The sequence below is a fragment of the Ammodytes marinus genome (genome assembly GCF_949987685.1).
Source record: "Ammodytes marinus genome assembly, chromosome: 16".
Lineage (NCBI taxonomy): Eukaryota > Metazoa > Chordata > Actinopteri > Uranoscopiformes > Ammodytidae > Ammodytes > Ammodytes marinus.
Window position 1 is genome coordinate 21,849,292 of NC_137220.1, and position 143,801 is coordinate 21,993,092.

The following is a 143,801-nucleotide window of genomic DNA, read 5'->3' on the forward strand; positions in this document are numbered from 1 at the left end:
TCTGTAGCACTGCTGCTGCTTTTCCCTGTGAGCTCAGCACTTTGGCATGCTGGGAGATTTATAAGCCCCAAACGGGGGCCCCAGTTTGGGTTAGTCTTGATGAGAATCCCACAGCAGAGGAAGCAGCAGCAGCAGTGATGTAGCTCAGGTCGGAAAATGTGACATAGAGTTAGAGCAATGGAAGGATCAGGTTCTGTTCTGGTAAAGGAGAAAGTAAACCAGTTGGAGACTGCTCCTTGCATAACATGCCTTTGCACTGGTGCCCTCCCTGTCACCTCAGGCCTGTCCTATTTCTGCTCCTCCAATACGTGTTCAAACCTTTCCCAGCAATCAGTTCTGAGATTGAGATTTGACATGTACTGATTTACAGATGTGAGAGTGCATATTGATGAACATTTATGTAAATATGCAAGATTCTGCAGTCTGTATGTGACTGCGTTAACCCATTTCCTTGGTTGTTGATTTGATGGACATGATTTTAGTGTCAATACAGCATTTTTGCTTAACGTATTTTTTACTGAACTTGAAGCACTTTATATTTTCCTTTAATGCTAAGAGGTATACACAAACAGGAACACAGGCCTGTATAGACCACAGTGTTTATAGAGTACATCAATATGATATACAATTCTATTTTTAGTTGATATGAGGGGACACGATTGGAGCAATTCAAAAGAAAGCGAAATTGGTTGAAACCTCACTAGAAATATTGTTTATTTGGATGCGGATACAAACTGATGAAGTTGGGACAGTTTATATCAGGATATATTAGTTTATTTAATCATTTATTAATTTGTTTTTCTGTCGACTTTTTAATTGAAGCAAATTTACAACATTGGGTTTTCCTCAATGTCATGTTGAGGCCCTTGTGTTTTGGTGCGGTGTGTAGGTGTCTCACCTGCCTTCCCTTCTCTGTGTGTATGTCGCCCCCCTCAGGTCAGGGCGATATCTGCACCTTGGACGGCCAGGTGTTTGCGGACCGGGATGTGTGGAAGCCGGAGCCATGCCAGATCTGTGTGTGCGACAACGGAAATGTGATGTGCGATGAAGTCATCTGCGAGGACATCAGCGAATGCCCCAACCCCGTCATTCCCATCGACGAGTGCTGCCCCATCTGCCCCGACGACAGTACGCTACAATTTTCTAATGCTCACTTTCTCCAAGAATGCCCCTATCGCAAATGTTTCATTTCAAATTAGTATATATATATTTTTTTTTATTATGATGTTTTTCTCTTTACATGCTTCCTAAGGGGAAAGGCCAAAACATTCACACACACCAGACACACACACACACACCATTCTTGCTCATCACACCTTACCTCTCTCAAGCATGACTACATGCACTCCTGACCCCATTCACCCCAAAGTACACGTACACGTACACACACACATACACACACACACACACACACACACACACACACACACACACACACACACACACACACACACACACACACACACACACACACACACACACACACACACACACACACACACACACACACTTGTTCTCTTCCAGCATCAGATATACACATATTCCTCCTGCTGTTACAGATGTAATGTTCTAAATTTAAATCTCCATATTTGTAATGAAATATATTTTATTTGCCTTTTTCTTTTGTTAAACCGCTTTCCATCTCCTTCTGTGTCCCCTCTCTCAGACGGCTACACATCGCCCGCTGTTGAGGTAAATATTGATTTTTCTTTGTTGATCGATTGCCTATCCAATGATGGTTCTAAATCTATCATTCCCTATTATCCAATGACAATATATTTTTCGTGAGTATCATTATATGATTCAATGAAACAAGACTGACTCGTGCAATTGTATTAATTAAATATTGATTATTGATCATTATTGGATGGATCAATGGGACATAAGATCAAGTTAAAATCGCTTTTGACTAGATCTATAAAATAAAAAATAATAATGACAATAATAATAATAATCATTTGAATCATATTCTGATATATTGTTGCATCATTTTGTGCTATCATACACAGAGACACTATTTTAAACACTTCTTTGTTTTCTCAATAGGGACCCAGGGGAGAGCGTGGACCCAAGGGAGACAGGGTAGGTTCACGCTGTCTTCCTCTCATGATTCCATAATCAATCTTTTGATTTGTGTTGTGTTGCGTTGCGTGCTGTGCTCAAAGCCTGGCACTCTGAGCAAAAAAATTCCTGTGTGTCTATGAGCTGATGCGTTTGAATTCGGAAAAAGGAATTAATGTTAGAAGTCAAAAGATATTGAGGTATGCAAAGTAAAAGCACTGAAACTGCTGATGGACTACTTTGCAAAGAGTAGCTGTTCCAAAAGGCCTAATGTCTAATACGTTTACTGGCACTTTGTCCTGCTTCTATAACAGCCATTCGATGCATGTAAGCAGTACATTGCATTTGTAGTTACTTCAAACTGCACCGAAGGCTGCTACCTATACCTTGTTACTTACACTTACCTCTACTTTGTTACTTTCACTTACACATGAATCAAGTCTCTATCTCCTGTTTCTAGAAACTCTTATGAAGAGAGACAAAGTAAAGGAAAGCCAGACATGTGCTTTTAACAGCTATGGGTTCATCCTTTACTGAGTGAGAGCGGAGACTGGAAAACATTCTGTGGTCAGGTTGAGACATGCAGACAGAGGGTGAAGCTGTTTGGAGAGGGACAGAGAGCAGAGACTTTGTGCCTGGTTAAAGGAATTAAGTGAGACACTGTGGGGAAGAGGTTATTTTGGGTTTTGAGCAGTTCAAGCATTGAGAGTTATTTTTTCACAGAGGATTTTGTTTTTTTCTTATTTGGGGCGATTTTCAAAACTTTAAAGGGTGGCTTCATGGCATATCTCCATCAGCTGGGTTTGGGGTTACTTTTGCAGTGGGGAGGCCATGTTTTACTTCAGATCAAATTAGCCTTTTCTTTTTCATCTCAGGTCAAAATTATTTTTTAATTCTAATCATTTTCATGATGGGATTTGGATCAGCCAGCTGAAGAGACACATTTGGTTTAGGATGAAGATAATTTCTTTTTATTAAATAATTAATTTTCATTCAATTTCACCTGCAACCGAGTGGGGGAGGCTACCTACAATCTTTAAATGAGTTTACTTTATTGATTATTGAATAGTATTCATAATATTGTTATAGTAGAACTCACAAGCAGAACACTTTCCTATAAAATAAACAGTGGACTGTTTACTTACCCACTTCCTGTATGCTGATGAGGTCATATGTCACATGACCACCTTGAAGTCCACTCCCGTTTGGTCACATGGAAGGTCTCTAGGGGGTGTTTAACCAAACTGCATCTCATCCAGGTGCAATCGTTTCATCACCATAGGAAGCAAATTAGCCTGGACAGACACACACACATAGGAAAATAAAATATTTTTCAAAAGGTTATTATACACTGATGATGTCATGTAGCTATGCGAGTGTGGCCACTGGAGCCCTGCACTCAGGTGACCCTTATAGTCTCTAGACTCTTAGGCCTGACCCCTTCTCTCTCTCTCTTCTGCAGGGATATGGTGGCCCCGCTGGTAACGATGGTATCCCCGGCCAACCTGGAATGCCCGGACCTCCTGGCCCCCCTGGACCCCCTGGCCTCGGTGGAGTAAGTTTTGGCCCTCTTGATTTTCTTAAATTTAAGTTATAAGATTCCAAATTGACAAGTAAGACAATAGACCAATGGCAGTCCCAATTCAGTTTTTTCTTCTTTGCTTCCCAGCACTCAAATCCCACTACCCATAATCCCCTTTGTTAGTTGGATTGTATATTCTTCCACCAGATGAACCGTGGCATCACGGCATGGTCCAAGAAACGTTTGGGAATTACAAATGTTTTTGGGTGGCCTCACATGATTTTGGGATTAAAATAGACTACTCCAAGTGAGTGTGGCTTTCAGTCTAGGGTCAAAAGGTCAAAAGTTAATTAGGGTACATGCCCAGGAAAGGGGAAGTTAATCCTCAATTTCCATCCATATTTGCTTTACTAAACTATCACTCCAACCGACTCTCATTGCAATTGACATGATATTAAGATAACATTCCCAAGATAATTTGGCATTCTTATGCCAAATCTACCATTTATTCACATGCTTATTTACTAGGCTAGCTAACCTGTCAAACCAGTCTAATTTACCATGCTTAATGTCGAAACCTGTCAATGTACTAACACACTTCTTTACCACATACAGCTAATAGTATCACCATCTTGTTTATTATGCTATGATTCAGTTTACAGTTGACTTTCTTGGTCATTTTTGGTCAACACTTATTCAGCAACCTTGCATTGGATCTTCCACTGGATAATATGCAAAGTAACAGTAGTAGAACGAAGCATGTTGTGACTGTTTATCATTGACTTCCATCCAAATTCAGCATATTATGGCAATATTCCTTTAGACTCTGTCATTTGGCATGTGAATGTAAAATTGCCTTCACTCCTGACTGACCACAACATATCAACAGCAGATTATCATTCTAAATGACTACAGTTAGCCTGGATTTACCTGACCTCAAATTGGATATCGCCCTACCGCTTAAGAGTGCTAGTGTCTTAGTGTTCAAGCTGTTTGTCTAGACAAAATGATAGGATATTGTTGAACAAAGTAGGAAACACTCAACAGGGTTGGGCACTTAAATTCCATCTGACATGTTTTTGCTTTAGGTTTCCTTTGCATACATACTACATATTCATTTTCAGGACTTAGTACACTGAGATATGATTTACAATATCTTGGCTGGCTAGAATGCCCCAGAATCTACTATCATATTTTGTTGGAATTATTTAAAAAAAACAATATTAAATCTCTACATATGCATTCTAAAAGTCCATACACATATAGAGGGAGAGAACGGGTCTTGAGTTTGTTATGTACAAAGGTGAAACAGCATTGCCTCAGGATATTCATACCTCCTTTCTGCTTCTTCCAGAACTTCTCCCCTCAGATGTCTGGTGGCTACGATGACAAGTCTCCTTCCATGCCCGTGATTGGACCTATGGTAGGACACACACACACACACACACACACACACACACACACACACACACACACACACACACACACACACACTCTCAGTCATGGTGATGCAGCCTCTGACCTTGCCTCTGTTTGTTTGAATGACAGGGCCCAATGGGACCCCGTGGTGCCCCTGGACCTCCTGGCGCAGGCGTAAGTACACCAGCTCCTCCTTCTATCAATTCAAAATGTTTGAAATCTGAGGTTTGCAGGATAGAGGATGAGAGGGCAGTGACATAAGGCGTTACATCTTACATCATTGTGACATCATCGTGACATCATCATCATCAAGGTTCAAGGGTCAAGGGTCAAGGTGGCTTTATTGAACCTTGATGACCTTGATCATCTTCCAACTCTTGCACTGCTTTCCTTCCCAGCACTTGAGTTTGTTCCCTTATATATAGTTAGGACCTTTATATAAACTACAACAAAACAGTAGTGCTATCGAGATTTAGATATTCACCCCAGTATAACGAAATCCCTGAAAATATCATGAGAATGGATCCAATCTGGACCTAGTAGCGATGTGTGCAGCGGGCTAGAGCAGGTCTGTGTGGCCTGGCTTCACCCTAGAAGAAACACAGCTTGATTTGCATGCCACTCCATATTAGTGTTTATCTATTTCACTACAGAAATCACAATTCTGCCTTTTTTAATGAGCAAACAGCCGCCATGAAAGAAAGATACTCCACTGGCTGATGGACAGATTGCTGTTAGTCCCCCTGTTTGAAGTGGTTCACACTGTATTATGCAATCATTTAGTAGAATAACTTAGCATCAGGGTGAATAAACTTCAAATAGCGAGGGGTTATCAACATAGTTGTCAACAGTATTGTTAGTGTAAGCACAGTATTGATGGTGTTCATGTGTGTTTTTCTACAGGGACCTCAGGGATTCACCGGCCCACCTGGCGAGTCTGGAGAGGCTGGAGCTTCTGTGAGTATTGTATTGGCTTCACACCACTGCAACAAATGCACGTCTACATTGCTACCCCGGTAGTTTGTAGTTTGTGCCCTTTCTCACCTCATTGTCCATCTTTGTCCAACAGGGTTCCATGGGTCCCCGTGGCCCCGCCGGCCCCTCAGGAAAGAACGGAGAGGATGTGAGTTCAGATCCACTCCTCTATTCACCACCTGTCATTTGGGTTTAGATTTTAAAAAAGGACTTTAGTCATCACCCTTCCTCATCCATCCCCATTCTCTCTCTTTCTCACAGGGTGAGTCTGGCAAACCCGGTCGCAACGGTGAGCGCGGACCTTCCGGCCCACAGGTAACTTTCCATGGCAGTGTTGTTCTTAATGTTTTTGTTAAAGTTTGTGTGTTGGTTTGTCACAAGATAACATCACAAACATAGAAACAAACATGCTTACATAAATGCACACAATCTTTACAATTACATAAGAAATCATATTTATATATGTTCAGATGAATGCATTCATTGTATTGCTGGACATGAAATATACTAACTAGAAAAAAGAATAATAATAAAAAAAGAGTCAGCTAATCTTTACTCGTGACATTAAATACTATCATAACTCAGTATCCCATATCTTTGATATCGTAATGCCCCCCCTCCCTCCCCCATTTGTTTAGATCAGATATTTAGCCCTGCCTTTCAATATGATTCTTTCCTGTAAAAAGATTATGCCTAAGGTTATGAATACCGGAACTTAATAACAGTGTCTTTGAATAGTAAAAGAATATAGACTTTGCCGATCAGAATAAGAGTATTAAGCGGTATTAATTTGTGTCTTTTATCTTTTTTCTTTCTCTCCCAGGGAGCTCGTGGATTCCCAGGAACCCCTGGCCTGCCCGGCATCAAGGGACACAGAGTGAGTAAACAGCCTGCCTCCCTCTTCAACCCCGTTTACTAAACTACAAATATGGAATCTCCAATTGTTTTCCTCTTCTCATTTGTAAATCTCTGTTTATTCTGTAGGGATTCAGCGGTCTGGATGGAGCCAAGGGAGACTCTGGCCCCGCTGGTCCCAAGGTATTGTGTGCCTCCTTTTTATCAATGTTGAAAATCAATATCAATTTGGTTCATCCAAGTTTGTGTTCAGTAGTACTTTTTAGAGAAGTAGCAAGAGTAGTTATGACCTATACGTTCTATCCAGCTATAGTAATCGCACCATCACTTAACTACAAAACTGCATTTCCCACCATGCAACCTACAACACATTTACTTTAGTACATTTAGTACCCAAGCCCAAGCCAAGATGACTCTGTCCTCCTTACGACTAGTGAACTGACTTGTACTGTATGTGTAAAATTGCTGGACAGTCTCATTTAGGTATTGGCTGCAGTACTAGTAACACCATATTGGCTTGCTAAGTTAATATTGGCACATGATGCTACACTGTCGCTGTCATTCCCATCACCTGACCTGACCTGTGTGTTCATCTATGTTTAGGGAGAGACTGGATCCGCCGGTGAGAACGGTACCCCCGGCGCTATGGTGAGTAAAACAACTGCCCCCTATCTTGTCTGGCCTGTTAGCTGCCATCTTGGAATTGCCCCTTCCCTTCCATTTTAATTTAAAGAAACTAGCCGGCTGACTTTCTCTCCCTCCTTCTCAGGGACCCCGTGGTCTGCCCGGTGAGAGAGGACGTTCCGGTGCCAATGGAGCTGCTGTGAGTACACACACACACACACACACACACTCACAGATTCTATCTATCTGTAATCGGTATACCAATGGACAGATGGATCAATTATGTTTGTCTATGTGTTGCAGGGAGCTCGCGGTAACGATGGATCTGCTGGTGCTGCTGGACCTAACGTAAGTCTTGTTGGCGCTTTTAATTAATTTCGTAAAGTATCATTTCTCTGAAGGTATAGATTGTGTGTTTTCTGATACAAAAGCATCTGTATAAAGTGTGTTGGCACTGGCTGGCCAGATGGATGTCCTACGCTTTAGTCTGAATGTTTTTTTTCTTCTCTTTCGTTCTCAGGGTCCCACTGGCCCCGCTGGACCTGCTGGTTTCCCCGGTGGCCCCGGAGCCAAGGTACTATACAATCCATGGCGTAGACAACCTCCATTTTGAATGTCCCCACACCTTCAACTTTGTCTTTCTTAAAACTCCCATCTTTCCCAAAGTAATACCACACATGTCATGTGGCTACGTCCCATTTCTTCACCTTCTATCTCTTCTCTGAGAGCTTGTGCTGGTCATTGAAAGTCCCTGACCCGACTTTGCAGTGCTCTGATGTATCTCTCATGTGAAGATGGTTAAAAGTCAATTGAATCTTTGATGCAACTGGGGTCACATCGGGTGTGGGGTCATAAAGGTCATTACGAGGTCATACAATTATGGGCCTTGTCCAAGTTACACACTGCATACTACTACTAGGTCTAATCAGGTTTGGGCCTTGTAGTAGTGTGTGAACCTGACAAAATTCCCTAAATTAAGGATATTAAATGTGTTAATTATTTGAGTGCGCCTTTTATGGACACTCTTGGCAAACCACAGCCCATAAAAGCAGCAAAAGACGATTGGCTCACATTTAGAGAAGAGCAACATTTACTTAGTGTTTGTTGTGTTTAATGTATTGCATTTGAAGATCGGAATACAGATTGAGTGTGATTTTTTTTCTTTTTAAAAACCCATCGAGCTAATCTTAATTATTTTTCAACCTGAACACAGTGTTCCTCAAAAGTCCAAGTTTATGTTCACCCATTTTAAAAAATTTCTCCATCCCTCCACCAAGTCCTTAATCATGTTTTGGTTTGTACTCGCGATTATCTGACTGAATCCTGTTTTTCTGTTTTCCCTCTGCCCAGGGAGAGGCCGGACCTCAGGGTTCTCGCGGATCCGAGGGACCCGCTGGATCACGTGGTGAGCCTGGCAACCCCGGAGCTGCTGGCCCATCTGGCCCCTCTGTAAGTACAAGACAAAGATGAGACCATATATTTATCTGAAACTATATTTATCGTACGGAAAAATACATCCTCGTTTGCGGCTCTTCGGATTGTTATTGAATATCTCTCTCTTCTGTTCCTTCTCTTAGGGAAACCCCGGAACTGATGGAGCTTCTGGAGCCAAGGGAAACCCTGTAAGTATATTTTCCCCCAATTTGGCAGGTCAGGGTTCAGGGGTTGATTCCCATTCTGGCCCAAAAAGGTTGAGCAAGGCACTGACAAAGGAGCCGGCATGGGCTATGTGTGTTTCAAAGTCAACCATACGCACATAGACTGATTCCTGGCCATACGGCATGATGTGACTGTGTTGCTGTTGTGTGCTGCCCCCTGCAGGGTGCTGCTGGAGTTGCTGGAGCTCCCGGTTTCCCCGGACCCCGTGGACCCCCAGGTGGTCAGGGTGCATCCGGTGCCCCCGGAGCCAAGGGTAACAATGTGAGTAAAGCTCTCTTTGAACTAACCAGAGTAGTATTAGTAGTATTTTCTAAAAATCTTTTCCATTTTAATGGATATAAATCAAAATAATACATCAGTGCAAATACACTGAGGTAAAAGTCAACTGCTAAAATCAATTCAGTGTCCTGCATGTTTTTTCTAAATAAATTGTCTGTGTTTGTTTTTGTTTGTTTTTAATTTTTAATTTATTTAGAAATTAATTAATTAATATTATAATTTTTTAAGATCCGTCCCAGTTTTTGTTAATTCATCATGTTTCAAAGGTCTCTGTGTTTCAGGTGACTGACATTAGTTGTTTTTGCATCGTTGTTCTTCTTATTGTTTGTTTGTGTTGTCTAACTATCATTTGTTTCCCTCAGGGTGAGGTCGGTGCCCCAGGAGCAAAGGGAGAGCACGGTGCCAAGGGAGAGGGTGTAAGTTGACTTCAGCCAGCATGGAGCACAGCTCTGTATACACACACACGTACAAATGCACATTTGGTCTCTTATTCTTTCATCTCATTGGTGTTCTCCAGGGCGCCCCAGGAGTTCAGGGACCCCCCGGCCCATCTGGTGAGGAAGGCAAGAGAGGATCAAGAGGAGAGTCTGGTGCTGCAGGAGGCCGTGGAGCCCCCGGAGAGCGAGTATGAACCTCACCTTATCTTCACAATATTATTTATTTTTTATATTTGCTCGAATGACCACTTGATGTGGATATGGCACTTTACATGGGTTCATTCTAAATGAACATCAGGACCATGTAAACAAACCCTCAAGTGCCCCCTGCAGGCACTAGAGGGTAAAGGCATAAACATTATATATTCATTGACATTTGTTGACATTATCTGGTGCAGAAATTGTATCTGGTTCCAAAATAGTATGATTCAAATGGACATATTTGGACCACAATGCATCAATCATACGTCAACGTTTTTTGGGCAATCTTATGGTATTTTTGAACTATTTTAAGAAAATCTGAAATCTCTAACCCTACTCAGTGGAACTTGAATATCTCCCCAGAATACACCTGAGCAAACGCAGTGTTGTATAGGTCAGAATATTCAGGAGTATGGTCATAGGTCATAGAGCTAAGCAAGATGTGCTTGTTTCTCTCTGCAGGGCGCCCCTGGCGGTCGTGGTTTCCCTGGTAGTGATGGCCCCGCTGGAGCCAAAGTGAGTTGAAAACACACACCTTTTCATTTCACAAGCATTGTAAAGCTCTGCATTTGTATTGAACTAATCTCTTTCTTTCTTCCTCTTTCCTCTCTCTTTCTCCCCCACCCTAGGGTGCTAACGGTGAGCGCGGAGCCCCCGGTCTCCTCGGACCCAAAGGATCTACTGGCGAGTCTGGACGCACTGGCGAGCCTGGTCTGCCTGGAGCTAAGGTGAAATTTCCTGATAAACTGTTTTCTGAATAATCGTCAAATTGTCTGCAACATCATTTAGTCAGTGTGCACACAGGGCCATTTTCTGACATCTGACCTCTCTTCCTTTATAGGGTATGACTGGTAGCCCTGGCAGCCCTGGACCTGATGGCAAGACGGGACCTGCTGTAAGTTCATGTTAGAATAACACATTTGATCTTAATCTCATGAAAACCTACACCTGCATTTCGTTTTAATCACTAATTGATCCTCCTCACCAGGGAGCTGCTGGACAAGATGGCCGCCCTGGACCCCCTGGCGCCGTTGGAGCTAGAGGCCAGCCCGGAGTCATGGGATTCCCCGGACCCAAGGGAGCTGCTGTGAGTATCTCTTTTCTCTCAACTGCTTCACAATGACTTTGATATGTTGATACCCTTTTATGAGTAATTTAGATTAGGTACTGAGAAAAAGGCTACTAAAACATCTCCACAGAGTCTCCACATCTCTGTTAATAGCACTTTTCTGCTTCTGTCTGTAGGGTGACGGTGGAAAGCCTGGTGAGAAAGGAGTAATGGGACCCACTGGCCCCACTGTAAGTTGTTTACGTTGTGCTAATCTTTGAATCTCCTGTGCTCCACTATTTATTTTCCTGTAATACATAAAAGCTAGAAACTGTGTATCTAAAAGGCCGCCATCTTTTTACCCAGGGTGCCCCCGGAAAGGACGGTGACGTTGGTGCTCAAGGAGCATTTGGACCTTCTGTGAGTATTGATTGATTGATTGATTGATTGATTGATTGATTGATTGATTGATTGATTGATTGATTGATTGATTGATTGATTGATTGATTGATTGATTGATTTATTGAAATTCATTAAGTTTCATTCAACACATGACAATGAAATTACACAAAATATAAAGAAGATCTATGGATGATAAATAGCTGGTGACATGGGTTACATGTTCGAAAAAGGATTAGGAAGAAGTCAAAACTTATTTAATGGCACTCCAAATCCTTAAGTCATCGTTAATTATTTATCACACTTGCTCATCACCATTTTTTAAAACTCATCCAAATATATCATTTATTCACCAAGTATCTTAAAAAATACAATATACTACTCATATGTTTATATCCAATATATAGTATAATTTTTATATATTTATTTAATTAAAAACAATAGTAAAAACTGAGTAGTAAACTGCACATAGCTACACACACACACACACACACACACACACACACACACACACACACACACACACACACACACACACACACACACACAAACACACACACACAGAAACATACCCATATTATCACATGGCTCAGTTGTAGCCCCCTTCATTGACCTAATTATGGTCTCTCACTACTAAATGCTTTCATAATAAATAACTGCATATGCCACTACTTACAATAAATGATTCCTACACAATTCCTTACTTAAGGTCCTTTGCTGTCAGCTCTAACAATCATTATCTTGCTTTTGTTAAGGGTCCCTCTGGTGAGAGAGGAGAGCAAGGACCAGCCGGAGGACCCGGTTTCCAGGGTCTTCCAGGACCCCAGGGTGCTATTGGTGAGACTGGCAAATCTGGAGAGCAGGTACGAACTGAGATATGATTGGCTGACATATATGATCAAATTGACCCATCCTGGTAAATAAATTAATGCATTGCTTGCCTGTCTATCTGCCTATCTAGGGTGTGCCCGGTGAAGCTGGTGCCGCAGGACCTGCTGGAGCCAGAGTAAGTCACTCATCATCATAACCATCACATTCATTCCAAATACTCAGCAGCCAGCTTCCTGTGACATCAATTAATTGTTGGTCATTGGGGAGTTGTGTGATACCTTATAATCAGTATGTGTTTGAAAGCCATGCTACAAACAGCTTTAAACAGTTATTTATTCAGTATTGTTTGTAGCGACTCGGTGTAAATATTGCCCTTTTTTGTCTATTCCAATCCAAGCTGGGGCTGGAAAAAGGCTAACAGACTAAAGCTAACTAACAACACACTGATGCTAAATTAGTGTTGGTTAGCTATGTAGATAGCTTGGCTAATTTTAAGATAATTTTAAGCTAACATTGTTTCAAAACAAAAAAACAATCATGCTCACTGCCAGTTAATCACAATTTTTTAAACCCATTTTGCGCTTCCACTTCAACTTACCAAACTGTCTTGGATCCCTTTTCCCATCAGGGAGACAGAGGATTCCCTGGAGAGCGTGGTGCCCCTGGCGCTGTTGGACCCGGAGGTGCCCGTGGATCCCCCGGATCTGCTGGAAACGATGGTGCTAAGGTAAACCCTAGAAAATGAACAAATTCAAACTTGATGGCTCTCATCGACTTAATGTGCAACCACGTGGCACACAGTTAGAGATTCTTCATCGCCCTTAACCTTTTACTTACCCTCTTACTTCCTCTCCCTCCTCAGGGAGATGCTGGATCACCCGGTGCTCCTGGAGCCCAGGGTGCCCCCGGACTGCAGGGAATGCCTGGTGAGCGTGGTGCCGGTGGTCTTCCAGGACTGAGGGGAGACAGAGTGAGTCATCACGACAATATTCCTAGTACGGCTTATATCAGCAGTGCATAGAATGCTGTGTAACAATTCACTGCTGATGCACTGATGTAGTGAGAGGCAGGACTCACAGATCACATCCAGGATTTCAGAGACCCAACAGTCACACATCCTATTAGTTCCAGCGTGAAGACTTTCCTCACCATCACACCACTGGCATACTCTTAATTGTTTAAATGTGCACTATGTTTATTTATGATAATATACAGTTGATGATTCTCCCTTCTCTGACACACCAAAGTTATATAGTGCTCTTCAACAGTAATAACTGATCTGCTGCAAAGCCAGCTACAAAATGCTCCCAGTGGTACAGGATCTGATGTATGATCGATTGCCCCCTTGTATTCCTCACTCACACTACCACTATCCACCTTATAACCCAGGGTGACCATGGAGCCAAGGGTGCTGATGGTGCTGGCGGTAAGGATGGACCCCGTGGTCTGACTGGACCAATTGGACTTCCCGGACCTGCTGGATCCACTGGAGACAAGGGAGAGCCTGGCGCCGCCGGACCTCTTGGACCTGCTGGAGCTCGCGGAGCCCCTGTAAGTACCTCTCTGCTGGTCTGTCAGGAGCAGAGTTCGAAGTCTTTAAACTGGTTGACTGTTGAATCTTGCAAACCTTAGCTGACTCTTCCCCACTTCATCTTCCTTTAGGGTGAGCGTGGAGAGTCTGGACCACCTGGACCTGCTGGATTCGCTGGACCTCCTGTAAGTCATTCCCCCAAAAATCGTCCTTGCTTTTCTTGTCAACTCATTTCTTCTTTTGCTTGACTTTTGTTTCTATCCATCCACCTCCATTCTACTACAGGGCGGTGATGGACAGGCTGGCGGTAAGGGAGAGGCTGGAGACAATGGTGCTAAGGGAGATGCTGGTCCCCCTGGCGCTTCAGGACCCACTGGTGCCCCCGGACCTCAGGTTTGTAAACTCATACATTTGCACCTCATTGTAGCCCAAAAAACAATATGATTTAAAGTGAACATCAGAATTCTCCATAGATGCGTTACCTGTTACTGATTTTCTATGTCGACTGAAACTCTATTGTACTTTTTCAGGGTCCCGTTGGAAACAATGGTGCCAAAGGAGCCCGTGGAACCGCTGGACCTCCTGTAAGTCACCACACTTCTAATCTACTCTGACTTCAGCTCTTATTCCTTGATAAGGAGCATCACAAGCAGTAGTGTAGATGTCAGAGGTGATAGTGCCCGTGGCACACTTAAAAGTGGGATACCGACCATACGCAAAAAAACATGTTTTCATTTAGAGGTTTTTACTTGTGGTGCAAGGATTAATCATGTTTTCTCACAGCACATACAGTGACTTGATACAACCTTTTTTGGCTACACTCCGCTAATGAACATATGTCTTTCTCCTTAGGGTGCTACTGGTTTCCCTGGTGCTGCTGGCAGAGTCGGACCTCCCGGCCCATCAGTAAGTCCAAATGTTATTAGCACCTCTTGTTCCTGTGGCATGGCTCAATGTCCAGGATGGTTTTCAGCAGTGTTGTATTCATTCCATAGGGCAACTCTGGACCACCCGGACCCTCTGGCCCAGGTGGCAAGGAGGGACAAAAAGGAAACCGTGGTGAGACTGGACCCGCTGGCCGTACTGGTGAGATGGGTGCTGCTGGACCCCCAGGACCTACTGGAGAGAAGGGTAACCCCGGTGGTGAAGGTCCCAACGTAAGTTACCTTCCAAAACACTCAAACTCTCAGAACAAACTATAATACTGAAAGAATGATCACCAAGTTTACCAATCATTCATAGAATCAAAATATCTGTTACCAATATATAACTGATTTGATACCAACTAAATTATTCTCTTCATGCTGTAGCATTGAATTCATCTCCCATATTACGCTTACAAAATGTCAGGTGTTGGTTGCTGTCAGTTTCTCCTGCCCTACACCTTGATGTCTAACCACTTTCTTTTTGTCTATCTCTGTCGCCCCCTGCAGGGTGCTCCTGGTATACCCGGCCCAGTAGGTATTGCTGGAACACGTGGTGTTGTTGGTCTGCCTGGACAGAAGGGAGAAAGAGGTTTCCCTGGCATGCCCGGTGCAATTGTAAGTTCTTGTTATTGTGCTACACACTACAAAATAACAAACTGCACATTGGATCAGATAGAGCCAGAATACTCAAATGTCTTTAACCAGCCAACATGAACCAAACATTATTCCAAATTCAGAATAGTAACTGAGTAGATGGTGGGACAATAACAACAAAACCACTGAGAACAATGGGAGACATAATTTACCTTTGGTTTCAGGACATGAAAACTATTTAGTCACCTGGGTGAAAGGCCACAGGGCAAGCAGAAAACAAAGTTTCCAAAGTTTATCCTCAAATAACATACTTATATTTTGTAATGGATGAAATTTTAAAGCCAGACCTACAACACGTAGCAAGCCCAGATAAGCTTCAATTGATTTGAAAAGTTACGACTCGACTGACTGGCTGTGTCATCCATAGGGAGAGACTGGAAAGCAGGGACCTGGTGGCCCCTCAGGTGAGCGTGGACCTCCCGGACCCATGGGACCCTCTGGACTTGCTGGAGCCCCTGGCGAGTCTGGACGTGAGGTATGAAGAAATAATGAAACCTGTACAACAAAGCTATCTGTCTGCCATTTGTTTGGTACTGTATGTGTATGGGTGAACCATGTAGGTTTTTCCTCATCAATCTATCTGCTTTGTGTTTTAGGGAGCCCCCGGTAACGAGGGATCAACTGGTCGTGATGGATCTGCTGGACCCAAGGTAAGTTCAAATGACATGATAGCTTACTCACCAGCACAATAGATCAAACTGATTCTAGCTGTACCCACGTGCAAGTTCATTTAACAAACAACATGCTAATTACAGCTGATTCATCTAGATACAGTGATGATAACCTAGGCATCTACTGTGATAAATGCAGGACTGGAAAGGCCATGGTAATTTAAAGCAGGAGTAACCAATTGTACTTGTGTATCCATTTTAGGGAGACCGTGGAGAGAGTGGACCTTCTGGAGCATCTGGTGCCCCTGGACCCCCTGGCGCCCCCGGACCCGTCGGACCAGCTGGAAAGACCGGTGACCGTGGAGAGTCTGTGAGTTTCAAAATCCTTATTTGTTTTATCCGCTGTCTTTTCTGAAAATATACGCTAATGGCACTTTGCCACTGAAACCAGATCTACTGTGGTCGAGAGCATAGATTGTGTTTCACTGCACCCTGCCTCTACAATACGTTCGACTGACTTTTGGATCTTTCAGGGACCCTCTGGCCCTGCTGGTGCTGCTGGCCCTGCTGGACCCCGTGGACCTGCTGTAAGTAGCAACATCATCAGTACATCAATTGTTTACTACTTACAATCGATGGAACACCGTCCAACAAAAAGGCAAAATTAACAATCTTCAAATCCTTCGTTCTCCTTACAGGGAGCTCATGGGCTTCGTGGAGACAAGGGAGAGACTGGAGAGGCTGGAGAGAGAGGCATGAAGGGACACAGAGGATTCACTGGAATGCAGGGACCCGCTGGATCTCCTGTATGTCACTTCGTTCCTACACACGCGTAAAACACATACAGTATATACACTTTATTTCTCACTGCTGTCTTATTCTTGTCAACCCACAGGGATCTTCAGGAGACCAGGGACCCGCTGGTACTGCTGGACCCGCTGGACCTAGAGTAAGTTCACTGTGCTTTAAGCAGTTTTACGTGTTTTGCATTTCAATGTTTGCTTTCGATGTATCAGTGTTTTGAGGGACATCGAGAGGCTTTAATGTTCCCCTTTTTGGTGTTTACAGGGCCCTGCAGGATCTGCCGGTAGTGCTGGTAAGGATGGTATGACTGGCCTGCCTGGTCCCACTGGACCTTCCGGACCTCGTGGACGTTCTGGAGAGATGGGACCTGCTGTAAGTCTATAACTATCATTTACCTAGTTGTTCAATAATGAGGTGATATAAAGGTTGTGGTTTTGTGAGAACACCACAATGTCTAAACTACTAAGGAAATAACCAACTTGTAAACCACCTCTCCCTTCACTTCCTCATCTCATCTCCTAGGGTCCTCCTGGACCTCCCGGACCTGCCGGTGCACCAGGCTCTTCAGGTGGCGGATTCGACCTCGGCTTCATCTCCCAGCCACAGGAGAAGGCACCCGATCCCTACCGTATGTTCCGTGCTGACGACGCTAACGTTCTCCGTGACCGCGACCTCGAGGTTGACAGCACCCTCAAGAGCCTGAGCCAGCAGATTGAGCAGATCCGCAGCCCAGACGGTACCCGCAAGAACCCCGCCAGAACCTGCCGCGACCTCAAGATGTGCCACCCTGACTGGAAGAGCGGTGAGTAAAGGAAGGCCGTTAGAGGAAGTGAAATTAGTGGACAATGGTATGAGAGCATTTTGAGTTCTAGAGGTCTTTTCTGACCTTCTGCTCTCTAAATGCCTTGTTCTACAGGCCAGTACTGGATCGACCCTGACCAGGGCTGCACTGGGGATGCCATCAAGGTCTACTGCAACATGGAGACCGGAGAGACCTGCGTACCTCCCACACAGCGTGAGGTTGCTCAGAAGAACTGGTACGTCAGCAAGAACATCAAGGAGAAGAAGCACGTCTGGTTCGGAGAGGCAATGAATGACGGCTTCCAGGTAAACAGAGCTGAACCTGCCGAATGGAACACTTCCTTACTACTTGCTTCTATCTCTTCTCGGTTTCTTCTGTTTCTCTCTAACTACCCACTCTTTCTGCCCTTCTCCTCTTAACCCATTATAGAGGGTAAAGGTGGAGTCAGCGATTCTGGAAAAAGCTTATTGTCAAAATCACTTTTTGTCAAAATCATCAGTGAAGGATTTGCTACCTGTACACAATGTTTGTGCGCTGTAAAAAATCTAGTGTTAATACAAAGCATAGGCTCTGTAAACGGGCATGCTGCTTGGTACGGTGGGCCCCAAAATCTGGTATAAACACCAGATTTGTACCTGCGAATACACACGACGGACCGGTAGCCCATCGTGAAGACATATTCACTGATTTTTTTAAAAGCATTTCTGACATCAAGCATTTTCTAAAATCGCTGACTCTACGTTTAATTTTTCTTCAGTTTGAGCATATAACTCCATTCCTACCTTCCTTAAGGCAAAATTCATCTGAGTTCTTCCATATCCTGCCCCTTCTCTCTTCTCAATTAAGCCTATTCTCGCTCCTCTCCTTTTTTCTCAGCTATTCTCCAACTCCATGTGACCTCCCCACTTCTTATTATCTGCATCTTATGACTTGCATGGCCTGATTGTTAAAGTCAGCAACTTCATCCCCTCTCATCTTTCCTACACAGTTCGAGTACGGCAGCGAGGGCTCTCTGCCAGGAGATGTCAACATCCAGATGACCTTCCTGCGTCTCATGTCCACTGAGGCATCCCAGAACATCACCTACCACTGCAAGAACAGCGTCGCCTACATGGACGCCTCCGTCGGCAACCTCAAGAAAGCCATGCTCCTCCAGGGCTCCAACGAGATCGAGATCAGAGCAGAGGGCAACAGCCGCTTCACCTACAGCGTCCTGGAAGACGGATGCACGGTGAGGAGACTTTAGCCTGACATTGTTATCCAAATTTCACAGACAGTAGGATAAGCTTCAAATGCTAATCCTGCATAGTTTGCAATAAACAGTAGGAAGCAGGTCAAGGGTAAAAGGTTGTAATTCAGCAGGCTTTTTCACTGCCTGGTGGTATACACTCAACAGATTTGAGTCTTGTGACAAAAGAAATTAGGGATTAAATCAAACATTATACATGCATGCTAGGTACTATAGCTACTCTTACAGTTTACGTGCATTGAATGAAATTCAAGCAAAATGTAAGAAATTTGGAAATTTACATAGTTAACTATGCCATTTGGAATGTTGATCCTAACCCACCTTTCTTTTTCCCTCTTCCCAGTCACACACCGGTGCATGGGGCAAGACAGTCATTGACTACAAGACATCGAAAACATCTCGCCTGCCCATCATTGATATCGCTCCTATGGATGTTGGTGCTCCAGACCAAGAGTTCGGCCTTGAAGTTGGACCCGTCTGTTTCTTGTAAAAAGAGAAATCTGGACTTGAAATTGTTGTTGTGTGAATGTGTGTGTGTTTTATTTTTTCTAACAGTCATCTCTCTCTAAAAAAAAGCCCACCAAACATTTCTCTATTGCCATTTTTTCTGAAAAATCCGACCCTTGCTCGTGATTTCACGAGTTCCCATTCGGCCGTTGTTCTTCGATGGTCCACTTTGCCTAAAACCTGCACTTCAACAAGATGGCGGCGATGTGGCGGCGTCTACATCGTCGCGTTTGGGACCACTACTTTTTTGTTTCTGACTCTTGTTTTGATTTTTTTTTACCTTTTTTTTTACCATCACCAACACCAAGGATCCTGTAGAGAAGACATTTTGTTTCACTGGCAACAAGAAAATAATATATGCTTCTGTAAAGTGTAAAAATTTTACTTCCCCTCTACATCCGGCCAAACCAGGCCTCTCTGGAGTTTACAGAAAAACCAACAGAAACACACAGGTGACTTTTGTATTTTTATACACCACTGCGGTGAGAGGAATGAAAGGACAGTCCCAACAGACAGAACCCGATTGCATTGTACCACGTTTCCGGTGTTGATGAATAAACGGTGAAACTGACAGCCATGTTTGTCTCTGTTGTTCTGACCCCTTCCCGACCCCCTACACCTGCCCCCAGACAACACTGACAACTCCCTCCTATCCATCCGCTAATGTTGTAGCTGTTGTGGTTTCTATTGTTGTTGTGGTCACTTTCTTGTTCATTCTTTTCAATTTTACACTTTTTTTTTAAAGTCACATTAAAACCACCAGCAGAGAAACATGGGTTTAAACCTCTTTTTTGAAAGAAAAACTATATATATGGCTACCTCAGAAAAGCAAGGAATTCCAACTGTTAAAAAAGGGCCCAGTGTTTTCCTTATGTGAAGCCTGCAATAGTTGTGTGGTCGTTGTTGTAGTTGTGTTGTACTGACACTTTAACAGAAGCAGGAACAGCTAAAACGGAAGGTGCTATTCTTTCTTTGAGGTCCCCTGGCATTGCAGTCTGGCTGTACTTGTCCAATGGTGTTAAGGTCACTCTGGCGTGTCAGGGTCCTCTTGGTGCTAAAAATAAAACCATGGCTTTTATTCTTGGTGCCCAGAATGAGACAGACTTCTTTTATTCCCAGCCTTTTCGGTCAAATTCTAGCTCTGTTTCTGAGCTCAAATGAAAAGGGGATCCGCGTCTCTTCTTCTCTTCATCACACTTTTTTTTCTATTTTTGAACTGCCCCCTCCACCTTTCTGTCATCCTATCCACACATCTGTTGTAGTTTGTTTCTTGTTTTCTTGTGCGAAGGGTGAATTTTTCTCAAAAAAAATAAAGATAAAAAATTGCAAACAAATAGAGATTTTTGAAATGCACATAAAGACAGCCATCAGCAGAGAGTATGTGAGAGAGGACAGACAGACACACCCATGGGGGAAAACACCACAAAGATCTGTACCTATTTTGTATATGTATAATAAATTGAGATGTTTCTAATTATTTTGAATGCTGAAATAAAGCATGTTAAGTGGTCTTAACATTGAATCCTGACTAATTCCCTGACTGACTAGTTGACTCCCCCCACCTCCTCCTCAGTACTTGAACCAGATCTTTTGACCTAATTAACAGTTGTGCGGTCACTAATTGAGAAGACAATATTTAAAGAAATTTCTTAGAAATGTGTTATGTCTCTTGTTCAATCTATGCCTCTTTGAAGGGTCAGTCCTAACTGAGACAGGGAGTGCAAGTGTGTGGGAAGGGAAAAAGATGCAATTGAGCATCCCAGAAAAAAACAGTAAGATAGCCTTTTAGGCCACTGAAGAGTCTTCATTTTGATACATGAGCTAAATCAGGTCTTGGTGCATGGCTTTGAGGTGGTCCTCTGTGCTTAAAAGGTTGATAACAACATTGTAAGTACCACTGTGACGTTTGGCCTCAAATCTGAATTATTTTTCTTGGCAATTTCATAACTCTTCAACTCATCATAACCCAGAGAGCTCAGCCAAAGACCTCCATCTTCCTTCCTTCTTGCATGTAATCTTTACCCAGGCTGTAGTCTGGAAATGTATAGCCGGTGAAATGTAATGTAAGCAGCTCAATGAATGTAGCTCCTGACTGGGCAGCATGTCCTACAGTATATAGGTCAGAAAAGAGGAATAACTGCGGCCTACCTCTCAGTTGGTTGAGACATCTTGCTGTTGTCGAACGATCCCAACGAGCTGGTGATGTTTAATCCGGGTCATTAAATCCAATTTGAGAAGGAAGATTTAGAATATCCATAATCCACAGGAAGAAACACACACGGTGGCTCTGAAAATTCACCACAAAAGATGATAGTTGTTCCAAATACTCCATTGTTCTCACAACAAGGTGTCCCATCTCCAGCGTACAGGCAGCTGGACTGAGGGGCTGCAGAGTGGACCTGCTCTGGGCTCCTGCCTGTTGGCATCAGCCTGCTTCCACAAAGACACTGATTGTCCACCTTGAGGGAGGCAACTACCCAGCGGGAATCTGGGATTATTTCTGCAAGAATTTGGGGTCTTTATTTGAGGCCTGGGCAGAGGAATGCCGCCCTCTCCGGTTTCAGACATAGAGGAGGCTCTGTTTGCCCTGAGGAAACCCCTCGGCAGGCGAGTGGGACTCAGCAGTTGACTTTACACACAGGGTAAACATTGGAGGGGTGTTGATGAGGTGACGCCAGGTAGAAGCAGATAGAAAAGGAAAGGGAGATGTTAAAGCTCTGCAATGTGTCAGCAGACCCACATTACAAGGTAGGGCTGAAACAAACTTTTTTGATAGTCGATTAAACTATCGATTATTGAAACGATCTCGGATTATGAATCACTCAATGGCTCTTATTTGGCTATCAGATTTTAAATTGAGCTTAAATCTTGTGTTCGGCATATGCTCAGTAACTATTAACAGAGTAATTAAAAATATGTATCTAAATACATGTTGCTGATAATAGAGCCCAACACTGTGTCTCCTCCTATTCACCCCACATAGTCTGTACAGTCTCCCAGTGCAACGGCAGAGACGGTAAGAATAGGTCACCATGATCAGAAGCCTCATCTCCCTCAATCTCCTACTCGGGATCTCCTGTGAGTTTAAATCCACATTTGACTGACCTTTACGAAAAATGTATTAAAAAAATGGAAATCGATTTTTTTTCTCTTTTCTCTTCTCTTTTCTCTCCCTCTTTAAACACAGGTCTTTCATTGTGTAAGGACGTCCGTCAGGATCCAACAGCAATCTTGGGACATCTTCCTGACTGCATCGATCAGCTGCAGCAGTTCACACCTGTGTTTAGCCACAGACTGTGCAGGAACTTGTCACTGATAAGCAATTCACCACATAATGCCAAATCCACAACTGTTCATAATCTGATGGGAAAAACATCAACAAATACCTGCCATCTGTAACTCTTAACTAGCCAAAAACAATAGTGTTATGCAGCCCAAAGTGTCACTCCACTTACGCTGTAAGATGCATATGATGTCAATGATTCAATTTAATAATTTCTTTTCCTTCACATACTAATACTGTCTTGTTTTTAAGATATCCATTTGGTATGTGCCACATGATAGTGAAAAGGGCAAAAATCAACATACACGATAGAGTATACCATATTTTTGGAGAGTGTGTGTATGTGTGTGTGTGTGTGCGTGTGCGTGTGCGTGTGTGTGTGTGTGTTAGTTGGTAGCAGAAAATATTCACAATATGTAACATATGTTTTTATTAGTGTATAATATCTTGAACATGAAAAATGTTCGCGCTGCCATGTTTCTGCAGTAGCACACAACAGACCAACTTAACCTGTGTTTTTATGTAAAATTGGTGTCTGCCGTAAATGCACCTGTTGGAAGACAAAGAAGATGTACTATAGAATAAATAAGTGTATACATGTTGGTTTCCATTTTTAATTACAGTGATTTATCTTACCTTTACATTTGGTAAATTTCTGTTGTCCTACATGTTCTATATTTGCTTGTACCATAATGTTTATAATGTATACCGACCTCTGACCAGCAAGAGTCAGTCAGATTTTTGTGGGGGCCAAGCCACTCCTTTGCCCTCCCTCTGGCCCCGCCCCTGTATCCCACAGCTCAATCGAGACAACTGAGTTCACTTTGCACTGAATTATTTTGCTTTTACTTCCACAAAGATGATCATCTCACTACTTGTGCAATTCATCCTTCTGCCTGTCTGTGCAACAGGTACCGTTACATGATTCCATATGATTCCTACATATTTGAGCCATTCATATCCACTAATGCTGTACTTTTCCCACCGTGTTTCTACAGAGCTCGCAGCAAAACGAGTAGATCAGAATCCACTGGCAATGATCAAATATCCAGGCGAAAATGTCCTGATAACCTGCAACCACTCTACAACCGACTTCAATATGATCCAGTGGTACAAACAGTCCATAAGGAGACGTGAAATGACTCTCATTGGGTATGCACAATACGACTCTGTGTCTGTTGAAGGTCCTTTCAGAGGGGTTTATAACGTGAGCGGGGATGGGAGAAGTGTGTCCTCTCTTCATACTTCAGTATCAGCGAGCGGAGTCGAGGACATCAGCCTGGCGTATTTTTGTGCTGCCAGCTATGCACACTGATGAAACAAGCCCTCTGTCTTGAACAAAAACCCTCCAACACAATCACAGTTGTCACCTGGAGCACCCACACGTGCAGCAAACACTGTCTTGAGATTAATATTTGATATCAGACAGCTTACCGCACAGTTTGGATGCAGTCCCTTTATCTTCCAATGGAGTGTAGTGTTTCTTTCAAAACTGACTTAAAACAATGTCAGCAGTTATCTTTGTAATACTGAGTAACATACAAACTGAAGACCTTCGCCTGTGGTTAAACATTACAGAACTAATTTAACAAACCAATGACAAGTATAAGACATATGCAAGAGTATTTTGGCTCTGGGAGAAATACAAATAAATAAAGGAGGGAGTTTCTTTTCCTTTTTGTTTTTATTTTCTTCGAGAATGAGGTTGAAAGGTCGATGATAAAAAAAAGACTTAATACAATGTAATGATGAAGAGATTAAACTCAAATGTTAAAGAAAGCTGCAAAGATGAAAATATATTGACAGATTCAACCTTCCGGGGTCAATGACTCATAATGCAAAACGCCATAAAACACAAATTATGCATCTTTGCTATATTCGTAAGGCGGACAATGGGCTACTACCTACATCTTACCGAAATGAGATGTCCTCCAAGCTTGACTAACATTGCTCTCTATGTGTAGTAGTAGTAGGTACAAAGGGCAACACAGAAGAAAATAAATATTTTCAATCCCTTCACTGATACAGTGATTTTTTTAAAATTTATATATAGGAGTTTACTTTTGGTAGACATAAGGTTGGAGCTTTTTTTCTCCAAAAAAATGCCATCTCTAATTTATGTCTTACTCCTGTGGTTATAAAATGCTAAAGTTTGCTTAATTAGCTTGTTCAATGATACTGTTGCTAGTCAAAAAGTCAGATTATCAACTAAATCAATGCAACTCATGCAGATGAGGACATTTAATGACACTCCGTCTAATGGTTGGTCCAGTCTTGACTGTGCTACGGTGGTGGAGTGATAACATGAAAAAATTATAAATAAATAACTTTCATAAGAATGCTCAGCCTGCTATATATAAAAACATTTGAAAAGCTGTCAATGGCAAATGGAGTTGCCAGGTTTCTAATAAAGTATGATCAAAAATCAACTTTGAAGACTTCTTACCGACTTTAAAGGACCCACAATGTCTATCTATTTTTTTTTTAAATAGCCCTACTGCCATAAATTCGATTTGCTTCTTGGCATCATTTTACACAAAATGTCTCTGAAATCTTGATCAAACATTTTAACTAACTAATATATAAAACAAGAGTAGGAGTCAACAGAAATGCTCTGTGAACCTGTGCTTTGAGCTAAATGTTACAACCACACATGATAACTTGATCGCAATGATCTTGCTAACATGTGGATGGTTAGCAAGTTTAATGTATATAATTTTTACTATCTTACTTTAGTGTTTTAGCATGCTGCCGTTTGCAAATTTGCACCAAACACAAAATACTACTGGAATTGGAATGTCATAAGGTTTTGCCAGGTATTTGGTGATTAACCTCTGACACCTTCATGCATTGATGATGCACTAGATAAAAAGTCTCACCAACTCACAATCTTGTCAGAGAAATATCAATTACGCATACTAACAGTATTCATTAAATTTGATTTTTATGCTGCTTTATGAATGGAGGAGCTATTCAGACCAGAGAGAATTTGTCACCATACTTTATATCTAATATAAAGAGTTCAAAACCAAAGTTAAAATGAAAAAGTTGGATATTTTTTAATGGATAAAAATAACAAAACAGCCAGTACCAATTAGCTGATGAGTAGGGTGTACAGAGGTGGAGTTGAGTTCTGATTGTGTTTGGCATCTCACGCCATGTCCTCAGTCTTTTCAGACCACAGGCAGCTCAGCAGAGGCACATGTTTATGTCAACTGGACAGAAAAAGCCATCTCCATCAGCCATTACCTAAAACACAGCGTTATCTAGCAGATTATCTTGAAAAACACAGTGATAGCCTTATGTTTTTTTGTTATTTTTAGGAAAGAAAAAGTCAAAATGATCTACTTTCTCTTTTTCTGTTGCCTCGCAGGTAATAACTTGTCTTAAAACGGTTTGGGGAAATTTTCATTCTTTCTGTGGTACATCACAAAGTAAAGAATGTCGCTCTCTCTCTCTCTCTCTCTCTTTGTATTCAGGTGGTGTGTGCCTGGGTGTTGTTGAGGTCTATCAGACTCCCCCTGCTCTCATCCAGAGCCCCGGATACAGAGTGCATCTTGTGTGCATCCACAAACAAAGCGACTACCGAGTGGTGCTCTGGTACCAGCAGCCACCTGGACGGACAGAGATGAAACTCATTGGATATTTGGACTACAAGGACGCCAAAATGGAAGAACCGTATGAAGAAAGATTCAACATCACCGGAGATCTGAGTGGGGACGATGAAAAAAGTGTCTCTCTAATGATCCAGCTGGCTGGAGCTGAGGACAGTGCCGTGTATTACTGTGCAGCCCGCCATGCACGCTGACACAATTGTATGTCTGCTGCTTACAAATACTCAAGCCTTTCTTTCAGCACTGGTGGTTTTGTAAATCAAATGACAGCACTCCGGAACAGCAACCACACAGGCACCTGCCTCTGTGGTAGTTTGGTCGTCTGCAAGCAAAACTCCCTATATCCTACTAAGCATAGGGACATCTATAAAAAAATAAATCTATTCAAAATGGTTTGTTACTCTCCACATTATTATTTGTATCTTCTATCATTATTGTGATCATGAAGTACAATGTCCACTAACCTTGAGTAAGGTTAAATTAAAGTTATGTACTTCAGATTAAACTCAGCACCATGATCTTTTCCCGAAACTTAACTTTTTTCCCCAATGCCTCTTTGAGTATTAAACGTTTCACCTTGAAATATTTACTAATAGACTAACAATAGTGATAAAAAAAATATATATAAAAGTCTCCAACACCTCCATCCAACTACTTTATATTTTGGGGTGTCATACAAGTCAGTGATTCTGGAGAATGGTTGATTTGTCTATAATCACTTTTTGTCAAAATCAGTGATTATCCCCTCATGTTCTGCTACCTGTCCGTACCTTGCGTGCTGAAAATAAATCCAGTGTAAACAAAGTGGACCCACCGTAGATAGCAACTTGCCCTTTTACAGAGCCTAGGCTGTGTATAAACATCAGACTATTTTTTTCAGCGCACACACAGTACGGAGAGGTTGATCATTTAGGGATTTTTACAGATTTTTACAAAAAGTGATTTTGACAACAATCCTTGTCAAGAATTGCTGGCTACTCCTTTAAGACTAAAGCCTCTTTGGGACAATAGCAAATGTGTTCACTTATTGTTAAAGTTAATGCTTTTATCAAAAGTCTAAAGGATTCCATTTCTCCTCTCATGTTACCTTATTCACTGGTACACTGTGTAATATGTTAAATAGAAGCCATGTGGACTTTATTGGAGCAGGAACACACATGTTTCTCTTGTACCTGATAGCATGTGACAACCATCAATAGTATATACAATGGATGTTGCATCTGGGCTGACCTCAGTTATTCCAACAGCATCCAATCGTCCTGTCCAATGCATGCTGGCCATATCTTGTCAGGGCTTGACTCCGCCTCACATCCTCTTACCAAAAAAGGGCATTGATGTGATGTTGGAGGAAGGGAGATACGCCCATCCAGCTAACGTATACCTCCGAGGCGAAGTGAGGGCCAGTGGCTAGCTGTCACTCAAGAGTCTGCGCCCCTAATTATTCATACATTTTAACCTCTAGACTAGAATGTGTTTTTTAGGTCCAGGCCTTAAATAGGTTGAATAATGCTGTGAAAATGGCATATTTAACATGGGAGTCAATGAGAAATTGCTCTGTTTTGGTACCTGCCCTTAGTGGCCACTTGGTGAACTGCATTTTCTGTCACTTCCGCACTGGATGCTGGTAGAACTCGCTGTGGTTGGGGCTTGGTGACAACGAGGCACAGCATATCAGTCACACATCTGCCTTTTGACGTAGAAACATTTTGGTCTTCTTCTTCATGCGATACCACATCACTTCCATTTCCTGCTTCTGACACATACAGCAAAGAGTTGTCAGCATGAACAGTGCTTTAATTACAATTATTTTCCCTCTCCTTTGGATGAAAGGTACAATGAATTAAGACTATGCTTCATCACTGTTTGATCATATGGCTTCTTTTGAATTAACTTTTTTTTGCTCCAGGAATATCGGCCAATCAAAGTAAAGATGTCGACCAGACTCCGGCTGATCTGCTGGGGGAGATCAACGACAGAGTCAAACTGACCTGCAATCACAACATCAGCAACTATGACACCATTCTGTGGTATCTCCGCTCACCCGGGGACTCTTCCTTGAAGCTAGTTTCTTTAATAAGTTATACGTCCATTCAAGTGGTTGAAACACCTTTTCAGGGTAGCTTTGAGGTGAGCGGGAATGGTCAAAAGGAGGCATCCCTTCATTTGCTGAAACTGAGGCATCCCGAAGACAGCGGGCATTACTTCTGTGCCGCGTCTAGTCGCACTATTGGAGAAAAGCCCCAGATTGCCCTACAAAAACCCTTCTGTCATCCTGTACACCTGGAACAGGCACTCTTGTAGAGTCAGCTATAGACAGCAGGAGGAGGCGGACAAAAAGTGACAGGAAGACAGGCACAGCACATTGACACATGCAGAGTTTTGGTTCTTCTTCTAGTAGCACAGTAATGATGATCAAAATGGTTTTAACCCATTCTGATCCCCAGTCTTTTAATGGACATACATTTTACAGGATGCTTGGACAGAGGAGAGGTTACAATTAGATATTCCAACATTACACCCAAAAAGTGACATTGTGCAGCCCTTAAGTAACCAATTTTACTGCTGTGATATTAAACCAATGAACTGAATATAAAATAAGATACACGATAAAATAATAGGGTTCTGAATTGGCTAATGGTTATAAAACGTAATGTAGAGGCTAATTTCCAGCAGGTGTCTTGCCTTTGGCACCAAATTGTCAAGAAACAGCTTTGTGACTCTTGGCAATGTATAAAAAAAGAGAAATACTCATATACCCTGCGTTATCAGTCATCCTTTTGTACTTAGCATTTGATTAAATATCACAATTATGGCCAATGCATAAACCCATGATTAGGTCCAGCCAATAGGTGGAGGTAGAGCATGGCACAGAGGTTATCTCAGAGCCATGTGGTGAGGAATTAGCACCTCCACAATAGAATAAAAAAAGACATGCCCTCATCCACTCAACAAAATCATGTTTTTCACTCAGCAGTGCACAACAATTTCTTGGGAAAGGGGGCGCCCTTAGCTCAGTTGGTAGGGCGTCCCCCCGGGCCGGGCCCAGCAGCAGACCCGGGTTCGATTCTCTGCATGTCACTCCCCTCTTTGCCCCATTTCACCTCTGTCTCTATCAATAAAGCATGAAAAATGCCAAAAAATATAAAAAGAAAAAAAAAGTGTGGGAAAGAGTCAAAGTTTCAAAGTCACATAATTATATCAAACAGCAATATTATGAATATATCATGCCAAATAATGAATTTGTCAACCATGTTTTGATTCTCTTTTTCCACAGATCAAGGCAAGAGTGTGACGTTTCCACAGTCTGACCCCAAAATAGTCAATGTAACGGTGGATGTCATGATGACAACAATCTCTGTGATGCTCTGGTACAGGTAAAACAAGAAAATAAAAATTCAGTTTGCCTGGGGAATATGACTTCGTTCATTCATTATGCTCAACTTATAAAACGAAAACTGTCAACAAAACCGCACGTGAAACAACCGCTAATTCAAGAAGAAACAAAACTGCTTCTCTGTCACTTCACTGAAATTTCTGCAGCACCATAGCGCTGATCTGTTAGATAAGTACACAGGCTTTAAATAGGTTGAATAATGCTGTGAAAATGGCATATTTAAGATGGGAGTCAATGAGAAATTGCTCTGTTTTGGTACCTTCCCTTAGTGGCCCCTTGGTGAACTGCATTTTATGTCACTTCCGCACTGGATGCTGGTAGAACTCGCTGTGGTTGGGGCTTGGTGACAACGAGGCACAGCATATCAGTCACACATCTGCCTTTTGACGTATAGACATTTTGGTCTTCTTCTTCATGCGATACCACATCACTTCCATTTCCTGCTTCTGACACATACAGCAAAGAGTTGTCAGCATGAACAGTGCTTTAATTACAATCATTTTCCCTCTCCTTTGGATGAAAGGTACAATGAATTAAGACTATGCTTCATCACTGTTTGATCATATGGCTTAATTTTAATTAACTTTCTTTTCCACCAGGAATATCAGCAAATCAAAGTAAAGATGTCGACCAGACTCCGGCTGATCTGCTGGGGGAGATCAACGACAGAGTCAAACTGACCTGCAATCACAACATCAGCGACTACAACAACATTCTGTGGTATCTCCGCTCACCCGGGGACTCTTCCTTGAAGCTAGTTTCTTTAATAAGTTATACGTCCATTCAAGTGGTTGAAACACCTTTTCAGGGTAGCTTTGAGGTGAGCGGGAATGGTCAAAAGGAGGCATCCCTTCATTTGCTGAAACTGAGGCATCCCGAAGACAGCGGGCATTATTTCTGTGCCGCGTCTAGTCGCACTATTGGAGAAAAGCCCCAGATTGCACTACAAAAACCCTTCTGTCATCCTGTACACCTGGAACAGGCACACTTGTAGAGTCAGCTATAGACAGCAGGAGGAGGAGGACGAAAAGTGACAGGAAGACAGGCACAGCACATTGACACAGGCAGAGTTTTGGTTCTTCTTCTAGTAGCACAGTAATGATGATCAATATGGTTTTAACCCATTCTGATCCCCCATCTTTTAATGGACATAACTTTTACAGGATGCTTAGACAGAGGGGAGGTTGCAATGAGATATTTCAACATTACACCCAAAAGTGACATATGCGGACCTTAAGTAACCAAGTTTACTGCTGTGATATTAAGCCAATAAACTGAATATAAAATTAGATACATGATAGAATATTAGGGTTCTGAATTGGCAAATGGTTATAAAACGTAATGTAGAGGCTAATCTCCAGCAGGTGTCTTGCCTTTGGCACCAAATTGTCAAGAAACAGCTTTGTGACTCTTGGCAATGTATAAAAAAAGGGAAATACTCATATACCCTGCTTTATCAGTCATCCTTTTGTACTTAGCATTTGATTAAATATCACAATTAAGGCCAATGCATAAACCCATGATTAGGTCCATCCAATAGGTGGGGGTAGAGCATGGCACAGAGGTTATCTCAGAGCCATGTGGTGAGGAATTAGCACCTCCACAATAAAATAAAAAAAGACATGCCCTCATCCACTCAACAAAATCCTGTTTTTCACTCAGCAGTGCACAACAATTTCTTGGGAAAGGGGGCGCCCTTAGCTCAGTTGGTAGGGCGTCCCCCCGGGCCGGGCCCAGCAGCAGACCCGGGTTCGATTCTCTGCATGTCACTCCCCTCTCTGCCCCATTTCACCTCTGTCTCTATCAATAAAGCATGAAAAATGCCAAAAAATATAAAAAGAAAAAAAAAGTGTGGGAAAGAGTCAAAGTTTCAAAGTCACATAATTATATCAAACAGCAATATTATGAATATATCATGCCAAATAATGAATTTGTCAACCATGTTTTGATTCTCTTTTTCCACAGATCAAGGCAAGAGTGTGACGTTTCCGCAGTCTGACCCCAAAATAGTCAATGTAACGGTGGATGTCATGATGACAACAATCTCTGTGATGCTCTGGTACAGGTAAAACAAGAAAATAAAAATTCAGTTTGCCTGGGGAATATGACTTCATTCATTCATTATGCTCAACTTATAAAACGAAAACTGTCAACAAAACCGCACGTGAAACAACCGCTAATTCAAGAAGAAACAAAACTGCTTCTCTGTCACTTCACTGAAATTTCTGCAGCACCATAGCGCTGATCTGTTAGATAAGTACACAGGCTTTAAATAGGTTGAATAATGCTGTGAAAATGGCATATTTAAGATGGGAGTCAATGAGAAATTGCTCTGTTTTGGTACCTTCCCTTAGTGGCCACTTGGTGAACTGCATTTTATGTCACTTCCGCACTGGATGCTGGTAGAACTCGCTGTGGTTGGGGCTTGGTGACAACGAGGCACAGCATATCAGTCACACATCTGCCTTTTGACGTATAGACATTTTGGTCTTCTTCTTCATGCGATACCACATCACTTCCATTTCCTGCTTCTGACACATACAGCAAAGAGTTGTCAGCATGAACAGTGCTTTAATTACAATCATTTTCCCTCTCCTTTGGATGAAAGGTACAATGAATTAAGACTTTGCTTCATCACTGTTTGATCATATGGCTTCATTTTAATTAACTTTCTTTTCCACCAGGAATATCAGCAAATCAAAGTAAAGATGTCGACCAGACTCCGGCTGATCTGCTGGGGGAGATCAACGACAGAGTCAAACTGACCTGCAATCACAACATCAGCGACTACAACACCATTCTGTGGTATCTCCGCTCACCCGGGGACTCTTCCTTGAAGCTAGTTTCTTTAATAAGTTATACGTCCATTCAAGTGGTTGAAACACCTTTTCAGGGTAGCTTTGAGGTGAGCGGGAATGGTCAAAAGGAGGCATCCCTTCATTTGCTGAAACTGAGGCATCCCGAAGACAGCGGGCATTATTTCTGTGCCGCGTCTAGTCGCACTATTGGAAAAAAGCCCCAGATTGCCCTACAAAAACCCTTCTGTCATCCTGTACACCTGGAACTGGCACACTTGTAGAGTCTGCTATAGACAGCAGGAGGAGGAGGACGAAAAGTGACAGGAAGACAGGCACAGCACATTGACACAGGCAGAGTTTTGGTTCTTCTTCTAGTAGCACAGTAATTATGATCAAAATGGGTTTAATCCATTCTGATCCCCAGTCTTTTAATGGACATGACTTTTACAGGATGCTTAGACAGAGGGGAGCTTACAATTCAACATTACACCCAAAAAGTGACATTGTGCAGCCCTTAAGTAACCAATTTTACTGCTGTGATATTAAGCCAAAGAACTGAATATAAAATAAGATACATGATAAAATAATAGGGTTCTGAATTGGCTAATGGTTATAAAACGTAATGTAGAGGCTAATCTCCAGCAGGTGTCTTGCCTTTGGCACCAAATTGTCAAGAAACAGCTTTGTGACTCTTGGCAATGTATAAAAAAAGGGAAATACTCTAATACATATACCCTGCGTTATCAGTCATCCTTTTGTACTTAGCATTTGATTAAATATCACAATTAAGGCCAATGCATACACCCATGATTAGGTCCAGCCAATAGGTGGAGGTAGAGCACATGGCACAGAGGTTATCTCAGAGCCATGTGGTGAGGAATTAGCACCTCCACAATAGAATAAAAAAAGACATGCCCTCATCCACTCAACAAAATCATGTTTTTCACTCAGCAGTGCACAACAATTTCTTGGGAAAGGGGGCGCCCTTAGCTCAGTTGGTAGGGCGTCCCCCCGGGCCGGGCCCAGCAGCAGACCCGGGTTCGATTCTCTGCATGTCACTCCCCTCTCTGCCCCATTTCACCTCTGTCTCTATCAATAAAGCATGAAAAATGCCAAAAAATAAATAAAAAAAAAGGTGTGGGAAAGAGTCAAAGTTTCAAAGTCACATAATTATATCAAACAGCAATATTATGAATATATCATGCCAAATAATGAATTTGTCAACCATGTTTTGATTCTCTTTTTCCACAGATCAAGGCAAGAGTGTGACGTTTCCGCAGTCTGACCCCAAAATAGTCAATGTAACATTGGGTGTCATGATGACAACAATCTCTGTGATGCTCTGGTACAGGTAAAACAAGAAAATACAAATTCAGTTTGCCTGGGGAATATGACTTCATTCATTCATTATGCTCAACTTATAAAATGAAAACTGTCAACAAAACCGCACGTGAAACAACCGCTAATTCAAGAAGAAACAAAACTGCTTCTCTGTCACTTCACTGTATGCAGCACCATAGCGCTGATCTGTTAGATAAGTACACAGGTGCTAGTACAGTCTAATCCATATACATCTGTTTCCTTTTGCTTGCAGGCATTTCTTTCTGTTCTATTCCTTAAATGCATTTGCTGACTGCCTATAGATGAGATTGTTTTCTTTTATTTGGAAGAATAAAACTAGTTTAAGAGTTGATCATACACTGACATCTATAGGATAAATTTGGCATTACATGTTTGCAGAAATCATACTGCTGGATACTTAAGAATCAGTTTAATATCACTTCCATAATACACACTCTGCAAACATGTGGGCCGAATAACGTTCCCCATTAAACGTGGTACATGGCACATTTAAAAACAGACATGTGATTAAAACAGACAAATTATACATCGACACACATTACAATTTCATAAAAGGAGCAGCATTCAATCATGAAAGAGCAGCATTTGGTAATAATAGAAGGTGCTGATGTGATGTGTACTGTGCAATTCATAGTAGCCATGTGCAATCTAACACATTTAAAGTGCTGCAGCATGTACACTTGTATGCAGACGATACTATTGTATAAGCTACTGGTTCTTCTATAAATCTTGCCATCGCTAATTTACAGTCTACTTTTGATACATCTCAGATCTCTCTCATCAAAAATAAGCTTCCACTAAATTATGGTAAAACTCAATGTATGTTTTCCTGTACAGTCCCAGTCAAAAGTCTTGTCACTTATCGATTTTGTAGAAACAACAGCTTATAACCTGACTTTTAATTAATCCATTGGTTTTAGAAATGGTTCATATGAAAGCTAAAACCCTCCCAAATTATGTTTAATAAACTAAAATAAATTTGCTTCACTGAAGAAATATTGATCATTTAATGAACACTGAAAGGTCAGATGTTGGCAAGACAAAAGTGTTGTCGCCTACAGAGAGTAATGTGAAAATGTAACAAATAATTTACTTCAAATACAAAAATATGTTGCATAACATCAGTGAATTAAGTAGTGGTGCTGTGAGATCCATATTTAATATATTGTCTGACTTCCATGAGCTTGAAGGACTGCATCCATGCAGTTTGACAAGACTTTGACAGTGTGACAAGACTTTTGTCCGGGACTGTATATCACTTTAGTATCCAGGCTTATGAACAAATCTATACCCTAAAAAACGAAATTATATGGCAACTTGCCTGTAGTTTGGGAAATCAGGATGGAGTAATGCTGCGTATCGCCAGCGTCCGTGAGAAGAAATGGATAAAGAAAGCGTCTTTGGAATGGTAAATTGAGCTTAAAAGCCCTGCCAGATGGTTCTCTCTACAACACCACATTATGTTTGTGTTTACTGTCGAGTTACCACCAGAGTAGGCCTATCTCCCTGCCGGTAGCATATGCTTGTCTCACAGATTAAGCAATGCAAATATCCCTCTTAAATAACACTTGCTGACTAAGCATGTAGATGATGCAGAGAGCTCTCCCCCTTCAAATTTGGATTCATCTAACCATTGGGTTTCATTCCCATCAGCCTCAGCCGTACTTGGTGTTTACTGCCAATTAGCAAAAGTTAGCAGGAAAGAAAGGTACAGAATGCGATCAAATTACCCGCTGAACGTCTGCATGTAAGCAGTAATGTTGAACATGCTGATGTACAGCCTCACAGAGCTGCTATGGCTATGTCTGAGTGGAAGTTTGGGTATTATGCCTTCTCTGCTGGGGACACATCTCTTGATGGACCAATGGATAACACCACAACTTTGGAACGGGAAACCAGTGGTCGATTCCTGACAATAGTGGGGCAAGTCCAGTGATGATCCTTAATGCTACCTGCCTATCAATTCTAAGTTGCTTTGGTTTTAAGTGGCAGGTTGTACTAAATGACATGTAATGTAAGTGGTATACCCAAGTTGAGCCTCATTTCTAGGACAAAGTTGTATCACTCATAAGTGGGTGGGATGAAGAGGTGTGACCAGTGAAGAAGTCACTTCCCCTCAGCAGCAGCAGCACACACATTTTCCTTTCCCTGTTGTTTCTTTCTACCTGTCACAGAAATAGCAACAGACGGCGCTCACCTCAGCCGCCATTCACGACAGCCAGCCCAGCTGCTCGTTCACACAGACACACAGAGATGGAGGGCTGAGATACGGAGAAGCCGGGTGGGGGGAGGAAAGGCAAAAACCTGAAAAGAGAAGTCAGGTTTTTGTGTTGTGCTTTTTCACTGTGGGGACGGGGGGCACGGTGATACAATCCAATAGAGCCGCTGTACAAAAACCTCCTCTGTTAACCATGCTTACTGTGGAGGGCTACATGTAATGGCACAAGTATTATAGACATCAGTATTCTGAAAACACTCAGGATGCCGCACAATTCGGACATCATACAAAAGATACATCTCAGTGGGGACTGGGGACATTTGTTTGGACCTTAGTATAGTATTCACAAAATGTGGGTTTTATCCATTAATCTTTATGTGAAAAAGAGAAAGAAACGGCATTCGTGGATGACGTGAAGCCCATTTGTTATGCTGAAGCTGCAGCTGATATCATGGATGTTTAAATGAGTGCCACTTATAGGCAGTTGTGTTACTTTTTGTGAGAGGATGCCGTCAGTGTGACACTGGAGCTGAAGCTTACTTTGGAAAAGGAACAAAACTCAGTGTTCTGGGTAAGTCAAGAGTCATGACTCTCACAATCTTTAATCATCACCAGAACTGTTGATATTGTTTGATAATGAAGATTATCACTATACAAAGTGACCATTCTAGCTACGTAATGTCAGTTAAATATTGCATTTTAGAGTATTGTAAATGTGCACACAAGAGGTCCTGGGATGGATGGTCAGAAATAGATTCAGTTTTGATATCAATCATGTGCACTGTACCAACTACAGTACATGACTGTTCTTTGTCATTGTGACATCAAATATCCTTCTAGTGAACTTGCCTATAGAACTAAATATACAGTATGTGAACCTCAGTTGTTGTAGCTGTTATTTAAAGGAGCTCATTTGTCAGGCTGTAGTACAGCAGTGCTGCTTTTAGGGACTGAAGGTAAGAGATCGAGTAATGTACTTACAGCATTAATTTGAGGCAAAATGTACATACTCCATCTGAAGCTCATTTGAGAGCTGTTCCAGTGCACCATGCTGGTAGTGCTTCAGAGGCTCACTTTGGTGGAGGAACCAGATTAACTGTTTTAGGTAAAAAAACGACTTTATGTGTGAGTTTGTCCAGATGTAATCCAATGTTAAGATAGTCTAAAGCCTGAAAGACACTTTGCCAGTGACAATGAATGTACCGCCTGCTATACAAATCTATTATAAATTGCAAAGAAAAACACAGGGCAAAGGCAGCAGGGGAGGGTTTTGTCACGCACTGAGAGCTCTGTGCTCCTTCACCGAGGCTCACTTTGGAGCTGGAACTAAACTGACCGTATTGGGTAAGAGAATCTGCAACAACTGACTGAGTCTCTCTCACAGCTCATTTAAACAGATCAAGAGAGTAAGAAATAAATGGACTCTTCTTTTAGGAGAATGTATTTTGTGGCAGTAAACTCACTATTCTCCCTTTCAAAAGTAAAATATGTTTCAGCCCAACTTAAATTTGTTAGCTAAATACTCAGACCGAATCTGTTCTCAACTGCAGCAATAAAATAATTGGCCCCATGCCCAGATTATTGCTCTCAACATGAGTTCTTATCAGCGCTGTGTGTGCAACAGTCAGAGGCTTTGGGAATGGAGCCAAATTCACTATCTGAGGTAAGGTGAAAAAGCTCACAAAATGGTACAGAATTGAAACGTCAGATGTATTAAGTAATCTTACATTAGGTACACAACCAGGTTAACTGGTCTAATATCTGCAAGGTACAAACACTTTGCTGCTGTGGGTGCTGAGAATTTGATCAGTGTTTCCTATAGTCCTCATAACATAAGGCTATATGCAAGTATTCATCTCTGCTGTTACAATTTCTAATAGTTTTTGTGTAAGGTTTGGGGAAAAAAGATACCCTGCTATATGATGAAAATTAAAGTTACACAGACCCTCAACCAATACAAAACCTGCCGCTGTGAATTTGGACTTGGAAAAAATAAATGTATACTGTATATAAAGATTTAAATATATATATCTGTCTATTTTCAGTAAAATATGGCAAAAGCTTGACAAAGCATGTGCCATTTATGTTCAGCATGAAAATGCACTGCCTCTTCCTCAATGTGCATGTGTGAATTGTGGTACTACACAGTAAATTTTGAAGTGTTAAAATAACACTAAAAGAGTTAAATTTAACACTATTTCCGAGTGTATTTGGTCCCACTCAGAATTGGAGTTAAATTAACTCTTTTCAAAGTGTTAAAATTTTAGAGTTAAATTAACTCAAAATAGAGTTAAAAATACACTGTATAGTGTTATTTAAAGCCTTATAGAGTACTTTCTACACCCCGTTTTTAACTACCGAAATTGACACCAACACTAGGAGGCATTCTACTCCAGCTGTTGTTATATTAACTCAGATAGAGTTAATGGAGTTTGACACTGCATATTTAACACTGGGGAATTTACTGTGTAGAAACATTAGGCTATTCAATTTCTTGTGAGGTGTTGGATGCTACCATTCTTATTTGTGTATGGTAAATATGTAGCTCGAACCAGCAGCCGTGAGTTTTGCTTAGAGCTGGGCTTTATCCAAGGGTAACAATTCCACCTATACCACCAGCACCTCTAAAACCCATGTCTTACCTCATATTGTTAATCGTTTTCTTTTTAACTTTCACTAAAGTGTTGTCTTTGCATTTTTCGATTATTTGTTTCTGTTGGCCCCTGCAGAACCAAACCGTACCGTCACTCTGCCAAATGTGAAAGTGCTTCAACCTTCGAAAACAGAATGTGGATACAGCAAAGACAAAGGGAAGAAGAAGAAGACCTTGGTGTGTGTGGCCTCTGGTTTCTACCCAGACCATGTGAGTGTGTCCTGGCACATCGACGGGGAAGCTGTCACATTTGGCGACGTGGCGACGGACAGCGTTGCCGTGCGGGCCGGGGACCATTACAACATCACCAGCAGGCTCAGGGTCACGCTCACAAAGTGGTACACACCGGGCAAGAACTTCAGCTGCAGTGTTAGCTTCTTCAATGGGACCGACACCGTGCAACGTCAGGGTTGGATCGAAGGCATTGAAGGTATAGTATGGTTATCCGCAAAACACTTGATAATATTTTTAAGACCGCATGTGAAACTCCAAAACCTCAGGAATGCACTAAAAACGCTGTTTATCTTCTGTCTTTCTATCTGCCAGGACCAGGAGCTGCAGCGATACGAGGTAAATAGAGTTTTGTGTGAACCTATAAGGCAAGGCAAAAGAGAGGCAATAGTTATAGAGCACAATTCAGACAGTAGGCAATTCAAAGTGCTTTACAAGGGCATAAAAAAAATTAAACAAATGAAGACAATAAAATAATGGTAACACTTTACAATAAGGGTATTAGGGTAATATATTTATTAACTGTTACTTAATGTTTAGTTCATGCTGCATTCAATAAGCAATAACTAACAGTTATTAAATGCTTTGACAATGTTTAATACACATACAATAAGCATTAAGTAACAGTTATGTAACAGTTATGCTAGGTAATGCTTAACTGAGCATTAACTAATAAATACTAATAAAAAATAAATACAAATGAACTGTTAGTTTATGCCTAATAAGCATTTAGTACGCATTAACTAACCGTAAAACGCATTACCTAAGCATAACCTTACAGCTAATTAATGTACCCTTATTGTCAAGTGTTACCAGCAATATTGACATTGCTTTTAAGAGATAGTAAAAACAGTGAGCGGAAACAGGCAGACAAATTGTTAAAAGAAGGAAATAAATAAAAACAAGCGAATAAAAAAGTTATGGTTTCAAAGGCAAACAGAAAAGTCTTCCAGAAACATTTCCGACTGAAATGTAGCAATTTTTCTTTTTTGCAGGGAGATATATGAGGATCACTCAGACTGCCAAACTGTCCTACACCATCTTCATCGTCAAGAGCAGCATCTACGGAGCCTTTGTGGTGTTTCTTGTGTGGAGGCGTCAGGTTTGTCTAACTTGATCCTACCATGTCCATATTACACCAAATAAGATGTATTGTACTTGCCTTTGGAAATGGTTCGGTTTATCTTTTATAACCTACAGAGCTCAAGATCGGACTGTATGTTACATAAAGCCCCTATCAGACATAGAATACATGACATCGCTAGCTTCCCATTCAAGCAATGGCCTTTGTCATTCAGTGTCTGTTATTCCAATGTCAGTTAAGGATTTACCTAGCCGGGCCCTAGTCCTATATTGACCAATAGTTGTTTATTCAGCGATTCTGGAGAATGCTGGTTGTCAAAGAAAAACTTTTTGTCATGATCAGTGAATATCTTGCGCTAGTGATTCGTGACGATATATTCACCGATTTTGGGTAAAACAAATTTGACAACTTTCTCCAGAATCACTGACTCCACCTTTACTGTATCCAGTGAGAGACAGGGAATACATGTATATATATATATATTTGTATGTTTAACAAATCACTTAAAATGTGTCCTTCCTGTGGTTTCTGTGCAGGCGTCAATTGGCAAACAGGACAACTGAGAGCTGAGCTGCACAAAGGAGAGGATTCAACTGGTTTATGAAATGAAGCTGAAATAGTATAAATGTTGACCTGCCTCGGCTTTCAGTGAGCCAATCACAGTCTGCAAAACATAGGGGACCCTGCTTGATATAAAACACGCAAATGCTTTGATATGCACTGTTGATTGACTGTTGATCTGTTTGTGAAAACGCCTGTGAACTGCTTCATACTGAGTGTTACTTTTAATAAAGTTTTTTTGTAAGAGACTGTATGTCATCCTTATTGCTTTCAAAAGTGTGTCTGAAGTGGAAACAGTGCTGCCTGACTGAAGTCAACATGAGCTAATCTTACCAGATATCAGATGCATTTAATGTGCAAGCTGTGTCAGTTTCCATTCATGTATGAAGTCAGGAATGCACTGCCCACGTATCTCAACCTAAGCCACAGACACTTAGTGGAGGTATTTTTAGCTGCTTGTTCATCTTATCTTATTTCGTTTTCCTGAAAACAATCTTTTTATTCTTATGTTTCCATTCACAGCACACAGCTTTACTTCTAATAATGAGATTAACCGATTGGTAAAAAGATCAAAGTTACAACCAAGAAACAGCCATTATTGAGACTTTAAGTCATTGAAAAGCTCTTTCGATCCAGTATGGGATGGTGATCGCGAAAAAAATAAAAATATTCTTAAGGTTTAGAACAAAGAGACAGCCCCCTGTTTTGACATCTGGCTCAGAGTTCTCCAATACTTTATATATGGAGAACATTTGTTATGAGATTCCAGGGAATGCAAAGAAGTTTAAACAAATTTGGCAGCCTTTACTTGACTATATCTCAGTTCTGAAGAGACCTAAGTTGACACCTCAAATAACTTTTATTTTCAGTTTGACATTTGACATAGAAACCTGTATAGTAGAATACCCCATGTTTGTTGTTTATTTTATTTTATCTTTTATTTTTGTGTTCCTTTTTTCACAGTTTTTTTATGTGTGTATATGTTCATAAAACATATATAATTAAAGCATTTAAAAAAGGTCAAAGTTACATTTTTAAAAAGCCTCTATGATGACATTTTAAGCATAATCTATTCAAATGTACCACTACAGGATTTAAATCTAATATACGTTTTCCACCATGCACACATAATGTATGGCTGCTATGTACTGACATATTATGTAAGTGAAGCTCTATTCCATTTGTTTGAGGGCTTTGAGGAAAGATGTCTATGTTCACATGTGAGTCGACCACAGCCCCCACACAACAACAGGAAATCATTCTTCTCTCTCATGCACCGACACTGCTGTTGGTGAAGATCAAACCGGGGCAGGGGGCCGTTGAGAGCATCACCAGAGGACAGGATGTGGTCACAGAGCCAGCTCTCTGCACTGAGACGGAGGTGCAGTCTGCTCTACATCACCGCAACCTTTGCAAATGACACCTGCATCTGCGTGCAACAAGCCCAAGAGTCTGCAACAAACAACTACTTCTGTGTCAACTGAAGCTACGCTGAGTCCCAGCAGCTGTCTATTGTGATCCACTGCAACGATCTGAACATACGCAATATGTACTGTAGGCTACATATGACACAGTAATGTGCTCCCCTAAACTTTCAGTTTTTGTTCATTCTTGCACCCCTTTTTGGCAAAAGAAGTGGTGTTTTGCTACGCCAGCTGATGTTCCTGGGTGAGCCATGACAAAGGCATTAAAATCAGATAAAAAAAAATGACTGGTGATCAGAGTTTGGAAATGTCCATATCGTTTTGTGTCATTACATTCATGCAATGTGCAATGCAATGTGCAATGCAATGTCAAAGGAACCCCACAGAGGTAAAACACAGATATACTGTATGTGTTGTGCGACAAATAACTGTTCATAAGTCCTACTTTTGGTGATATAATGCTTTGTTAAGTTAAGGTGAGGTTTGGGGTATAAAATCACAAATGCTTCATAATGAACCTCTATTTGTCGGAGCTTTAGAGGTAGAAGGGCTGTGTTTTTACTGCTATGGAGCACAAGAAACTGACATCCAACTCCAACTAACATTATGTATCTATCTGCTTACATCGGCATACAGTCAAGAATGCATTTAATCAGAAAAGGTTAAGCACAACAATCAGATCAGAGCTGAAGACGTACACATCAAAGGCAGCATGTGTTAATTCGATTACTGTATGCTATTTTTCCTCAGAGCATGCGGCGCCTAAATGGACATTATCAGTTAGGTGTCTCCCTCTGCTGGACAGTCACTGCTAACTACAATGCTAAGATTACCCACTGCACAGCACAAATTCAGGACACAACACAATTAAAAGAAAATGAGAAAGTCCTATTTTATTGTATTAAATCACAGATTTACATATCATAAGCATACATGCCATAAAACGGAGATAGAAATGCTTTGTATAGCATATGTTATGCTGTCCCCAAATGGCCAAAAAAGCAATTCAGTCAGGTATCACCAGGTTTAACAAAGACATGAGTTACACAGTTACCTCCAACTAGCTGAATATTAGACTTACATTCTTCCAATAGCAGACACAAAGCCAAATTCACAAATTTAAAGTCAACATGTGCGAGTTGTGTTGCTTTTATGCCCTTGTTAGTACGATAATTACATTTTTATGGTAAATGCGCACTATTAAATGTGCTATTTAGATTGTTTGACTTGCTTTAACCTACTTTATCTGTGTCCATGTTAATTGTGTGCGCCATCAGAACATTCCTTGTGTGGACGTACCTGGCAATACACCTGATTCTGACTCTGATGCCAGGCGCTCAAACACTTGAGGTACGGTAGGTGGTATGGTGTTGAAATGACCACACACACAAACAAAAAGGTTGAGACATCAGTTTGTGTGCCCAGGTGATGAATGATCACAAAATTAACTTTAAGCCTATATAATATCAACAATCTCAACTGTACACACATATTATGTACAGTATAGGGGTAACACTTTACAATAAGGGTACATTAATTAACTGATAAAGCTGGGGTATATGATTTCTGATTGGTCAAAGTTAACATGAGCTGTACACTTTGACCAATCAGAGCGAGGCTACGGTTCCCTGTTCTTATTGGCTGTTGGGACTGTCCATTCACTTTGGCACGACATTGTTGGTGTAGAGCGTGTCAGGTAGGGACCATAGGGGAGGGACCAAAGAGAACAAGTGGAGCGGTTGAGGTATTTGAATTCAAATTTCTATCCAAACTGCCATTTTCTCCCTAAATCCTCCACCCCAGCTTTAATGTAACCTTATTGTAAAGTGTTACCGGTGTGGGTAACTAGGACATTTTTGCCTGGATTAAACCAAGAGGAAGAGGCTGAGCAGCAGAGCGATGGCCACACTAGACACTACTGCACTCTGAGCTGCAGAGCTGGACGTCATGGCCCTCACGTTGCTGCTGGGTCTGGGCAGTGGACAGGAGCCCCCGGAGCCAGACACGCCCCTTGGCAGAGTGGACACTCCCTCACTGGCCAGCAGCACGCCGGAGAAGCTGATGGTTCTAGAGGTGGAGCTGGCCCAGGCGCAGCTCCCAGCCTCCTGCAACACCAACACCTGCTCGCCTCTCCTCAGCTTCACCATGAAGTAGCAGGTGTTGAGGGTCGTGTCTCCACCAGTCACCTGGAAGACAGGAGGGTGGCATCTTTAAAAAAAAAAAGCCATCTTTCCAAAATCATGAGATAATAACAGTGCAGTCAAATAATAGAAGTAAGTGGAAATGACCTGTTGTTTTGTGTATCATGTTGTTGGATTTGTTATGGTCGTATTTGTTTATTTGATTTGAAGAGCATTCAAAGGCCTTATTTTTCTTTGTTCATCTAGTCTGTTTTTGTTTGTAAAAAGGATCCCTATTTCCTATACATAACTAAATGTAACCATATACTGTACATCTGGTTTTACAATGCTAAGCCTATGTCTCACCTGAGCATGGCACAGCATACTGCGGCTCCCATTGACCATGAAGTACCATGCGTTGTTGTGGTGTCCGCGGCAGAGCTGGGCAGCAAACACAAACTGGTAGACGCCAGCAACTGGCACCGTGAACACACCTGTGACATTGTTGTAGGCCGAGCCCTGGTTCACCAGCACCTCACCGAAGATGATTGGGTTGTACTCGATATTTCTCAGGATGCCCTTGTGGGTGACGAAAAAAAGAACAGCGCCCCCTGGGACAAAGATTCACAATCTCAATCACATGTGAAGAGCTGCATTACTAATGGTGCTTTTCCATTACATAGTATACCGGCTCTACTCTACTCACCTTTGATACCGGGTACTATTCGAGAGAGTAACCATGATAGCACCCTCTGTGTGCAGTCGGTTGTCATAGCGATATGCTACTCAGTCTTCACCAGGGCGATACTTATCACATTTTGTTTTTGGATGAAATAACGGTTGATACTTTACCACTCAGACAACTGGCCGTGTCATAGCTGGCTTTCTTTTTTAGTTTTTTCTCATTGTGTTACATTAACATATATGCACATACATCTCGTCAGAGAGTCGCTGGTAGACTGTTTCATTATAGATGGCCCAGTCTGTATAGACAGCAAGCTCTGAAACTGCAACTGCAGTGTACCCCCCCGTACCTTGACGGAGCAGGTACCAAAAAAGTAGGTACTGTAAGTACCAGGGACTGTTTAATAGTAGAAAAACACAAAAGCTGAGTAGTGTAGAGTAGAGCTGGTACCATGTAGTGGAAAAGCGCCATAATTTCCTCCCTATAATGTCCAACAACAATGGTTAATTTTACTGTGTTTTCTTTCATGTGCTTTCATTTAAATCAAACACTATTATAGACAATCATGTAGGTGCTCTATTTTCGGCTCTCAAAGACTCACAAACGCACACACACACACACATACACTACCTACCCTGTTGTCTGGCTTCTGTTTGACGGGGGATCTGTGGAGAGAGCGAGGGGTGAGTTGGTTTCAATAAGCCTGTTTAAAGACTTGAGTTATGGTTAAAGGTCAAGAGTCTCTTCACTCACTGGGCCAACAGCAACTATACCAGTTACCGACAACACCGCCGCAATAACAAAACCGGTATATGACTGAAAAAAAAAAAAAAAAGTTAGAAAAAAAATAGGTCCAGATACAACACAATGACAGATAGACAGACAGACAAGGTACCTTGATGGTGCTCATTTTCCTGCTGATATCTGTACAGTACTGATACACTCTGTCAGTTCTTCTGTTGAAGAGTCTCTGTGCCCAGCAGCCAAAGTCCACCGGCTGCTATTTTGTCTATCTGACAAACTTGTGCCCACCATACACACACATAACAAATAATTATGTCTAACTAAACCTGGAGATAGCTGCCGTTTCCAAAGTGGATGTGGATGCCTTTTTGACAGACCAAAGGCCCCACAAGAACTCAGTACATTTATTTTGCTTGTTTTGAGGGTTGTCCTAAAGCATGAGTCGATCCGGCAATTGTCCCAAAATGACCTGTTTTTCTGTTGAAGTGACAGCACCCTTTAGTGGCCGTGGTAATTCTGAGTGGAGAAAACCACTGTTTGTTTCCTTTTTCACATGTCGATTTTGCAAGGTGTACTTTTATGCATGACCACGATTGTTCCATAACCTTAACATGTTTATTATTTTAACCATGAGAATCAAGGTCCCTTAACCTTAGCCAAGTATAAATTTTCCCTTGGAAAAAAATCATGAGGAGATATTCTGATTGTGACAAAAAAAGAGAAAAAAAAGATTAATCGAGAGTGCATTTAGCTCATAGTGGATTTGATGCTTGTAACTTAAACGTAATCATTGATGCAAGAACAATGATTATATTACATGAGTGTAAAAACAGTGCATGCTACTGTTTCTCCAAAAACAGACAGTGTTGTATGGTGTTGTGCCCGCGATAGAGTGCATTGACACCGTTGGGGTCAAGTTGAGGAGAAGCCAGGAGGATATCGGAGTTTGAGCTCTGATGAAACGAAAAACAGTGTGTGTCATATGCCTGTGACCCAGTGATAGCAGCCCCACACTGTTCCATCTCAGTGTGTTTAGTTGCTTGCAGTTCACCTCAGGTACCTCGCTGCTACTGACAGACTTCCATTAAGATATGCAGTGGTGTAACATATAGCCTACACACAGCTGTCTGCTCAGTTCAGTTTGTCTTGATAACAACACTGCCCTTTGGCTTTAAAAATGAATTGAGTTAGATGAGTCATATTTTAGAGTTCTACTCCGTAAGATTGCCATCTCGTCTGTTAAGTTCCCATCTACCTGTTTGAATTCCAGTGGGCCTAAATCCGTTAATTTTTTTTATTTCGTTTTTATCTTTTAAGTTACCGTATTTGTTTTTTGTGCTGCCGTGTCTGAAGTTCTCGATTTTCCGAGTACAATCAAAAGCAGCAGGCATGCCTGGGCGAGTGTCACTGTGCCGACCTTCACCTCACATGTTGACTCCTACCAGCAGAGATGAAAGAGAGAAGGACGCAAAGTTGGAGCTCTGACCTCAGCGCCCACCATTTAGTTAAGGGTGTCTGAAATATCCTTCTCGTAGTCAGTGACTGTGAAATAAGACCTCCCTCTAATCCCTGTCCCAGTCTGCTCTATTCATCTTTAAACCCTGTTACCTAAAAGAGAAGGGAGGGGAGGGAGGTCGGAATTGTTCTCCATCGCACAGCAAGGTTAGAGGATGGCAGCCTGCTGTTAATAAATGTAGCCTACCCAGTGCTGCAATAATCATCTTGACATCTGGCCTATGACCTCAATCGGACAGTTTGTCTCTTTCTCTTTTAGTCCAGCAGTAATCCTCCAGAAACATATGGTACTCTTAAAGACCCCTGTCTGTCCGCAGTGCTATGTGAGTGTCTGACAGTCGGACCGTACACATTAAAGCTTAAAATGTGGAGCATCGTAATGCAAGTTATAATGGATGCTCAACTAGACTGTGATTTTTTAAATTCTTTTCTGCAATATTTTCATTTGAAGTTAACAGCGTCATATGTACATGATTCTTGCTGGGTGACATTTTGAGAGACTAGGAGGAGGTCAAGGTAAAATGTTGAATAAAATAAAGTATCAATAACCTTAAGATCCTAACATGCTGGATGATAAGCGCCTCTCTGTCCTTCAAAGTATCACACAGTGTTTGGGCAGTTACAGGAAAGTGGGCTGCAGAAAATTCTATTTTTTTTCCAATGAGCATTTCAGACCTTTTTCCCTCGTCTTGTCACTTTCGTTGCTGATTTCAACAAAATGATCAACCCCTAATGTTCATAGACATTAGTGTTACTTTAAACAGCAGGTTACAATGGGCGATGGAATTAGCTACCACATTCAGCCTATCTAGACAACATCCTGTTGAAATAAAATTCATTATAATCAAGTCCCCCTTGGTTTATAAAGTTTAGTGAAACTGTTTGAAGCAGGGCTGGTTGAATTTGGTTGAAATATTTATTATGAATTCATTGAGGCTATCAATAAATATTATCGCATGTAAAATAATATGCAGTATGAATACAAAAATGCATTATCATTATTAATCTCATCATTATTATATTATTGCAATATAGTCTAGGACTGTTGGTACAGCATGAGATCATATAATCAGGGATGATGTCATTGTGAGTTCATCAGACTTATGTCGGCTTAAGCCAAAAACCTAAAATCTTTTAGAAAAAAAGAAAAAGTAGTAGACATCCGGGTCTTTCTAACCATCCTAAATCTGGCCACAAGAATCTACTAAATAGTAGAAAGTATGCGATTCGGAACGCAGGGATAATCATCTATTTGTGGTGGCCATCTTGCATGCACCATGCCTCCTTCTCCCAGAGAGAGAGAGAGAGAGAGAGTTCACTTTAGTCTCACAGTCTCCATGTTGGGACACTGAGCCTGTGCCTCAGTGTCCCAGTTCTTCCCAGTGTTCCTCTTCCTGGTCCTCTCAGCCATGACCAGAGCTGCCACCACTGTAACCAGCACAGTGATGGTGATGACGAGCACGGTGGCTGTCTCGGCGATGCACAGCTGACTGTCCACCGAGGCCAGCGACGCCCCGGCCAGCTGAGCCGGCTCCTGGCACGTCACGTTACGGTAGTCGTCGATGTGCAGGTGGCGGACGCGCACGATCTTACTGAAGACGCGATGCAGCTCGCAGTCACAGCTCCACGGGTTCCCTGATGGACGGGACATTGTGACAACTTTTCAGTTTTTGTAAGAATGGTTAGTTAGTTATAGCAAGATATCTTACTATGACACGACCACCACTTTTTTCTGATTGAAACAAGAAACTTTGTCATTAAAAAGGGCATTGTCTTATGCCATTAAAGGTGGAGTCAGCGTTGTGGTGATGTGGTGCCATTTAGCAATGGCTTAAATGTAACCGACATAAATGTATAAACAAGTTGCGCAATATAGCTTTAACGTTTGCTATTACGACTATATCCACCTCCCATACAATACAGTGAGTAAACTCATTTATATTTTTAGCACGAGTGGTGGGTCGCTTCACTTGGTCAACCTAACATGAACATGGTGAATAACAGTAGCAGTACTAGTGCTTACCTGACAGCTGGATGTGTGTAGCTGTGGTATGGAGGCTGATGAAAGTCTTAAACTTGGCTTGATGCAGATTGTTTCCCCCCAGAGCCAGGAAGGCCAGGCTGTGGAGAGGAGCCAGAGCATCGTGCTCTATCTGAGAGATGTTGTTGTTACTCAGCTGGAGCAACTAGATAGACAGACAGACAGACAGACAGACAGACAGACAGACAGACAGACAGACAGACAGACAGACAGACAGACAGACAGGTAATCAGAAGGACAGGAATACGGGCATACTTCTATACACACAGAGTCATCTCAACAGTCATTTAGCCACCTCTAGTGCTTGCAGCATATCCAGGCTGGAGTGCTGCACCACAGTCAGTCTGTTGTTGTGAAGGTAGAGCTGTCGCAGCCTGGTGAGGCCCCTGAACACTCCGGGGCCAACCGACGCCAGCTCGTTGTGACTGAGGTCCAGCTTCTCCATTTTGTCCAGATGCTGCAAGCTGACACAGGGAAGGAGAGAGACAGAGTTGAATGCCGTTGCTTGTTTATTCTTCATCTACTGGTAATGAACTGTCTTTAGTCTGTAGTTCTGGAAGTAATGTTTAGACCCGCTTCAAACCCCAACATAACTGATTTCTTTCTTTTGCTTTCTGGGGCAGTGGAAATGAGCTATGAACACTGACACACTATCATCTATTAATGAGTTGATAGCGACTTTGTTAGCTTATGTGCACATCCAACAGACACTTACCCTATATGTTACGTCTTCAAACTGTGCTTTACTGGCAGACACCCACTATATTAAGTTTATTCTGTGCTACTGTAGAAACATGGCAGTTAAACATGGCTGCCTCCGTGGAGGTTACCCCGTTCCTATATACTGTATCTAGAAAAGGTTATTTTTAAGGTAATACAAAAATATACATTCCATTTCTACCAAATCTGTTCCGAAAAATCCCAATAAATTCCACACACTGTACCTTTAAGTTGAAGACAAGCAAAAACTAAGCTAATATGTCACAGTCAAAAGTGAAGGCATGATTTATCATGAAGTTGCCAGGTGGAACTGTGCTGTTTTCAGCAATAATGTGGACTGTCTTGATGAAGAATACTCAGAAGAAAGAGGCAAAGCTTTTCATTTAGCAGGGCTCACCCAAACTGACTAGATGGGGAACTCAAAGTAGACCTATAGGCTAGTAGACTTCACTTCTAAGCTTGTTTCTGTTTGTAAACACTACAGTACAAATGATGATGTGTGTATCGTAGTCCGCTAAACCTAATTACTTAAATTCTACCGAGATCAGTACTTTCATAGGGTCAATAGACAGACAGACAGACAGACAGACAGACAGGTACCTGTATCCAGAAATCTGATCTAAGCGGTTGTGCTCTAGTCGCAGCTCCCGGACGGAAGGCAGACTGTCTGAGAAGTCGACAGGTAGAGATGTTAACTGGTTCCAACTGAGGTCCATTTTCTCCAGGTAGGACAGAGAGAAGAAGGCCTGTGGAGAGAGAAAAATACGGACGGACACAGAAGCAGAATTCAACTGACTATTACTATTGACACACTCCATCCACCAACACTTCAATTGATTTTATTGTTTACAGTTTTGTTCACATACATTTTGACTTTATTCTTTTTCAAAGTTTCAAGTTTTCCAGTGATATTTCCAGGCCTCTTAAAAGGTACAGCGTGTAATATCAGAGTATTTAGCGACATCTAGTGGTGAGATTCTAGATTGCAATGTCTCTACTCATACCGTTGTTAGAATTGACAACGGTATGAGCATCATCCACCACTGCCAAAAGTCTTTCCACAATATCAAGTTATGAGGTGAAGATGAATGTGTCTACCTTGGCTGCTTTCTGGAAAGCTCGTAAGATGAAACTCTAGGTAAAGATTCAGAATTTAGTTATGTATTCTATAGTATACTTTATCTTCGTTACAACAGGTGCATTTCCGGCAGACTCCCACTTTACATACAAATATGTAAGGCCATCAAGTTTGTGAGTTCTATGCTACTGTAGAAAATTATGGCAATGCACCCTGCTCCTTTCTAGATATTAATGCTCATTGTAAGGTAATACAAAATAACAACTTCTAATTTCAAGAGAATATACAATAATTAAGCCATACATATGATAATATACTCCATTTCTTCCAAATCTGTTCTCTTAAAAATACCTGTACCTTTAAAGGTGCACTATGCAGTTTCAAGGAGGGGGGGGGGATTTGTTTACATTTCAGAGCCTGCAGTTCGTTTACAAAACATATTTTCAGAACATGTATTTCTTAGTATTGAGTACTTTTATCATTATAAATCAAAAGCAATTAATTTTTGAAGGCACCTGGAACCAAACGTTAGACTAGAAAATGTTTGTGAACCAAACAGTAGGGCCCTGATGCTGTAAAAAAACAACAACAGTGAAACAGTAACTTTTCAGGTAGCTTTCTAACTTCCAGGGATCCAATTTTCCTGTGAGGAATGTTTGTTTATTCAATTATGAGAATAAACCAAAGTTACATAGTGCACCTTTAAAGTTCTGCCATCCCTTTTCATCTTACCTGTGGTTGTATTTCTTGTATATCGCTGTTGGTCAGCACCAGCACCCGCAGTGACCACAGTCCAACAAAGGATCGGGTTTCAATTTGGGTCAGGTTGTTTCCGCCGAGCTCCAACAGCCATGTGCCGTGCGGGAGGCCCCTGGGAACGCGCTCGAAACCCAGGCCCCGGCAGTCCACCAGGTCAGAGTGCTCGTAACAAATGCACTGGTGTGGACACAAGCGTGAGCCCTCCACGCATATCACAAAGGATAGTGGGGCATAAAGGGCAATTAGGAAGGAGAGAGGGGCAAGGAAAAGGAGGCGCATATTTTTTCCCAAGACGGAAGCTTATTCAGAGTGTGGAAAGTTGATGGAAGCTTGGTAATTTAATTCTGCCCTTCCCATTGCCAAGAATTCCAGTCAGCGTAGACACACCTGGGGATAAAGAAAGCAACCATTTAGCCAAGAGTTTTCTGTTTACATTTAAAGGTGGAGTCAGAGATTCTTGTTTTTTTGACAAAATAAGTGAATATCTCTTATATAACTGCACGTAGCCTTGCGTGAGCGCGCTGGAAAACAAAAACAAATCCCTAGCTCTGTGTTCATACACAGCCTAGGCTCTGTAAACTGTTATGTAAACGAAGGGTATTTAAACAACAGGGACCCCTCCCCCCCATAGCAACACACCAGGTCATTGAAAAAGAAAAATTACATAACTGCTTTAAATCTTTCTCAGAAGTGTTACACTCCTTTTTTAATACGGGCTGATTTATCCTCCATTCCCCACGCAAAATGTAATTACATCATCGCAGTCATTAAGATCAGAGGAGCAGAGAGAGAGGATTGAATTGAGTGAGCATGAAACACATTGCCATTGCATAAAGTCAATAAAGGCACGCAGCGTTTATGTGTTGTTTTCTCAAACGTAGCTACAGAATGACCTCGTTTTCACGTGATTTCTTCACTTCCAAAACTAAAAAAATACTTTTTATAATGTACTGCATCGTCCAAAATACAGAAGAAATCAATTGATTGAAATCCTGCTTGATCTGTTCACTGCCAAACTGAAGTGGATGAGACAAACACTTCTTTTTGGAAAATGACTGCACTTTTCCGAGACAAAAAACGACAGCAACAACAACTGACGACTAAACAAAAAATGAACACATGAAAAATAAAGAGTAAAAATCAACATCTCGGCGTTACAAATTTTCATTTTCAAAGTCTTTCTCAAAGGCCTATAACTCACCTCTTCCCCTGGAGATGGAGAAGGCACGCATCTCTGTATTGAAACATCAGCATCTGTATGTCCTCTGGCTTGATGGGAGATGGACGTAGACAAAAAAGACAAAGACAACAGAGTGCTACTGCTGAGTGAGACTGCAGTCAGCTGTCAGTGTAATCCTCTAATCCTATGCCATCGCCAAATGTTTCCTCTCATCCACTAAACTCTGCCGGCTCCTTTAATGTTGATTTGTTTTTATTATTTCTCCCCTCCCCTTTCATTTCTTGTTTCAGTAATAGTACCAGGGAGCTTTGGAGTCTTGGTGATGTAATATAAAGAAGACTGGTGACTTCTTGTGGAGAGTTGTGTGGTTTTTTTTGTGCCAGGATGAGACAGACAGACATACAGACAACCATACAGCTGATTAATGTGTGATGATCAGTGGATTGGGCTCACACAAGGCTGGATGTATAATACCATGTAGGCCTACAGTATACAACCAGATAGATAGATAGAGCTGGAGTATTTAAGAATTAATTGTACAATATAATGTATAATTTTATTGAATTTCACAGAATAAATTGTGAGCAGGGCCTCAATAACTTTGAGCTGTGAGAAAAGTTCTATTTAATGAAACAATGTTGCAATTGTTTGTGAGAGTTGCAAAACAGGTGTGTTTCCCGTGGGAGTGGCCAGGTGTGAGTGTGTGTGTGTGTGTGTGTGTGTGTGTGTGTGTGTGTGTGTGTGTGTGTTAGTGTGTGTGTGAGTGTGCTATCATACATATGGAGGTCTAGGAGTATGTGATGATAAATGGTCATGTGCCTAAACACAATTGTATAAACAAGGAGTGTTAAAAAAAAACTGACAGATTGTTTGGAACGCTATATGAGGGTGTGAAACCCAACCATGGTGTGTCGCAACTCTCTCTCTCTCTCTACGGCACACCTCGAAGTGACTTCTCAAGGTAGGCTGTGTTTGGTGTTCATGTAAAGGTATTGTAGTTTAAAGGCTATATATCCATTGAATTTTGATTAAACAAATAGATAGTAGGCCTATGTCAGTAGTTGAGAGAGAGCCTTTAGCCTATGGTTACTGTAAATTGACAAAATAACATTGATGAGTGATGATTATGTATTCTTATAGATTGGTAAATCTATATTGGCCTATTGCTACAGATTTGGAATCTCCCCAACGCTGAGATTAAATGTGGACAGCTGGCAGCGTAATTGCGTTGTGATATAGTGAAGTTCCATGACCACAAATCCTGCTTCATAATGCAGGCCTCAGGTCTCCATGGTTGAGAGGAGGTTTGTGTTCTTAACTTATGCAGACTAAAAAGATGTGGAGTGGAGTGGAGCATATTTGTATTGATCAATGCAGATTAAAAGGAAAGGGTATTTCTGTTTTGCTTCACTTCCCTGCTGAGAAAAGTCACTCTACTCTATACAGTTTGTTTTTTGGTTGATGTGTTTACAGTATCCTCCTCTTTTTCCGAACACAGGTCACTATTTATGGCTCTGCTGTCCCACAGTAACAGCAGTCATCTGCATTCATTCACTCATCATGATGAAGCCCATTATGTGTCTCTCTCTCATCTGGATGATCTCCAGCACAGGTAACTCTACTGACTGTTTTTTTTCAGCTACGAAATATTGTAAAATGTAGTTATTGCATCAAAATCAGCACGTCAGTACTGTGTGTGCACTGAAAGAAACCCAGATGTTAACAGACAGCTTAGGCTCTGTAAACAGGCATTTTCTTTTAGCTTAGGTAGGCCCCCTTTGTCTACATACTAGTTTAAAAAGCCTGGGCTGTGTATGAACACAGAGTTAGGGATTTGTTTTTGTTTTTCAGCACACACACTAGGCTACGTTCAGTTAGAAGATAGTTGAGGATATATTTACTGATTTTGACAAAGTGATTTTGACAACAGGCGTTCTCCATAATTGCTGACTCCGCCTTTAATATTTACTATAAGTGATAGTAGTAATGCGAAGTGGAAGACAGGTTAAAGTCTAGGGGTGCCTCTGTGTATCAGAGACGTTGAGGTTGTGCTTCATTGTGTTGAAGTTGTATATCTGTGAGGTTATGGTCAAACCATTGATGCTAATTGTTCAGCTTATCACTTTAATTTAACTGATCAATGTTTTTTTCTTGTTGCAGATGGAGCTCTTCAGTGTCACAGCGACTCCAACAGTACGGTAAACTGTAGTCCCGGTGAACAATGTGAAGCAAGTGCTGTACAAAGTATGTTTTAAACGTGTATGCTGTGTCCTCTGAATAACCCTTACCCTTGTTTTGCTCAGTGTATCATTATTCATTACTATTTACTAACAGCACATTGATTTTCAGGCAGCAGAAGGAACCATAGGTCCAGGTCTTGCTCGCGGACCTGCGGTTACGGGAATCATACACTTTCATTCAACTATGGCTACTATTACCACACCAAAACCGTTCACTGCTGCAAGACAAATGGGTGCAACAGTCAAGATCTGCCTTGTACGTAAAGCAAGAAGCATGTGTAAGAAAGGGAGTGAGATTTAGGCCGCGTTTCCACTGAACAGAACATTCTGGCATGGCACCATTCGACAGCGCACGATAACCCTATGTAGCTTGCGTTTCCACTGCTAACTGGAGTACCCTTACTTGGTAACTCTTGCCGAGGTGACTACATATTGTGGTTTATCTCTTGCACATAAATGATGATTCTGGGGATCAATCAAGCGACTGCAGTGTGTAGCTCCACCCTTTTGGGACCCTTTGGGACGGCTTGGTACCCCAACCAAATGGTGACTAAAATAGGTGCGACACACAGTTATCTTGTTTTGGTTCCCTTTCCAACTTTTGACAGTGGAAACACAAATAAATGTGTGCTGAGCCTCAACGATCCAAACCACAACTCTCAGTGGAAACAAGGCTTTATGTATCGAACACCAATGAGAAATAGGGGAAATGTTTAGCCATCACTTTAAGTACTCTTTTTTTTCTGACATGTCTTCTGTTGTTTTTCAGACCCTGGTGTTCAAAAGGAAAATGGCCTGCAATGTTTTTCCTGTGAAGACCGCCATAGTGCTGCATCATGCACCAAGATAATACGATGTGTGGGAATCGAGGATCGTTGCGTCGGTGTGATCGGTGAGCCCTCACGCTGCATATTTATCAACATATTGTCTCTTGACATTTGATACTGCCGACAACAACCGTTCATTGTAGCTATATCCCTGTGTCTAATGAAACATCATTTTGTCCTTTACAGACATAGATCGTATCTACACCGGAAAATTCTTTGGCTGTGTCTCTAGAAACATGTGTGAAGCTGCTTCTTTGCCGTACTTCAAGTTTCCCAGTGGAACAAAATGTTGTGAAAGTAGCTTCTGTAATTCAGCCAGGACCGTCCAACTGAATGTTGTTCTTTTTCTTTTGCTGGGACTCATTTTGTTTTAATGTCTGTTAGAACAAAGATCAGGGCATAATATAGCCTGTGAGAGGCAACTCAAGACAAAAGATTGGATACACATCTACCAAATATGGGCACTGCTTCTATAGTCACGTTTGTGTCACATGGTGAAATGAAGAGCCAATATTCACTCTTCTTTTAGCTCTGGTTTGGTCTCCTTAGTACGGTGGCGCTGAGCATTCACCAAATAAAAAAAAGTTTCACAGCTAATGTAGCCGTTAGCACACTCAGGATCTCATAATACGAGAAAATATCTCGTAATTACGAGATAAGGATCTCGTAATTACGAGATAAGGATCGTCCCTCTCATTCATCAATAACGATGGCTGGCTGGCTGCAGGACGGCAACGACTGTGTCCGACCTTATCGTCTTTTATTCCTGCCCTAAAAGCACACTTTACTCTATTTTTACACACAATCCATGACCAGGATATCAAGTAGGCCTATGAGAATAATGGCCTAAATGTTGATTTAGCAATTTAGTGGTTGCGGTTCCGGTGTCGTGCCAAATTTATAGTGTGTGTATGTGTGCATCGCTCTGATTGGTTGTAGTGCTATCCAACTGCGTGCAGTGGCATTTGAAATGCACGAGTTGGAGCCGCCCCTTGAGTTGGAAATTACTATTGATCGTCGCCAGACCCTCTATCGTTCAAGATATCAGGGTCTGGATTTCCAGGCTAATGAATAGGCTGTATCCAAAAACGTTGGACTTTTATGTTGTAAAAAAGAAATAAAGATTTTGACTCTGGCTTTATCCAACATCTAGATTTTAGTTTTTTAAAGAGATGCAAATTTACGCAAAATTAGTTATGAGATATGGCCAACAATGCACAATTCAACCTTTCTGAAAAAAATTGTATTACAAAAAACATATATTTTTATATATGTAAGTAATCAACTAGAAACGTGTTATGATATCTATGAGTAAAATATTTTGCCCTATTAAATTTACCCTATTCACCTGCAATAGGCTATGCTCTATAAACCGGTAACGTAAACAAAGGGAGCCCACTAAAGCTAACACGATGCCAGTTTACAGAGCGTAGCCTGTGTTTTTGTTTCAGGTCACACACACAGCATTCTCCAGAATCACTGACTACACCTTTAATATGCCATAGGCCTACTATCAATCATATAGGCGAGGCATGTCCTAGACCTAGTAGCTAGGGCTTTAACAATTCAAAATTGTCATAAATGCCACCAGTCTGAGAACCGGTGGCATTTTATAGGCCGAACAATAAAAAGTATCAATAATGAAGTAGTTTTTAGTTGTAGTATCCCTTTTCCAGCTCTCCAAAAATCCCAATATAATCATGGACCTATAAAGAAACGTACACGTGCGTCATGACGTTGTAAAACCAGCTGAAAACGTAAAAGAGCGGAAGTGGTGTGTTGTTGTGGTGCGAGCACTGTGCTCCGTGCACGGCATGGACCTATTATAAGAAGTGCACGGCTAATGATCAGCAACTGAGGCGGGATGGCGACACATCTGTCTCTCTGTTTTTGCCTTAAAGTTCAGCGCAGCATGAGGTGTTTTTAAAAAGGAGAACCCTAGGAGTCGCAACGCTGCTAACGTAAAGCTAACTGCTAGCAGAGTAAGGTAAACAACCAAGTCGCATTGATATTTAAGTTAAATTAAAAAACCTCATTAGTGCACTGTGTATTTTTTTTCTGGGTTGGAGAAGGGAAAATGCGTCCGTTTACTCTCCAGCTGAACTTTGTACGTTCACCTGCAGCTTCAGAGGTGTTGTACTTGAAGGCACCTGTTGTGTTCAGGGCCGACATGGACTTTAACCCTCATGCATAGAACACAGCGTTTAGTCAGCTTTACTGTGTAGAGGTAGACCAATCTGAACAACAGCAGACACCATATCATTGTTTAGTTGTGTTAGGCTACTGTATGCGCTCCAGGTAAAACAGCTGTTTGGTTTGTGATTAGAAATACAACTAATATCTCTGTAAATATACTGAATACCTGACAGGAAGGACTGCTAAGGCTCAAACACATGTTGCCTACAGATCCTTAGATAGCATTGAACAGTAGGCTACATCTATAGATATGGCCTTATTTGGTAACAAAACATCCTAAATCAATATTTTTGAAAGTCTTTAAAATGCAGACATGGAGAGTAGGATTTTATCAATCTTTTTCTTTCTGACGATGCAATTTTAAACTCAAAGGAGCATCTCTTTTTTTTAATTCATTTATTTTGTTATAGCCTACATTAATTTCTGCTCTGTTCCACCGTTGAATCTGTCTGTGTGGGTGTAGAGCAGCAGAAGCAGCCATGGCGGAGGCCGGAGCCCACCTAACCTCTACCTCTGTCAACGAGCAGCCGTCCATCTTCGAGGTGCTGGCTCAGGAGTCTCTGATGGAGGCCGTCCGGCCAGCACTGAGACATGCTATCAAGGTGAGCGTCCTCACTTACCAGGCTGACATACTGTATAGTGAGCTAAAGAAAAACAATGTTTTACTTGAAATATTGCAATTAAACTGTCTTAATGTATTATGTTAATATCTGTTTATTCACACAAACACACACACACACACACACACACACACACACACACACACACACACACACACACACACACACACACACACACACACACACACACACACACACACACACACACACACACACACACACACACACACACACACACACACACACACAGTGAGTGATATATCAAGAATAATGGAAACATATTACCAGAGAAAGAAGCTATTTAAAGTCAGATCAGGTGGGATAACATTAAGGTCAGCCGTTGTGGTTTCTGTTGTCGCGGTGGAACACGGTGTGTTTCTATGTACTAATGCAAACTCTGCAGAATTGTTGTCATATACAAATGAGATGGCAGAGAGGCTCCAGACAGAGAACATATTTTGATTAATCGTGCTTCCCAAAAAAATGTCCTCCACAAATTAAGGTTCACCTATTGTGCGAAAAAATTAATCACTTTTTCGTGGTTTAATAACATTATTAATGGTCCTCCGGTGTGAAGAGAGACTCCCAAAGATTTAGGAAAAAACCTCCCTCTCTCTTTTTGTCCACCTCCCACCTATCTGAAAACCTGTGTTTAAAAGAAAAACAAAGTCAGACCTCTCTCCCCTTTATGACATCATAACGTCACCTGGAGTCGTTTCAGACAGCGGCTGAAAAGAGGAGATCCATCAATGACATTTGTGAGAAATTTAAAGGGGGTTACATGGTCATTTACACCATGAAAACAGCTTCTAGAAACCACCCAGATTCCAATTCTGAACCTGAAAAAAATGAGCATTATAGTATGTGTTAGCTTTAAACCTGCGTACTGTTTCCTTCCTTTAAGGTCCTGGCAGAGTCCAACCCGTCCCGTTTCGGCTTGCTGTGGCGGCTCTTCGACGAGCTCTACCTGCTGCTGGACCTGCTCCTGCAGCACCACTACCTGTCCCACAGCAGCGCCTCCTTCTCTGAGAACTTCTACGGCCTGAGGAGGGTGTGTGGGGGCCGGCGGGGGCTTCCTGTTGTCCTGGGGCTGGGTAGGAAGTCCCACTGGCGCTCTCTTCTTCTCCTGTGCCTGGTGCCGTACCTCAGGGCCAAGCTGGAGGCCACTCTGGCGCGACAGAGGGAAGAGGAGGACTTCTCCATCCGCCTGGCCCAGACCAGGAGCCAGAGGCTGTACCGGGCGGCCCTGGCAGCGTACCCTTACGTCAGCTCGGCGTGGCAGGCCTGGGCCTTCTGCCAGCAGCTGCTCTTTGTCTTTGGGACCACCAGGACCCACAATCCCTTGCTGTGGCTGGCCGGGGTCAGACTGGCGCGACTCAACGCTCAGGACATCCGAGACCTGGAGCTCAAGAGCAGCGCAACTGGCAACCCAGCGGAAGGAAGGTATGTTTTTGTTTTTTTGTTAAAATTAAAAGGTGGAGTCAACAATTCTGGAGAACACTTTCAAAATCAGTGAATATCTCGTCACCATCTGCTACCTGTCTGTAATAATAATAATAATATAATAATAATCCAGTGTTAATATACACAACCTTGGCTTTGTAAACGGGTATGTAAACAAAGTAGTTTGGACCGACCCACTGTAGCTAGCAACCATGCTATCGATATAGGCTACGGTGCTGATAAAAACACATGCTACCTGTATTTTCATAGCGATAAGATAAGCCTTTCAATAGCATCGTTGCTAGCTTTGGTGGGTCGGTCCGAGCCACTTTGTTTACATATCGTCGGGGGATATTCACTGATTTTGACCAAGTGATTTGGACAACCATCGTTGCTGCACCTTTTTTAAAAGAGACGTTTTAGGATTACGGTATGACAATGCTCTTAATAATGAAGTGCAATGTCAGACGCGCATCATAAACCTTCTGCCCACAAATGCATTGTGCTGGTGTTTTTGTTTGTAGCCTGGTGCAGAGAGCGTGGTGGGCCATGTCGCAAGCGGCGAGGGGCGTGGCCGTGTCCCTCTCCACCTCCCTGTCCATGGGCGTCTTCTTCCTACAGTTCCTGGAGTGGTGGTACTCGTCAGAGAACCAGAGCGCCGTGAAGAGCCTGACCTCGCTGCCCGCTCCCCCCCCACCCCTCCACCTGAGGCCGGGGCAGAGCGGACAGACCGGGCCCCCCTCCTCCTCCTCCTCCTCCGACAACAGCAGCACACACTGCCCGCTGTGTCGGAGGCTTCGCACCAACGCCACAGTGCTTTCCACCTCCGGCTACGTCTTCTGCTACCGCTGCGTCTACACCTACGTGAAGGCCAACCGCCGCTGCCCCGTCACCGGCTACCCCAGCGAACCGCAGCACCTCATCAAGATCTACTCGCCGGAGAGCTAGTAGTAGGCCACACACACGCATTCAAGTTCACTTCCAGCACTTATTGGAGACAGCTAACTTTTATGTAGAACAGCGGCCTCATTTTAAAGACACTTAAAAACTCTCATCGGCAGACAATGGTTCAATGAATATCCAGGACCGTGCAGGACTCCCATGTTGAAATACTGTGTTTTTTCTTTTGTAAAATAATAAGTGTTTCACTATTCAGTTGTTTCCTTTGTGGTATTAAACACATTCATTTTGCAGTAACAGTTGTGATGGAAGTTCTGTTAAGGTTGGAGGTCAACTCAGGTGGAAGAATATTTCAGGAGACTTGGATGAATTATGAAGCAATATTTATTACAGACTTGGCCAAGGAGAACCGGACTGCAACTCTCGTGACTTGCACTTCAATTCTCCCAAACTCATGTTTAGAGCTGTGTTTTAACCTCGCGCTATCTCTACCACCTCCCCGGCTCGGGCACCAAGCGTACCAATGTTTTGGTTCAGAGCTGAACACAGTGAACCATAACATTCTGGAGTCTATGGAGATGAGACTTTATCTATACAACTGACCTAAGTGTCTCCTAACAGGCTCCAAGGCTGACCTAGAGTCTGAGAGACAGACACACAAGATAGGCATATATGGCCTATTAATCTTTCCCATTAATATTACAACTAAAGACCCAAAATTCCCTCACAACAGTATATGTTTTTGTTGAGCATCCCAAAACGTTTCTGCTGCGTGTTTCCTGATGAGGAGCAGACGGCCCAAATGTCAGCTGCTCATCTAGTCAGTAGCAGGTCGGTGTTTGTGTGCCTTGAGTTAGTGACAGATCATCATTTCTCAATGGCTGTTTGGGTGTCTTTTAGAATGAGACTAATGAACTTTTGAATAAATTATGGTTGCAGCATATGATTATTTTAGTCATCAATTATTCAATTATTTTCGGAATTTAGCTTTTTTTTGGTCCATTAAAGCTGTGGTGGAGGATTTGGGGAGCAAATGGCAGTTGGGATAGAGATTCGAATCCAAATACCTCAACCGCTCCACTTCTTCTCTTTGGTCCCTCTCTGACACGCTCTACACCAACAAAGTCATGCCAAAGTGAATGGACAGTCCCGACAGCCAATAAGAACAGAGAATCGGAGCCTCGCTCTGATTGGTCAAAGTGTACAGCTCCATGTTAACTTTGACCAATCAGAAATCATATACCCCCAGCTTTAAGTTTTAAAGAATTTTTTTGGGGGAAACACTTTGTCCACTTTCTTGAGAGCTGTGAGCGAGACGATTGACACCAGGCCAACTGGCAACAGGGAGTCGGTGAATTGCTTTTATTGAGTTTCCAGACAAGTTTAAACAACAGGCCCACTTAAAAAAAACAAAGAAACAGATCATCAGGATCAACGTCACAACATTACAGTTTTAGAGTAATAAAAAAAAGGGCTTCATTAAAATGTCCACAAACCCTGTGATATTAAACCAAGTGAAGAATCACAAAGAGTCGCTCTTCCCTTTTTTTTTTAAAGCTCCTGCAACACATTTCATCAACAGGAAGTCGGGACGAGAAAAGAATAAAGAAATAAAAACGGACTGAAACTTCAAAATAAAAGGGACAAGTATCGTCATCAATAATAAGTCACAGTAATAGAATTGCTCGAAATAGCGTGTATTGCACATGTGTACACGTTTATGCACTTTATATATACATGTGAGTCGGCAAGAACAAGACACGTGTATCGTTGCGACACGGGGGGAAAGAATCGGGGGTCAGACGACAGCACGGACGGAGAAGAGTCAGGAATGTGCTTGTGATCAGTTCCAACAAAAGCTGGACGAGAGACAGCAGGTAACGGAGAGAGAGAGTGAGAGAGGAGGTGACAGTCACACTTAAACTGAGCCTCCTCTGTCCCATCCAAACGTAAAAAAAATAAATAAAATGACACAACCCACTGCCCCCCACACACCGCACCAAAACAGGACGTCCTGCTATGGTGCGTGTACTACATTTACACCACGGTATCAAACATTTCAAGAAATATACAGTATTGACTCGTGTAACAAAATAGTCTTCAGTGTGTGGGTGTGAAAGTGTGCGCGTCACTTTAGTGTAAGTTTGTGTGTGTGGCTGGGTGGTGGCAATAGTAGTAGCCTAAAGCTTTGCAGCCTCTGGACCGGGGAGATCTCAATTCGTCATCTCAATGTGTGTAACTGTAGCACTGTTAGTGTGTCCTGTAGTTAAGAGTTTTCATAAGGGTCAGATCCCAAGAAGGCCATGGCACGAACTCACCAAGCAGAAACTAACCAAACTTAAAGCTATAGTGCCTAACTTTCTCGTAGAAATGCATGTCGGTTACGTTCAAGCAGAAGGAATACAATCCATGTGTGATCACCAATGGCTTATCTCATGTAGATGCGGCAATAGTGTTGTTGTAATTGCTTAGAGTTCTTCATGGGGGGGGGGGGGGGGCAGAAGTTACACACTGTAGCTTTAAAGGGTCACAGTTTGTTCCAATTTGGGTCTTATTGTTGGTAGCGCTGGCTGTTATCCATGGCGATTATGATCATAAATTTCTTCTTTCTAGGGAGTCACAACAAATACAACTTTATTGTAGTTATTGCGTTCCAAGATGACTCTGTACCCTGACTCGGACCCTGATGGTAAGAAGTGCTTTATTACTTCACAGAATGATGTCCAGAACTACAAAAAATAAGGCCCGATTTTTAATAAAACCCTTTGTGTTGAAAGCAGTACATTTGAATTTGAACTAGATGCTTCCGCAGTAAAAAAAAAAGGAAAATATACCACAGACAATCTGAATTCATGAGTTGTTGGTGGTCATTAAAAAAAAAAATAAAATAAAAGAGTTGGGAGAATATTAAGGCATGTTGAAGTGGGGTATGAAGTGCTTAACTAACAGGCTTCTCCGCTGTTAAGTAGCCTAGTCTTTGCCTGTTAGCACAACCAAGCTGTTTTGTTCCTTTGTGCCCGCTCGAACGACAAACAAAAAACCCTGGCTCCCATGTTTGATGGCTGGCTTTCATCCGACTTTTAGACATCTTGGCAGACTCGTCCATCCAGCTCCGCCTACCCCACCCTCCCCCGAAACAAGAAGGGCTGCGAATACCGACCATTAGCCTGGTATACTAGTTCAAATGGCCTTTAGTGTTCATTTAGTGTTTATGTCGGTACAAAAAGACTACATTAAACCACCTGGAGAGACACAGCTCAATAAATCAACCACCCAATACTCCGTCCGTCGCACCTGACAAGATCAACCACACACAAACAGCACTTAAGCTGTGATGCTGGCTGCTGTGTATCCATGGAAAAGCTGGACATTGTAGTTCTTCACTCTCGCTCTCTCTCTCTGTTCAAGTCACTGCTGTCCTATCAGTGTTGTATTGCTTTGAACAAGTGAGACCCCCAACAAGGTAGCAGCATTGAGCCACACCACAGAGGGCCCCTGGTAAATGGACCTTTAGTGAGGTTGCAGATCCCGACAGAGTTAGCCCATACGTACTAAGCCATCCATTAGTGTTTCTGAGTTGACTTTCTGTAGATGTTAATATATAGATTGGTCCAGTTCTGAAGCTATATTTGCGTCTGCTGGGAAATCTTCCAAGAAGTGGGAAAACACATACTGTAGCTAACTTCTCTCCAGTCACTATTGTCAACGGTGGAGCTGGAGGTTGGATGTGGTTTGAAACGCTCAAGAAATTTAATTAAAAAAACACAGTGGATAATAGAGATAATCTGACCTTAGCCAGCATGTTGGAGACATTTGGTACCGGTTTGGAGTTTTGGTCGTATTACTTTTTCAACATGAACAAACCCGTTTGTCCATTTTAAAGCTTTTATGAGTTAAAATTAAGGAACGTGCTAACAAGAAGGCCGGCAGTGTTTTACTATTGTAGCTGTATGACTGCCTGGCATTGTTTCTCCATTGTAGAAGTCGATTAGTGACCATTCAGGAGGGTTTGCATTTTCAACATTGTCGCTGTAAAACAGTCGCTCAATGAGCTGGTGGATTTAGAAGCGTGATATGTAGTACAACGCTGAAGATCACGAGCCATGGACGAATGGTTGGCTAACTTACACCAAGCTGGGACTACAAAATTACCTCATCCCTGGACCAACCTATGCGTGACCTTTGACCTTTACAATCCACGCTTGTGTAGTTGCTGATGTTTGCCTGAGGAGGGCAGCGCTGCCTGCCTTGGTCCTGCCAAGAGGAACCGCTCGCTGTGCACCTCCCAACAACAACAATCACTATATGACGACAATATCCAACCGTTCTCCACATCTGTATTAAACAAACAAACATTTGGCAGCCTGATGACATCAGACCGTGTGCTTACTTACTGTCAAACAGCCAAGCCTTTTTAAAACATCAAATCTCCATATAGAATATATTCATAAATCCAATCAGATTGGATGAAAACACTGTTTACATATATATATATATAGAGAGATTTTTTATATAGAATATTATTTTTTCTTTTTTTATACAAAAAGAGAAAGCATTTTTGTGTTTTTATACATAGATGTATGTACAGATATAGAAAAAGTGACCACACCGAGTCTGCTGTGACGTAACCAATGGGAAAACAAGGACGGGAGACAGTATTTACAGCAAACAGGAAATATTACAATAAAAAAAGAAAAGAAAAAAAAAGAGGGACGTGTTGGTCGTTGACGTGTTTTTCAAAAACGTGCCACGATCCTCCTTTAGAGAAGAAGGGGCCGGGCGCAAGTGAGTGAAAGAGAGAGAGAGAGGGAGAGAGAAAGTGAAGGATGAGTGGTGGTTCCAAGGGTTTACATGAGTACACGTTTTTCAACACTGCTAACACAGGCCTGATCCTGAGGCACACTCACCAGATCCGATCAAAGTCTGATTTGAATATTATTCTAAATTGACAGTAATATTCAATGGAGATTTTTTTAGATCGGAGACATCTAGTGTGTGATGATGGCTTTGGAGGCTTTTCTTCTTCACCCGCTGTGAATATTTGTACAATTTGGATTTCATTTATGAACATCTATTTATATCATTTCTCAGGATACTCACTCTCTCTCTCTCTGTCTCTCTCTGTGTCTCTCTCTCTCTCAAGGTTGCTCAATAGTGAGTTAAGAACAAATTAAGGCATCCAGATGAAGAAACACTCAAAAATAAACTGACCGATTAAAACCACAGCAGTGTGTGCATGTGTGCGTGCGTTTGTGTGTGTGTGCGTGCGTGTCAGTGTTTGTCAACAGTCCTGTTTGGCTGGTTGCTTTGCTGAGGTGCTGATGCGGCGGTGGTGGTGGTGGTGGTGTTTTGTGGTTTCTGATTTATACGGATTGTTTTCTTTAAAAAAAGGCACCTAGTTCCTCCTTCTCCATTTTGTTTTTCAGAACAGGTTATTCCTCCTCCAACTCCTCCTTTGCCAGCCAGCCGGCCTGTCCCTCTGACAGACAGACAGACAGACAGACAGACAAACAGACAAGGGGACAAGTCGTCCGCTTGGTGTCTGACATTTTTGATGGGGGTGTTCAATCAAATCTTTTTTCCCCACAGTCTTTGTCGAAAAAGAGGAGCAGGGACAAAATAGAAAGAGATCAAGAGTGATGGGGGAAACTGTCTGTGGTGCGGTGTGCAGGTTTGGTAAAGGATTCAGGTCACAAGACGTGTCTTCTCCTCGCCGACCCTCTCCTCTGTTTGGTTTCCATGGAGATGCTAACAAGTCGTCCGCTCCTCCTCTGGATGGTGCACCAATAGGAAAAGAGGAGATTGTGTCCGTGTTTTTCACAGGTCCCGCCTTCTCCTGCCTCCGTACTGTTCTCCTCAGCCAATCAAATCGGAGACATCCGATATGGCACACATTCCACCCTGTGTCTTTGGGTGAGCCCACACACGCAGGAAAAAAGGGAGAGGAGGTGCCCACAAGGAGGTGAATGTGGAGTAACATGAGTTTTTTTTTGTTGTTGTTGTTGTTGTGTGTGGTTCTCGTTTGAGTTCCTCCTACAACACGGGCTCCTCTTCCATTGGTTCCTCTGTGGACCTGCGGGCAGTTCAGAAGCAAAAATGGCACATTTAGGAGCGCTGGTCAATATACAGTATATACATTGCAGTACAGTTCATTTAACGGTGTGCAGTCAGCAAGTCTGGAGAATGCTTGTTGCCAAAATCCAATTTATCAAAATCAGTGAATATCTCCCCACAATCAGCTACCTGTCCGTAAATCTGGTGTTAATACACAGCCTAGGCTCTGTAAACTGGTATGTCAACTAAATAAAGGGTGTGTTAACAAAGGGAGCCCACTGCAGCTAGCAACATGCCTGTTAGTGGAAGGCTTAAAAGCATCAGGCTATACAATATGTTACTGTGCTACTTACTTTGTGTACTTGCTTTATTTTATTTCCATGGCACAATAGCAATAGACGAGGTGGCTGTTGTCATGGCTGCAACGGTGGAAGAACCACTACTATCAGACTCTGGACACTGACTGACTGATCTGACTGACTGACTCTGGCGTGGGCCGCTGCTGTACTTCCACACTGTGTGCTCGGGGTGTAACACTACACGTATTCATCATACCGAACCGTCACAATACAGGCCGTACCGTACCGAACCTTAACGCAATACTTAATTATGCCGTAAATAACATCAAGATGACGTAAATATGCCAAATGTACAGGCTTGATTTGATTTTGGTGAGGAACATGCACTTTTATTTGAGAAGTATTTAATTAATTGGAGACCTTGGTTGTTTGCAGCAGTATTTTCTTTTCTATAGCCTCCTGAAAAAGACCTACAAGCTACAATTGCAGTTAATGCTACACAGTTTGTTTTTGTGGCATTTTTCCTCTTAACTGAGAACTGTACCATAGAGAACCAAACTGTGACTTCAAAACCGAGGTGCGTTCCAAACCGTGACTTTTTTATTTACCGTTAGACCCCTACTGTGCGCTATACGTTTTCCGGTATGCTCCTAACATGGCGTGAAGCATGGCGCGGTGCACTGCTCACCTGCTGGTTTCCGTGTCGTCGGGAACAGAGATGGGCTGCTCCTGGTCCACGCTCAGCGAGGCCATGGCACTGACCGTCTCCGCCTCGTCCTCTGATTGGCCCTGGGCCTCCAGGGGAACGTCCAATAGCGAGTGGCCGCTGGTCTGAGACAAACTCTGCAGACAGGACCAGTGTTTACCTGGTGGCATGGAGAGACAGGGGGAGATGACGCAGGAGGAACAAAAGACATGTTGGGGCTTTTCATCTGTGTGTGTGTGTGTGTGTGTGTGTGTGTGTGTGTGTGTGTGTGTGTGTGTGTGTGTGTGAGTGAGTGAGTGAGTGAGTGAGTGAGTGAGTGAGTGAGTGAGTGAGTGAGTGAGTGAGTGAGTGAGTGAGTGAGTGAGTGAGTGAGTGAGTGAGTGAGTGAGTGAGTGAGTGAGTGAGTGAGTGAGTGAGTGTGTGCGCGCGAGTGAGTGAGTGAGTGAGTGAGTGAGGTGTGTGTGTTCCTTACTCTGGATCTCTATCACTCTCTCCAGTGAGGCGCAGGCTTTTGGACATGGCTTCTCCTGAGGCCACTGAAACACAGAGTCACACTGACAGACACACAGAGAGAGAGAGTGTGTTAATAACAGAAATGCTTGGAAATAACTTGTGTGTGTGTCATGTTTCAGGAGGTTAAAATACATGCAGAAGAGACAATGCTGATCACTGAGGACTATCACTGACCTCAGTTGGCGTGCGTCTAAAACAGGGGTGTCAAACTCATTTTGGTTCGAGGGCCACATACAGCCTCTCTGATCTCAAGTGGGCCGGACCAGTAAAATATGGCAACATAACGTACATCAACTCCAAATCTCTAGCTTTGTTTTTCAGTAATATGCTTTATCACTCAGCCTACATTTGTAACCTACATTATCACGGATCACAAGGGATCTCTGTACCCCCCCAGGAAATGTCTTAGTAAAGGTTGCTGCTGGCCATGGGAATAGGAGGTGCGGCGCGTAGCGCCGCAGCAAAAATTTGGGGGGTATTTTGCTCAAAGATGCCAATACGCACTAATGAAATAAACAACTGTTTATTTGAATACACAAATACAACAGGCACTGACGTTACAGTTGTCCAATTTTGTTTACTATATGTACAGGGACACATTTTGTGCAAACATGCAGACAGTACAAAATAAAATTTAATAAAAGTGCAACTTCTACTGTTTTGATTTATTTTTAAATACAGAGGTTATTGGTTGTTTTGAAATTCGTTTTTCCCAATTTAAAACATAAAAATAAAGCAGCATGGAAAATTAGGAAATAAATCTTGTAGGCCTACACTAGCATGCTCCTGCTCGTTTCGCACGTGCAGAGCTGCGGACACATCGCGCTTGCTAGTACATTAATTGTTCAGCACTAAAAATAAAAATTGTTTTATTTATTTTTTATTTTTTTGGTTTTTACTTTGCCATAAAGCACTGGAGGAAACATTAATAGCGGTGAAGCAGGATTGCCATTTACCATTTCCCACGTTGCTAAAATGTGCTTTTTTTTTAATTTAGGCTGCCCCCTAGCGGCTGGAGTGAGCATTTTGGTTATTTCTTTAAAAATTCATATCTCCTCACAGGAATGGGCTAGAGACTTACTTTTTTTTTTGAAATGCTCATAAATGTGTGCTCTACAAGTCGCGGGCCGGATTAAATCATCTCGCGGGCCGGATACGGCCCGCGGGCCGTATGTTTGACACCACTGGTCTAAAAGGTATAGTTCAACATTTAGGCGGAAAACATTGTCAGAATGCGTGTAGGTATGATATCACAAATAAAGTTGTCTGATTTGAGATTAATTTGGTTTTAAATGAATCTACACTGTTACATAATACCTACATTCATATGGACTCCTTATTTTTCCTCTGATGATCACACATTACATGTAACAGCAAACGAGACAATCAGTGCAAAGAATGCTTTTTATATATAGTTTTTCTTAATGCCTTTGCGATGGGTAAGCTCACCCAGGAACAAAAGCTGGCGTGGAAAAAAACACCACCGCTTTTGTCCAAAGGTGGTGCAAGAATGCCCTAACCACTACACTGGAGGCTCAGTCTAAGTCGCAGCAGACCCGGGTTCTAATCCATCCCGAGTCCTACTCTGCATGTCATTCCCCTCTCTGCCCCATTTCCTCTCTGTCGCTCCAAACTATCAAATTAAGGAAAAATGCAAAAACAAAACAAAAAAAAAATCATTCTTGACATCCCGACTGTGTCTCTCTCTCACCGGTTCTCCCAGCAGTGCAGAGACACAGGCCTCTGAGGCGTCACATATGGCGGTGAGGTCGTGACCGCCCTCCAGCGCCATGACGACACGCCCGCCCGCCAGACCCATCAACAGCTGTGTCAGCTGAACGAAACCTGCAGCACACAACAGCCAATCACAGTGGAGAAACAACACTCAAACCATCAAGCTATTTGGCTATAACGTGTCGTTGAGGTAGCAGAAAAAAGATAAATGAATGAAAATCTTTGGGCCTGGTCACAGTGGTGTACCAGTGTATTACTTACACTTGGCGGAGACGTTGTATCCTCCCAGAGGGGACTGATGGCCCTCCACCACGTCAAAGCCTGCAGACACCAGCACCACGTCTGGACTGAACTGCTGGGCGATGGGCATCACCACACTCCTACACACACACACACACACACACGCACACGCAAACAAACAAAATGGAAAGTTAAAAGGTTGTTGCTTAAAGGAGCTCAACAGTGATCGCCCCCTTTTTTCTTTTTTCGGCAGCTCCTGTTCCACAAGTCAATTTTTCCATTTAAATTTTTTTATTCTGTGCTAAAAACTATTGAAAAACAGAGAAAAGGGCAAAGGTACAAGACTGTGTACATCATTCATTTCTGGGAGTGAAGGAACTATTCATCCCACAATCCATTGCGACTCTCTAGCTTTTCCAACAAATGATAATGAAGCTTCAAACTTTCAAAATTGACATGGACCTTTCTACATCTATTATTGATTCACTGCTGTTTTTCTGATGTATAAAAAAACCGACCTTGAACTACACTGATAGAAGACAACACCCGAATTTCTTCTTTTTCTTCTTCTTTCGTTTTTATAGTAGTTGGCATCGCCACTGGACAGCCGAATTTTGCGCGGGCTGTAAACATTTGCATGGCAGCGATGTTCTCCACCAATCAGAGATGACGCTGTGACGCTCTAGGATCGTGGGTAGTGTAGTCCTTAGTCAGGAATAAACCTTGATTTTCTCAACTAGGTTATCATACAAATGTTTGCGTCATATACAGGAGCGTATACCATGGTTTCACATTGAGTTAGCTAGTGAAAGTCTACCTTGGATGGTAGTTACATTATGGCTTATGTATGGCTAACTTCCCAAACCACATTGTTGAGCTCTATAGTGACTTTTTGGCCTCACTTTTTTTCCATGATATTGCCTACTGGAGATTTCTTGTAGACTAGATTATTCATTGCTGAGAATACATCTTATTCCACCTGTCTCTCTTGGTTGACCTTGGTCATAATGTCACCATTGTGAAATAAACATGTTTACCTAAAGGCAGTGAGGTACTCCACATCACCCATGGGTGGCTCCACTCCTCCAGTCCACGCGATATTCACGTTAAAACCAAGCCCAGCACCCGACCCCACCTGCAGACAGAGGGAGAGAGAGAGAGCTCTTATTATTGTCCTGAGTGCTTCCCTCTGTGTGTGTGTGTGTGTGTGTGTGTGTGTGTGTGTGTGTGTGTGTGTGTGTGTGTGTGTGTGTGTGTGTGTGTGTGTGTGTGTGTGTGAGTGTGTGTGAGTGTGAGCGTGTGTATGTCTGTCTGAGTGTCTGTCTGTCTGTCTGTCTGTCTGTCTGTCTGTCTGTGCGTCTGTCTGTGCGTCTGTCTGTGCATATGTCTGTCTGTCTGTCTGTGCGTATGTATGTATGTCTGTCTGTCTGTCTGTCTGTCTGTCTGTGCGTCTGTCTGTCTGTCTGTACCTCCTCAGGAGCTCCGCTGCCGGGGAAGAAGTTCCCGTCGTCGTAGCGATGGAGGGAGATGTAGAGGACGTTGGGGTCAGTGTAGAAGGCCTGCTGGGTGCCGTTGCCATGGTGAATGTCCTGCAGTGACAGGTCACACAGGTGGAGTCAGAGAGAAGGTCAACGGGACCACGGCTACCAACACATTGTGTTTGCTCAGGATGGATTATGCAGATTAGTGGCTGGCTATTAACAGGAGGTGTGGTTCTGACAGCTCTTATAAAAACAAGTCAAAACAAAAAGACCAGGCCCACGTTTTGTACCGTTTCTGTGTGGGGTCAGAATATTAAGTAGTTAAGGCTTTTAAAACAAACGTGACAGGCTTGTGTGTGTGTGTGTGTGTTAGTTCAGTGTGTGTTAGTTCAGTGTGGTTGTGTCAGTGCTACTCACCCAGTCCACAATGAGGATCTTGCCCACTCCCAGTTTCTGTTGCAGCAGTTTGGCAGTGATGGCTACAGAATTAAAGAAACAAAACCCCCTGTTCACACACACACACACACACACACACACACACACACAAACACACACAAAGTGGTACAAACTGTTAGTCATTGCCAGTCGGTGGTCTATAATATGTGTGTGTAACAAGAAGCTTGTGTGTGTGTGTGTACTGACATGGCAGTGGATTCCTCTGCGTGGTGACCTGGTGGACGCACCACTGCGAAGCCGTTCTGGAAGAAAAAATAAGACGGTAGAGGTAAATACGGGTCGGCCATTGTTTCAATTCAAAGAGCTGTTAGTCGATGTTTGTGCCTGTGCTACCTTCAGCTCCCCTTGTGCCACTCTGAAGGCCAGCTCGATGACAGAGCCCACCGCCATGCGCACCGCCGCCGAAGAGTGCATCTCGTTCCAAACGGTGTCACTGTCAACCTGTCACACACACACACACACACACACACACACACACACACAGTTAAAACCACATCTAAAACACTTAATGTTTGGACAGATGGACAGAGGAGAGAGAGAGAGAGATGCCCTACCCCGATTCCTCCACAGGGAAGAACTGCATACATCTTCTGGCTGATTGGACCTGAAACAACCAATCAGAGGAGAGGTTACAAGTCTGACGATGCTTTACAGAGAACGTAGAGCGTCTGTTATTTTAATTCATGAATTAAACCCAAAATATTATTACTGCATTTAGATTTCTTGCAGGTATATAGGATTATGTAAATGAAGGACATTGCTTATCAAATAGCACATGGCTTCATAACTAACTTAGACAGACAGACAGACAGACAGACAGACAGACAGGTACCCAGCAGCTTCTTGTGATCCAGTTTGTGTCGGTTCAGCGGACTGGTTCCATACAGCAGAGTGTGGAATTCTGAATGGACGGACTGGATCTCGTCCAGAGACGCTTTACGCCCCCGAATCCTCTGCTCACACACACACACACACACACACACACACACACACACACACACACACACACACACACACACACACACACACACACACACACACACACACACACACACACACACACACACACACACACACACACACACACACACACACACACACACACACACACACACACACACACACACACACACACACACACACACACACACACACACACACACACCAGAGAGAGAGACAGAGAGAGAGTGTTAGCACATTTTGAATTTCCACATTTTTTATTTATTTTTTTAATACAGGGACAGTGCATATTATCAAACATTTCTGTCAATATGCCAGAATTAGCCAGAAGGCTATTTTTCATCTGCAGTCCCTAGACCGATGGTAAAAGACAGAATGGGTATTTTGGCAGTTTTACAAAAATAAATATTTTACAGTTGTGATGGTAGATAAAAGATGTAGAGACTTTGTAAAAAAATATAAAAAAAAAAAAATTAGGATAGAATAATATTGGTTGTGCTGACAGGTGAATGTTGGCAGTGTGTTGCGGTGCATGCTGGGATAGCCTGCAGTGTGGGCACCAACCAGAGCATTACATCATTGTGGGCGTAGCTCTGCTGAAAGTGCAAAGGTGTGTGTGTGTGTGTGTGTGTGTGTTTGTGTGTTCGTGTACCTCGCTGCGGCTCAGCAGGCCCGTCTCCTGTAGTCTGGACCAGATGCTTTGCACTCTCCCAGCATGCTCTGGGTGGATGTGAGCGTTGCCACAGACACACTGGTGCTTCAACATCAGACTGTCATACACAAGACCTGGGGGGAGAGAGGGAGGGAGAGAGAGAGAGAGAGAGAGAGATGTAAAAACCCATACTCCAACAGTAGCCGAGGGTTGTGTCTTGTTCTAATGAAAGCTGCCCCAGGAGGAGGCTGGGTTAAAAAAAGAAGATTAAATTAAATAGCAATTAAAACAAAACACTAAAAGATAAACACTTGTTTCCAATTATCCCCAGACTAATCTAATGTAGTAACAAATAAGCACCACTAGATGTCAGCAGCTGAATTCTACTGAAACTCTTCATTTACTGGGGGTTCTAAAAGTTATTTGGCATTTATGGGTATAGTCTGCCCTCACACATCAGATGCAAGTAGACACACTACTGTAATGAGTCAGACAAAATCTGAAAGTTGCTGTGCACCTGGTAACTAGCTAGCTACCTCCTGCTAAAGGAAACATTTCTGCAAGGAAAAAGACTTTCAGATGACGCTGATGCTATATGGAGGTCTTTGGCATGGCAACGTTTGTGAACCCCTGACCTAGGAGTTTACAGTGCTGACCTCATGAACACAACAGCAGCAGGTCACCGCCATCTCTTTATCCTCATTTACTGTGAGCTCTCTACACTCCACTCCCTGATAAAGGCAGAAAAAAAAATCCCCATACATTCTTAAAACGACAAGATAATGAAGATAGTTAATCATGTATGTTGATAAAAGTCAGAGTTCCTATCCCTTGGACTCATGGAGGACATATCATTTGAAACCAAGGAAGCACAGATGAGTTTGAACTGTTCCAATACACCTCATGAACCAGAATATTAAAGAGTTGATGGTATCACAGTCAGTTCACTCCTCCCCTTAACCGTCAGCCAACAGAGTCAGCTCCTTGTTGCTAGGCAACAAGTATGACGGGCTTGCAGCAGGCGGACTAACACGGCTGATGTCAAACTCTGTCACGCAGACACTGACCGGTGGTGAACAGGTGCTTGATGGGATTGACGGTGGCGGCGGGTGACGACTGTGCCCTTCCCAGGGGTCTGTGGGGCAACGAGGACTGGAACACGCTCAGGTGCTGCAAGGCCGGAGGGGAGACAGAGAGGGAGCACAAAGAGAGAAAGTTATGATTCACTGCAGAGGGATGAATCAGAGATCGGTCCATTCACTGCATTGATAGAAATGAGAGAGAGACAGAGAGAGAGTGTGAGTGAGAGAGTGAGAGAGTGAGTGAGTGAGTGAGTGAGTGAGTGAGTGAGTGAGTGAGTGAGTGAGTGAGTGAGTGAGTGAGTGAGTGAGTGAGTGAGTGAGTGAGTGAGCGTGCGTGCGTGCGTGCGTACAACATGTGACAGAATCCCGAACACCAACACATTTCCTGTGTCATCACTCACAACAATTTTATAAAAATCTGTGTATGATTACATGAGTTTTGATTGATTTAATAGACGGGTCGAAACAAAATGCAGCTGCAACATTTTTCTGTTACATTAGAGTTTAGTTTTTGTGACACTTGGACTGACTGGTGACACACACACACACACACACACACACACACACACACACACACACACACACTTTTTAGGATCTATATATAGGGGGTGTTGCTGTGTACTCCCTGCTGCGATCTGGGTGACTCATCATGTGTGGGTGGACACTGCATCACACTTGAAGATATACAGACATACAGGAACACACACACACACACACATACATACACACACGCACACACGCACACAGCGATGAGTCTAGTGGTTGAGTCACCCACTCATGATGTCACTGCAGCGTCAGTAATTGTGTGTGTGTGTGTGTGTGTGTGTGTGTGTGTGTGTGTGTGTGTGTGTGTGTGTGTGTGTGTGTGTGTGTGTGTGTGTGTGTGTCGGTCTCTCGGCTGGAGTTGGGCTGGACACCCAGTGGCTCTGCTCTGCTTACAGGAGTTAAGTGTGTGTTTGTTAGCGGGAGGACACACAACGTGCTTGAACCATCATTTCAAATAGATAAATATCAAGCTAGTGAGGAAAAGCAGCAAGCACAAAAAAAAAAAGAAGAGTTGTGCTATTTTGTAATCAGATCACATCCTCTGCCGCTTCTGTGAAATGCCAAAGTTTTCTCCCGATGACTCATCCCGGTACTTGTGGTGCATGCGCTTATAAAAAATAAAAAAAACGGACCAAAAGAAAAAACATTCATTCAGTTCGATGGAATTTTTTTTGATCGATCTGTTCAACCCTTAAATAAAAGCCAGCTTCATCCACTGCCACGAAGGCCAACCACGGTGAACACAGCTCTGTGTTTCAAAGAGCACTTCGTCTAATTAAGCAATGCACCAATACTGTCTGACGTCCTCGATTTTTCGATCTAATTGATTAAAAATCTACACAACAGAAGCAAAGAGATCGTCGTTTTTTTTTCTTCCATTATTTCCTACATTACCTTTAATGTAACTCTACCAATGACTCTACCAATGACGAATAACGGGACACCACGTAAGGTAACCGGGCTTCACACAGCTGCCACAAAAGCCTTTATACATCTGTTGTGTTTTGTGTGTGTTTTTTTTTAACCTATGCAATATAATAAAATTAAATATAGAATATATCTTTTTTTGTCCAACTGGGTGGAAATTTGCCTTCGGCCCACCAACTAAACCAGACATAAAAACATTAAACGGTTTCAAACAAGACTAATCTCAAACAACTGCAAACAGACTATGATGTGTAAATTCAGTGGAGTTCTCATTTAATTGTCATGACACGACATTAAGAAAGCTTTGTTTATTTCCCGTCTGCTGTTAAACTTTCACACTGCAAACAGACCACAGCCTGCTACCACGCATATATGCACCGCGGCATATGCACCGCGGCACATGCACCTGTTTTCTTTACCGTCTTTGCTACTCACAACACAGCTGACGGTAAGCCACATTTTCCTTCTCCTTCTAGCTCTGATTGGGTCTTAGATTAGTGCAGCCAACTGAAAGTAAAGCTGCGACAGAATTAAGCATGTCCACTCTGGAAATGTTCAGACTATATTTGCAGTCTTGAGGCACAACAAGAGGAGACACGATCTTCAAAAAGCGTTCAGTCTTATGTCTCCTTCTCATCTGCCAGCATCAACACCACGTCTTGTTTTTTTTATAGGAGGGAGACACGTTGTGGGTAGCAGGGTCACAGTGTTCCACAGCATTCAAGGCATGTGCTTTTTTTCCCATTGACGACAGATAATAGGTGTGTTACGTAAAGAGCTCAATGTAGCACACCATGTCGTTTATGTGAAGCGGCTGCACAGAAATACGCAAAACAAAAGAACTATGGTGGGAGTGTGGAAAAACACCTGAATGCATCTCAGGTTAGAACTGAAGTAGAGCTAGTGGCTAACTGTTAGCTGTGATGAGTCATGTAGCTATAACCAGGCAAAATCTGTAACAGAGATTGTTTGATGTGTAAACTCCAGAGAGCTGCGCTGCGTTGGGTCACTGACCTGTGAGTAGCCGCCCCTCTCCTCCTCCTCGCCCTCCGTCAGCTGGATGACGTCATCCTCCTCTTCCTCCTCGTCCAGCTCGCTCTCCGTGCTCTCTCCCTTCACGTGCATGCCCCCGTACTCCTCCTCGCTCTTCACGTGCACGCCCAGTCGCTCGGACGACGGGGTGCTGTCGTCGGAACCTTCCTTCTGGAGCCTGATTGGTCAGAATAACAGGGCAAAATTTAAGACACGGTGTATCATCAATATGCAGATGGGGATTGGTTGTCAGGACCGCCACACTAGGCTGGGTGGTAGGATGGGCCTAGAGGAAAGAGAGCCGACTAGTGATAACCAAGAGGTCGCTAGTTCGATCCCCGGCACCAGACAGGAGGGTGTTATTTGTAGAACTAGCGGTGGCTGATATTTCATCGGTGCCCACCATCTCTAGCATTTTGTCCTTGAGCAAGGTACTTAACCCCAAAACCGCTCCAGGGGCGCTGTACCCCCTCTGGAGTGTGGTAACTTGAGAGGGGAGATGCGAAAAGACAAATTTCAATGTAACCATTGACTAATAGAGTAACTTAACTTGTTCCAAATGGCGATCGGATCGTTTGACAACTTGCTTAAAAGGGATGAATAAAGATTGTTTTTTTTCTCAAAAAAGATAGGATCTCCTGTGAAGGCACCTTTAACTAACTTGCTATTAGGATAGGATAGGATAGGATTAACTTTATTAATCCCCAAAGAGGAATCTGGTTTGCCACCATGGTCAATATACAACATAAATCAAATCAAAACATGTTAAGAATCTTTACAATTTGCAGCCCACTGCATGCATTTAGAGATGTTGTTTCTACTGTTGATGAGTAGCTTGACGAGTGACTTAACCCTTAGTTTACCACCCAGTGTGCCTAACCATGTCTTTTTCCATGGCTGACAACCCCACATCTCCTTTTTACAAATGCTTCAAAGGGATTTCTTTGAATGAAGGGATATATTTCGATGTTCACACACTTTTAGGAATGTTTATTTGCGTTACTAACTGTAGTCTATTGCTTGGCGAGAGCGCTTAAAGGTTCGAAGGTTTAAAAGCTCCCCCGGACAGAGCTGCATGCAGTGATGTTAATCCTCCCACCCCCCTTGTGCGATTGGATGGTCTATCGGCGATCCCTATTCAACATGTCTTGAAGATCTGAAAGTAGAAGTGTTGCGCAGCCCTATGCCTCACCTGTGTAGGCTTGCCCCTGCGTCGTCCTCCTGCATGTCATTGGTCTCTGTCAGCTCCTCCTCCGTCTCCTCTGGGTGGGTGGGCGGCGGCCTGGGAAGCTCTGTGCCCTTCGATAGCATCTACGCGCACACATGGTGATATTAGTGTGAGAATGTGTGCACTTCAGAATGTGTGTGTGTGTGTGTGTGTGTGTGTGTGTGTGTGTGTGTGTTTGCCTCCAACAAGGTCTCCAACAAATAAAATACTTCTCAAATAAAAGTGTAAGTGCCACACCGCAATCAGAAGAAGCTTGTACATTTGGTACTTACGTCATCCTGTACGGTACGGTTCGGTACGGCTTGTGTGGTTCTGTACCAATACGAATATGTGTATTTTTACACCCCTAGTTTGTGTGTGGGTGTGTGTGGGGGGGGGTGTGTACCTTGTAGTGTTTCTCCAGGAAGTGCTGGTGTTGCTGCTGGACCACTAGTTGCTGCAGGGCCTGTGGGGACTGGGGCAGCGGTGCACTCTGGGTCCGGGCCAAAGGCCGATGGCGAGGCAGCTTGTTGACCGCCCGCATGCCGCCCGACACGCCCCTCTCTGCCGTAACCAGCGGCGACTGGCTGTACATGGGGACTGAATGGATGGGTGGAGGGTAATAAGCAAAGAAAGACAATGAGATTGATGCCATGGGTGAACACTACTGTGTATGTTAGCATGGACTTTAGTGTAGTGTAGTGTAGTGTAGTGTAGTGTAGTGTAGTGTAGTGTAGTGTGTCTGTCTGTGTGCTTGTGTTTACCAGCTAGCATAGCAGTCTGTTGTCTGGCCTGCTCCAGCAGTAGTACATGTTGCAATAACGAGGAATGGGCAGAATGAGAGCTGGGGGGCTGCGTCTCCAAATCATGCCCCAACCCTGCAATTTTTTTTCTCCAATTAATACATTTAATTTTTTAGAACTGATTCAATGTTTACCCTATATACTGTACATACTTTTAGTATATACATTATTTGATGTACATATTTATACACATTGTATATGACCTGTATAGTTAAGGCATGAGCTTACCTGCAGGTAGGGAGGATGTGGAGAGAAACGTCCCTGTCAGAGCCCCGCCCCCGCGCAGTGATTGGATGGCTTGAAGCTCCGCCTCTTGCTGGCTGGTCAGCTTCTGGTTGGCCTGTGGGGTAGGGGGCATAACCGTGGTTACCATACTGACAATGTCCACACTTATCACTTGTGTGACATTGTCTCATTCATGGCGGTATAGAGAGACATTGTAAGTGGTAAATCTGCAGTGCTTTTATCAATTTAAATTAAAACTCAGGGGTACCTGGACCAGTGACCATACATTTTATCTTCTGTGATTAGGCAAAAAGAATAGTCTCATTGTTTTTCTATGTGAGCTAGTGCTGGATATGTACAGTGTGTGCATGTGTAATGTGTGTGTGTGTGTGTGTGTGTGTGTGTGTGTGTGTGTGTGTGTGTGTGTGTGTGTGTGTGTCGTATAGTTTTCTTACCGTGAGGTGTGTGTTGGTGGGGAGGCCCAAGGAGATATTCGGCAAGGACGGCGAGGTGTAGAGGTTCAGATTCAATGACCCATCAGCCCCCAGAGTCTGATGGAGAGACCTTAGCTGCAGGCAGGCAGGCAGGCATGCAGACACACACACACACACACACACACACACACACACACACACACACACACACACACACACACACACACACACACACACACACACACACACACACACACACACACACACACACACACACACACACACACACACACACACACACACACACACACACACACACACACACACACACACACAAGTTATTTCAGTTGTTCTAGCTCTGTAGTTTAGAGGGTTCTCTGATGGCTTAACACTGTAGATAGGTTTCTAACATCTACTGTAATTACTGACACGCAGTATTTCTCTCAAATCAAGTAATGCTTTTACACATATTTAATAACTGTCTAATTCACCTATCAAAGACATCTGCAAAATGCCCTAAACTGTCCAGCTGTCTCATCTCACTTCCTGTGAAAACCCAAATCAGACTGCAAATGCTCATATAAAAAGCTTCTCCACCAATCAAGGGGTTAAATGATGACGCTCGTCAGTCGGCATTTACAAGCCTTATTATCCCTGTGTTGTTATGGGCAGATCATTTCCCTGCGCAGGCAACACAAAAACAGGACACACCAAACACGGAAACTTCCACAACTTGTTTTAACAGCAGCAAATTCCACTAGTGGTTTATGGCGGGTGTGCTTGGGCCTCAGTTTTCCACGCATGTGCAAGAAATCTGTTTGTCAACCTCTGCTGTTAGTCTGCAGTAGTTTTCTGTTTTTTTGGTTCATTTTGGAACATAAAAACAGCATTGAGGAAAATGAACAAGACAGCAAAGTGACTGTCAAGGTCCTGCCCATCAAGACTCACTTTAAAAAAAAATTATTTCCCTTTCTTTTATTTCTACAAGCATACAATCACCTTCATTTTGTCACATCTATTTGCCCTTTTATTTCTGTTCTGTTCTCTTTTGCCATTCATTTGAAATGTACCTGTTAAAGCACTTTGGTAAACACTTGTGTACCAATAAACTGGCTTGACTTTTCCTGAACCACAGTGAACTGTAGGGGGCACTCTAGCTGTGTGTCTGGTACGAAGAAATGAATGGTGAAAAAATTAGACCAACCCATGTATTTCATGAGTAGGTGTAGGTGTAGGTGTGTGTGTGTGTGTGTGTGTGTGTGTGTGTGTGTGTGTGTGTGTGTGTGCATATGTGTGTGTGTGTGTGTGCATATGTGTGTGTGTGTGTGTGTATATATATACCTCAGTTTGTATGTTGGGCACTGATCCTGTGTTGCCATTGGCGATAGCTGAATTGGAACTGTTGGGACTGCTTGGACCTGAACCTGGAGCGCTATTACAGAGAGAGGAGACTGGGCGAGAGACACAGACACAGACAGTAGAAAAAAAAGAGAGAGAGAGAGAGGAATTAAATTCTATTGAATTCATCAAATGTAGTGTGGAACACTTTGTATATTTATTTCTGAATTGTTTTGGTCGGGTTTGAACCGTGCACTTCTTTCACACTGAAAGGCACTATCACGGGAGCACACACACACACACGCGCGTTACTTGTGTTCACCTGATATCTCTATGGCTCTCTTCTTAAAGGTGCTGATGACGGTTCCGTCTTTCCTGCGGAGGAGCGGCGAGCTCCGCCTCTCTGCCACCTTCTGCTTCAACCGTGAGCGCACTTTAAGGTTAGGCTCAGAGACTGGACGAGAGATGCAGAGACAAAGAGAGAGAGAGAGAGATTAAAAAATACTACTCGGGGAAGGAGACTGGGTATATCTTGCTGCCCAGTATGTATTAACATGCCACAACCTGAGGGAAAGTGAAGGACCGACACACACACACACACACACACACACACACACACACACACACACACACACACACACAGTATATATTTGGACTTATTGTATTTGATGCTTTGCTTTGGCAACATTGGCAACATTGTATCATAAAATGTTCATGCCCCACTGAATTGAATTGGAATGAAAATGGTTCAGCTTGAGTGGTCTCCTTGACATGTGTTACAAGTTTCATTGTGACTACACTGTATTGTGTTGCGGACTATTTCATTGGGGGGATATTTTGAGGTGTCTGGTGATTGGCCAACAGGAGACTATCAGGGCGGATACAGGAACACATGGCTTTCTGGTAATCCTCTACATTACAATTTGGCTGGCGGTCCATATTGGCTGGCTGTTTAGCTTGCTGGATGAGCGGCTATAGTAGGGGTATTTTAGGGAAGCTTTGATACACAGGTCAAGGTTGAGGGCAAGAAGGGAAAGGAAAAAGGCATCCACTTTTAATTGGTTTTAGCTGTCTAAACAGCTTGTTTTGGGCACAGAGGCAGCCGATGACAGATGGACCTGAGCAACACTTACACGTGCATCTAAACATTTTTGAATATCATTGAAAGTCCATTCAAAAAGTTACATTTTCATGTATTCTATATTCATCACACAAAGTCCTTTATTTTGGTTATAATTTTCACGATTACAGTTTACAGGCCATGGCATAAAAAAATCCAGTGTCTCAAAATATTTGAATATTACATTAAACCAAGTATTTATATTACAGAAATGTCAACCTTCTGAAAAGTATGTTTATTCTAGATTCCTTTTACTTTATGTTTAACAGATCTAGAATAAATGAAAGTTTTACATTTTGAATTAAATTACGAAAAAAGAAGAAGAAGAAGATGCATCTCTGTACATGGGCATGCAGGGATCTTGCACAAGTGGTTTTAAATTCTTCATTATCATGTGTAAGGCTGCAGTGGTTGGGATAGAGTAACCCAAGACACATAGGAGTATATTTACTGAGCATGTAATTCATACTATACATATGTATATGTGCATTACTACATTTCATCTGATTTACATAAGTGCCGTTTTAGAAGACCTGATAGCAGCTGTTTTGACATGTGCCTGTCTGAATAGCTGTCTCTGTAGCTGAACTTGGAATATATGTTGAATAGAAGGTTCTCAAGAGTGTACTCATCCGGCAAGGGGAAAGGCTACAGGGTATGTGAGAAAAACAGTATTTAATAAAGGCTTCGGGCTCTACAAAAAGATCAGTAATTGAGGGGATTAAATATAACTCATATCACAATGAGACGCATGGCTACATATTCAAGCAGGAGGCCACTGAGGCAAACAGGGAGCCTTAAAATCATCTGGCTCTAACGGGTCAGCATGCACACAGCTGATTACTAGTATTATCAAACTAAGCTTTACTTCCAAAGTCAAGAGTTAGCGTATCATTAACTACTTTTACATTAGTTTGTGGGGTTACCTTTTCACATAAACACTGTGTGGACTAGTAACCATGAGGTCGCTGGTTAGATCCCCCGCACCGGACAGGAGGGTGATGTAACACTAGTGGAGGCTGGTATTACATGTAGCCTACGTGGCCCACCATCTCTACCATTGTTAAGACACTTAACCCAGAACTGCTCCAGGGGCGCTGTACTATGGTTGACCCTGCACTGTACTATGGCTGACCTGGCGCTCTCACCCCCTCTGAAGTGTGTTAACTTGAGACTGGGGATATGCGAAGAAGGAATTTCGATGTACCTTGGGTAAATCGACAAATAAAGCAACCTAACTTAAGTACAAATGTGTATGTTTGGCCTACCCCATCCCTGCTGATTGAGACTCACACTGATTCCAACACACACACACACATCCCCCCTGTCTATCCTACCCGTCTTGCGTAGTGGGAAGTCGTCTTTGCTCTCGTAGTTCCCCAGCAGTGAAGGCAGTTTGTAGGAGGGAGGAGTACCCAGGGTGTTATTCTGCTCCAGGTGATGGGCTCCCCTGGAAGCACGCACGCACGCACACGCACACACACACACACACACACGCACACGCACACACACACGCACACACGCACACGCACATACACACAAACACACACAAAGGGGAGAGCCAGTTAGCTGCATGTGACTAAGTTGTGTCAGGCAACCAGCTTGGTGAAGTTGTACTTCATTGAATCATTTCCTACATTTCCTAGAATGCATATCCTGTGACTGTGCGGGTGGAAATAGTTTTCTCCGTGCCTCCTCTTCCATTGTTTTCCCCTCTGCGTAATTGCTGAACAGTGGTGCAAAATAGATTCAGGAAAAAGCTTAGAGAGGGGTTGACACTGAAACCTGACTGCTGATGTTTTTTGTATCAGTGAAACATTTCCTTTCTGCCATTAACTGGACGTGAAATCATGTCATCTATGGCCCCCTTTTCCAGACATGGAACAAATCACAATTAAGACGCATCTCAGTGAGTGTAAAAGAGAGTTGAAAAAGTCTTCAAACCCCACAAACAGGAGCCGCTGCCCTGACAGTGCACTGCTCACACCAGGCTATAGGAGGAGGGATCACACTCCCTGAACTGTTTACTGAGAAAAAAAAACTTTCTCCCACTCATGTGATATATATCCTCACCAGCACTTTGGGGAGAAGGAATGGTTCAGTCCGCCAGTACCGGGCTCTTTCTTATTGAGAAGGAACTCCTGCAGCTTCAGCTTCACCTCTGTGCTGGCGATGGCACCTTCCAAAATCACATTCAGAGAGAGAGAGAGAGGGAGAGTGATAAAGAGAAAGAGAGAGAGAGAGAGAGAGAGAGTGATAAAGAGAAAGAGAGAGAGAGAGAGAGAAAAAGAGAGGCAGAAATCAGGACGCAAGTCTACGCAGGGCAACCATGTGCATTTCCATGTGAGCAGGGCTACCGAGTGGTGCGTGTGCATTCAACAGAAGATGCGCGGCCCTCTGGTGCTCATGTGTGCGACTGTGTTTGACCACTGAATGTACCGTGCACAACTGTTAATATAAAACTTCACGCACTGCAGTTCATGAAGAATAGAAGCACTGTCCAGTTTTGCTCTTTTATATACATCTATGGTTTCGCAGTTATGGCAGCCTATAGTGTATCATTACCGCTATTGAAATGCTCATTTATCTTAGTGCGTCAATGGAATTTCCCATTCAAAATTAGCATTGAGCTAGCGGACTAAGCTCTCGTTATTTGGCACACGGTTGTAGCAGTTATGCTAGCTATGCAGGGAATCATGTTGGCTTACATTACACAATGTATTGTACGACCGATATGCTTGAAAAAAATATACATATATGGTTTTCTAGTATGTATAGGGGAAGGTGGGGTGATTTGTGCAACTTTTTACTCAAAGTGATTTTAAAGTGAGGCCTTGACAGTTATGTCTCCAACTCAAATATGTACATATATTTCAGGATGTTGTGCATCCCTTGCAATAAAAACTTTGGATCTGGAATAAACTGTTTAAGAAATATAGCTTTCGGAAAAAAAGTTGTCTTGTCGCACAAATCACCCCACAAAGTCACCATCATCATCTTTCTGGCCATCTGAACTCTCATCAGTGGTGTCGTTAAGTGGAATTGAGATGTCACTCTCTTCTGAGCTACTGTAGACAATCACTTTCTTTTGGTGACCAGCGTATACAGCCATGCCACTGGCACAACTCTCAGAAATGTACTTTGCACTAGTTGCTCCGTGCTTGTGGAACCAACTGCCACCTGACAAATGTGATTCCCCCTACATTTCTGCCTTTAAATCAAGGCTCAAAACCCATATGTACACCCTGGTGTTTCCTCCCCATTAACCTCTGCACTACTTACTTACCTCTGCACTACTATCTGTGTTTATGTGGATGTATGGGCTTTACGTCTTTTATTTTGGTTATTGTTATTTTACCTTCATTGTTTACCTACTGAATGCACTATGTACAGCACTTTGGACAGTGCAAACTGTCATAAATGTGCTTTTATAAATACATTTTACTTACTTACTTACTTATAACTCACCCAGGCCCTTGCGCACAAATCACCCCATCCCCAGAATTTTGGATAATAGGCATGATGCAGCAATTTAGGGTTGACATTGTGCTAATTATATAGACTCAAAGTGTAGCATACCAAAGCACTAAAACATGTGTCAAATGTTTTCAAACGTGTCTATAATTGTTCAGACACAATAATCAAAAAACCTTGATCATGGAAATTTTACTTTGAAAGGCAAAACACAGTTTTTTGAGCTTAAATGTGCTTATATCTTATTCCTTGTGTCTCCCTTCTTTACAGGATGAGTCAAATGGATGGCTCTTCTTAAATATGTGGTCACATTTCCAATTTCTTCCACGGTTTTCTAGAAACAATGGGTTTTGCAACTTCCAAAATGCACAAATCACCCCACCTTCCCCTATATGAATACATATATGCTGATTCGTAGTGGTTTGGCTCGGCGCTGTATAGAGTGCGAGTGGAAAAGAGCCAACAGTAGTATATGACCTACTCTCTTTGCCTTTCTCCTTGTTCCTCAGCAGCAGCAGCTGTTGCTCCAGTCGGTGTTTCTCTTGCTCTTCATGTCTCTGCTGCTCCAGTTTCCTCTTCTGCTCCAGCTCCTGCTGCCTCTTGGCCGCCAGCAGCTCCTGTTGTTGCTTTCACACACAAACAGAAAGGAGTCATTATGGAAGGTGTTTGCCCCCTAGTGAACTATAGCCAATCGTATGAGGGTGAGGAGAGTGACTCAAAGAAGCTAAATACCTGACTAGCTACCTTCAGGTGTTCCTGTAGCTGGACTTCATGTTGCCTGGTGAGCACCTCGTGTTTCTTCTGGAACTCTGCAAACAGCAGCTGCTTCTGGAGCTCCTGCTGCTGTTTGAGGAGCACCAGTTCCTGCTGGAGCTGCTGCTCTCTGAGCGACGTGTCCACGGCCCCAGACAGAGAGCCAACCCTGGGCTCCGTACGCAGGTCCACTGGGCCTCCTCCTCCTCCGCCTGGGCCTTCTCCTGGACCACCTGGAAGAGCAGCAACAAAGGTCAACTTTTAATTTTCCTTTTCTTTTTTTTCTTTATTTATACAGGTAAATCCCATTGAAACCAGAGACTCTATTTCAAGGGAGGCCTGTTCCCATTCCCATGTTACCATTCACACACAGATAGCAGGCTAACTATCGGAGAGCAATTTAGGGTTCAGTCACTTGCTCAGGGATACTTCGACATGTGGCGGGGGGGGGGGGGGGATCGAACCACCGACCCTGTAGTTGAGGGTCGACCGGCCTACCCACTTCGTCACAGCCGCCCACAAACTTTAGCCATCCTTACAGAGTGGATTTTTCTCCCCCTCGTCCCTCCACTAAATCAAGCCAGCGTTTCTTCAGATATGGACCACACCCCAAAGACTATTGGAGGACTGTCTACTGACCTCCTTCTCCCCCTCCTCCTCTCTGGTCGTTGGCTGTTACAGGGCTCTGCATGCCCGATGGGAGGCTGCTCTTCACCTCCACTACTGCAGGACAGACAGACAAGACAAGAGAGGGAAGGAGTGATTGATTGATTAAACTGGAAGATGTCACATTCATTGAGCGCACACACACGCACACAAAGACACAAACACACACAGACACGCAAAGACACACACACACACACACACACAGAGTTACCATTTCATTCAGATGCACTGTGATAGTGTTGTAAGAATAAGGAACAACATCGTCCTGCCGCCTTAATATAGCCACGGTCCTAACATTAACCTAGCATTCCATAGCACCGACTTAGAGCCACCCCAGTGTTGCATTGGCAGTAGGCCTATATTCAGCTCGGCTAGGCTAATGGACACTGCAGAATATGTTAACATTTGCAATACACATTCTGCTGTTATTTATAGAAAGATGGACACAAGAGAAAACGGGAAAAATAAAAGAGGGTGGAAATACGAAACGGTTCAAACTGTAACTGTGTGCCTGCCATCCCGCCCCTCAATCAGTGGCAGACCCAGCGCCTTGTACTGATCTGGATTTGTGGCCTCCACTCAGGCTAATCAGTGTGAGTGATTGATATTGATTTCCTGCTCTGGGCACCACAGTGTGGCGTTGGCCGGCTTCTTCTCACCTTGTGAAATGAAAGATATGAGAACAAAGCGAGGCAGGGATTCATCATCATTCATTTCCAATGTGTCAACAGCATTTTAAGCGTCAACCTATGAAGTGTTACCGCGGCGCTGGGGTATATTATCGAGGTAGATGGATTTGGGCGAATATCAACAGTTGGTGGGTGCTGCTGACTCTACAGTCGGGTGCCACTGCCAACCAAACATCGAAAATGGAGAGGGTGATAAAAAACGATTTTTTTTTTTTTTTTTTTAAAACACACCAGACAAATCTAAAAAACAACATGATGGAAATATGACATTCATGTCTCTTCAGTGGATGTTATGTACATCATAACTTGCTCTCTCCTTTTACTTCTGGTTCTAAGTTGCTTGTATCCATATGCCAACTTTTCCAACTCAACATTAAACCTTTTTCTTTTATCTTTTGCACTTCATAAACTTTTTACATTTTTTTCAATTTTTTTTGCAAACTTAATGCAAAAATAGCAGCTGGGTAAACACAGGTGGACAGAAAGATATTTTAAGGGTGTAGTTGTTTAGGTTGTTACTTGTTACAATAGGCATACAGACGCTTGAACTTGGCACACCGCTTGGATCGGAAGCTCTTTATCAGCTAAGCTGCTCCAATCAGCTTACACTGATCACTCGTGTGTGTGTGAGACTAAACGAGAGAGAGAGTTTGTATGACGTCATTCGGACTACTTCATTCGGCTGGCTATTAGTAGTGCAGAGAGCCAACAGGTTGACTAAAAGTGTCTGTTAGACGGATGGTGGAGGGGGAGAGTAGGGGGCCACCTGTCAACACCTATCGATGTGCCCTAGAGCAGGGCTCTGACTCTGACCTGACTACAACCCTCCTGGCCTTTGCTGACCCCTACAATGGGATCAGGCTATACTCTCAAGACCTTGCCACACACTCGGACGTCAGACCTCTCTGCAATTCTGCAATGCAATTAGTACTTTCCTACTGTGCAGTCTGGCCTTCCTATTCGGAGGTTTTCCGATTCGTCACGTCACATTCTTTGGCACGTCAGTTCTGCATCACGTCGAGTGTTCTAAGCTAATCAAAAAGACACATCCTAGATAGCGTATTAGCTTAGTCTTGGAGGATTGTGACTGATTAGAGGAGGAAACGATTTCCTCCTTTTAGATCTTTACTGTCTTTACTTGACTTACTGACCTCTGACCTCAGCCCTTAAAACACAGAGAAAGAGAGAGAGAGAGAGAGAGAGAGAGAGAGAGAGAGAGAGAGAAATCATTCTGTATCAATATTCAGTAAAAGGGTTTGCTCTACTCATTCAAATCTTTTGTCACAGCTCAGCACAAGCACTGCTTTTATCTCTGGCTAAATGTTGTGGAATGAACGGATTATGTTTCACTCACACGCTTGCACTTGCACACACACAAAAAAAAGCAGCCCAATTTCAAGTTTGTTACTGTTTGGTGAGCTCAGTCCAAAGAAAATTAAAAAAAATTAAAAGTTGGTAAAAAGCCCAAACGCAGTGAGCTGGGGATAAACAAGGCAGTGTGTCTTTGTGCGCGTGTGTGTGTGTGTGTGTGTGTGTGTGTGTGTGTGTCGAGGATGGGGGTTCTATGCATATATGTGCAGCCACTCACATCTAAATTACCTAAACAAATATTCTGGTGTTTCAGTGTGACGCACGTGTCTCCCCTTCCACTACAACACACACACTGTCCCTGTGTGTGTGTGTGTGTGTGTGTGTGTGTGTGTGTGTGTGTGTGTGTGTGTGTGTGTGTGTGTGTGTGTGTGTGTGTGTGTGTGTGTGTGTGTGTGTGTGTGTGTGTGTGTGTGTGTGTGTGTGTGTGTGTGTGTGTGTGTGTGTGTGTGTGTGTGTGTAAGACTGGTCTTTGAGTGTGTGCACAACCGTCCGTTTGGCAAGGGAGCAGCATTCCACAGCAGCCAGCGTCTGACGTCAAACTGAAGACATTTATAGTCTGGTAAACACACGCACGCACACACACTAACTTACAGTCTGACAAAGAGGCAACATTTGAGTCAATGGTATGAGGCTCGAACTGACTACAGCTCACTGCACAGTAAGTCATGCACAGAGATGGACGCAGAAAAAAAAGAATGAACGACAAGACTGTGCATCCGAGTGCAACACAGAGAATTTAAAGGTCACTTAATATGCAATAGGTACTTTTTTTATGTTTTTTCAACAATAATATGGGTTAGACTACAGTACTAAAATATGAGAAAAAACAACCATATCTCTCTTCCTCCACCTTTATGTAAACCTGTGTTCAAAAACCCCAGTCAGATTTATCTCCCCTTATGATGTCATAAGGGGCGAAGCCATACCTTTTTTTTAATATAATGCAACTGCAACAATACCAAGATTAGATTCCTTCATGTCTGGCCATCTTAGTCTAATTAGCCAATCAATCTTTCGGTGTATCAAATGTCAGAGAAAAGGGGAAAATGGGCATCAGTTTCAACAATCAAATTGCTTGATTGGTCCGACAAGCATTCAAAAAAATAAAATAAAATACAATGCAATACCAATATAAGACTAAGGAAAGAAGAAAAATTATTTCAGTACACATTATTAGTTGCCAATTCCTTTTAAATTAATAGAGACACTTCCACCAGCGAGATTTTTTTATTTTTTTCTCAGACCACTGGAATGCGCCAGTTCCATACTATGATCCAGCTGGGAATTTCTTAATTCTACCTTCTACAGGAATGCTATACATGTGCTCGCTTTAAGGCCATTGTGATCCTCAATAATGTGTGTCCACATAATGAAAGCTGTTTGCAGTTTTATACGCTCTGTCTAATGTCTCCTTCCTGCCACACAGGAAGCGTCCCCATGCTTCCAGCGGCTTTGGAACAAACACAAGTAGAAGAAAGTTGACGGATTGTCTCTGGAAAGTGCAGTGCAGAAACAGTAGAGCAATGAACCAAGATGCAGATTAAGAAGAAGCAACTTTGGTTTAATAGTTGACAACAAGCGCTTGATGCTTTTTCTCTTTTGCCTCCTAGAGCCTCCCATTTGAACTCCTTTAAGTCCCTCGTTTCCTCTGATTACATTTACCATCTATGTCCACCGTCTGATGTGTCGGCCATTAAAAAAAAGACAAGGACACTAACCTGGCCAAGATTAGTCAATGCTGCCTATAAATAAGGAAGACTGCTGTGTGTATTTTCAAGGCCAGTCTCTTGTTTCTGTCGCTCCCATTTCACATTGCTGCTGGTGTTGCTGCTGCTGGGAGGTATTTCTGGAAACCAATATTCGTCTTTTCTCCTCTCTCTCTCTCTCTCTCTCTCTCTCTCTCTCTCTCTCTCTTTCTTTCTACCCGTCTTGTACATTCTGCGTTGCTAAAAGAAAAAAAGGCACTATGACATCAGCCCTGCACAACACTCTAAAATAAGCCAGGAGTCAGAGAGACAGAGGGGGGAGAAAGAAAAGACGGAGCGCCAGAGAGAGTGAGGTATAAAAATAGTATAATGGCTGTGTGTACTTCAGACAAATTAGAAGCTAGGAGAGAGAAAAGAGTCACATGTGTAGCGTTGCTATAGAGACTGAGGGTGGGTCAGAAGTATTATGGGCTGGTAGACCGTAGGTCATCCATAGCAGATGCTGTATGTTGTGCCTGCAGCAGGGCTTTGACAACATCTGCCTCAATTGATTACACAACAAGTAAGTATATTTTTTAAAGCTGCACTAATCAAATATGTTGATACTGACAATGGCTCCAATCACTTTGTTTAATGTGAAGGAGTTCAAGGTGATGAACCCAAAAAAAATGATTAGCCAATAGTGCTGTTGCCCTGAGCTGGAGTAGGGTCTGGCTGCAGTACTGGAGCACTGGATCATTACGATCCCATAATAAAGTTGTAATGTAATGAAAACTTAGTACAGTACTCCAGTAAATAGGACGGGCAATATATACGGCACCGAGAGATAAACTAGTGCGCTCAGCTGACTGAACCCTTCGGCTCAGCTGTTAGCCACCAAGCTAATGTTATGCTAGCTAGATTCAAAGTCAGTAACATTGCAAAGGACAAAAAGTAAAATGGAAACGGGCAATGTAATTATAATTTAGCAACCGGTCTAGCTGGCCGGTCTGCCATGTCATTATTTCCAAATAAATAACAAATTTCAGGGTGAAAATAACTGGCAAACATGTATTATCAGCTGCAGACTGAATTTAACTTAGAACCTAGAAGGATGAAAAGTTAACTTTTGCGGTCACCCAATTCGGTAGGTGGCGCCGTGGCACAAAACCTGCACGTTTGGTTGGTTTTTAGAGTCGACATGCCCCCATAAGTCGATTGACATGTGTGATGTTTTTTTTTAATCGCTTAACTGATAGTAATATTTAGGGCTGGCCCGAATTATTCGAATACTCGTTCAGAAAATTAGTATTCGGAGCTTAAATTAGTAATCGGAGCTTCGTTTTTTTTATTTTTTTTTTTTATTTTTTTTTTGAAAAATGGCATTCGGGCCAGCCCTAGTAAACAGTCAACAATGAACATCCCTATTTGCTAGTCTTCATAGTTAAAACATAGTAGCATGATATTTTTTAAATACATTTTTCTCCTTTGATTAGCTTTAATAGTTTCAGTGTCATCAGTATCATTAAGGCCTACAACAATGCATTAGGAGTTTTTGAAGAACAAATTAAATGAATATAGGGGTCATTCTACGAAAACGTGCCATTTCCCTCTCTGAAAATCAGATTTTCAAAGTATTATTTTTATTGTGTTTAAGGACTAATTTGGTTTAAGTAGACCCTTACCTGTAAGCAAAATATGTGGTGCCATCTCAGGCTATTTTCATTTATTTTTTATTTCCCTAAAATAATCAACATGGACATGTGCTTTGTCAATCGCGTTACCAACACCAACTTGTATTAAATAGGTAATGAAGTGACACTATATTTAGGGACAAAACATGCTATTCTTAATATAAATAACATTTATAATCATGTATTGTATAAATTATTCTGGTTTGGACACACAATAAACATGGGGTCATGGCGGGGAAAGAGTTAATAGTAACAGGTTTGACAGTAACAGGTTTGACAAAATATCCTTTTGGCAGCCATTACTAGCCATGTGGTTGACACCATGACACCACATGGTGTGCATTCTAAAGATGCTAAAATGTGTTTTTATATGTACATTTTAATTTAAAATTTTTAACTTTTTAATACATGATATAACGGTAACGCAGTTTGACACACTATGACCGTCCCCTTCAGTCAAATTAAAAACTCAATGAAAATTCATTAAAATAGAGGAGCACTTTCTTTCAAGTAACGCATTTGACGTAACACATAGGGACATTACTTAAATGTAATTTTTTTCAATATTCCAAAAAGGTCAAGAATAAAATAAAAGCATTATCTGTTAACTAACAATTAAGGCTTTTCACAAATTAAAGTTGTTTTCAGATAATTGGATTTTATCCTCTCTAAAAGCTGCTTGTAATAGAACAATTTAACCGAGGGACAAGCCATTTTTACCATATTTAACAGATATACAATTGTAAAATCTTTAAAATGCAAAAAAATATCAATGAGTATTTGATGAAGATTTTAAATGAAGATTGTTTGTTTACCATATCATACCAATGAATTTTTTTTAAATTGTGTTGTTAATATAGTTTATTGGGATAGATTTTGTGTCAGGGACACAAAATGGCACGTTTTCGTAGAATGACCCATAGGTAAACCCAAGGCGAATCCTCGAAAGCCAAAGCTGCAGCAAAGATTAAATTTGCCCAACATAAACACCAATATTTAAGCGCCTGTGAGCCTGTTAAGTCTGAACACACATAAATACACTGACCGAGGTTCACCACTGAGCCAACATGGTAATTGCAGCTGAAAGGGAGATTAGAGTGAATGTGCGTTGTCCAAACCAAGCTCACTTAGCTTTGGCTGCTACATCGTTCACAAAGGACTCTCGAGGATAAATAAAAGTTCAATTAAAAATGAAAATATACACACAAGATGTGCGTTTGATCATTACCATCAACATAAATTACTTCTACCTACAAAGTAAAGATGACACTTAGGGCTCTGTAGAGCACTCAAGGGTTCAATAGATCCTCTTCAAAATCTCCAAGGGTTCACAAACAAAAGGGTTATCCATACACCTGAAAACTGACAAACAGCAGTGTACAATAGTAGAAGGAATATTGCTGGAAATCATGATAGGAGTGTGATATATTGAAAAATGCTTGAGGCATTATTTCCCCTCTAATCCTGAAGAAGTGAAGAGAGGACATTGTGCTTCATGGATTTGCTTAAAAACAGTGGGATTTTTCTCAATATGCCTTTTTATTCATTCAACATCCTTGTCAATCTTTTCGTAACAATTTTAATTGTTGACTTATTTGCCTATTGTATCCTCAGTTTTTAAAACATAGAGCAAATAGACTGTAAATGCAAAGAGAACCAAATCAGCAGCATTCCAGAAACATAGGAACCATATTGATGGGTTATCGTTAGCCTTAGACATATTAAACGATACTGGTAGAAAAAATTACGGAAAAAAGTTCATATTAATGGTTTGGTCACTATTACTCTTCGTGGTACTTCTGTTTTGGACATTGGCGCTCAGCTTTGCACCTTTAATCTAGGTGGTTTGGAGGGAGAAAGAAGCATGCCAAAGAAGCATGTTGCTATAGATTCAGTGAGTTAGCTGTTGGCTACAACTTTAGCCCTGTTATATATATATATATATATATATATATATATATATATATATATATGGCTGTACAGACAACTGTCACTAAATAACCGATCCTTGCAAAGTGAGCCACTTTTCACAGCTCACACTGCTGGATGCCTTGATGAGCAGGTTAAACTACACTACACCATTGTTTTTTAGAACAACTAGCATGCACCTGTCCCTTTCACCTCACAGAGCATGTTTGCCTAACGTATGTCTCCCTCCGTGCCCCCAATGGGGAAGTGTTGCACTTAGCACAACAACTTTTGTGATTTTTCACCAAATCATAATATGCCTTTTACATTTGGGTCCAAATCCTTTAGTCTAATATCCCCTCAAATCTTCAGCACACAGCAGTCCCCCTCTCCTCCTCCCCTCCCTCCCAATCTTTCCTTTTCCCAGAGATGACTCACCGGTGCTGGGCATGGCAGCAGTGCCGGAGCCCCTGTTGCCGTTCAGGAGCTCCAGAGGCTGGTGGTGGCTGTCTGTGCTGGCAGAGGAAAAACAGGACTCAGTCTCGTAGATGGTCTGCAACATGGCGCACAATCCTGACACTGGGGGATGCAACAGCATGCCAAGACGAGAGGAAGTGCTTTATTTTGTCACAAAAATGTATTAAAAAACACCCGTCAGATCCTCTTCCCAGACAGCAGCATGGCTTAGGTTAGGATTCAAGTTGCCTTGGACAGATGGGAGACGGACAACGCTATATGCTTTTCAAAAAAAAATTAACCACGTATTACTCATCCTGGGTCCATATCTTAATTAAAACATTTCCAGAGAGGACCCAGGGAAACTCCTCTGCGCTTTTGTTGCGTAATCTGCCAAAGGTGTCCTGTTTAAGGCTGCAGTTTGATGTGTGCAGGTAGACTCTGCACACATCAAACGACTTAGTTGTCCTGGTGCTTCCGTCGTCTCTGGCACTTCGGTTTGTGCTGTGATGACCACTCAGTGACACTAAGGGCATGTCATTTTCTTTTATGTTGTAGCCTCGGCTGCAGGTTCCAGAAATCCTTTCCTCGGCTCGGTGAATCAATGAATGAAAATCAAAAAAGCTTGTACAGCTCTGGGAGTCAAGTTTAGGAAAAAACAGACTCTGCCATGACCTGAAATGTGACTTTCTGGTCAGTCTGTCTTGTGTACATCACCTGTCGTACCAATCCGTGCAGGAACACTTTGCTGGCTCCGGAGGCTGCAGGACGAGCCCCTCAGTATGTTACGTCCCGATATGGAAAAGGGACTAACATCAACGTGTGCGGATGAAAAGAAAAAAGTTTGCACTGAATGCTCCCGTGAGTCTTGACCGCCGTAAAAAATTTAACAAGCAAATCCAAGAACCAGGAAGGACGGGGGAGGGGGGGGGGGGGGGGGAATCAGTGAAAATCCCGTCTGCCGTGTACAGCCTGTAGAACTGCAATTTCTATAAGCCCGAGAAGTGATGGAAGGGGATCGGCTGGAGAGCCGCGCCGCTGCAGCCTCTTCGCAGCTTTCCCGCAGCTTGCAACACACACACACACACACACACAAACACACTCACTCACACACAGAACAAAAATAACTGAGACGAGGAGAAGCCCAATTCCCCCGCTCTGGTGCATCAAAGGCTCCTCATGCTGCTGATCAGCTCCTGGCCGACGAGAGGGAGGAGGAGGTAGAGTCGGAGAGGCGAGGACGTAAATAGCTTTGGGAGAGCGCTCCCCGAGGTTCCATGCTTCCAAAATTAGAACAAGCGCTGAGAGAATGACAGAGAGAGAGAGAGAGAGAACGGGAAATGGAAGGAAGGAGGAGGAAGAGGGACAGAGCGAGAGAGTATAATGTAAGAAAAAAAGGGGGAAAAAAGGAGGAAAAGAGGCTGGGCTGGGCTGGTCTGGGCTGGGAGAAGAAGAAGACGAGTGGTGAGTTAGAATCCTTCCAGAAAAAAAAAGAGCAGCCCGAGATCACATGCTTGTCCTCTTATCCCTCGCTTGAAAACACACACACACACACACACACATACACACAAAGCGGTGGGGGGGGGGAGGCTGCTGCAGAGTGGAGCTTTGTACGGCGACCAAAAGCAGCTGCTGGTCAGACGGCTAATATTCACAGAGAGTTATTGGTGTGTGTGTGTACCGAGTCGAGGGAGTGTGTCCGTGACGCTCTTTTAGCTGCTGAATGAACGTTGAGCGACAGCGAGAGAGAGAGAGAGAGAGACTAAAAGTAGATCACTTTATGGAAAGGAAGTTAGGGGGATGAAGAGAAAGTCAACAACATGTTATAATTAGAGTAAGTAAGTGTCAAAGGGATGCTGCCTGCACGTCCATCCCTCAATTCATATTCACGTCCCTTTAAATATTTAGAAGAGGTACATTTTTCATCCTCACAAAAATATTAAATTCAACCAGTTCAGGAGGTGGAAGCATTTATATAACCTGTTATTTTATATTTCAATAATGATAACCTTCAGGGTTTCTGAAATATATTTTGTCAAGTGTCTTATTTGAGACCTGTACGTGCAGAAAGTTGGACATTTTGGGAGAATAAATACTTAAAAGCAAAACAGAATGCCTGAGAGCCTTACTGCATTATATTCCATTATATTTGTGTCACCGGGAACCTGAAACTAAACCGCAAATTGCTCCTGATGGTTCAGACAGTGCCTTACACAGCAGCTACTGCCATCTGTGTATGAGTGTGTTTGTGTGAATGTGGTATGATATGCAAAACGCTTTGGGGCTGAGGAAATGAGCTAAAAAACGCTGTATAAGTCAAGCAAATTTGCCATTGTTACTATGTAACCTGAATGTTGTATTTTCCTTTACAGAAAAAAAAAATGACATTGATGCTAGCACAAATTGGTGCATATGTCCCCCCCCCCCCCCCAATGTTGAAACAAAACTTATGCGCATGCCCCCACTCATTCCCTTTGATTTTTGCTGCATGCGATAGTTGTTGGATTCGCATTACAACTATAGTTTTCATTATTTACACGCAAACAAGGAAAAGAGGAGCAGAAAAGAGAAGGATTTCACTAACACAGGAGATGGGGGTTTGATGGAGGGACTGTAGCTGAAAATAGCCTGCCTGGGAGGAGGAGGGGCTAGAGATAAAAATAGACAGAGAGAGAGAGAGAGAGAGAGAGAGAGAGAGAGAGAGAGAGAGAGAGAGAGAGAGAGAGAGAGAGGGAGCAGTAAGCCTACAGCTCTAAGGTGGGGTGGGGGGGGATTGAGGAGGCGTTCGCTGCTGTCATGTTTCTGCAATACACTGCCCAGAGATTGGCTGTCAATCAAACAGTGGTGGGCAGGACTGCTACCTCTCCCTCCTCTGGTTCTGTGTGTGTGTGTGTGTGTGTGTGTGTGTGTGTGTGTGTGTGTGTGTGTGTGTGTGTGTGTGTGTGTGTGTGTGTGTGTGTGTGTGTGTGTGTGTGTGTGTGTGTGTGTGTGTGTGTGTGTGGAGGCTGTCCTGTGCGCTCTTTTACGAGAAGATGGCAGCTTGTATCTGCGCTGTTGTTCCACTTTTACTCGCCATGCCGAACTACGGATGGCAAAGTCGACCATAGTCTGTTAATATCTTTTCCCACACAGCATTGCATCCATTATTTATCACTCGTGCCTACAGGCAAACATTACTGACTTACTGATTCTAACATCCCGTTGCCTAATGAGTTTTGCTTATATTTCCTTTGGCACTTTCGTCTTTTGTCATGGTTTTGAACTTGTCATGACAAAGTGGGGGCTCGTCCGGGAGCTGGGGCATGGGGAGCAGATTGGCACCTCCCCTCACCCTTTCAAATGGAATTAGCGGGCCTTAGTACCATTGGGAGACACCGGTCCAGGTGTTCCCAATTGACTGATAACCCAGACAACACCCCCCCTGGGTTTTTGCAATGTAGGCTAACACACACATATATGGGCAGCCAGCCAATGATAATAGGTTGTCACGTGGTGGTGATCCTCAACATTTCATCTAGCACCGTCATCATGTCAAATGTTTTACTTTTTCAATACAAAGAAGAAAAAATAACCCAACAATCTTACCAGATACTATACTCCCCTACACTTATTTTCTGTCATGCACAGTGAAAACAATATGATCGACAAGTAAAGCCTCAAAAGATGCACTCCTCACATTCTTCCCTTCACAGTTCGTGTGGATATTATTAATTGAGACTGCTGGCTTCTATTTATAGTATGTGTTTGTTCCATTCAGCACACAGTCCTAAGTGAAGCTGTGCTTTAAAGAAAAGGTTTCAGTGTTTTGTGGGATGTCACCAACTGCACCAATTACAAATAATCTGAATGAATGAAGCTTTTCATGCTAGCGGTGCTTATACATTCAAGAACAAGAAAAAAAAGGCTCCGGCAAAATGTATGATGGACTGATACAATGATGTTTCAATAAGGTGGAGGATTTTGACTCCTCTGCATTCATCAGCTTCACTCATCTGTGGGCTGATTGTTGCTGCTGTGATGACAGCTTCCTTCCAGGGAATGATAATATTTCATTGAATCATTTTATCATCACCTTCGTCCCACCTCCCCACCTCCCCCTCGCCACCTTCCTCTCCCTCGCCATTCTCACCTCCTGTGTAAACAGCTCTGTGTGTCCTCCAGCAGATCTGGGTCTGCCTCAGTATGACTCACTAGCACAGAGACTAAACAGAGAGAGAGAGAGAGAGAGAGAGAGAGAGAGAGAGAGAGAGAGAGAGAGAGAGGAGAAGATGCAAATACTAAAAAAACTCATTTGTGATGTCCTGTTTTGTTTTGCATTTTAACTCGAGCTGCTGCATTGCTTTTCTATCATCCAGCGCTATGATTATTTATTAAAAGGCTTGTCCTTTTTCTATCTCAACATCCCCATTCCAAGTAGCTTTGAGAACAAGAGAGGCAGAGAGAGATGCGACTGACCTGGCAACATGCCTGACATCTTAATGGCCACACATACCGAACACATCTGCAAAAGGTGTGTGTTTGTGTGTGTGTGTGTATGTGTATGTGTATGTGTATGTGTGTGTGTGTGTGTGTGTGTGTGTGTGTGTGTGTGTGTGTGTGTGTGTGTGTGTGTGTGTGTGTGTGTGTGTGTGTGTGTGTGTGTGTGTGTGTGTGTGTGTGTGTGTGTGTGTGTGTGTGTGTGTGTGTGTGTGTGTGTGTGTGTACTGCAGTAGCTCAGCGGATGACTCATCTCTGCGTTTCTATTTGAGGCGCATCAACCCCTGGAGTCACACTGCTGTCTGTGCGTTATGTACTATATCTGTATCCATGACGACCAAATTACAGTCAGTCATTCAAGCAGTCACAAAGGTGTTAAAAGCTACCTGAGAAAGCCTGAATGGTATTTTAAGTGTGCGCTACCCAATTAATTAATCCACCAACACATAAGAGAGTATAGTGAATTGCGACACATTATAACATGGAACAATGGCTGCATTTGCTCAAGGAACCTCTCAAGCCAGTTTATGCATTTTAAATGTATCCACCCACTCTGTACACACACATATTTCAATCAGACAGCAGTCAGTGGACAAAGTGCACCCGAGGCTCGGTTGAGACACACCTCCATGTTTTAGGTTTTTGGCATCCTGTTCCATGTGGTGACCCCTCTTAAAACATACAAGACAACCAAACAATTGTGCACGCTCCAAAAGATGTATGTTGCGTGATCATTATACATCCACTCGTCATATTTTTTACCCTAATTACTCTTGTATTTTCAAATGTCTTCTTCTACCTAGCTATTTTTATTTTTTGCCATACTGACTATTCTTGGCTAAAAGGATGGGACTGTCGGTCCAGGTTCATCCATCCAAAGTTGCGGATATTTGAGCCTTGACAAAAGTGGTGAGTTTGACCGGCAGACAGCTTTAGAGCCATGTCTGACATGGCTGAGAATAATGTCAGACAGCACTTTACAGCTGTATGAGTATAATATGTTCACCATGATGGAAAAAAACATGTTGCCAAATACATGTAGTAGTGGGTGGTTTATCTGATAATAAATTACAGGAAAAATATGACCTAGATCATTGAGAGCGCTTGTGGTTGCCACAGTGACATATCATTGTCTTCATGAACGTCAGTGAAGGACAGCGGATATAATAGTGTGTACGGTGCGATGATGCAACTGAACTCAGTCAAGGCGTAAACTGCTGCTAAAAAACATAGATATTATTGCCATAGATTTTAGTTCTCCTAACAATGTTCACCCCCAGTCAGTAAACTGAGCTGCTGCGTCAATCAAATCTCCGTTATGTAATTGAGCTGACAAGTGCAACAAAAAGCCACAAGATCCAACCTCCAGAACACAAATTAAAAACACAGCTAATGCTTGCATTTGGTCCTATGGATTCAGCCAGGAGCAATGGACATGCAAAACATAAAAGCCAAGGGGATTCAAACAAGTCATGTCCAGTCAGGCATAAACCAGTAGAAGGTACAAAAGCACCTGTCTCACTGACATGCACTAGGATCAACCCCAGAAGCTCTTAGAGGCAGAAAGACAGACTGATGTAGACTTACCTGAGGTGTGCGACGAATTCATGAAGGTTGAACCGTGAATTCCCTCCCCAATCCTTCCGCTGGGTGTGTGTGTGTGTGTGTGTGTGTGTGTGTGTGTGTGTGTGTGTGTGTGTGTGTGTGTGTGTGTGTGTGTGTGTGTGTGTGTGTGTGTGTGTGTGTGTGTGTGTGTGTGTGTGTGTGTGTGTGTGTGTATGTGTGTGTGTGTGTGTGCGTTAAAGCGGGTCTTCGGAGTCAGCCATGTGTTGGAGGACAATCAATGGACTGACAGATGGATGAATCCCACTTCTCAATCTTCTCAAGGTGGGGTCTCTGCATAAGAGAAAACAAAGTTGTTCAGCGCTGGCTATTCACCCATTTGCTCTTTCCGGCCTTTCACACACTTGACCGTTTGCTAAGCCCCTTCAACAAATAGCAACTGTCCAATCATGGTTATGCAAACCAAAATGACACATGGCAAGTTTGTCAAGCTTTGGGTTGGTCCGTATGAAAGTTTAGAGTTTGTGGAAGTGTTTGGGATCCTAAAACCAAAAAACTCAAACAAAGAGGACAAAGGTGTAAGGTGTAGTTCAGTTTGTTTATATGCTCTAACATAAGCTGCAGAAAATAGCACTTATAACTTTAGCAGCGAACTAGCATACTAACTGAAGAAGGGGACCTAGCCCGAGGCTTCTTCCATCCTCCTGGGTAATTGATACTTTCGGTTGGTTTTCTATTTTGTCTGGTTCGGTTTCACAAATTTATTTTGGACCAGATACAATTATTATTTTGTTGAGGGGCATGTATTACAACTCAGGAGTATTCGCACGTCCAGGAAAAAATGTAATACAAAATTATAAAGAATAAAGTCGTAATTTTACGAGAATATAGTTATTTTACGAGACGAAATATAAAGTTGTTCTTTTACAAGAAAAAATGAACTGAAATGATTAAGGAAAACATATTACTGGTAACCACAGGCGGTAAACTGCAGCTAGCGCAGTCTAATGGCATGCAACATGATGACTACAACAATTTAGGATGCTCCATGTTCCTGATTTAAATGCAGGGGAAAGGACGAGGAAAGGACGATATTTTTTCCATCAATAACACACTGCCTAAAACTACGACTTTAATCTCCGAAAATGATGACGCGTTATTATCATATTACAATTTTATTCCCGTAATATGGCCCTAATACTAGGGGTGGGAAAAAAAATCGATTTTCCGATTAATATCGATTCTCTCTCGAACGATTCTGAATCGATTCAGAAAAGTTAATAATCGATTTTTTTTTTTTTTTTTTTTTAATAATTTTTTTTTTAATAATTTTTTTTTTTATTTAATTTTTTTTGTAAATACTAATACTTCCTGCGCCATTGCGCATGCACACCACACATGTGCGAGTTGTTTCCAAAGTGGCTTCAAAAGGGCTGAGAGCAGCAAACCCATGACCTGCACCGGCTTTATCTCTGTTTACGTTTTTGTATGAGAGCTGAATTCCAAGCCATACTTTTTGTACAATGTGTTGAAATGACATAGAAAATAATAGATAATAGAATAGAAATCCTATAGAAACATGATTTACGAGATTAGAAATAAAATAAAACTGAATCGGTTTAGTTTTTACATACTTCCATATTGTGTTGAAATGAAAGCTGCATTGATTATTGCACTGGTCATAGAAAGTCATATTTGTGACAAAAAGCTTTTTCTCTAATATAATATTAGAGAAGGTAATTCATCTGTTGATTGTATTTAATGATCATCACATAAGTAGGAAGTGATTAGCAAACTCTGAGTAGCAAACTCAGATGTGCATATAAATATATTTTTGAAATTCACACATGGGTATGTACATAAAAAATGTTTTGCATTGAGATGCATTGAAAATCGATTTTGAATCGAATCGTTGACCTCCGAATCGGAATCGAATCGAATCGTGAGGTGCCAAGAGATTCCCACCCCTACCTAATACTCTGACGTACATGTATGAAGGGTCAGAAATGTCCTTGCAGAATTTCTTATTGGTCAGAAACCCTGACATTGGAAAATGTTAACACAAACATGCCGCTTCTAAGAAGGGAATTTGCTGCCTTTAATATTGCTGTAAATGTATCTTTTTTATTGACTCAACATGTGACTGCTATGTCCATTTTCCCTTCTTCAGTTTATCTGAAATTACTTTTTATAGGTCATTATTTTTGTGCACTTTTATTCAGCATTTTCTGGATGTTATTTTGAGCCCAGATGTCAAACAAACATCAGACTACTGCAGAAGTCGACCAAGTCAGTCCTCACCCACTGTTGTTTGTCGTTGGCCTGTTCAAATTCCAACAAATGCCCATGCAGGCAGCCCATAACCCCCCGCATTTTGGCTCACGTTCTCACTGCAAGCGAACAAAACTAGGGTTTGCTTGAAAACGGTCCAGTACCACCTATGCAGGCAGTCTTGGACCAGTTTAAGCAGCCAGGCAGATACAGTGTAATCAACCAACCACGTGGGGCTAACGCTTACTACGTTAGCTTGATGTATCCGACTACAGCTGATTAAAATCTGCTAGGACAATTGTCACATCAGCCAACTCTATGTATCCCCCTATACATTAGGGAAAGGTTTCTATAGGCAGTATGAGGACAGCCGTCAAGCCAGAATGTCTTTCCACTAAAATGTGTTTCCTGGTGGCTCAGCATGTATTGTTGTTTTGCCGCTGCACAAGGAAATGATGGAGGACGAAATGTGCTTAATGAATGAGCAGTATTCTATTGTGGACTCCAACAACTTCCGGTAGTCAGCAAAGGCTTTTGGTTTACAACACCACACGATAAGATCACATCCAAACTTTAACTAGCTGTGTTTATTTGGGTTCTAAAGAAATCTTTGCAAAGCAGAATTGTGTGAAAGCTTAAAAGGTCCAACACACTTTTGTTAAGGGTGTCCAAAGGAAGATATTTAAAATGTCCCATTAAAAAAGCAAAGTTAGGAAAAGAATAACCTTCCTGAAGACTCAGAGTATTTGATCAGATTCCATGAGTCCAGGTTTGCAAAGAAAATGTTGTTTTTTTGTCATTTATTTCTATAAAATATATTATAAATGGTTGTGTGATCATTGTATAGTAGTGTATTGCCTGTATTGCTAACATATTGTATGTAGCACTTATGTTAGGCCTAAATCCTTATGTATATTGTATTTTTTAATTCATAAATAAATCTTGTAGCATAATGTGTAATAGTTTAAGTAGCTTTTGAGTGTGGTTTCTTTTGTTTCTTGTTTAATTATTTTTTTTTAATTTCTTTTGTTTTTTTAAACAAATTATATTTACCTTGTGGCAGGTCAATTGAATGTCTAGAGATACAAAAAACACTAATTGATTATTATCTTATCTTATGTCATGATCAGATGTGTTGTTTGTTTTTTCTATCCTTGTCCTAGCTAAATATATTTGTTTGGTGTCTTAACTTTAAACATCCAGCCTTATGTCACCTGTCTACAATTCTGAGTGCTTCCATTGTGTGTGTGATGTCGGCTTTGGTTTGGACCATGTTCTGGGTTTGAACCATAGACTGTATGGTTTGAACAGGAACTACACCACATCTTGGGAAACAAGCTGCACCCTGTTGCTCACTGTGTGTGGCTCCCTGGCTCCCTCTAGTGCCACCTCCTGGTAAAGTACTACGGAAAATAACATCCAGAGTAACTTTCTGAATGAATGTCAAGAGGGTGTGTGTGTGTGTGTGTGTGTGTGTGTGTGTGTGTGTGTGTGTGTGTGTGTGTGTGTGTGTGTGTGTGTGTGTGTGTGTCTGTCTGTCGGTCTGATGCTGCTTAGCTGTAATGTTATTTAAAGAAACATGTTGAGCTGAGTCCCCTTCAACCCACCCTGTGCCCACAAGAACACACAAACGCAACAGGTCTGAGTGAGGTCTGCTGGCTCTGAGCCAAATCCCAGCCGTGGAATGTTTGTTTCATATTATTATTCTTAGGGGGAGGGCGGGGGGCACGTCACTGTGGATGGAGTCATCGTTATCATAATATTTGAGGATTATTATTTTCCGCTGAAATTGTACAATTTCCCTTTGGGGATGTATACAGTTATCTATCTATCTTTACATCTATCCATCTATATCTATGTTACTAATGCAATCGATACAAAAGCAATAAATCTATAAATATAGCTTATAAAAAGGCCAGTCTTTAATAAAATATATTGTATAGGCAACCTCCTCCTGACCTCTCCTGAAAACCTTTCCTCATGTTTCAAGTTTAAACAAACAAATAACAACTTTTTGGACACAGAAGGTTAAGCCAGTTTATGAACAATTCTATTAGAAAATTATAAATTCTCATTTTCCACAGTGTCCACATCCAATCTCCAACTCTTGCATCAAATCTACTTATTTAAATCTGAATACTCCTTCCAAATCGCTCTTTTTTCTTAGGGACAAAGATACCTCTTACAAAAGCTTGTTTGCGTATGTATTTTTCTCCTATACAACCAACCATCTTTAACGGCCATTATCTTAACATTAGTTCAACTACAAATCTCAACTTCCCAAGAACTTACATTCACTAAACTTTCCATCATCATTCTAAACACTTAGTCTAAACGGTTGTTACAGACTGAGTGATTCGTTCTTGGAGTTATTGTCTGACTTATGCAGCATTTAACATGCACCAGAAAAATAGATTTAGATTTATATGCAGTATATATATTTTTTTAAGATACAACTTTACGCATAATTAGTTGGATAAAGGCAGCCACATTTATATATTTAGTGAAAAAAATGAATGTTTAATGAAAGTCATCTACTTGCAAAGAGTCTTGATGATATCTATAAGTTAAATATTTGTTTCCCTTTTGATCCTGAAATATCTCCCCTTTAAAATGTTTTTTTGGAAAGGATTAATAGTTAGAGAAGAATTATATTTCTATCAGCAGATCAATAAGTTGACACATCATTTAACCGCTGTGTGTGCCATGGCTTACTTCCCGTGACATCTCAATATCAATAACTAATAGAAGTGGATTTATAACATTGTTGGCTGATTATCTTTGGGCTTTGGACAGTTGGTAGGACAAAACAAACTATTTGAAGGGATACCATCTCAATTGAAACAGGATTTCTTAAATGTTTTCTAACATTTTATACAACAAACAATGTATTGATTGAAGATCATTTAAGTTATCATAAGTTGCAGCCCTAGCATGGTTAGTTGTCAAAACCTGAACATTTCAAATAAATAAATAATGACTGCACAATGAAAACATGCAACACTTTTACTGCAATTGGAGATATCAATACGTATTAGCCAACCTAAGTTTGTGACTATCTGTCTGTCTTTTTTTTTTTTTTTTTTGCAGACAGTGCCTGTATACTTTAAAGGCAGACACTTTAAAGTTCAAAACATGCCACTCTTCTTGTACTGCACTAAGTCTCCAGAGAAGACAAAGGAAGACCGTGTCACTACAGCCACTTAGCTTGATTCCGTGGTAATAGTGTCAGGGCTTAGATAATTGGATGACGAGGTGTGTCTCTGTGTGTGTCTGTGTGTGTGTGTGTGCGTGCGTGCGTGCGTGCGTGCGTGCTAGCTCTGCCTAACCTGCTGGCCAAAAACTCCATTATCCTAATGAAATGCCAGCGTACGCACACACAAAGAAAGACAAAAAGTAAGAGCGAATGATTGAAAGATACAAACAAACAAACAGACAACCAAAGCCTCTTTGCAAACATAATGGGACAAGCCACTGGAGTCCTGTGCAAAGCATCAACACATATAAAGCTCTCAATCTCTCTGCCACCTCCTCCTCTTCACTGTTCACACCATCATTTCCTAAAATACCTGGCCCCTCCCATTTCTGAGACAGGAGCAGGAAGAGCTGCCTAGCAACCAGGGAGCTGGCTGCCGTGGTAACGGCTCACCTGAGCACTTTCCTAAACCAACAACAAGTGTGAGTGAGTGAAAGAAGTGGGATGTGGTATTCAGCCTCTAACAGAATGGTTTTTTTTTATATTCCATAATTCTTGCTCGCTCGCACTAGTCCCGTCTCTCTCACACATACACACCTATACACACTCACAATTGTACAACCATGACTACGTATAACCCCCCCCCCCAACCCCCCCACTCCCCCGTCCATCAGGCTGAAGGGGAGAAAGGAGAACAATACACAAAGTCCAACATCAGGACTGCATATTAGAGATGAATGTTATATTGAGATGCAATAATTAGTTGATCTATTGGCAAAATAATAATCCCTAATTGGAGTCAACTAATTGTCATTTTTTAACAACATCTAAAATGCCAAAGACTCCCTGGTTCCAGCTTCTGAATTGTGAGGATGTAGTGCTTCCATGTCTGAACATTACAGTCGATTAGATGTGATCTACTGAAGCTGTGAGTCTGCAGCGCACACCAGAAACTTTGAATTCATTAGCATTTATTCAAGGATCAGCGTCTGTCAGTCAGGAGGGATCACAGGAGTTAATGTCTCAAGGCAAAAGATGTTCCAAGATGACATGGACAGTGGATGAAAGAAGAGAAAACAGATTTATGCGCTAAATTTTGTTATTATGTTTTCAGATGTTTCTCTCGTTGCCACTTGGGGGCAGTGTAAACAAGTTGGGAACTTTACACAGCAGTTAAAAGAAAAGATTAAAGGTTTTATATAGGGCTGTCAAAATTAACGTGTTAAGACAGGGTGATTAATTTCTGGAATTAACGCGTTCATTTTTTTAGCGCATTTAACGCATGTGCAGATTGATCCGCCCCGTACATCCCACCGGCTCTGTACTACAGTCACTCTAACGTTGTGGCTGACCCAGGATCAGTAGCTGCACGCGGCCAAACATAGCAGCACGTTAGCCTGTGCCGTGTTTTAAATTGCTAACGGCCACGTCTGTGTCGGGGGCATAGATAGTATATAAAATCAACTGCCGCGGATGACGGCAATTATGGTGAGGTAGGTATATATTTTAGTTTGATTTAAATTTATTTTCAGTATTAAAACCATCATTTGGATTTTCAATTAATAAAAATACAAATTTTAAATCTACATATATCAACCTTCTGTCATTTATCTTTCTGTTCATTCAACAATATACAGAGAAAATTCGAATTTTTCGGGCATATTTCGAATGGTAAAATTAATCGTGATTAATCGTGATTAATCCACAGAATCCTGTGATTAATCTGATTAAAAATTGTAATCGTTTGACAGCCCTAGTTTTAATACTCACATCCCACTTGTGTTTAAAGAGCTATTAGTCGCTATAATAATTTCTCCTGTAGCCTACATACATAGCTGTGAAGTGGTCCCTTCAGCTTACTACTATGGTTTTATTGTCAATCAACATCTGACTGCGAGGAAACACTGTCCAGGAAAATACAAGACATGATTACTGAAAGCTACAGTGCATAACTTCTGTCGCCCCCATGAGAAATTCTGACAAAAACACTGTCTGCGCATCTACATGAGGTAAGCCTTCGGTAATCATAATAGCAATGATTTGATGAATTCTGCTGTACCTCCAGGTTTTTCCTTAGCATTATAGAATCAACAACTGAAACATTTCTTGGAGGACGCTTCTTGGGATATCTCTGAGCCACTGCACCAGTGTCGGGGGGGGGGGGGGCAACAGAAGTTTGTTAACTCTGCCATACTGAGTAATACAGAGAGAGTGTTGTGGTGCTGATAGAATATATAATAAAGAATATTTAAAAAAAAAATAATAATTTAAAAGAAAAATAGAATGCAATATAATTAAATAAAACTAAATAGTACAATTTACTGAAAATAAAGAGTAAGAGCAGGTTAGAACAAACCAAAACAGTATATAGTGGGACAGAACAGAGCAGAATGGGCCTCCTCATTTAAAAGCTGGACACTGAAGGCACCAGTCAGTGCCATGGCCCCTTAAAGCTCTTATGTAACTAATGGAGTCACCTTTGACTTCTTATTTCTGGGCTTTAGTAAATCAAAAATAAAAAAAACAAGAATGACAGAGCTGCAAAATCTCTTAGCCCCATCGTTCTAGTCGGACTATCAGCAGCTGGACTGATGTGGGGAGGGGGGGTCAGGCCCTTTAGGGAGGCGGGGCCCTGGACGTTTTAAGAGGACTGTACACTGTTCTTTTCAAACAAGGTTGCTCACAAGCACATCAGGATATCAGAACAAGAACACAGCTAAATCCATCCATCCATTCCGCCTACCGATCTTTCTATAGCATTTACAGTAATTGCCTCACAAAATGTCAACTCTTGACGCACTGGCTTGCCGTGGCATTTAAAATGAGCGGTGAATCACTGCTCAGAGGTCACCGGATTCTACCTACTCTGCAACTGAACATTTTTCACCATTGTCATCGACAGGTTTTGTAGTTAAAGCAAAAACATTATCCTACAGAAGTTCTTATTACATGCAATTGTGGGACTTTAAAAAGGAGTCATTCAACATTTTTTATTTTTTCGCTTTTTGACTCAGTCCTGTTCAAGAAAATGTGACAGCAACCGTCCCTGTAACTTTGCGTGCATTTTTGATGTTTAAATGGGCAAAGGTCGCTCATCCAGGTTAGCTTAGCTCAAATACTGGCAGTCAAGGGGAGCAGGTCAAAAGATACACTTAACAACATAACTTAATGCTCCTTGGTGCTTGTTGGGACTTGTTTATTTACCACAATGTTGCGCTCTATATTTTTACACTGTATTTCATTTAAAAACAAAATACACCCTGGAAGAAAGCCAGGAAGTGCCTGTGACGGTCACTTGTGATTTTTTATTGTAAAATGGCATATTGTGTAAAAATATAGAGCGCAAAATAACGTGGTTAAACAACAAGTCGTACAGAAACAGAACATGTTTGGCAGTAGTAGCCAATCTTACATTCTAATTTTATGAATACTATAAAAAAGTATATTTGAAATGATGTGCTTTTCCATCTACTACTACGATTCCAAAAGGAGGAGTCAAAGGCATTTAGATCAACAATGGGTGCTAATTCTACAGTTGCGCAACAAGATGAAAAAAAGACCCAGTATTTGAAGAGCTTAGAGTATAGGCCACCAACAGCAACCAAAGTCTGAGCCAGAAATCATCTGAATGCAGGTAGACCAACACACAGAGATATGTAAAGATCATTCTGTCTCCATGCGGGCCTTCCAGTCACAAAAAGCCAGCCCGTTCCACCGGCACACACACCTGCAGTGTGGGGGAGGAAAACAAAACAGCCATTTGTTTCACTGGCCTATGATGGTAAGTTGTCAGAAATAACAGACATTGTAAGAGGAATTCAGGCTGCAGTGAAGGTTTGTATGTATATGTTCAAGATAAAATGTCAATGATAAAGTGCCTCTGACTGGCACATGTTGTTTAACACCCAGAATAGGAATTTTCATTATATCCATCAGTGTGAATGGGTTTAACATTATGGGTAAAAATCCATATTTCCCACAAAGGACTGAGTTTTAATATAGTACACGCCCCTCTCTGTGTTATGTGATGGAGTTATTTCAGACGGGCAGAAGCAAACTGCTGTGGCTACCACCAATACAGAGGAACCTTTCAATTCAACCAATTTTCAATGTCTGGATGTTCCACTTTCTGGTGGAGGTTAAAATGTTCAACGATTCCAAGACTCACTCCTGATGATATGCTGCTATGTTTCTAAATGAAATCTATTAAGACTGAAGTCTGTTGCCATATGTTCAGGCTTGCCTAATTTGAATTTCTATTCATATTATAATTGTTTTACGAGGCTGTAGCCCTATTCGCTACAACAAGCAGAGGTGCTCTCTCCTGCATGGGAGGTGTCATTAAATGGCCCTGTGTAATTTCTCCATGGCATGTTGAGTCATGCTTACTGGTGTCTCCGAAGGCAGAGGATAATTATGCTGACCTGCGCCTTAGTGTTTCCACTGGGGAGCAGGTCCAATCCTTGACATACTGTAGTCTACCCTTCACCAAACTGTGTCGTTGAAATGAACTTGTTGACGGTATCAAAGATTTCTTTGGTTTTGGGATCCCTGAGGGAGGCTAAAAGTAAGTATGTGTCACCAAGGACAGCAGGGACTAAACTAACTCACTTTTGTTGAAGCGTTTTTTTTTGTTCAAGAACATGTTTTAAATATTGTAACGGAGGAATTATAAGAGAAAACACAGTCATAGCTAACTAGAAGATTGCAAACCACAAGATCTACAGTGGAGAGTGTTGATGGCAAAGCGACTTCCATTACTCAGTAATGCAGTTGCATGTCCGGGACTGGGAGTGATGGTCGCAATACCTGTAAAGCGATGTTACGGGCGTACCTATGTGAGAGAATTTGTGTTGGCTTATTTGGTTAGTTTTCTTGTGACTAAATGTGATGTAGTTTAGCTGCAGTTTGGCCTTGCTGTTTTTTTTACCTGCACCTACCTACCTGTGTGGGCTCTTACTGGCAGAAAAACAAACCAATGTACAACAAATTCACAGACGAAATAATAACTGTCAGCCATCCCCATGCTCCTGTCCAGTTTGCTCTCCAAAAGCATACTCTCCAAAGCCATTCTTTTAATGTTACGTTTTGTACGTCACAAACACAACAAAATCAGCAAAGTCAGTGTTGTTGTATTCTCATGGCAACAGGCCACCTAGGTAGGCGTCATGTGCCAGTTTGGCGGCATAAATCCACTATAATGAGCGAGGATTTTCGACACTGACAGACGAGACGACATGGAGAATAGTGCCGTGAAGTAAACAGATGCCAAGTTTCATGCCGAGCGAGCACTAACTTGACCATTTGGAAGAAGCTGCCGGGCCTCCCTGACAATGCAGTGGCAAAGACTCAGCAAAATGTCACACACCTTTTAAAGGTTGGAGTGAGTCATAGATTCTGGAGAGAAAAAAAACCATGCTGTCAAAATCAGTGAATATCTCCTCATGATCCGTTACCTTTCCGTACTGTGCGTCCAGTGCACTGAAATGTTAGGGTTCATACACAGCATTGGCTCTGTAAATCAGTCATGTTGCTAGCTATGTATCATATTATCCGTTTACAGAGCCTAGGCTGTGTAATAACACCAGATTGATGCACAAACACACACACACACACACACACACACACACACACACACACACACACACACACACACACACACACACACACACACACACACAGTAGGCAACAGACAGGTATTGGATCATGAGGAGATATATTCACCGATTTAAAAATATATATATTTTGACAAAAAGTCTTCTCAAGAATCATGGCCTTTCAGAATAGCAGTGTGAGAGCAGGATCTGATAAGGGGAGAAAGATAAGAGCATAACACAATTCTGCATGGGTTGATAACCACCATTCCAGCTTGCAGAGAGTGAGTTCTGCTGGCTGCTGGTAGTAGCTATAGCCTACTGTTCCTGGGTTGGCAGCCATAGTAGGTACTGCTGGCTTCCTCCCATCTAGCCTACTAACCATCACAGCAGAAGGTTCACTTTGGTCCTCTGTTAGCTTTAGGCTACTATTGTAGATGGTCTTAGTATGCTTTTGCACTGTAATTTTTGATAAAGTTAACCCCTGGTTAATAATTAGGTCACAATGGTAGCCCAAGTGTGTGTGTGCATGCGTGTGTGTGTGTGTGTGTGTGTGTGTGTGTGTGTGTGTGTGTGTGTGTGTGTGTGTGTGTGTGTGTGTGTGTGTGTGTGTGTGCGTGTGTGTGTGCGTGCGCGTGTATAAGGTAGTAGCTGAAAAGTGTAACCTGTTTGGTAGCTATAGTTAGCCATGTGTAGCCTACGTGTGAGGTGTCTGTCTGTTCAGCTAGCTGTCGTGGTGACTGGGACTAAGTTAGCTACGACGTTTACTGTACAGAGGAAGAAGTGCAGGCAATGCCAAAGCAAAAAAAAACTCCCCTCACCCTGCGACCACCGCCACTCAGTAGGTAGTATACTCTTATTGTACGGCCACGCACGCACACGCGTACAAACAAACTCACGCACTGTCTCTGTCACACTCACACACATCAACCCCGACGTAGCCTACCGTGGATGTCGGCGGGTCCTCCTGGAACATGTATTAGCGCAGAGGTCGCTTCCTCCCCGGCGTTGGTTTCCGCCGAGGCTCAGTGTTTCCCCCGCGTACAGCTACTCTGCGCTCTGGACTCGCAAAACGTGTATTTTTTTAACCAAAGGGACGCGTTTCGCCTCCTACCGTTTCACCTCCTCCATATTTACAGTCTCTCTCTCTCTCCCTCTCGCTCTATGTCTCTCTCTCCCACCACCAACAACAACATTATTGACGTCCTCCTCTTGCCACGTGACCAGTCTGCTGGGGCTAAAAATAGACTCAATAGAAACCAATGGAGGCACACAGACAGACAGACAGACAAGGCAAAGATAGACAGGCGGACAGATAGGCTACAGCTGAGTTGGTCTTGCCTGTACCCGGACCTGGAAAAAACAGGACTTAACACTTTGCAAGACTAGTCCACCATTCAGGGTAGCGCCGCAAGCAGGAAAAATAAACGATTAATAACCGATTAAGGGGGAGTCAGCATTCAGCAATTCTGTAGAACGCTTGTCATCGAAATCTCTTTTTGTCAAAATCAGTGACTATCTCCTCACGAACCGCTGTCTGTCCGTATACTGTGTTGCGAGCTGTAAACAAGATCCGGTTTTAATTCACAGCCTAGGCTATTAATAGGGCTGCTGCTATTTATCTATTTTATTGTTAGGCTAATAGCTAAAATATAGGCTATCCTATTTCATCTTGAAAACCTAAAAATAGTATGAGTCTGTTTGTTTCCCTGTGGAGAAAGATCAACCAATCATTCTATCGGGATGTGTGTGTCTGGTGCCTTGCTTTAAGGAGTCTAAAAACCATAGCCTATGATACATTTGAACTGAAATAGACCTAAGTTTGACTTTTCTTTATTCTCTTCAAAGACCAAACACACTTCTGGGGGGAGAGGGGGGGGGTTGTAAGTGTGCAGGTCTGTAGCCTATACTGTAGGTAAAAAATAACTTACAGGCATGCATAGTGTTGTTTAGGAATTAGCCATTGAATAGATTTGTCAAAATTGTGGCTTGCATGATGCCCCTGGTGTCAACAAACCGTAAACCCTCCAAACCAAACAAACAGTGGTAGCCTATATTCAATGATTTTGACTAAAAGTGATTTTGACAACAAGCATTCCCCAGAATCGCTGACTCTACCTCTAACCAATGGTCAATCCAAATGGGTATCCTTAAAAAGAAGAAGAAAGATCATCCCTGTTTTTTGGGATAAATGACAATTGTTTTAAAACAGATTGTACAATTGTGCAGACTAAACCATTCAATGGGCATCAATAAAATAAAGTAAAAAGCAATGGACTGTTAGTAAAAACAGTGAAAAATCCAAAGGACCATAGAAACCCACAACACGCATACAAAGCTCACGTTAGCTTGACTAGTAGGCCTACTGTGCAAGCTATTGTGACCAAAAAAAATGTGCACAATCAGAGCATCAAACAAAAAAATAAGTTATAACTACTCTAGGCCTACTGTGTGTTCACAACATAGTGATGCATATAATATTGTTTACGATGCCCAAAATAAACACATTGATAACAATTCAATGCAAGACTGAATACTTAAAGCGAGACTTTGTGAGTGTTGAAAAGACAAATTAACTTTATTCTTCTTCTTCCTCAAGAAAAGTTAAACCAAAGTAGATGGTGCTACAGTCTTACTTGGTCTGGTATGACCAGTAAAGCATGGTGGCTAATGTTAGACTTAGACACAGCTCTCTTACTTTATGTTGCTCCTCTATTTGTGCTACTGAAACAGCCCCTCTTAGCGTTTACCATTATCCCACAGTGTTCACTGGGGGCCAATGTTCGGCTAAAGGTCAGGTCACCCTGGCCCTCATCATTTCAGATGGGACTGTGTAGCAGTGGTTTAGTGGTTTGTATTCCCAAACATATTGTCAATTAGATAAACCAGCTGAGACACGGCTTGAGCTTTCAGGACCACAGGAGGTGTATGGTTATGAGAGTTGCCTGGTTTCCTTGGGTTTGTTATTCAGCCTTGGTAATCGCATTACATCATAAGGTTCCGTCAGTAACAACGTAGCGTAAACGTAAACCAATGAGAACGTGCACAAAAATGTTACATAACATTCTTATGTCAAAGCCTATGGACTTATGTTGATATTAACAAAAACAATCGGCAAAGGGTCCCATGGGTGCCAGATTTACATACTCTAACAATTTTAATTTTATTTTAAGCCATGTCAGTCAATCCATCTCTCATTCAGTCCACCATTTTAAGTCCGGCCTGAAATATCTCAACAGCTAAAGGGCGGACTAAATTTATAAAGGTTGTACAGATATTGATGTTCCCCATGGGGATGAATGGTAATGACTTTGGTAACCCCCTTCACTTTTTCTCTAGAGCCAGGGAGAAACTTGACATTTGTTTGACAGTTGGCTTTTAGTGAACAGACCCCCTAGCATTTTTAATAGATTTCCATGAAATTTGATGTACACATTCATATCCCCTTAAGGAGGAATTGAAATCACTTTGGTGATCATCAGACGTTTCACATAGAGCTATCATAAGGTCTGAGTGAAATTTGGTACAGACATCTACAGTGCCTGGAAAATGACAGACCCATTGGCCTCTGCTGTACTTGAGGTTTTGTGCACATGATCAAACAAGCTTACGGTACATGCTTTGACTAAGGTGGTGATCATGATACACATCATAAAAACCTGTTTAACATCAGCATATTAGCATATTGAAATGTGCATGTTGCAGTAGAACCTAACAGAGCTACTAGCGTTTACAGGCTCTCTTTATTATACAATTTTAGCATGTGTAACACTCACAGCACATGTGGGCATGTGTCTTAGCACAATGTATTAAAATCAGCAACTGAAAGTGCCAAATGAGTATCCCTACCAGGCCAAGCACAGATAGGATACAAGGGGGGCTTGAGCTCCTTCCCCTATGCACCCAGAAACGCATATAGTAGTATCCATGGAAATATGCAAAAACAGAATTAAATGTATCTTTAATTATGATGCATACAGGTAAAAAAAAATAATATATAATAAATATAAGGATGGGGGCGAAAAAATGCAAAATCTCACTTTCATTCAACGTTGTGGACAACATAAGGAGGGTAGAGGAAAGCAGAGGAGAGGAGGAATCGCAAATGAAGCTATAAATATCTTAGCTCCTAGCACAATGCCACTGCAAAACAGAGAGATGAGGAGGAGGAGGTGGAGGCAGCAGAAAAGTGGGAGATTGGTAAAGAGATGGAGAAGGGAGAGAGAGAGCAAAGGGGGTTGGAAGGAAAGGACGGAGAGAGTGAGAGACAGAAATAGCTGGAAAGAGAGAGGCAAAGAGCTATTCTGGTAATGATGTTGTTGCCATGGAGACGCTGTCCTCCGTCAGACTGCTCCACAGGTGCCTCGTGGGTATTTTTTTTCTTCTCTTTTTTAAAGGTCTCTGCGGATTGGAGGAGATCTTTAGAATGGAGGAAAATTGATTGGTTGGCTTACATAAAAGGTTGAAGGTCATCCCATTGCAACCCATTACCCTCCCAAATGCTTCTCTCCTGCCTCAGTTGCCTGTTCTTCTTGTCAGGAAATTCATTCAAATAAAGCTTAAACCATGGTAATGTATTCTGACTGATGCAAAGCACATCTCTGCACTGTGCTCAGGCTAAAGGAAAGCCTTTGGAAACCTTAATCATGATTCATAGGCCTTTGTTTATATTCATCATTGTTTATGTTTATGAAAGAGTCTTAATTTTTTCTCGGAGGATTTTGAATGACCTATAACAGCGACATCAGTGGAAACAATACTATTTCTATAGTTTTGCGAATCCCTGCCAACTCGAATTGAAAAATGTACGGCAGGCAGCCCTGAAAAGGTTGTGTTTACCGAACGGTACTATATCAAAATTGACTTTGCTTCACAATAGTCATATTACCATTACTATGCTTTCTTTAGCCCCTTTCACACATGAAACCAGGAAATATATGGAGAATCTGACCCGGGGAATGTGCGGATCTATCCTTTTCATACATACAGCACACATCAGGAGATTGTCCATGTGGTGCATGTTCACATATATATCTGTTCTCGTTGGCGTGGTTGTTTAAAATGACTCTCCTCCTTCAGCCTTGGACATTTGTATGTTTCCGGTCATACCTGTCTGCCAGACACGATATGATATGCCCACCTGGGTAAATTTGGCACGAAGTCGGGGTTTAATAATCCGGACATTTTGTGTGCACAGTTTACCCATGGTACACTCAGGATAACTTCAGAGTCATGTGTGAAAGGGGCTATACTGTAAATACATTACGTTGAACTAGGATAGATCCATTTGGGCTACAAGAATGGGATCGAATTTATGGAAAGAGACTTCAGTCCCAACCGACACGGATGTGATGATGGGCCTACATGATGACTAATGTAGGTGAAGATTGCCTCGAAATACATTCTAATTGGTTTTGTGAATACAGACTCCCAAATATTTTTAAATGAGTTTGAAACTATGAAAGATTAAATAATTACGTTAAATAGGCTATACAAAAGTAACTATATTGTGAGTCACGTCATTTTCATTGCAGCCATTCTACATGGCTGTCTAAATCGCTGTGTAATCCTGAATTTTGATGTATTTTCTTTATTTTTAATATATCTTAATGCAATTTCTAGTGTCTCATCTTGATGTATTGCATGCCCCTGTAAAGCACTTTGAATGGCCTTGTGTGTGTTTGATTGTGCTATATAAATTTGCCCTGCCTTGCCTTGCCTTGCCTTGCCTTAACTCTTGTCAAGAAATTGAATAGGCGTAATTACATTCAACTTAACTTTAACTTTCCAAGAAACAGAGACCAGAGGCAGTTTCAATAGGTTTTGCTGAGGTCTCGCTCATCACAACGACCCCCCCCCCCCCCAACCACCACCATCACCACTGCACACTAACGCCTCACAATGCAACATCACATGACACTTGTGCTGCTCAATCCAGATATCAGGGCTTCTTTAATTATGAGCTCATGCTGCCCCAGTGGGTTGAAGTAAGACCCCAGGCAAATAGAAGCAGGTAGAACATGTGTCCAGTCAGTCACTGGATCCACTGGTCTGGTGTTAGAGAGCAAAATAGAGGGACGGGGGAGAGAAGAAGGATGAGAGTAAATGAACGGATAACAAACAATGATAATAATATGAAGTACGTACAGACACACACACACACACACACACACACACACACACACACACAAGCGCACACAAACACACCACAAAAAGGAGCAGTGGTGAGTCAGCCTCCTGTGAGTCACAGGAGAAATCAGAAATGTCAGACAGAAAAAGAGCACACACACACACACACACACACACACACACACACACACACACAGACTGCATGCCTCGTCTGACATTAATGAATATAGGCCTAGCGCTGACATCTGTTCTGAGTTGAAGTAAGAGTGGAGTGGATGATTGAGACACACACACACACACACACACACACACACACACACACACACACACACACACACACACACACACACACACACACACACACACACACACACACAATGTTACCCACACAGACTTCAGGCGAGCAGCTGATGGCGAAAGGAAGCTCTCCCATAGTTCTTCTCCATGTCCCCGTGATGCCCTCTCAGACCCGACAGGTCCGGGTCCCCCACAGTCACGCGGAGGATCCCGCTGCTGCACCAAATGCCGCACTTCAATCAGATGGTCAAAGTGAGTAATGCGAGGCTGCAGCGCCCTCAAGAGGCGAGGAAGGGACAATGCACGGACATGAAGCTGCTGCCTGCACTTACACATCACTTTATTCGAGTAGCCTACATGTACGCTTAGGCCGGCTATGATTTGAGTTGCAAAACTTCCATTGTATGTTTCTTTTTTGGAAGGGCATATTATACTGTGTGTTCCGCTAAATTGTAATACAACTTTGTGTTTACATAATAATACAATGTGATATTTATCTCTATTGCTATTACTGTTTCAGATCTGACAAAGTATGCTAATTACTAATAACATGTGATGCATATAGACATATACAAGTAGCCTTCTACAAAGAATGATATACAGTAAGAATAGCAATAGCCAATATGTCACATTAAAGCTGGGGTATGTGATTTCTGATTGGTCAAAATTAACATGAGCTGTACCCCAACTGCCATTTTCTTCCCAAATCCTCCACCCCAGCTTTAACATAGCTTCACAAGCTCCCAAAAATTGCGACACAACATCCCCAATATTATTTTGGAGTTGAGGTTTTGAGAAAGTCATTTCAGAAAACAATTAAAGCCGCATGTAAAAATGTTTCGCGTTGTGTCCATTATCAGCACTGTTTGGATTAAATGGTTGCATAATTCATGTGACTGTTAAGCTCCGAATAAAACAGAGGAAAGAAACAAGCCACTTACGTTTAAAGTGATGACTCCCTGCAATGACCCTTCTGCAGACCTGGCAGATATGAAAGATTCATAATTAGATGAAAATGCTTAACCAATCGTCTCTGCCTTACGCTCCCTTTTTTATAATGATTAATACAGACAAGAAATACACTTAGCACATACAACGTTTTGACAAAGGAACTAACAATGCATGAACTGAAGAAAACATACATACACATCATAGATACAAATACCTACATTATAGTAATAGAATGAATAACAAAGTCCCTTGAGAAATTAAAAAGAAACATTTTGATAAACAGTGCCAAAGTATATAGAAAAAGAAGACATACTTTATTCATTCTCTGGGGGAAATTCGGTTTACACTTGCCCGAAATATAGACATGCAACGGTATTTTCTACACATACACATGCATTGAGGAGAGAATGTCGGAATGGGCAGCCAGTCTCACAGTTTTGGAGTTTGATACCTTGCTCAATAGCACCTCGGCAGTGCCCAGGAGGTGAACTGGCACCTCTCTAGCTACCAGTCCACATTCCAAGATTGGTGGAATGGACTCGCAGGGACCCTCCCGTCTTTAACCAAAGTCACCAACGACTGAGCTACTGCCGCATATAGCCTACTGTATATACTGTATATAGATGACAGGCAGAGCTGTTTAAATTTTAAGTCACTCTAACACACTTATTTCAATCATTGTCAACCACTTATCGGGGGTTGGGTCGCGGGGAAACAGCTCAAGCAGGGGACCACAAACGTCCCTTTGGCACCCAGACTGTTGAAAAGACTTCTCATCCAAGACAGCCACTCCACACCCACAGCTTTCAGCATTTCTGTACAGATCTCATCAACTCCCGGTGCTTTGCCACTGTGGAGTTGTTTGACTATACCTCCGTGACTTCCACCAGGGAAATAGATGATGATCCCCCATCAGCCACCAGCTCTGCCTCCACCATAGAGGGTGGATTCAGGAGTTCCTCAAGGTGCTTCTTCCACCGGCAGATTACATCCTCAGTTGAGGTCAACAGTGTCCCATCCTTACTGCACAGCTTGGATGGTTCCCCGTTCCCCCCTCCTGAGGTGTCAGATGGTCTCCGAGAAACACTTTGGTGCCAACCAAAAGTCCTTCTCCATGGCTTTTCCGAACCTCTCCTACACCCAACTCTTTGCCTATTTCATGGCACTCCTCTCCAAAAGACATTGGCTTTGCATAAATAATAATTATATAAAAAAAAACCTGGCTGGTTCTCATCATAGGCTATTGAGTGTCATGAAGACAGCTTTCTACACATTGAGACTGGTCTGACATTGTCATCTGGGTATAGCCTACATATAATGAGCCTGGGTTTGTTACCAAAGCCTCTTCAAAATGCAGGCTGACACTTCATACAGGGTGACTTATTATTTAATAATCAGTGTTAGTGGGGGCAAGGGTGACTCTAAGAGAGGGGTTGTGTGAGTGAGTCAGTGTGAGGTGCCTTAATAGTCTGAATTACCTGTTCGTTCACTAATGAGCAGTTATGATTCCCTGACTGACACTCCTCCTCCTCCTCCTCTTCCCTTTCCTCTTCACCCCCAACTGTTGTCAAGGCAACAAACCTTTACACCGGGGCTGTTAGTCATCAATCCACCCCCCGCCCCCCCACCCCTCTCTGTTGATACTGTCGTGACGCTGCTGTGACGAGACAACCTCAGTGGCTCCCGTTCCTTATCAGATCAGGTCTGTGCTTTAGAGTATTTATTAAAGTGCCACACGTCTTTTGAGGATGTGACTTCATGTGATAACTTTGCAACAGAGGCTATAGCTTATACTAACAATAGTGAAAGCCTTATAATAAGTTAACGGTTGCAGTTAGGTGGTTGTGGTAGATCTATAACACTGCATTTTGTTATTTCCTGCCCACAGTTAGTGCTGTCACATGGTTTGGGCTTGTTTGGGAGCGCATCCAAAATACACTAACACGCGCGCGCACACAAACACACACACACACGCACACACACACACACACACACACACACACACACACACACACACACACACACACACACACACACACACACACACACACACACACATACGCACGAGCATCCGCACGGTCAGAGGGCGGAGGCAGGCGGATCTGAAGCCAGCAGACTCCGGGACTTCCTCGGTGGAGCAGAGAGCAGAGCCTACAGCGCAGTAAGTCTTTCACACCATCAGCTGTTCATTCCCCCCCTCCCCTAGTCCTATTCCCGTACTATTATACTAAAACAGGACAGATTCATTGTTATTTGCCTGTTGTAATAATCAGCTAGGCAGTTAAAGTTGAAATTGTCGTGTGCAGTGTATAGAGCAATTGAATAAGGGCGCCAGCAGGTAGCAGGTGACAGTCGCACTGACGGAGCTGAAACATTACAGTAGTAATGCCTGACACTTTGCCTGTCATTTTCTCTCTCCCCTATCATAACACTATTGCGGTTGGAGCACTGTGATGTGTCTGAACCGGGAGTGATAATTGATGAGGTGTGGTGTTTAACAAGCTGCGATGATGCAGCGAGCGGCCAGGAGAGTCAGTGGTGGGTGTAGCCATGTAGGTGCGTTTGGGACTCATATCATGATGACCTCGTATAACTCCAGTCAGCTCGGCGCGACACTTCCTGCAATGTTATCTTAACGTCATGTTTTGTGTAATATCATGGGCTGATAAGAAAAAAGCCAGCAGCAGATGTGGGTTCCTTTCTTGTCTAGTTCTGCTTAATTTCTCAGCACCATTCTGAAGGAGTTTTGTATAGGCCTACTATAGGACGACGCTGAAGTTGGCAGCTGATTCGCAGCAGCCGATTCGGCAGTTAAGGAAAAGTTAAGGGATTCTTAAGGAGCGGCGAAGTGACTGATTCTCCGTTGTTTAACCTCCTAAATCGCCGCAATAAAGCCACATTAATTAGTCTAGATTATCTAAGAGAGTCTAACCATTCTTTAAAAACAGTTTAAAATTGATTTAACCTTTATTAAGTTTGTTTAAAAGAAAGAAAGGGTAGATTTCACAGCTTTTTTTGGGGTCTAGACCGCATTAGAACTGGTCCTGATTGAAAACCACTGCACCTAGACTCTTCAAATCTGGACTAGAATATCACAGTGAGGCTATACATTATAGAAAACATAGTTTCTGATTTGTGAAACTTTTTTTCTATTTGTGAAAATGAAATAAAGGCACATGTCAATGCTTTTTTGGGGTCTAGACCACATTAGAACTGGTCCTGATTGAAGACCACTGCAACTAGACTCTTCAAATCTGGACTAGAATATCACAGTGAAGCTATAGATTATAGAAAACATAGTTTCTGATTTGTGAAACTTTTTTTCTATTTGTGAAAATGAAATAAAGGCACATGTCAACGCTTTTTTGGGGTCTAGGCCACATTAGAGCTGGTCCTGATTGAAAACCACTGCACCTAGACTCTTCAAATCGTGACTAGAATATCACAGAGAGGCTATACATTATGGAAAACATAGTTTCTGATTTGTGAAACTTTTTTTCTATTTGTGAAAATGCAAAGAATGCACATTTTAATGGTGTTTAGTGGTCTAGGCCGCATTAGAACTGGTCCTGATTGAAAACCACTGCACCTACACTCTTCAAATCTGGACTTGAATATCACAGTGAGGCTATAGATTATAGAAAATATAGTTTCTGATTTGTGAAACCTTTACCCTATCTGTGAAAATGCAATAAAGGCACATGTCAACGCTTTTTGGGGATTCAGACGGCATTAGAACTGGTCCTGATTGAAAACCACTGCACCTAGACTCTTCAAATCTGGACTGCATTATCACAGTGAGGCTATACATTTTGGAAAACATAGTTTCTGATTTGTGAAACTTTAACCCTATCTGTGAAAATTCAATGAAGGCACATGTCAATGCTTTTTTGGGGTCCAGACCGCATTAGAACTGGTCGTGATCGAAAACCACTACACCTAGACTCAACAAGAGAAAGAGCAGGCTTCTAGTACAGGCATTTTGTGAGAAAATATGGGTGGACCTCTCAAAAATTGCAACAGAAGCCATTTCAACTGTTTTTGACTCATGAATATATAATTAATAACATACTAAAAGTCTTAAGGAATCCAAGTGGTGGAAAGTTATTTTCTAAGGGGTTTCTTAACCACACCTAAAGTACTGTTTTATGGTAGAGGGGATATGTGCAAAATTGTTAACCCCTTCAGAAAAGCTTGAAACTTGGTACACTTATACAGTTTGGGGCTCTGAACATTTTCAGATATTAAGCCATTGCAAAATTGAATCATGGTTGCCATGGAGACCATTTTACTTTCCGCCATAGCCTAATTATGCATTTTTCATCACAACTCCTGAACCAAACATAATACCACATAACTAGTGATGTCTAACCCTATGTTTTCATGGTCAGGGATTACTATGATACCACATACAACATCATAGACAGTTAAGGTCAATAGTTAAGGGTGAATCCAATGTTAATTTTTATTTATTTATACATACATTCTTTTCTGATATCCACACAAATCGTTCATTACTGTCCAAATCAACCGACAACTTTGTTTAACAAGAGATATGGTACAATGCATGTGAAATTAAATGATAACTATGAAGTCATAATATTAATTTGATTTAATTTTCTTGCCATAAATGTATTAAACGTTTTCAAGATAACAATGTCAAGTTATTTTTGGGTAATTTTTGCCTTTATTAGTTAGAGAGAGAGATCAGAACCATATGACCCGACAGCAGACCTGGAACTCATATGGAAAACTGCCATCCAGGCCAGCATGGTCTAATATGATGCAATTTGCACAGCATGGCAATCACCTGGGGAAAACATCCTTTGTGTTTACCCCATTGGTTGATATGAGACGTAGTGACCCTATATGCATCTACTCCGCATGTAAGTTCCTATGTGAACATGCCCACTGCCACAATTCCACCCCAATCATCAAATTTTATCAACCACTGGTGGAAGGCATTTCTTATGAAAGCAGCTGAGCCAGAGGTTAGTGACATGGGGGCTTCCACACTGATATTAGTTGTTGGGGTCCATTGGGCATGTTATGGTTGATGCTGGCAAGAGGAAGTGATAATGATTTTCTATGCAGCCGTGGTGCACATTATGACAGGGAAGATGCTAGGATTGGATTTGCATTGAAAGAGTCCTTAATTGCCTGATTCTGCCTGATGCACTTGTTGTAACTCCCCATTAGCTGCAAGGAGATCCAAAATACTATGATGAAGAGATGTCATCAGCAGATGATACCTGCTGGAGATTGTTTATAAAACTCTGGTGTCAATTAAGTTGCTGCAATCTATGCAAAGCTGATAGACGATGTCTGCAGAGAAGGCGTGCCATTCTGATGTGATTCTCAGAATAAGATGACTTCTCGAATGCAAAACTGAATCCTTAAAATCCATTGGTAGACATATTTTGCAAGGTTCTGAGAATTGGGAACTTCACCTTGAAACAATATCAGAAATGCTTCCTTTCATGGCAGTATCAGGGCATAATCTCTACACAAAATCAGCTCACATCTACAGTATGTGCAGACAGGGCCGCCCATAAGGGGTAGAAAGTGTGAAGGCTTTCTAGGGCCCAGCCACTTGGGGGGCCCATGGTCTTTGGAAGCCAAGAACCTACCTAGATAACCTTTATTTTTAGATTTTTAGATATTTATGTCAATATCTATTCAAAGTTGGGTGTTTACACAGAGCCGCGGCTCCACTTAAGGCCATTTAAAAAGCAGTAGAAAAGCTACTTGTGTCTGGGTGTGGTTGTGAAAAGTATTTGTACCCCATGAAAAAACAGGTTGGGCACCTTTTGTAGTTCTTCTACATTCTTATAAACAGGACAGGCTAGTTACTCTGTCATTGTTCTGAGTCTACAAACAGGTTTAAATTATCTCTTCCCATAAAATACATTTTTGTGAAAAAGAATTTCCCTTTGGGGACTATAACTTCTAAAGGCTTTGACATAAGTCTTCAGGTTGACACGGCCAGCCAGGTCTGACCAGTTTTTCAGAAACCTGGCCAATCGACCAACCAGCCGGGTCATACCACAATGAAGCTGACGAGCAGCATCATCCTGTTTTAATCATTGTAACCACCAAGGGATTTGTTGTTGATGTTAATTTTTAAGCGTTATATTTATTTCAACAATACCACCAAAATATTTCAAATGATTTATTGTCATCAACAATCAACAACAAATTCTTCACACAAAAAAGAAAAAAAAGGCGGTTCTCTACATGAATAACCAAACCAACCTACCCTTCAAAACTATAAAGTTGGCCTATATTTGGTTGCAACATTTAGGCTTAGTTCATTCTGCTCTCATCACTGCAAAATTACTGAAAACATTACTGAAATCATTACAAAAAATGTCTTAATCTTTGAACACAAATCTGTTCCTTCAGTTATTTCCAACTTCTTTGTGCCTTGTATCTTTCTTTGCATTAAGAACTTTTTAAGGTCTATTTTCATTTTTTATTTTTAGAAACAATACAGAAAGCAGGACCATGGTGGTTACAATGATTAAAACAGGATGATGCTGCTCGTCAGCTTCATTGTGGTATGACCCGGCTGGTTGGTCAATTGGCCAGGTTTCTGAAAAACTGGTCAGACCTGAAGACTTATGTCAAAGCCTTTTGTTTGTAGACTCAGGACAATGACAGAGTAACTAGCCTGTCCTGTTTATAAGAATGTAGAAGAACTACAAAAGGTACCCAACCTGTTTTTTCATGGGGTCCAAATACTTTTCACAACCACACCCAGACACAAGTAGCTTTTCTACTGCTTTTTAAATGGCCTTAAGCGGAGCCGCGGCTCTGTGTAAACACCCAACTTTGAATAGATATTGACATAAATATCTAAAAATCTAAAAATAAAGGTTATCTAGGTAGGTTCTTGGCTTCCAAAGACCATGGGCCCCCCAAGTGGCTGGGCCTTAGAAAGCTTTCACACTTGTATACCCCTTATGGGCGGCCCTGTCTGCACATACTGTAGATGTGAGCTGATTTTGTGTAGAGATTATGCCCTGATACTGTCATGAAAGGAAGCATTTCTGATATTGTTTCAAGGTGAAGTTCCCATTTCTCAGAAACTTGCAAAATATGTCTACCAATGGATTTTAAGGATTCAGTTTTGCATTTGAGAAGTCATCTTATTCTGAGAATCACATCAGAATGGCACGCCTTCTCTGCAGACATCGTCTATCAGCTTTGCATATATTGCAGCAACTTAATTGACACCAGAGTTTTATAAACAATCTCCAGCAGGTATCATCTGCTGATGACATCTCTTCATCATAGTATTTTGGATCTCCTTGCAGCTAATGGGGAGTTACAACAAGTGCATCAGGCAGAATCAGGCAATTAAGGACTCTTTCAATGCAAATCCAATCCTAGCATCTTCCCTGTCATAATGTGCACAACGGCTGCATAGAAAATCATTATCACTTCCTCTTGCCTTTGTGAGACAAACAGGATGGCAGTTTTCCATATGAGTTCCAGGTCTGCTGTCGGGTCATATGGTTCTGATCTCTCTCTCTAACTAATAAAGGCAAAAATTATCATGGTGCAATTCGAGACACGGCCCATGACATTCTCCAGTTCCTCCAGGAAATGTTGGAGGTGGGCAAATCTCCCTCGACATTGAGGGGAATAGTGGCAGCCATAAAGGCAGCCCGTATTGGACCTCGGAAGCTGGCAGAAGGCTGTTGCGACCTTATTGCTCAGTTTCTTAGAGGTGCTCGTAGGGTTACTCCACATCGCAGAAGGCCAGCTGTCCCCCCATGGGATTTGGAGGTGGTGCTGTTGGTCTTGCAGAATGAGCCATTCGAGCCCCTGGATACAGCTAGGCTACAATGGCTTTCTCTCAAGACAGCGTTTTTGCTCGCAATTAATATGGGAGAGCTGCATGCTCTTTCAGTGCATGAGGACTGCTGCCGCTTCTTGCCAGGTGGTGCTGGGGTGGTGCTGCGCCCGAACCCTGCATTCCACCCTCAAGTCTGTTCTGAGTCCCACGCCGGTCAATCTATTGAGCTGCACCCTTTCCACCCTCCTCAGGAAGGTGAAGCAGGGTGGAGTCACTACTGTGCCCAGTCAGGGCCCTAACAGTGTATCTGCATCGGACACGTGGCCATAGGACAACGGACCAGCTCTTTGTCTGTTACAAGCCCAACCGTCTTGGACAGCCAGTCTCCAAGACCAGGCTTGCCCACTGGGTTGTGGATGCTATCCAGCAGGCATATGAGAGGGCAGTCAAGCCGACCCCAGTAGGGGTGCGGGCGCACTCCACACGGGGCATTGCTACGTCATGGGCCCTATGGCAAGGGGCCCCTCTATCGGAGATTCGTACGGCGGCCTCTTGGTTGACCCTGTCGACTTTTATCCGGTTCTACTGCATGAATGTGGCAGCCAGCACCCCATTCTTGGAGCGAGTGCTGGGCTCAATGCAGCAGGACGGTGCGCGTTTGGGCTAGGCCATCTACCCATTCATGGCTGGCTTTAGCGTCTTGCAGGGCCAGATTAGCCTTTGTAGCGTCTGGCGCCTTGGCGAGGAGTGTGTACATATGTATAATTGTAAATAGTTCCTTTATACTGGGCACATGGGTGAACACTGGTGGTGGTGACGTGTCATTCGAACTCAACTGCCTTTTTTTATTAGGCTCCCGCAGGAGCAGCTGGGTCTGCTTGGTTTCCTCGCGGTGTGTCTTACAGAAGTCCCCGTACATATGGAATATGTAAGGTGGAGAGATAGTCTTGACACGATAGAGAACGGTTGGTTACGTTGTATCCCAGGTTCTCTGAGTGGAGAGACTATCTCTCCAGCCAAGATGCCGCTCAGAAACGCGTTCCAATCAAGGTTCAAACCAAAGAGGCCACACATGTGTGTAGTTTATATAGCCATGGCAGGCAAATCATGCGTGGCCGCCACAAGTGATGTGTCTTAAAGAGTATCCACGTCAACTGCCCCTGTGGGGGTCAGTCCCCGTACATATGGAATATGTAGGGTGGAGAGATAGTCTCTCCACTCAGAGAACCTGGGTTACAACGTAACCAACCGTTCTCTGCATGTCACTCCCCTCTCTGCCCCATTTCAACTCTGTCTCTACACTGCCCAAAAAATATCTTTAAAAAATAGAACAAAAAAAAAATATACAAAGACATCAGCTTCAATCAGGACCAGTTCTAATGCAGTCTGGACCCCAAAAAAAACTTGAAATGTAACTTTATTGCATTTTCACAAATAGGAAAAAAGTTTCACAAATCAGAAACTATGTTTTCCATAATGTATAGCCTCTCTGTGATATTCTAGTCCAGATTTGAAGAGTCTACGTGCAGTGGTTTTCAATCAGGACCAGTTCTAATGCGGTCTGGACCCCTAAAAACCATTAAAATGTGCATTCTTTGCATTTTCACAAATAGAATAAAAGTTTCACAAATCAGAAACTATGTTTTCTATAATCTATAGCCTCACTGTGATATTCTAGTCCAGATTTGAAGAGTCTAGTTGCAGTGGTTTTCAATCAAGACCAGTTCTAATGCGGTCTGTACCCCAAAAACGCCTTGACATGTGCCTTTATTTCATTTTCACAAATAGAAGAAAAGTTTCACAAATCAAAAACTATGTTTTCCATAATCTATAGCCTCACTTTGATAATCTAGTCCAGATTTGAATAGTCTAGATGCAATGGTTTTCAATCAGGACCAGTTCTAATGCGGTCTGGACCCAAAAAAAAACTTGAAATGTAACTTTATTGCATTTTCACAAATAGGAAAAAAGTTTCACAAATCAGAAACTATGTTTTCCATAATGGATAGCCTCTCTGTGATATTCTAGTCCAGATTTGAAGAGTCTAGGTGCAGTGGTTTTCATTCAGGACCAGTTCTAATGTGGTCCAGATGCAAAAAAAGCGTTGACATGTGCCTTTATTTCATTTTCACAAATAGAAAAAAAGTTTCACAAATCAAAAACTATGTTTTCAATAATCTATAGCCTCACTATGATAATCTAGTCCAGATTTGAAGAGTCTAGGTGCAGTGGTTTTCAATCAGGACCAGTTCTAATGTGGTCTAGACCCCAAAAAAGCCTTGACATTTGCCTTTATTTAATTTTCACAAATAGAAAAAAGTTTCACAAATCAGAAACTATGTTTTCCATAATATATAGCCTCACTATGATATTCTAGTCCAGATTTGAAGAGTCTAGGTGCAGTGGTTTTCAATCAGGACCAGTTCTAATGCGGTCTGGACCCCTAAAAACCATTAAAATGTGCATTCTTTGCATTTTCACAAATAGAAAAAAAGTTTCACAAATCAGAAACTATGTTTTCTATAATGTATAGCCTCTCTGTGATATTCTAGTCCAGATTTGAAGAGTCTAGGTGCAGTGGTTTTCAATCAGGACCAGTTCTAATGTGGTCTAGACCCTAAAAAAGCGTTGACATGTGCCTTTATTTCATTTTCACAAATAGAAAAAAAGTTTCACAAATCAGAAACTATGTTTTCTATAATCTATAGCCTCACTATGATAATCTAGTCAAGATTTGAAGAGTCTAGATGCAGTGGTTTTCAATCAGGACCAGTTTTAATGTGGTCCAGATGCAAAAAAAGCAGTGAAATCTCCCCTCTCTTTCTTTTAAACAAACTTAATAAAGGTTAAATCAATTTTAAACAGTTTTTAAAGAATGGTTAGACTCTCTTAGATAATCTAGACTAATTAATGTGGCTTTACTGCGGTGATTTAGGAGGTTAAACAACGGAGAATCAGTCACTTCGCCGCTCCTGAAGAATCCCTTAACTTTTCCTTAACTGCCGAATCGGCTGCTGCGAATCAGCTGCCAACTTCAGCGTCGTTACTATAGGCGTAACTCATAACTAGGACTAATATACTTTATTGTGAAATGAGGTAATGCTTTTTCAACGTATTTAAATTTCATTCAGGCTTCAGTGATGGTACTTTTATTCATCAGTCAGTAAGACTTGAATTATAGTTGAACAAATTAAGTGTTCACCCTGTGGAAGTACAATTCAGTTTCAGTACTTTAATTGCCATTGGATGCTTTGTAATTATTCCTCTACATTTCGCAGCGAAACATTGTTCTATATCATACTAATAGCTAATAATAATAATAATAATAATAATAATAATAATAATAATAATAATAATAATAATAATAATAATAATAATAATAATACACTTTGTTTGTATAGCTCCTTTCATACAGGATATGCAACTCAAAGTGCTGTAGATTGAAATAGACAGTCAAAATAGGATGCAATTAATTAAGAAAGAAAAAAGTCATTTAAATATTATAGTTTCATTACATTTGCTGTAAATACAAATATAAGGCATAGAGTGAAGGACTTTTACTTTGTATTGTACAGTATATGAGTATTTTACACTATGTAGTTGTGTTTTTTTATAGCCCATGTGAATACTATTCATGTCCTAGGACATAGAGATGAATATATAATGCAAGATCAACCTTTGTTGGTATCAACTATGATATTAGAATTTAGTGATTTGGACATTTCTGCTCAACAAAGTATTCCGCCTTGTGATTCGCTTGTTGTTTGTTTTTCTTCTAATCTCGGCTTCAATTCAATTCATTTGAATCCAGTGCAGCCCGGGGAGGGGAGGGTGATCAGCTGCTCTCTGTGATCCTCCCCGGGGCTCAGATAAGTATTTCTGATTCTGATTTAAGATTATTATTTTCAGATCATGGAGGAACCCGCTCCCCGTCCGGTGCGCTCTGCCTTGGCGTGGCTGGTGGGAGTGTCTCAGGTGCTGGGTCTGGCGTCTGTGGTGCTGACCGGTGTGTGGATGGGTCACTACCGCGGGGGCTTCGCCTGGGACGGCTCAGCGCAGGAGTTCAACGTGCACCCTCTGTGCATGGTGCTGGGGATGGTGTTTCTGCATGGAGACGGTGAGTCATAGGAGGTGGTACACTGTCTACGCCTATACCAAACACATTCTAATCCAGATCTACATCACACTCACTGCTGGGATAGCTATAGGTCTGCAGCTGTGCGTTTTCCATTCCTGTTTAATGTCTTATTCCAGGCTTTATAGCCAACCCATTTCAACCTCCCATAATTTCTTCTGAAGCAAGCGATCCCTGGATGCCTGTAGCCAATCTCATGTCAATCAATCCCTCATATATTTCACTGTGAGCCCAAATCTGAGCATTGAGGTAATACAAGAGGACATGTTTGGGGATCACAAAGGTCATCCCTCAGGTTAACCATGAATGTCTCCAAGTGACATAGCAATCTAAAAGTAATTGACCCTGCATTCCAAATCACATACTTTTTCTTTTTTCTATTCTACATACATCTGACCAAAAGAAAATCGAGTTAGCTTGCAGTATGCTACAATTGGCACATACTTTTACTTATTTATTTAATCATAACACTGAGCCTTGATTTTGCCTCTTGCTTTAATATCCGTTGCGTCCCTGGTTATTTTCATACGGAGGCTCCGTTGATGTGACATCACTTCCGGTGGGCACTGGGTTGTTGGTCAGAATCGCCCAAATAGCATGCTGATTTAAATACTAAGATCTCGTCTGGATATAGTAGACACCGGGGTATTTTTAAGCATACTAAATCTGACCACAAGTATTGGGAAATCCTAAATCTTTTTTTTTCTACCATACTAAATAGCAGAAAGTATGGGTATTGGAACACAGTCATTTCGGTACTGTCCAAAGTGGTGGACCTTCAGATCGACAGACAGGACTATTAAGCCAGCCCACACCACTGGCTTAGCTCAAAACATTCAAAAGAGAATAAAAGAGAGATTAAAGTCTTTGCAGGGAAGTGATCCATCATCTCTGCCTACTACAACATGGCTGACACCAACAATGTCTCCAGATGAACCCTTTACTACATTAGTTTGTCGTCATGGATACAGCAGAGTGGTTTTTTTAAGATAACATTCTGTAAATTGAGTGAGAGTGGAAGCGGCGGCGGTCGGCAGAACATGGGCGCTGTGTGTCTGTGGTTGAGAGTGCGCGTCCGCCGTCCGTGTGCCTTAGCCTCAAGCACTGTGTCGCTGACCTGTTGCATTAAGCTAACGCTAGCCAGACATCCATCACCCCCCCCCCCCCCCCCCACACACACACACACACATCCTCCCACCACCCAACACAGAGAGGGGGAGAAATGCTTTGAGTCGTTGAACACGACAGTTTGTGTGTGTGTGTTTTTTTTGGGGGGGGGGGGACATATCCAGTGAAGCTTTGACACAGTGGGCCAGCAGGGAATTGAACCAGCGGCACACAGGAAAATGAAATGTCAGCCAGCAAACTGAGCAGCCTCTTCTTTAGCTTACAGAGCAGAAGGGAGAATTAAAATCCACGTCCCACGACCAAATGAGAATCTTTTACAATATTGGGCCCTTTAGTTTATCTCCCGTGTTAAGCTGCTGTTGTGAGGAGTGCTTATTGCAAATTGAGCTAAATTTGTGGCTACATGCTCCTCCGTGGACTGACCCACCCTCATGATGAGGTGCTTTATAGACCATTAGGACCATCTCTTGGATTCGTCAATGCAACTAAAGGCTCATAACATTTGTAAATGTATGGACAGAATCAAATGGGCTTCAGCTGAGAAGCCTCTAGGTTCACCACCTCACCCACCCATATCTTTTTCAATTTCTTAACGATCTGACACAAGCAATTGGTCGGTTTTGTGGACGTATAGACCGAAAAGCGTAGGTTCGAAAAACTCTCCATCAAGTTCTGGCCCCGGCATTTCAAACGCACAATATGTAATATTGAGCGTTGAAAGTTGAGTGTCCCAACTGTAACTCAGCTAAGTTAGCCTATTTGTCTTGGTGGAGCTAGGCTGCAGTCAAACATTTTCCATGAGGTATTGCTCACACTGCAACCAGTTCTAGCGGTGTCTAAGGTCCCAGAAAATAAAGACTCAGAACAGAGAACAGAGGCGCCTAGTGTGAGTGCGCCTTGGCCGGTTTTGGACTCCCATTCTCTCTGTTTCGCGCCTGCAGCCCTGGGTACTTCTGCTAATGAGAATAACCGGATTAGCTCAACTGGTTCACAGCTGTCTGTTGCAGAGCTAGATTGCATTAGAGCAATAACACAATAACAACAAAGGTCAGCTGGACATTAGATGGGAGGCAAGGTGGAGAGGAGGGGGGGGGGGGGGGTAATAAGATGGAAACACCCTTTGGGACACACACACACACACACATACACACAGTCAAACAGTGACACACACACACACACACCTCATAGCGGACTGATTGAGTTTGCTCCTGCTGCCTCAGGCCACCTCCACACTAATGTGGATAGATCTGACAACAAATCTGGCCTTTTGTCTACAACCTGTATCCATGCCTGTTCAGCAATTTAAAGCTAAAGTGCGTAATACTTTGTTGATCGCATATGGATTTTATACCTTCTGCTGTACGTCTAAGTGTTTTCTTAGTAGTAGAATCAACGTGTGAAACATTTGCGGTCCCTTCTTCGGTTGTTCTTGAGCTCCTGCGCTAGCCGTATTGCCATATTGCCATACTGAAAAGTACAGAGAGAGTTTTGTGGAGCTGATCGGCTTAATCAACTTTGTGTCTCATTTGGCGATGGCTTGAACGTAACCGGCATTTGTTTGTATTAAAAAGTTACGCACTATTGCTTTAAGAATACAATTCTCAACATTTTTATCCTGAATCTTGTTATTTTTTATGGAATCAGACATGCCTTCGTCTTTCTGCTAAGCTCGCTCCATGAGAAACAAACAAGTGGCATTTTAACACAGTGTGAAAAATGGCCAAGCTGCTTAACTGTAAATGGTGCCAAGCTGTTGGCACGGGCGGCTGAAAGAGGCTTGAAGCTGAACACAATTAGCAATTGTGTGGAGTTCAACCTTTTTTTGCTCCAGAGGAAGGGAACAAATCAGAAGCTACTGTGTGTAAGCTACTGCATGTGTAGCCCATCGTTTAGCCTTCTGATCTGATCACATAATGTCTCTCTGATAAGTTCATGTCGTTCACAGTATAAATCATGGTATAAACTTTAATTTAATTAAAAAAAAACATTCTGATATCAGCCATATGATGTCAAATATAATAATATTTACTTGAAAGAATTAACATGAAATATTGACCGGATACTTTTTGGTAAAATGTGTGTATTTACTTAATTTACCCCCTCACAGAAGTGGATTTTATGAAAAGATAAACTTTAAGGTTTGGCATATATTCCCAGTGTGGTTATGACACCTGGACCGGTTATTGTCTGATCAGAAGTTTTTTTTCTTTTTGCCGCGCATGATGAAATCCCTATCTTTTGCATAGCCCGCATGTTCCTTTATTTGAAAACTGTTATCTAAAACAGTCTGTCACATCAGGTGTTATGAGATTACATTCCCCCTGTTTAGACTGGCTGTGGCTTCTGCTCAGCATAAAGATGTGTTGCTTCACATCAATGTGATTGCTTGACGCAGAGCCGTGACTGAGACGCCGTGTCTTTAATAAACGCTTGACCTCTGAGGGAAAAGTGAATACATTACCAGTAAAATGACCACCCTTCCCCCCTCTCTCTCTCTCTCTGTCTCTCCAGCCATCTTGGTCTACAGAGTATTTCGAAATGAGGCAAAGAGGAACGTCAAGGTGCTTCATGGCGTCATTCACCTTCTCGCCCTCGTCATCAGCATCATAGGTGAGAGAGAGAGAGAGAGAGAGAGAGAGAGAGAGAGAGAGAGAGAGAGAGAGAGAGAGAGAGAGAGAGAGAGAGCCTGTGTGAAGAAGCTTATGCCAGTGGGTGCATTTGTTCAAGGGATGGAAACGAGAAAATAAACAAGATCGTTTTCTCAATTCAATTCAAATCACTTTATTGGCATGAATGTAACAAACACAACATGAATGAATTAATACATTCCACAATAGCAATAATCAACCAAAGCAACAATAACAACAACAACAATAATAATGATAATATCAATGAGACAAAGCTATTCAAATAATACTGACGCAAAAAAGTGTAAATGTGTTCAAGACTTGTGCGTGTTTATTATTTGTATATCCAGTTTATATATATATATGTGTGTGTGTGTGTGTGTGTGTGTGTGTGTAGGTTTAGTTGCCGTGTTTGACTTCCACAGAGCAGCCAAGTTTCCGGACATGTACTCTCTGCACAGCTGGTGCGGCATGGCTACAATAGTTTTATTTTGCATACAGGTACGAACACACACACACACACACGTTATATATAGCTCAAGTGTAATGTGGACTACAACACTAACACTACCTTCTCATCCCTTGGCTCCATTCCCCCCCGCCCCCCCGCCTCCCCCCAGTGGGTGATGGGTTTGATGTTCTTTCTGTTTCCTGCTGCGTCGTCATGGCTACGGGCCTCGTACCTCCCCATCCATGTGTTCAGTGGCCTTGTTCTGCTGGTGATGGCCATAGGGACCTGTCTGCTGGGCATCACAGAGAAACTCCTCTTCAACATCATGTACGTACAAAGCACTGTCTCGTCTGTCAATAAATCAACAATGCTGATAGCTTTTTGGTCTGGTTTTTCCAAGTCTTTTTGGAGATATCCGTCTCTTTTTAGTGACGCTGTATGCACGTAATTAGGCAGAAAGTGATCAAAGTTTATGCCGATGTTAGCGAATAGTCTCTTAGCTTTTGCTGCATGAGAGCTTCATCTCTTCCCTTTTAATCTGACTTTGGTGATATCTTATATACGGTTACCACATTTTGCCATAGTCGGCAGGATAAAAGGTGATATCTTAACGCTTAGCGCTGCCTTGAAGGATCCATTGGAGGCAAAAAACACCTTTGAGCAGATGTGAAAACAGCTGTAACATGATTCAGCTGAAATGTTTAAGTCATGACAGCAGCCAAAAGGTCCTTTTACAAGTAGGAAGTTTAGAGATGTTGAAATTTCAGTTGAAGGTTTGACGCTACAGAGAGCTGTGACCATGCAAATTGTTCTTTGGGTGAAGGGTTCTAAGTTAAGTTAGCAGTCGAAATATAAAATAATATAAGTCAAAAGCAGCAGGAATACTGTCTATGTAGTGTAGATATAGTGTATCCTATAATGGTATATGCATATCATACCATACCTTTCTATCTCGGACATGTTTTCTTTTTTTCCAGCCCATCCTTATTCATATTTTGTATCTATTTGCATCCGATCTATGCTCATCAATATTTTGTATATCTATATATATCCATATTTTGTATCTATTTGCATCAGCGGTACAGTATGCTCATCACTATCTCCCTCTCTTCTCACTGTCCCCCCAGGAAAACCTACTCCGCGTTCGACCCAGAAGGGGTGCTGGCTAACATCTTGGGGATGGTGCTGGTGTGTTTCGGGGTGGTCCTGGGCTACCTCATCACCAGGGAGGAGTACCGCCGTCCGCCCAACCCCGAGGAAGAGTCTCTGTCCGTCCACTTCAAGACCCTGACTGAGGGGGGGTCGCCCGCCTCGCCCTGACCACTTAGACCCGGTTCAGCCAACTCTGTTACTTCCTTGTTAGAAAATTCATTACTTTAAAGGTGCACTATGGAACTTTGGGTGTGTCGGAGAAGTGAACATTTTCTAAGGTATATTCTCATAACCGAATAAACACACTTTCCTCACAGGAAAAATTGGATCCCTGGAACGTTGTTTGAAGTCAGAAAGCTTAGAGCAGCAGGGCTGACAGTTTAGTTTACAAACATAGTCCAGGTGACTCAAAACAATTTTAGTTTGATTTATGATGATATAATTATTCAATACTAAGAATGACATGTAGGATAAACATGTTTTGTAAACTAACTGCAGGCTCTGCAAAAGTAAACAACTCCCCCTCCTCTGAAACTGCATAGTGCACCTTTAAACACAAATGGCATCCAACGTTGTCAGAAAAGACGGAGTATTCAAAAGTTTAGGTTTGGTTCGGTGGCTTCTGTTCAATAAAATCATGGACAAGAAGCTTTAATGCTATGTAGTATGAATGTATGTATACATTTTAAATGATATGGAGAACTAACAAGGAGTCTGTTAATTCAGAGAATTTATAGAAACTACGGTGGCCTTCAAGGACAAGAAGCTAGTAGCTAAAGATGGCATCATCCACCACTGCCTCAAGTGTTACCAAAATATCAAGTGATGAGGTGAAGATGTATTAAGTTATTTATTCTATAGTACGCCTTCTTCGTCTTCCAACAACAGGCGCCTTCCCTGCGGACACCCAAGTTTATATAAAAAAGCGTAAGGCCCTTAGGTTTGTCCATTCTGTGCTACTGTAAAAACATGGCATTGGAACATGGTGGCCACCGTCGAGAAACATCTTTATTTTTAAGGAAATTACTTAACAATACTTATATTTTATTTCTACCAAGTGTGTTCTGAAAAAAAAAAAAAAATCTCTTTACACATCACACCTTTAAATAGTCTGCACCTGTTATGTCAATGTGCTGGACATGTATCTCATCAATTCTGCTCGTTTTCTGCTGCTATGTATAAAATGAGTTTTGCTATATATGGGAATACACATTTATTTTTTTCCCCTTTTTGGTTATATTATGTGGTTATTGTTGTTGTGTCATTTAGATAAATATACCTATCTGATTGGACATGGTATTAGCACGTGACCATCTACTCAATCTGCCCATTCCATTCCATTGGGAACTGCCCATTTCTGCATTGTTAATTTTGAATTATTTTGGATTAATAACTTAGCATAATCAACAACATAAAAAGACACCGTCATACCTAAAGACAATCAAACTGTAATGCTAAAACTGGACTAGTGCCAAGTGATTGTCCAAGGTGAATTGGTCTTTTTATTTTTATTTTTTACGGATAATGGTGTAAGCAAAAGGAGTTTTAGGTCATGAAAATTATTTGCATCACAGTGCTTCTGTAGCTCACAGCACTGTTAATCAAACTTGTGTCAATGTATGTGATCGTGTCATTTTCTATGTGAAGTATTTATTCCCAGTCGGTAAAGTGTGTCTCTGAAATATAACGCTTTTACAAAACATATTTCATTGTTACATCAGTAATCCTGTTTGTATTTAAATGGATCGTCTTGAAACATTTTTGTATTTGGATGTGTGTTATTTGAGTTTAGTTAGTTGATGCATTTTGTACTCAAAGCTGTTCAAGTCATATCTATGAATGTGTTGAACCAAATGTACTGTATTCTGCTTGACTTCAGGACATCAGCGCTAGTGCCTTTAGCCTACCACTAAGGTTTTAAGGAAAATTGCAAATGTAGCCTATTAGTGGATGTTGTTTGTCCGCTTTCAAAAGGGGGGAGTCTTAATCACAATGGGACAACCTGAAATAAACAAATAATGTTAAACTGTGGAGTTTTTTGTTGCTCTTAAAAGGTAGGCCTGTGGATAACTCTTAACAATTCTAACACAGTAAACTGCCAGGTTTGAATGTGCGGCTAATGCTAAACCCAACTAATGAGCTGGATAACGCCACTCCAGTACTTTCGTTTACCACAATTACTGTTACTTGCACTGTACAAACCAACACCAAGCCAAGCTCACTTCAAACATGTAAGGCCTATATATTTTAAAAAGGTAAGTTTACCTTAATTTACCTTTTAAAAAGGTAAGTTTACCTTTTAAAAAGGTTAGTTTACCTTTTAAAAAGGTGGCTAATGATGTGTCAGTCTACATGGTAACCCATTAATATGTCATAATAGACCATGATGTAGGGTAAAACAATAAAAAATAAATAATACCTAGACACAGAGGAAAACTTCTGTCTTTAATCCTGCTTTATTCCTTTTTGTAGCGTTAATTTAGCAGTCATGTCATTTCAAATGAGCTGACACATTCATGTTGTTCTAAATATTTAAAGGTGCTCCGAGGAACTTTCAGTTTGTGTTAATTCTAGCAGCCCCTGAGGACAAAAGCGGTAGTGTTTTTACGACGCCAGCTGTTGTTCCTGGTTTGAGCATACCCATGAGAAAAACTATATCAAAATAGCATTCTTTGTACTGATGGTCTCGTTTGGTGTTAGTTGTAATTTATGATCATCAGAGGAAAAAATTAGACTGTTTCAGAAATATTTAAAAGTTCCTCGTTGCACCTTTAATATTGATTTTTTTCTTCTTGCTGTAGTGGTTTCTGTCCTGGGTCTGACATATTAACTTATCATACATACAGTGAAGCGCCAACAGTATTTCCACTAACAGGGGACATACACACTCAACTGTTGCAGGAAGTTAACGCTGTGTAATTGCTCAATTATACCTGAGGCGTTTCAAAGCCTTTACCAGGTTGGAAGGTTTCAACCTATATGTGTACAGCACACAACACATTGAAGTATTGACAGACAAGACTTTTGTCATCTGGCTCATGAAGGATTTTAAAGTAACACTGATGCACTATGACAAATAAACACACTGTTGAATCCATTCCTTTCATGTTTTGTGTGTGTGTTCTTCTGTTGAGTTTGACATGTCATGGTATAGCCTACCTAGCCACGGTTGCTATGCTATGATTGGACAATGGCTGTTTTGGGGGGAGAGAGGTTTAACAGCAGTTGGCTTTCCCACAGCTACTCACAGTAAATGGAACCTGTCAGTCAGCCCATGAGACATATATTGTATGTTTGCATAAATAAGGACCTTTAGGATTACAAACTACAAAATACCTTCATAGAAAAAACTAAAATAACTCAAAGCAACAACAAGAAAAACAAAAAGCTCAAAAGGTAGTTTTACAGGATGTTCATTGCAGATCGGTGCCATATACACAAGCAGGAAGAGATGTTAACCCAACAATGAACAAAGCAACTTCAACTTAGCTCTCCTTAAAAAAAATAAAAAAAAAGAGTCTCTACTTTCTGTGTAAATAACGCTTTACGCAAACGTATAAAGGCAAATTTCAAAAAAAGGAATATACAGTTTTAAAAGAAACAATTTTTGTACAGTTTAATACAGTTATAACTTAAAAAAGATAAATATCACTTATTTTTTCTTTTTTTTTTTATATATAGGCTACAGCGATCAGGTCAGTGCTTATTCAATGACAACAACATCCTATAGTTTCTCAAGCATTTGACTGGCACGAGTTGAAGAGGCTGGATCGAGGTTTCTCCAGTCGTCGTCATCACTCAAGCGCTTCTTGAACTTGAAATTCAAATCTTCATTAAAAGGCGTCAGCAGCAGACAAAGGTGATGATATAGTGGTGCCTTCATTGTCTCTTTTTGTCCGACTGAATGTCTACGTCTAGAGTTAGGTACATAGACTTGGCAGATAAAACTCTAGAGCAGTGCATTGTGGGCATTCAAAGACAAACCTTCCTGTTCCTCTTTGTGCTTGTGTAATGACAGGAGCCACTCCTCATTCCCTTTCGTCCATGTATTTGACACTTGCTGGATAATAATATCCAAAGTATGATCTCTCTCTTCTGCTTTCCAGTATCTCTTCTTAACAATAAAGGAGTCTGTGTATATGCTTCAAATGAGGTCCTTGTCTTTCTGGAGCATGACGAACCGACAATCTCTTTTTTTCTCACTTTCAGCGTGTACAACCGAATGCAACTATACACCATGAATTGTAACAGACACTGATAGTGTGTGCTGTTATCCTCGTTTAAAAAATGATTGCGTCTTACCCCTCTTACATCGTACGAACTTCACGCCACACAAACTAGTTATTTTCAAGTAAGGCCGGCCTAAATGATTCCATATAGCCCCGCTGGATCTTGTGATACACGACGAGTGCACTTAACTCCTTTTTAATTTTCTTAATTAAAATCTTCTCCCTTTGTCTCTGACTGAACATTGTAAACATCTCTCTATACATTGGACTCTACGAAGGGTCTTTTTGGTTTGACAGGAGAGGTGGGGCCTGTCTTTCTGTCGGAGCAGCTGTGGAGCACAGGCAGCGTGCGAGCCAGCTTCACGTCCCGGTAGGAGGGGTTCTGACTGGAAACCTTTAGGGGGACCTCGGAGGGACCCTGCTGGACCTCGTAGTAGTCCGGCTGGTTGTCCCGGAGGTGGTGGCCGTTGTTGCGGGCGTTGTTGTTGCTGCGGTTGTAGTAGGCGATGGAGGAAGGGCCGAAGCCTCCCTGGGGTTTGTTGTTGCTGCTGCTGCTGTTCGTCTTGCTCGGCGAGGTCACCACAGTGTCCACCGAAGACACGGCCCAGGACCGAGATGGGCTGAGGCAGGACGCCGAACCGGAAGGGGCTTGTTGTTGTTGACACTGCACCCTGGCCGTCCTGTCGATGACGCCCATAAAAGGAGTGTTCCTAGACGAACGGCCCGCCTCTCCGGGATAAGTCCCGCCTCCCACCATGCCCATTTCCGACTGGGGGGAGGAGATTAGATAGAGGTCGTCGCGGTAACCGGCAACCCCTCCTCCTCCTCCTCCGACAGAGGCCAGACCTGAAGGTAGATCCATGTGCTGGACGGAGGCTGAGGTCCTGAAGGCCGGCCCGTGGTTCACAGGCTGCCCGCCACTGGAGAAACGCACGCCGATGCTCTGGGAGTGGACTAGAGGCCTGGAGGGGGTTGGGTGGGCAGTGACTGGGCGCCGCAGTCCACCCTGCTGGTGGTGGTACTGATAGTCATGAGATGATGGCGGGTTCTCCGTAGGCCCCATGGTCGCCTCTGTAACCTCCATGGGGTAGTAGGCTGCTTTGGACTGGTTGTGGCTGAACTGACGTGCCTGGACTAATCGATTCATCCCTACCCTCTCCCCTCCTCCCTCTCTTCCATACAGAAAGTCACCATCCACATCGACTAGTGGGTATGAAGCTCCAGAGCTTAGACCAGCCTGGACCTGCGGGCTGGGCCTGATATCTAGGGCCCTGGGGCAAACGCCTTCCCCAAGCTCGGCCAGTTCTTGAGGAAGCTGGATGAACTGGGAGTACGCGGAACCTCCCAGAATCATGCCGGATTGGGCTGAGGCGCTGGGCTGACTGGTCCTGACCACCTGGGATTTGGCAGATTGGAGCCACTGGCCCTGAACGGGGTTGTGCTTCTCAAAGGATCTCAGGTTGGCCGGATGGTGTTGCTGCTGCTGCGCTCCTCCCTGGGTCTGGTTTGAGTGTTGTAGAGCCGAGATGGACTGGTGGTGCAAACCTCCAGTAGGCATGCTCTCCGACATAGGGCTGTGGGTGGGGCTGGAGAGGTAACTGTACAGGTGGGTGGGGGAGAGGGAAGAGGGTAATGGCAGCCCGGGGGCGGGGCAGTGGGTGTCCAGACTTTGAACCACATGTGGAGGGTGATAGGAGGAGGAGTGAGGAGGAGCATCTCCTTCCCTGTAACACCCCTCTTCCTCCTCCTCCTCTCCTTCCTCCTCTTCCTCTGTAGGCCCCTCCCTTTCCTGCCCCTGCTGACAGCCTGAATCTCTGCTCCTGGCCTCGCTGACGGGCACGGCCGCATTCGAGTCTTGTTGTTGCGCAGCCTGTCGACACTCTTCCTTGACCCGGGACAGTAGCCTCTGGATCTCCCTGTTAGACGGGCACAGGCGGCCGGCTTCAATCAGGTCCTCCAGGGCTGCATGGTACTGTCTGAATGGAGAGAGTTAGCAAAGAGAGTGAGAAGTGTAAGTGGAGTCTACAAAGCCGCTAAAGCCCCCCAAGACTTAAGGAAGACCCTGTACTCCTGTTATGCCTTTGACACAGCACGTCATCTGCTTGTTAAAGGTGCAGTCATCGATTCTGAAGAATGCTTGTGGTCAAAATCTCCTCGCGATCTGTCCGTACTGTTTATGCGCTGAAACGGGCATGTTGCTAGCTACGGT

General features: G+C 42.3%; 6 protein-coding genes and 2 gene segments (V, D, J or C); 6 read left to right on the top strand and 2 right to left on the bottom strand.

Moving 5' to 3' along the window:
- Window positions 1-20,922, top strand: part of col1a1a (collagen, type I, alpha 1a) — a 22,377-nt gene extending 1,455 nt beyond the window's left edge. The window contains exons 2-49 of the mRNA XM_080043740.1: window positions 937-1,128; window positions 1,667-1,692; window positions 2,047-2,082; window positions 3,524-3,616; window positions 4,938-5,006; window positions 5,132-5,176; window positions 5,906-5,959; window positions 6,072-6,125; window positions 6,239-6,292; window positions 6,801-6,854; window positions 6,962-7,015; window positions 7,436-7,480; window positions 7,602-7,655; window positions 7,760-7,804; window positions 7,977-8,030; window positions 8,807-8,905; window positions 9,034-9,078; window positions 9,278-9,376; window positions 9,757-9,810; window positions 9,912-10,019; window positions 10,495-10,548; window positions 10,662-10,760; window positions 10,874-10,927; window positions 11,021-11,119; window positions 11,278-11,331; window positions 11,447-11,500; window positions 12,235-12,342; window positions 12,441-12,485; window positions 12,939-13,037; window positions 13,173-13,280; window positions 13,700-13,861; window positions 13,973-14,026; window positions 14,127-14,234; window positions 14,372-14,425; window positions 14,694-14,747; window positions 14,837-14,998; window positions 15,275-15,382; window positions 15,789-15,896; window positions 16,018-16,071; window positions 16,295-16,402; window positions 16,566-16,619; window positions 16,731-16,838; window positions 16,928-16,981; window positions 17,101-17,208; window positions 17,359-17,638; window positions 17,753-17,943; window positions 18,627-18,869; window positions 19,231-20,922. Of these exons, the coding sequence (XP_079899866.1) occupies window positions 937-1,128; window positions 1,667-1,692; window positions 2,047-2,082; window positions 3,524-3,616; window positions 4,938-5,006; window positions 5,132-5,176; window positions 5,906-5,959; window positions 6,072-6,125; window positions 6,239-6,292; window positions 6,801-6,854; window positions 6,962-7,015; window positions 7,436-7,480; window positions 7,602-7,655; window positions 7,760-7,804; window positions 7,977-8,030; window positions 8,807-8,905; window positions 9,034-9,078; window positions 9,278-9,376; window positions 9,757-9,810; window positions 9,912-10,019; window positions 10,495-10,548; window positions 10,662-10,760; window positions 10,874-10,927; window positions 11,021-11,119; window positions 11,278-11,331; window positions 11,447-11,500; window positions 12,235-12,342; window positions 12,441-12,485; window positions 12,939-13,037; window positions 13,173-13,280; window positions 13,700-13,861; window positions 13,973-14,026; window positions 14,127-14,234; window positions 14,372-14,425; window positions 14,694-14,747; window positions 14,837-14,998; window positions 15,275-15,382; window positions 15,789-15,896; window positions 16,018-16,071; window positions 16,295-16,402; window positions 16,566-16,619; window positions 16,731-16,838; window positions 16,928-16,981; window positions 17,101-17,208; window positions 17,359-17,638; window positions 17,753-17,943; window positions 18,627-18,869; window positions 19,231-19,377 (4,265 nt within the window). The 3' untranslated portion in view covers window positions 19,378-20,922. The remainder of the gene's footprint in view (window positions 1-936; window positions 1,129-1,666; window positions 1,693-2,046; window positions 2,083-3,523; window positions 3,617-4,937; window positions 5,007-5,131; window positions 5,177-5,905; window positions 5,960-6,071; window positions 6,126-6,238; window positions 6,293-6,800; window positions 6,855-6,961; window positions 7,016-7,435; window positions 7,481-7,601; window positions 7,656-7,759; window positions 7,805-7,976; window positions 8,031-8,806; window positions 8,906-9,033; window positions 9,079-9,277; window positions 9,377-9,756; window positions 9,811-9,911; window positions 10,020-10,494; window positions 10,549-10,661; window positions 10,761-10,873; window positions 10,928-11,020; window positions 11,120-11,277; window positions 11,332-11,446; window positions 11,501-12,234; window positions 12,343-12,440; window positions 12,486-12,938; window positions 13,038-13,172; window positions 13,281-13,699; window positions 13,862-13,972; window positions 14,027-14,126; window positions 14,235-14,371; window positions 14,426-14,693; window positions 14,748-14,836; window positions 14,999-15,274; window positions 15,383-15,788; window positions 15,897-16,017; window positions 16,072-16,294; window positions 16,403-16,565; window positions 16,620-16,730; window positions 16,839-16,927; window positions 16,982-17,100; window positions 17,209-17,358; window positions 17,639-17,752; window positions 17,944-18,626; window positions 18,870-19,230) is intronic.
- Window positions 20,923-26,016: 5,094 nt separating this feature from the next.
- LOC307263453 (immunoglobulin lambda variable 3-1-like) lies at window positions 26,017-26,485 on the top strand. The segment is given in 2 exons: window positions 26,017-26,050; window positions 26,157-26,485.
- A 10,771-nt stretch (window positions 26,486-37,256) lies between these two features.
- LOC307263454 (T-cell receptor beta-1 chain C region-like) lies at window positions 37,257-40,840 on the top strand. The segment is given in 5 exons: window positions 37,257-37,407; window positions 38,793-39,146; window positions 39,263-39,286; window positions 39,943-40,049; window positions 40,568-40,840.
- A 12,871-nt stretch (window positions 40,841-53,711) lies between these two features.
- LOC307263157 (urokinase plasminogen activator surface receptor-like) lies at window positions 53,712-56,961 on the top strand. Of its 3 annotated transcripts, none has more exons than XM_080044227.1 (6): window positions 53,712-53,819; window positions 54,387-54,470; window positions 55,019-55,102; window positions 55,208-55,354; window positions 55,868-55,990; window positions 56,112-56,961. In XM_080044227.1, the coding sequence occupies exons 1-6, from the start codon at window positions 53,762-53,764 to the stop codon at window positions 56,297-56,299; spliced, it is 684 nt and encodes a 227-aa protein (XP_079900353.1). In that variant the 5' UTR covers window positions 53,712-53,761; the 3' UTR covers window positions 56,300-56,961. The 3 variants fall into 3 exon arrangements, with proteins under 3 accessions (XP_079900353.1, XP_079900355.1, XP_079900354.1); XM_080044228.1 differs by lacking the exon at window positions 53,712-53,819 and adding an exon at window positions 54,064-54,162 and having other exon boundaries at window positions 54,357-54,470; XM_080044229.1 differs by lacking the exon at window positions 55,208-55,354.
- A 751-nt stretch (window positions 56,962-57,712) lies between these two features.
- pex12 (peroxisomal biogenesis factor 12) lies at window positions 57,713-61,279 on the top strand. 2 transcript variants are annotated; one of them, XM_080043233.1, is made up of 4 exons: window positions 57,713-57,912; window positions 58,585-58,723; window positions 59,646-60,184; window positions 60,709-61,279. In XM_080043233.1, exons 2-4 carry the CDS (start codon window positions 58,601-58,603, stop codon window positions 61,130-61,132), a joined length of 1,086 nt encoding a protein of 361 aa, XP_079899359.1. In that variant the 5' UTR covers window positions 57,713-57,912; window positions 58,585-58,600; the 3' UTR covers window positions 61,133-61,279. The 2 variants fall into 2 exon arrangements, with proteins under 2 accessions (XP_079899359.1, XP_079899360.1); XM_080043234.1 differs by having other exon boundaries at window positions 58,590-58,723.
- Window positions 61,280-62,533: 1,254 nt separating this feature from the next.
- hdac5 (histone deacetylase 5) lies at window positions 62,534-95,731 on the bottom strand (the record flags this gene model as incomplete). The annotated part of the gene is made up of 28 exons (XM_080044207.1): window positions 62,534-67,157; window positions 68,126-68,303; window positions 68,616-68,697; window positions 70,368-70,501; window positions 70,652-70,770; window positions 71,668-71,765; window positions 72,100-72,219; window positions 72,529-72,616; window positions 72,754-72,809; window positions 72,901-73,008; window positions 73,122-73,171; window positions 73,400-73,520; window positions 74,180-74,313; window positions 75,247-75,349; window positions 77,749-77,944; window positions 78,959-79,077; window positions 79,380-79,573; window positions 79,738-79,851; window positions 80,005-80,116; window positions 80,457-80,570; window positions 81,777-81,886; window positions 82,096-82,227; window positions 84,231-84,343; window positions 84,967-85,072; window positions 86,849-86,993; window positions 87,112-87,353; window positions 87,760-87,843; window positions 95,572-95,731. 28 exons carry the CDS (start codon window positions 95,729-95,731, stop codon window positions 67,118-67,120), a joined length of 3,372 nt encoding a protein of 1,123 aa, XP_079900333.1. The 3' UTR covers window positions 62,534-67,117.
- A 26,465-nt stretch (window positions 95,732-122,196) lies between these two features.
- cyb561 (cytochrome b561) lies at window positions 122,197-139,332 on the top strand. Its single transcript, XM_080043545.1, has 6 exons — window positions 122,197-122,227; window positions 131,780-131,987; window positions 135,645-135,743; window positions 136,158-136,261; window positions 136,381-136,538; window positions 137,339-139,332. Exons 2-6 carry the CDS (start codon window positions 131,783-131,785, stop codon window positions 137,529-137,531), a joined length of 759 nt encoding a protein of 252 aa, XP_079899671.1. The 5' UTR covers window positions 122,197-122,227; window positions 131,780-131,782; the 3' UTR covers window positions 137,532-139,332.
- A 509-nt stretch (window positions 139,333-139,841) lies between these two features.
- tanc2a (tetratricopeptide repeat, ankyrin repeat and coiled-coil containing 2a) overlaps window positions 139,842-143,801 on the bottom strand; it is a 41,970-nt gene continuing 38,010 nt past the window's right edge. Inside the window, exon 29 of the mRNA XM_080043241.1 lies at window positions 139,842-143,568. Within this exon, the coding sequence (XP_079899367.1) occupies window positions 141,849-143,568 (1,720 nt within the window). The 3' untranslated portion in view covers window positions 139,842-141,848. The remainder of the gene's footprint in view (window positions 143,569-143,801) is intronic.

Coding starts and splice junctions, on each gene's coding strand:
- pex12 (XM_080043233.1), top strand. CDS start 58,601: ATGGCGGAGGCCGGAGCCCACCTAACCTCTACCTCTGTCAACGAGCAG. Junction 58,724..59,645: donor CACTGAGACATGCTATCAAG/GTGAGCGTCCTC, acceptor CCTTCCTTTAAG/GTCCTGGCAGAGTCCAACCC. Junction 60,185..60,708: donor GGCAACCCAGCGGAAGGAAG/GTATGTTTTTGT, acceptor TTTTGTTTGTAG/CCTGGTGCAGAGAGCGTGGT.
- cyb561 (XM_080043545.1), top strand. CDS start 131,783: ATGGAGGAACCCGCTCCCCGTCCGGTGCGCTCTGCCTTGGCGTGGCTG. Junction 131,988..135,644: donor GGTGTTTCTGCATGGAGACG/GTGAGTCATAGG, acceptor CTGTCTCTCCAG/CCATCTTGGTCTACAGAGTA. Junction 136,262..136,380: donor TAGTTTTATTTTGCATACAG/GTACGAACACAC, acceptor GCCTCCCCCCAG/TGGGTGATGGGTTTGATGTT.
- LOC307263157 (XM_080044227.1), top strand. CDS start 53,762: ATGGTGTGTCGCAACTCTCTCTCTCTCTCTACGGCACACCTCGAAGTG. Junction 55,103..55,207: donor TGAAGCAAGTGCTGTACAAA/GTATGTTTTAAA, acceptor ATTGATTTTCAG/GCAGCAGAAGGAACCATAGG. Junction 55,355..55,867: donor CAACAGTCAAGATCTGCCTT/GTACGTAAAGCA, acceptor GTTGTTTTTCAG/ACCCTGGTGTTCAAAAGGAA.